This window comes from Musca domestica, unplaced genomic scaffold, assembly GCF_030504385.1.
Source record: "Musca domestica strain aabys unplaced genomic scaffold, Musca_domestica.polishedcontigs.V.1.1 12, whole genome shotgun sequence".
NCBI lineage: Eukaryota > Metazoa > Arthropoda > Insecta > Diptera > Muscidae > Musca > Musca domestica.
In genome coordinates, this window is record NW_026712155.1 from 12,922,647 (window position 1) to 13,066,825 (window position 144,179).

Genomic DNA, 144,179 nt, shown 5'->3' on the forward strand with positions numbered 1-144,179 from the left:
AAAAATATTAAATTCGTCCTATTTCCACAACAAATGCTCTATCATTTGTCCTTCATCCTTTTGTGGGGATAACAGCCAACCGAAAAAATGCTTAAATCTGGCAGTTTTTCTGTGGATAATTTTATTCCGCCAGTCTGAGACCTGTATTATTGAACTCCCGATGAATATACAAGAAGGTTAAATAAGAGCTTTTCTATGAATAACCCTATTCCACCCATCTGAGGATCGCTTTCTCACAAAAAAAAAAACGTTATTTCACGTTGGGCGCCATTCCGAAAAATGTTTATATTTACCTTTCAATGAATTTTATTTTCAAAGAAAATGCATTTTATTCAACCTTTTTTAAAACAAGTGTTCTATCCTATCTCCATCATCCTTTTGTGAGGATATCGGCCAACCAAAAAAAAATGCTTAAATCTGGCAGTGAAAGAATCAAAAAACCTTAACAAGGCAAAACTCAAAACAAAAAATTGTTTGTTTAATTTCTGTGTAAATTTGTATGGATGTATGGGTGTTTATTTGTGTGTCCTTAAAGTCAATTAGTTAATTTCTCTGGTTGTCAGCTTTTGTTTGTATGTATCAAAAACAATCTTTTTACATAGAAGAGTATTATAGTAGTAGTTGTTGTTGTCGTTACATGTCTGTATGTAATATGTATAACCTATTTATTTATAGCATTTGTTGTTTTTTATTCATGTCCTAGATTTGTTGTTTTTGGTTTATTTATAGGTTAGAATTTTTTTCGGTTTGAGTTTTTTTTCCTGATTCTATATTTAAGTGTTTTGTTTAAACAGTTTTATTGTTAAGCCATATAAAAAAGGGGGGTATACGAATTGTACAATAAAAAAAACATAAAAACATAACATTTACGAGATTTTTTTATTTTTGTTTATATGAGTATGTGTGTGTGGTCTTTGTAGACATTTTTTTTGAGGGTTGAGTTTTTTCCATTTTCCTTTTTTTGTTTTTTTTTTTTCTTAAAAATAGTTATTTTTTTAATTATAGGTAGAGCTAGAGTAATATTTCTTCGTTTCTTCTTCATCTTCTTTGCAGATATCCTTTTGTTTATTTCGTCCTTATTTTTGCTTGATTTTAAATCGCTTTTTTTCTCTCATATGAGCTAAGATTGATTTCATTGGTTATTAGTAGATGTGTGAGTGTGTGAGAGTGTAGGTGAATGTGTATTTGCTGGCATGGAGAGAGAAAGAGAGAGTTTACCCCTTCCTCTCCCACACCAACCTTGTTTTTAGTTAGTAATACTAGAGTCACAATTTAGTTGTTGTTGTTTTTTTTTTTTTTTTTTTTTTTTGTAGTATAAAAAATTAGGGCTTTACGCGAGGAATATTTAAATGTCATCGTTTTGTGGTGTGGCAGGAGTGAACTCACCTTATATCCGATTCGCTAAGGAATTTTTTCGATTGTAGGCTGCCGAGATTTTTGGTTTGGATGCTACAGCAGTAACAGGAAAATGATGCCAAATTGCAATTGTCCATCGAGACCAAACTACAACAGCCACAACAACAACAATTGCAATAACAACAATAACCATAACTGCAGGAGAAGCCTCCATTACACAATCCACAAAAATTGGGCAGCAAACTTGTGCACTGCTCAGCTACTCTTCCTTTTCCACCACCTCCTTTTTCCCGCTCTCCTCCTCCTCTATGACCCGAAGAAGTAACTGTGGGCCTGACATTCTTAAATAAATTACTTGTTTTATTGAGACTAGATTTAAATGTAGTTGTTGTAGGTGTTGTTGTTGGTATAACAGAATTCTCTCGCAACTGCATGCAATAACAGCAACATGTCTCCGCTCCACCTCCTCTCGTCTCCACTCCCAGAGCATCCATATTTTGCCATATCTGCTGTTGTTTCTGTCTTTCTTGCCTCTCCTCCGGCCGCTGTGTGGCCAGCCTCCGGCGGCCATAGGCCAATGTCAGCAGCACCACACCTAATAGCCGTTTTAGATTTTCTATCACATGATCACAGCAGAGCCGGCACCAGTGCCGATAGCTGCCGGCGGTAGCCTTGTGTAGTGCCTGACAAACGCTAAGGTACACCAATACATGGACAGGTACACTAAGATATAATGATATCGAGACATTAGACGATGAGCTTGTACCGCGCGCTGCATTGCTGCTGGGAACTCCCCTGGAAACAGAATGAGAAACACCTGTTTAATTGACATCTTTAATGCTGTTCTCGGACACAGGTATTGATGGTGAAATAAATTTGATAAAATAAATGAAAATTAAATAACGATTTTTATGGAAAATATTGAAAAATAAATTGGTTATATTTTAATTTTTTTTCTAGAAAAAATATTTAAAAAAAATCCTGATGGCCCCTGAAAAATATTTTTTTTAAATGCTGATATTCCTTGGAAAACATTCTTTAAAAAATCCACGCTTATGTGGCAGATAGTCCTTGGAAAATATTTAAAAAAATATCCTGACAGTCCTTGGAAAATATTCTTTAAAAAATCCACGCTTATGATCTTGATAGTCCTTGGAAAATATTAAAAAAAAAATCCTGACAGTCCTTGGAAAATATTCTTTAAAAAATCCACGCTTATGATCTTGATAGTCCTTGGAAAATATTAAAAAAAAAATCCTGACAGTCCTTGGAAAACATTCTTTAAAAAATCCACGCTTATGTGGCAGATAGTCCTTGGAAAATATTTAAAAAAAGATCCTGACAGTCCTTGGAAAATATTCTTTAAAAAATCCACGCTTATGGTCTTGATAGTCCTTGGAAAATATTTAAAAAAATCCTGACAGTCCTTGGAAACTATTCTTTAAAAAATCCACGCTTATGGTCTTGATAGTCCTTGGAAAATATTTTTTAAAAAAAATCCTGACAGTCCTTGGAAACTATCCTTTAAAAAATCCACGCTTATGGTCTTGATAGTCCTTGGAAAATATTTTTAAAAAAAATCCTGACAGTCCTTGGAAAATATTCTTTACAAAATCCACGCTTATAGTCTTGATAGTCCTTGGAAAATATTTTTTAAAAAAAATCCTGACAGTCCTTGGAAAAAATTCTTTAAAAAATCCACGATTATGGTCTTGATAGTCCTTGGAAAATATTTAAAGAAAAATTTTGATAGTCCTTGGAAAAAATTCTTTAAAAAATCCACGCTTATGGTCTTGATAGTCCTTGGAAAATATTCAAAGAAAAATTTTGATAGTCCTTGGAAAAAATTCTTTAAAAAATCCACGCTTATGGTCTTGATAGTCCTTGGAAAATATTTAAAGAAAAATTTTGATAGTCCTTGGAAAAAATTCTTTAAAAAATCCACGCTTATGGTCTTGATAGTCCTTGGAAAATATTTAAAGAAAAATTTTGATAGTCCTTGGAAAAAATTCTTTAAAAAATCCACGCCTATGGTCTTGATAGTCCTTGGAAAAAATTCTTTAAAAAATCCACGCCTATGGTCTTGATAGTCCTTGGAAAAAATTCTTTAAAAAATCCACGCCTATGGTCTTGATAGTCCTTGGAAAAAATTCTTTAAAAAATCCACGCCTATGGTCTTGATAGTCCTTGGAAAAAATTCTTTAAAAAATCCACGCCTATGGTCTTGATAGTCCTTGGAAAAAATTCTTTAAAAAATCCACGCCTATGGTCTTGATAGTCCTTGGAAAAAATTCTTTAAAAAATCCACGCCTATGGTCTTGATAGTCCTTGGAAAAAATTCTTTAAAAAATCCACGCCTATGGTCTTGATAGTCCTTGGAAAAATTCTTTAAAAAATCCACGCCTATGGTCTTGATAGTCCTTGGAAAAAATTCTTTAAAAAATCCACGCCTATGGTCTTGATAGTCCTTGGAAAAAATTCTTTAAAAAATCCACGCCTATGGTCTTGATAGTCCTTGGAAAAAATTCTTTAAAAAATCCACGCCTATGGTCTTGATAGTCCTTGGAAAAAATTCTTTAAAAAATCCACGCCTATGGTCTTGATAGTCCTTGGAAAAAATTCTTTAAAAAATCCACGCCTATGGTCTTGATAGTCTTTGGAAAAAATTCTTTAAAAAATCCACGCCTATGGTCTTGATAGTCCTTGGAAAAAATTCTTTAAAAATCCACGCCTATGGTCTTGATAGTCCTTGGAAAAAATTCTTTAAAAAATCCACGCCTATGGTCTTGATAGTCCTTGGAAAAAAATTCTTTAAAAAATCCACGCCTATGGTCTTGATAGTCCTTGGAAAAAATTCTTTAAAAAATCCACGCCTATGGTCTTGATAGTCCTTGGAAAAAATTCTTTAAAAAATCCACGCCTATGGTCTTGATAGTCCTTGGAAAAAATTCTTTAAAAAATCCACGCCTATGGTCTTGATAGTCCTTGGAAAAAATTCTTTAAAAATCCACGCCTATGGTCTTGATAGTCCTTGGAAAATATTTAAAGAAAAATTTTGATAGTCCTTGGAAAAAATTCTTTAAAAATCCACGCCTATGGTCTTGATAGTCCTTGGAAAATATTTAAAGAAAAATTTTGATAGTCCTTGGAAAAAATTCTTTAAAAAATCCACGCTTATGGTCTTGATAGTCCTTGGAAAATATTTAAAGAAAAATTTTGATAGTCCTTGGAAAAAATTCTTTAAAAAATCCACGCCTATGGTCTTGATAGTCCTTGGAAAATATTTAAAGAAAAATTTTGATAGTCCTTGGAAAAAATTCTTTAAAAAATCCACGCTTATGGTCTTGATAGTCCTTGGAAAATATTTAAAGAAAATTTTGATAGTCCTTGGAAAAAATTCTTTAAAAAATCCACGCCTATGGTCTTGATAGTCCTTGGAAAAAAATTCTTTAAAAAATCCACGCCTATGGTCTTGATAGTCCTTGGAAAAAATTCTTTAAAAAATCCACGCCTATGGTCTTGATAGTCCTTGGAAAAAATTCTTAAAAAAATCCACGCCTATGGCCTTGATAGTCTTTGGAAAAAATTCTTTAAAAAATCCACGCCTATGGTCTTGATAGTCCTTGGAAAAAATTCTTTAAAAAATCCACGCCTATGGTCTTGATAGTCCTTGGAAAAAATTCTTTAAAAAATCCACGCCTATGGTCTTGATAGTCCTTGGAAAAAATTCTTTAAAAAATCCACGCCTATGGTCTTGATAGTCCTTGGAAAAAATTCTTTAAAAAATCCACGCCTATGGTCTTGATAGTCCTTGGAAAAAATTCTTTAAAAAATCCACGCCTATGGTCTTGATAGTCCTTGGAAAAAATTCTTTAAAAATCCACGCCTATGGTCTTGATAGTCCTTGGAAAAAATTCTTTAAAAAATCCACGCCTATGGTCTTGATAGTCCTTGGAAAAAATTCTTTAAAAAATCCACGCCTATGGTCTTGATAGTCCTTGGAAAAAATTCTTTAAAAAATCCACGCCTATGGTCTTGATAGTCCTTGGAAAAAATTCTTTAAAAAATCCACGCCTATGGTCTTGATAGTCCTTGGAAAAAATTCTTTAAAAAATCCACGCCTATGGTCTTGATAGTCCTTGGAAAAAATTCTTTAAAAAATCCACGCCTATGGTCTTGATAGTCCTTGGAAAAAATTCTTTAAAAATCCACGCCTATGGTCTTGATAGTCCTTGGAAAAAATTCTTTAAAAAATCCACGCCTATGGTCTTGATAGTCCTTGGAAAAAATTCTTTAAAAAATCCACGCCTATGGTCTTGATAGTCCTTGGAAAAAATTCTTTAAAAAATCCACGCCTATGGTCTTGATAGTCCTTGGAAAAAATTCTTTAAAAAATCCACGCCTATGGTCTTGATAGTCCTTGGAAAAAATTCTTTAAAAAATCCACGCCTATGGTCTTGATAGTCCTTGGAAAAAATTCTTTAAAAAATCCACGCCTATGGTCTTGATAGTCCTTGGAAAAAATTCTTTAAAAAATCCACGCCTATGGTCTTGATAGTCCTTGGAAAAAATTCTTTAAAAAATCCACGCCTATGGTCTTGATAGTCCTTGGAAAAAATTCTTTAAAAATCCACGCCTATGGTCTTGATAGTCCTTGGAAAAAATTCTTTAAAAAATCCACGCCTATGGTCTTGATAGTCCTTGGAAAAAATTCTTTAAAAATCCACGCCTATGGTCTTGATAGTCCTTGGAAAAAATTCTTTAAAAAATCCACGCCTATGGTCTTGATAGTCCTTGGAAAAAATTCTTTAAAAAATCCACGCCTATGGTCTTGATAGTCCTTGGAAAAAATTCTTTAAAAAATCCACGCCTATGGTCTTGATAGTCCTTGGAAAAAATTCTTTAAAAAATCCACGCCTATGGTCTTGATAGTCCTTTGAAAAAATTCTTTAAAAAATCCACGCCTATGGTCTTGATAGTCCTTGGAAAAAATTCTTTAAAAAATCCACGCCTATGGTCTTGATAGTCCTTGGAAAAAATTCTTTAAAAAATCCACGCCTATGGTCTTGATAGTCCTTGGAAAAAATTCTTTAAAAAATCCACGCCTATGGTCTTGATAGTCCTTGGAAAAAATTCTTTAAAAAATCCACGCCTATGGTCTTGATAGTCCTTGGAAAAAATTCTTTAAAAAATCCACGCCTATGGTCTTGATAGTCCTTGGAAAAAAATCTTTAAAAATCCACGCCTATGGTCTTGATAGTCCTTGGAAAAAATTCTTTAAAAAATCCACGCTTATGGTCTTGATAGTCCTTGGAAAAAATTCTTAAAAAAATCCACGCCTATGGTCTTGATAGTCCTTGGAAAAAATTCTTTAAAAAATCCACGCCTATGGTCTTGATAGTCCTTGGAAAAAATTCTTTAAAAAATCCACGCCTATGGTCTTGATAGTCCTTGGAAAAAATTCTTTAAAAAATCCACGCCTATGGTCTTGATAGTCCTTGGAAAAAAATCTTTAAAAAATCCACGCCTATGGTCTTGATAGTCCTTGGAAAAAATTCTTTAAAAAATCCACGCCTATGGTCTTGATAGTCCTTGGAAAAAATTCTTTAAAAAATCCACGCCTATGGTCTTGATAGTCCTTGGAAAAAAATCTTTAAAAAATCCACGCCTATGGTCTTGATAGTCCTTGGAAAAAATTCTTTAAAAAATCCACGCCTATGGTCTTGATAGTCCTTGGAAAAAATTCTTTAAAAAATCCACGCCTATGGTCTTGATAGTCCTTGGAAAAAAATCTTTAAAAAATCCACGCCTATGGTCTTGATAGTCCTTGGAAAAAATTCTTTAAAAAATCCACGCCTATGGTCTTGATAGTCCTTGGAAAAAATTCTTTAAAAAATCCACGCCTATGGTCTTGATAGTCCTCGGAAAAAATTCTTTAAAAAATCCACGCTTATGGTCTTGATAGTCCTTGGAAAAAATTCTTTAAAAAATCCACGCCTATGGTCTTGATAGTCCTTGGAAAAAATTCTTTAAAAAATCCACGCCTATGGTCTTGATAGTCCTTGGAAAAAATTCTTTAAAAAATCCACGCCTATGGTCTTGATAGTCCTTGGAAAAAATTCTTTAAAAAATCCACGCCTATGGTCTTGATAGTCCTTGGAAAAAATTCTTTAAAAAATCCACGCCTATGGTCTTGATAGTCCTTGGAAAAAATTCTTTAAAAAATCCACGCCTATGGTCTTGATAGTCCTTGGAAAAAATTCTTTAAAAAATCCACGCCTATGGTCTTGATAGTCCTTGGAAAAAATTCTTTAAAAAATCCACGCCTATGGTCTTGATAGTCCTTGGAAAAAATTCTTTAAAAAATCCACGCCTATGGTCTTGATAGTCCTTGGAAAAAATTCTTTAAAAAATCCACGCCTATGGTCTTGATAGTCCTTGGAAAAAATTTTTTAAAAAATCCACGCCTATGGTCTTGATAGTCCTTGGAAAAAATTCTTTAAAAAATCCACGCCTATGGTCTTGATAGTCCTTGGAAAAAATTCTTTAAAAAATCCACGCCTATGGTCTTGATAGTCCTTGGAAAAAATCCTTTAAAAAATCCACGCCTATGGTCTTGATAGTCCTTGGAAAAAATTCTTTAAAAAATCCACGCCTATGGTCTTGATAGTCCTTGGAAAAAATTCTTTAAAAAATCCACGCCTATGGTCTTGATAGTCCTTGGAAAAAATTCTTTAAAAAATCCACGCCTATGGTCTTGATAGTCCTTGGAAAAAATTCTTTAAAAAATCCACGCCTATGGTCTTGATAGTCCTTGGAAAAAATTCTTTAAAAAATCCACGCCTATGGTCTTGAAGGTCCTTGAAAAATATTCTTTAAAAAATCCACGCCTATGGTCTTGATAGTCCTTGGAAAAAATTTTTTAAAAAATCCACGCCTATGGTCTTGATAGTCCTTGGAAAAAATTCTTTAAAAAATCCACGCCTATGGTCTTGATAGTCCTTGGAAAAAATTCTTTAAAAAATCCACGCCTATGGTCTTGATAGTCCTTGGAAAAAATCCTTTAAAAAATCCACGCCTATGGTCTTGATAGTCCTTGGAAAAAATTCTTTAAAAAATCCACGCCTATGGTCTTGATAGTCCTTGGAAAAAATTCTTTAAAAAATCCACGCCTATGGTCTTGATAGTCCTTGGAAAAAATTCTTTAAAAAAATCCACGCCTATGGTCTTGATAGTCCTTGGAAAATATTTAAAGAAAAATTTTGATAGTCCTTGGAAAAAATTCTTTAAAAAATCCACGCCTATGGTCTTGATAGTCCTTGGAAAAAATTCTTTAAAAAATCCACGCCTATGGTCTTGAAGGTCCTTGAAAAATATTCTTTAAAAAATCCACGCTTATGTGGCTTATGTGGATAGTCCTTGAAAAATATTCTTTAAAAAATCCACGCTTATGTTGCTGATAGTCCTTGAAAAATATTCTTTAAAAAATCCACGCTTATGTTGCTGATAGTCCTTGAAAAATATTCTTTAAAAAATCCACGCTTATGTGGCTGATAGTCCTTGAAAAATATTCTTTAAAAAATCCACGCTTATGTTGCTGATAGTCCTTGAAAAATATTCTTTAAAAAATCCACGCTTATGTGGCTGATAGTCCTTGAAAAATATTCTTTAAAAAATCCACGCTTATGTGGCTGATAGTCCTTGAAAAATATTCTTTAAAAAATCCACGCTTATGTGGTCTGATAGCCCTTGAAAAATATTCTTTAAAAAATCCACGGTTATGGTCCTAGAGGTCCTTTAAAAATATTCTCTAAAAAATCCACGCTTATGGTCCTAGAGGTCCTTGAAAAATATTTTTTAAAAAATCCACGCTTATGTGGCTGATAGTCCTTGAAAAATATTCTTTAAAAAATCCACGCTTATGTGGTCTGATAGCCCTTGAAAAATATTCTTTAAAAAATCCACGGTTATGGTCCTAGAGGTCCTTTAAAAATATTCTCTAAAAAATCCACGCTTATGGTCCTAGAGGTCCTTGAAAAATATTTTTTAAAAAATCCACGCTTATGGTCCTAGAGGTCCTTGGAAAATATTTTTTAAAAAATTCACGCTTATGGTCCTCGAGGTCCTTTAAAAATATTCTTTAAAAAACCCACGCTTATGGTCCTAGAGGTCCTTGAAAAAAATTCTCTAAAAAATCCACGCTTATGCTCCTAGAGGTCCTTAAAAAATACTCTTTTCGAAAATCCTCGCTTATGTTTATGAAGGTCATTGAAAAATATTGTTTAAAAAATCCTCGCTTATGTTTATGAAGGTCCTTGAAAAATATTGTTTAAAAAATCCACGCTTATGTTTATGAAAGTCCTTGAAAAATATTGTTTAAAAAATCCACGCTTATGGTCGTAGAGGTCCTTGAAAAATATTTTTTAAAAAAATCCACCGATTGAAGGTCCTTTAAAAATATGGCTCTGCTTATCCCCTTGTAACCCACCACCTACCATATGCGTTTCCATAAGCTTTTTGGATATTAACCTCTTCTCGATCGATTTCTCTCCACCCCTCCTCCCCCTCCTCCTTTCTTCATCCTCCCCAGAAAAAAACATTTATGACAGGCCATAACCATTTTGGCCACAACGTACCTGACATTATTTACTTAATTTTTAAGCATTGCCGTTTTTGTTTTATGACATTCGGTCATGACAAAGGCGACATTAAGGGGGTGGGAGGTTCACAGGCAAATTATTGTTATTATTATCGCCTACGACACCCTCTCCACTCTGTCCAGGCACCAGGCAATAATTCGCAATAATCTGCAACTAATAGGATTATAGCTGATGGTTCAGCTCCGGACTCCCATAAAAGATTTGTTGTGCCTGGATTTATGACCCACACCACCGCAGACGAAATAAAAGCCAAACGAAAAAGAACCGCATCATAACCCCAATTGAGACTCCACATTGGAGAATGCCAAGAATGAAAATAAGTCGCCATGAAAATAAAGTTCATGAACCCCCAATCACCGCCCAAGAAGAACAACAACACCCATCACCAACAAAAAAGGATTTGAATACCCAACCGAAGAATGAAGAGAATTCAAATGTAATCCTCAAATAATTATGGTATTTGAAGTAATAGCAGCAGCAGCAGTAGCTGAGCATTATTTTCCGGTTTCCGATTCCAATCCCTGCCAAATAGCCAGAGATGTTTGACGAAGTCATCCATGGCGTCTGCGGTTGGACGTTTTTGATGGCTAAATAATCTGCTTGCCGTCGATGCCGTTGTTGCTGTTCGTTTTATTGTCACAGTTAAGGATTTGATTGCATTAGCGAAATTACTAACATTACGGCTAAGACCACAAAATAGACGAAAGGGAATTATTTCGGAGGAGGGGGAGTGATAAAAAAGGGGGAAAAGGGGGAGAATATGAGACAGTGATGTGAGAGGTCCTTAGGAGGGAAATTTATGCCATTTTCTGGACAAGTTCTTATTTTAATAACCCCAATTTGGAATAGTCTGAGGCCCTTGGCCGAATATAAATCAGGTCGTTTTGTACCCTAGACCCGAACTTCGCACAGTGATTCGAAACGAGATTTTACAGACAAAAATTTCATAATTTTGAAAGGCTAAGGATGAGTTCATTTTCCCCGGTGAAATAGTTGAAGTTAAAATCTTGAATTTGGCAAGGCCATCACTGATTATGTAAAGGGGTAGAATAAGGCGGAATTTTTGGAAATTCGTACGAAAAGTACTCAAAACTTACAAAATGCTGCAGCATTTGGAAATGTCGAAAATGACTCTATGCTAAAGAGGTGAGAATTTTCGAACATTTTGGTTCGTCAAGGGTACAAAACGTACTAAAATGTACAAAATTGCTCCACATTCCCACTGAGCCATCAAATAAAGATTTAGAATTAGTGAGACAGTTTTCCCCTGTGAAGAGCTAAATTTAAAATCCTGAATTTGGCAAGGGCATCACTGATGCTGTAAAAGGGTAAGAAAAGGCGGGATTTTTCGAAAATTCATACGAAAAGTACTCAAAACGTACAAAATGCTGCAGCATAATTTATTTGGTGCTCATGAAGGGGGTTGAATTTGGAAATGTCGCATGAAAATGACTCTTTGTCACAGAGGTGGGAATTTTCGGAAATTCGATCTTCCAGGGTACGGAAGGTACTAAAAAAAGAAAATCGTACCAAATATTTTATTGAGCCATCAATTACAGACTTAGCATAAATATCACTTTTAGTTAAAAATAGGAATGATTTTTTGTGGATTTTCTAAAAGGTACGAAAAGTACTAAAATGTACCGAATGGTACAGCATTTAGACTCGGCAATAAGCATGAGGTGAAATTTTTGAAATGCGGCTAAGGATCACTAATTCTATACGGGGTTGGGATAGAGAGATATTTTTGGAGCCATGAACATCAACAGTACGAAAAGTACCAAAAAGTACGAAATTGTACAAAACTGTAATTCAGCAACCAATGAAGATGAACATTTGACATGATCGTTATTCCTGGTTAAAATGGACAGATTTTTTGGAAATTTTTATTTAAAAGGTACGAAAAGTACTAAAACGTACACTATGGTACAAAATTGTAATTAAGCGATTCTAGGATGTTATAATGTTCAAATTTCACAAAACAGTCACCCTTGGTTTAAATTATAAAATTTAGGGCATTTTCGTACCAAACGGAACAGCATATTTATTTCGCGATCAGGAAGAGGTAAATCTTAGAAAATTTGCACCAATGCCACTCTATGTTTCAGAGGTGGGAATTTTTCGCAAAATTCCAACACCAAGTGTACGAAAAGTACTAAAATGTACAAAATTCTTTTGATTTGATTTTTTTGAGCCATTGATTAAAGATTTAAAATGAATATCACTCCTAGTTAAAATAAGAATGATATTTTGTGGATTTTTCTAAAAGGTACGAAAAGTGCTAAAATGTACCAAATGGTACTGCATTTAAACTTGGAAAACAGGATGAGCTGGATGATTTTGAAATGTGGCATAATTGTCACTACTTCCATACGGATTTGAGATAGATATTTTGGGAGCCTTGAATATAAAATGTACGGAAAGTACTAAAACGTACGAAATTGTACAACTCTGTTATTAGGAATTCGATGAAGATGAGGATTTGGCATGAGTGCTACTCCTGGTTAAAAAAGGCGAATTTTTTGGAAATTTTTATTTAAAAAGTACGAAAAGTACTAAAAAGTACAACCTGGTACAAAATTGTTATTAAGCGACATTATGGCACTACAACTTTAAAATTTCACAAAAATGTCACCCTTGGTTTCAATTATAAAATTTAGGGCATTTCCGGAACTTCGTACTTCAAGGGTAGAGGGGTACAAAATCGTACCAAACGATAGATACATCATATTTATTACGCGATCAGAAAGAGGTAAGTCTTAGAAAAGGCCACTCCATGTTGCAGAGGTGGTAATTTTTCGGAAATTCCAATACCAAGTGTACGAAAAGTACTAAAATGTACGAAATTCTTTACTTGTTTTTTTTTTTTTTTTTTTGACCCATTGATTAAAGATTTAAAATGAGTTTCACTTCTAGTTAAATAAAAATGATTTTTTTTGTAGATTTTCTTAAAGGGTACGAAAAGTACGAAAATGTACCAAATGGTACAGCATTTAAACTCGGCAATCAGGATCAGCTGGATTATTTTGAAATGCGGCATAAGGGTCACTATTTCTATACGGATTTGAGATAGGGGGACATTTTCGGAGCCCTGAGCATAAAATGTACGAAAAGTACTTAAGCGTACAGAATTGTACAAAACTGTTATTAGGCGTTCTAAGAAGATATGGCATGATTGTTGACTTGACTTGATTGACTTCGGGTTAAAATAAGAAGGATTTTTGGAGATTTTTATTTAAAAGGTACGAAAAGTACTAAAAAGTACAGCATAGTACAAAATTGTAATTAAGCGATATTATGATGTTATAATTTTTGAAATTTCACAAAAGAATCACCCTTGGTTAAAATTATAAAATTTAGGCCATTTTCGGAACTGCGTACTTCCAGGGTAGAAATGATACAAAATCGTACCAAACGGTGCAGCATATTTATTTCGCGATCAGTAAGAGGTCAAGCTTAGAAAATTTGCACGAAGACCACTCTATGTTGCTGAGGTGGGAATTTTTCGGTAATTCAACACGAAAAGTACTAAAATGTACGATTTTTTTGGCCATTGATTAAAGATTTAAAATGACTTTTAGTGGAAAAGCAACTTTGCATTTTAAAAATAAAAATGAGGTGATTTTTTTAACTTCATACTTCCAAGGTACGACATGTACTAAACAGTACAATATTGTTGTCGAGCGATCGATTAGATATGGAAAACTGATATTTGACTATTAAAAGTGGTGAAAGTAAGGAGGGGACTCTATGGATTTTCAGATAAAAATAAAGTGCATTTTTTAAAAAATCTGTACTCTAAAGGTACGAAAAGTACTAAAAGGTACACAATTGTATACGATAAATAAAAGAGCTGCAATCTTGAAATTTAGCATGGAAATCCTATTTTTATAGGAGACTAAATTGAAACCGGATTTTTGGAAGTTTCAGCTTCAAGGGTACAAAAAGTACTTAAGAGTACAAAATAGTCCAACCTCATTATTTGTCTGTTCTGAAGTATAATTTTATTTTTTATGGACCGCTCTTTGTGTAGAGGATGAAATTTTTCGATTTTTTTAAACATTTACTTTACAAGTACAAAAAAGTACTAATGGGTACTAATCGGTATAAAATTGTACTACATTGTAAGAGGAGCAATCGAGAAGACCCAAGACTTTTAGATTTGATGTAAAAGTCAGTCTTCGTTCACAAGGCTAAGATAATTCTGAATTTTTGAATATTCATACTCCAAGTGCACGAGACGTACTAAATAGTACAACATAGTCGCTAAGCAATTGAGTAGAACTGGAACTATGAAAAATTTCATGGGACCTTTTCCTATGGAGAGGAAAATAAAACCCGTGCTTTTGACACTTCGTAACTACAAGGTACAAAAAGGTACAGAAAAGTCCGAAATTATAATAGGACGACTTATAGGAACAAGAACTTTGCATAGAAGAGGGTGGACAACTCCAGCAATATTTTCGTACTTCTGGGAGAAGATCATCCAGAGGTTTTATAGTTGCAGGATATCCTTTTAAGGTTTTCTGGACCTAGAAGAACTTTAACCAGTCATCTATGGACAAAAGTTTTTCTTAAGACCACCTAGAGATGCTCTTCTAGAGACACCTAGAGTAGAAATGAAATGCAGAAGACCTTTAGACAACAGACATCGTCTGAAACAAGGAGGTTTACTAGAGGCAGAAGACACTTCAGGGGATTTCTAGAGCCGGAAGACCTTCTAAATGTCAGAGCCAGAAAACCATCCAGACATCTTCGTAAGGCAGAAGACTCTTCAGAAGCTAGAACCTACAGAAATCATCTACGAAAAATTTCATGGGGGACCTTTCCTATGGAGAGGAGAATAAAATCCGTGTTTTTAGAACTTCGTAACTACAAGGTACAAATAGGTCCAGAAAAGTCCGAAATTTTAATTGGACGATTTATAGGAACAAGAACTTTGTATAGAAGAGGGGGACGGGGGGCAACTACAGCAATATTTTCGTAACTTCGTACTTCGAGGACCCAATACTTTGTTTTTGCTTTAAAGGCTAAAAAAATTCTGTGTTTTTTGTTACTCCTAAGGGTACGAAAAGTACTAAATAGTACAATATTGTCCCTAAGCGATTGGGAACAACTAGAACTTTAGCAATTTTTATTGGTGGAGCTTTTCGTGCGTAGAGGAGATTAAAATCCGTGCTTTTGGAACGTCGTAACTACAAGGTAGAAAAAGGTACAAAATAGTCTAAAATTTTAATTGGACGATTTATGGGTACAAGAATTTGCATAGAAGTGGTGGACACAGTTTAACCCATATTTTCGTAACTTCTTCGTACTTTGGGGATAGGAAAAGTACTATAATTTAAAAATGGTACAATATTGATATCAATGAACCACAGTCTAAAATAAGAACTGTAGAATCCTTCATGGAGACCCTATTGTGGTCCTTTCGGTCCTCGAATCCTCCAATAAAATGTTGGTCTATTTTGTACCCTCTGGTACCCTTTAGTTACAAATTTCTAAAAATACGAGGTTTATTCTCCTCTATACGAAGAGAAATTATTGGCCCAATTGCACCCCCCCCCCCCCCACTTCTATTCCAAGTTATTGTCCCTATAAATCGTTCAATAAAATGTTGGACTATTTTGTACCCTCTGGTACCCTTCAGTTACAAATTTCTAAAAATACGAGGTTTATTCTCCTCTACATACGAAGAGAAAATATTGGCCCAATTGACCCCCCCCACTTCTATGCAAGGTTATTATCCCTATAAATCCTCCAATTAAATGTAGAACTATTCTGTACCTTCTGGTACCTTTTAGTTACAAATTTCTAATAATACGGAATAATAACACCCATTAATATGTTTTTTTAGTCACATCAAAATGCAGATTATTCTAATATGTCATTTTTATTTTCCCCCCTCGACCCAAATTTTTACTTCACAATATCTGCACATATGTAGCCTCCTTCATCCTCTGAGACCACTGTAAAAATCCTGAAAATGAAAAGAAACCGCATATTGAGTTAGTCATTTCATACTTACCATTGAGCACGTGAACGGTGACACTTTTCGGTTTAGCATTCGATGGATTGCATTGATAGTGCCCGGAATCCGATGGCCGGGCTGATTTGATCAACAGAAAGGATGTCGTTGTGTCGCCTTTAATGGTAACAACCGAAACACCACCGCGCGGCGAATCATAGTTGATAATCTGGAAAATGCAGGAAAAAAAGAAAAAAATTGGGAAAAACGGAAAATCCCAAAAAAAATAAAGATGAAAAGATGAAAAGAAAGAAAAACAACAGCGGGTTAAACAACGGAATCAGAATGGCAAACAACAAAAAAGAGAAAGAGAAAAACGAACGACAACAGCAATATTGTCATTGTCGTAAGCCAAAGTCAAAACCATAATGCACACACACACAGAGAGGACACTCACACTCACACACAGACACATACACATACACACCCACACTCTCACATAATGCTGACAAACAACAACTGAATTCATCATAATCGAATACGCTAAAGAAAAGAGGGAAAACTATTTTTTTTACTTTTTTCAGCGATTTACAATGGCAAAGGATATACCCGGAACAAAATACAATTTCTCCGAAATCCACAGGATATTGATGGTACAAAATATTTGGTCCACGATTGTTGCTGTTCTCTTTTTTTCGTTGTGGTGAAGGATAATAAAAAATATTGTTCTTTCTTGTGTTTAATAACAATGCTGGCTTTTAAGCGTGTAAATAAAAGATTTAACCGAGAAGTGGGGGGAGGGGAAACAGAAAAAGGACAACAACAAAATATTGCGGGAAATCAATTTTTTAATTTTTCGCTTTAAAAAAGAAAATATGGACTTTTTATAGATTTGTATAGAAGGAAATATTTGGAAGTCTTTCATAGAGAATGAAATACTTCCAACTAGCTTTATTAGGCAAAAGACCCTACCTAACGATCTCCTGTAAGCAGAATATCCAAAAAAGACTTCCTTAAGTATCAGAACTTTTGAAAGTACTTCCTAAGATAGAAGGGCTCTTAAATGGCTTTCATAGTTTTCAGAGCTTTCATAGTCAGAGGCGCATTTAATAGTACCCTATGGACAAAAGAGCTTTCAAGTTTTCCATAGGCCAAAATACCTTTTAAATGACTTCTAGAAATGGAGAGTCAGAACTTCTCATGTTCTTCTATAGACAAAAGACCATTTCCAAGTCTTCAACAAAATGAAGACTTTCTCAAGGTCTTCTGCAAAAAGAACAAGTTAAAAAGCAGTAAGTTCGGCCTGGCCAAACTTTGAATACCCACCACCATTTGGAACGAATTTGAAAATTTTCAAAAAATAAAATCCTTAAAAAATTCTGTTAAAATTTTAAAAATGCCGAATATAGCCGTCATATTGGGGTCTATACGACGTGGACCTACAAAGGCATTGTTTGTCATAAGCCATTACCATATTCAAATTCGAAACTTGAAATAAATGGCTAATATGGTAGCTAAAATAACATCAAAATATCGTATATAGGGAGGTACCGTTATATCGGAGCTGTGCGAATACCTGGACCAGCATAGACAATTTTCTGTCACAGGCTGTAGCATCCATTACGAACTTCAAATACGACATCTCAAACAATTTCGGTGGGTTTTGTACCTAAACTCGTCAAAATACCGAATATAGGGAGGTACCTTTATATGGGGGCTATACGAAAACCTGGACATGCATAGACAATTTTTCGTCACAGACTGTAGTTCCCATGACGAACTTTAAATATCAAATTTGAAACAATTCTGGTGAATAATGTCGCTAAAATCATGAAAATACCGAATTTTGGGAGGTACCGTTATATGGTCGCTATACGAAGAAGTGGACCTGCACAGACAAGTTTTTGTCATAGGCTGTAGTTTTCATTACGAATTCTAAATACGTAATTTGAAACAATTCCGTTAAATAATGACGCTAAAATCATCAAAATACCGAATTTTGGGAGGTACCGTTGTATGGGGGCTATACGAAGACCTGTACCTGCATAAACAATTTTCTGTCACAGACTGTAGTTTCCATTACGAATCTCAAATACCAAATTTGAAACAATTCCGATGAAAAATGTCGCTAAAATCATCAAAATACCGAATATCGGGAGGTACCGTTATATGGGGGCTATACGTGGACCTGCACAGATAATTTTCTGTCATAGGCTGTAGTATCCATTCCGAACTTCAAATACCAAAGTTGAAACATTTCCGGTGAATAATGTCGCTAAAATCATCAAAATACCGAATATCGGCGCTATAAGAAAACGAGGACTTACATGGAGTATTTACGAACTTAACCTGCCTACTGGAAAAATAAACATGTGTGCAAAATGTTTGCCTTCTATCTCAATTCTTTCGAAAGATAGCGTGATTACAACAGACAAACGGACAGACAGACAGACATGGCTAAATCAACTTAGAATTTTACGCTGATCAAGAATATACATACTTTGTTGGGTCTGACATGAGTATTTCGAGGAGTTACAAACGAAATGACAAAGTCAATAGACCCTCCATAGTATGGTGGAAGGTATAAAAACTGCAAGACTTAATTTTTAGAGTTCTGCCGGAGACAGAAGATCCTCCTCTAGAGGTTTTCTAGGCACAGAAGTCTCTTATGAGGTATTCTAGAGCCAGAAGATTTTTAATAGAATTTCTAGAAACAAAAGACAATTCACAGCTTCCAAAGTCTATTCAGAGGTCTTAAAAAAACCACAAGACTATCTAGAGTAGAATACTTCTGGGAGAAGACCATCCAGAGGCTTTATAGTTGCAGGATATCGTTTTAAGGTTTTCTGAACTTAGAAGAACTTCAAACAGTTTTCTATGGGCAAAATTTTACTTAAGACCATCTAGAGATGCTCTTGTAGAGACACCTACGGTAGAGGGTCATCCCTCATCATCTTCTAGTTGCGAAATTTCATTTTGAGGTCTTCAGGTTTTTTAAAATGCAGAAAACCCTCAAACATCAGACATCGTCTGAAACAAGGAGGTTTACTAGAGGCTGAATACACTTCAGGGGGTTTCTAGAGCCGGAAATGTCAGAGCCAGAAAACCATCCAGACATCTTCGCTGTTGTCAAAGTCCTTCTAAAGACCTTCTAGAGCCAAAAGACCTTCTTAATTTCAGAGCCAGAAAACCATCCAGAGGTCTTTGAAAGGCGGAAGACTCTTCAAAGGCAAAAGATATTCAGGACCTTCTAAATATCAGAGCCAGAAAACCATCCAGAGGTCTTCGTAAGCCAGAAGACTCTTCAGAGACTAGAACCTTCAGAAATCATCTGAAAAAAGAAGGTTTTATAGGGAAAGAGGACCCTTTTATGTATTTTCTATAACCTTTGAACTTTTATAGGTCTGCTGTGGACAAAAGTTTTGCTAAAGAGCTTTTAAATTTCAGAGCCAGAATACCATCCAAAGGTCAACGAAAGGCAGAAGACTCTTCAGAGACTACAACCTTCAGAAATAATCAGGGGATTTCTCTAGCTATTAGACCTTTTAGAGGTCAGCTGTGGGCAAAGTCCTTCTATAGACCTTATATAGCCAAAAGACCTTCTAAATGTCAGAGCCAGAAAACCATCCGCGTCTTGGAAAGATGGAATATTCTTCAGAACCAGAAGAAGTTCAGACATCATCTTAAACCAGGTTTTATAGAGGCAGAAGGCATTTCAGGGGATTCTATAGCCAGTAGACCTTTAAGTGGGCAGAAGTTTTTCTAAATGTCTTTTAGAGTCAGAAGAACTTCGAGAAGTCTTCTACAACCATAAGACCTTTCAGAGGTCTTCCTAAGCTGGAATGGTCTTCTAGTTCAGGTTTTTTAGGAACAGAAGACTTTCAGTGGTCTTTTAAAAACAGAAGAAGAGAGTTTTTATAAAGGCAGACAAGCTTCGAAAGGGACAAGGAGACCTTTCAGAGGTCTAATTAAGACGAAAGACCTTCATAAGGTGTTCTAATCCTAAAGACCTTCCGAAGACATTATGAAAGTAAAATACCTTCAGACGGTCTTCTGGGGACAGGAGGCTGTCAGAAGTCTTATTAAATTAACAGGACATATAGATGTCCTTTAGAAACAGAAAACTTCCATAGGTCTTCTAAAAAACGTAAAGCCCGGAGGTTTATAATGGCTGAAAAACAATTTTCTAGGGACAGGAGACCTTCCAAAGGTCTAATTAAGACAGAAGACCCTCATAACGACTTCTGAAAACAAAAGACCTTCCGGAGACATTATAAAGGCAAAAGATCTTCGGACGGTCTTCTGGGGACAGAAGGCTGTCAAAAGTCTTATTAAATCGGAAGATCAAATAAATATCCTTTAGAAACAGAATTTTCAAAGACCTTCTAAAAACGGAAGAAATAGTGTATTATATAGGCTGGCAAGCTTCGAAAGAGACATGACACCTTCCAGAGATCTAACCAAGACAGAAGACCCTCATAAGGTCTTTTAAAACCTAAAGACCTTTCGGAGACATAATGAAGCCAAACGACCTTTGGACGGTCTTCTAGGGAAAGGAGGCTTTCAAAAGTCTTATTAAATTAACAGGACATAGAGATGTCCTTTAGAAACAGAAAACTTTCAGAGGTATTCTAAAAAACGGAAAGCCCGGAGTTTTATTAAAGCTGAACAACTTCGGCCAGTCTTCTAGGGACAGGAGACCTTCCAAAAGTCTAATTAAGACAGAAGACTCTCATAACGACTTCTGAAACCTAAAGACGGTATTCTAGGGACAGGACACTTTCCAAAAGTCTAATTAAGACAGAACACCTTCATAAGGTCTTCTTACGACCTTCGGACCATCTTCTAAGACTTTCAGAAGTCTTATTGTGGCAGAAGACCTTCACAAGGTCTTCTAAAACCTCAAAAGCCCTTCGGACGGTCTTCTAGAGACAGGAAACTTCAGAAGTCTTTTTAATAAAAGACTATTAGAATGAGAAGGCCTTCGAGGATTCTTCTAGAACCAGAATAATTTTCAGAGGTCGTTTAGGGTCATATGACTTTCTGGAGGTATTCGAAATAGAAAATACCTTTCCAAAAACTTGTATACACAGAAGATACAGTAGAGTTCTTCTGGAGAAGATTTTGAGGAAAAACGGGTTTTCCTTAGAGTTTCCTTAATTTTATTAGCAAAAAGGACATCGATAGGAAATTATTTAAAAAATTTATTATACATCCTCTTCCTCCTTTCCTCCACAAAAAGACATTTTGAAGGCTTCTTTATTAAATAAAAGGACATGCAATAACACAATAATTTTATCCTTTATCTCACGCTTCAAAGACTTCAACAAAAAAATCTCAGAATGTCACGTCAAAAGGAGGAAAGTCATTAAATAAAATTAAATTGATGAGAAAAATTTTCTCAAAACTATTACAATACAACACTAAAAAGATTGTTGTTTTTGTTGTTGTTGTTGTTGTTATTGCTATTATTATCACCATTATGGCTATCTTTAGACCAAAACAAAAATATTCCTAGAATTCATGGCAAAGCCTTCCCACTCAAACACACTCTCAAAGCCAACAGACTTTGTAATCCTTCCACTTGTTTATTTTGCTCTCATTCGGTGTCGCACTCCAACCCCAATCCTTCAAAAACAAAACACGAAGCCATTGAAATTCAAAAAAAAAAAATCTTTGAGAGAGAGAGGCAGAGTGAGAGCAAAAAATTAAAAATAGCAAGAAAAACTTGTTTCAAGGATTTACAGGCAGGCAACGATAAAAAAGGATTAGTTTGGGCTTTTATGTGAAATAGCCCATCCACAAAAAATACAAAACAAAAAAACAAAAACATGGACAACAGCACTCAGACATAGGCATATCGATGCAGACACAGGCGGTCAGTTTTTTTTTTTTTTTTTTGCACAACTATGTGCATAAAGGATATGTACCCAAAAAATGGCAACAAATAATTCCAAACAAAAAAAGGATACAAAAAATCAGTGCACATACAGTGATTTTTAGTGGGGTGGAATGCCAAGAAAAATTTGGGATAAGATAATGGGGTCTCCAAAGGGAAGAAAGTCGGGAAGAAATTTTAATAAAAAAATTACAAACAAGTAAAAAAGCTGTAAGTTCGGCCGGGCCGAACTTTGAATACCCTCCACCATTTGGAACGAATTTGGCAATTCTCAAAAACAATAAAATCCGTTAAAATCTTAGAAATACCGAATGTAGCCGTTATATTAGGATCAATACGACGACATGGACCTGCATAGGTAATTTTTTTCATAAGCCATTGCAATATTCAAATGCGAAACTTAGAAGAAAAAAATCGGTGAATAATATAACTACAGTCATCAAACAACCGATTATCGGGAGGTACCGTTATATGGGGCCTATACAAAGACGTGGACCTGCATAGACAATTTTCTGCCTTAGGCTGTAGTATTCATTTCGAACTTCAAATGCCAAATGTGAAACAATTCCGGTGAATAATGTCGCTAAAATCATAAAAATACCGAATATCGGGAGGTACCGTTATATGGGGCCTATACGAAGACGTGGACCAGCATAGACAATTTTCTGCCTTAGGCTGTAGTATCAATTTCGAACTTCAAATGCCAAATTTAAAACAATTCCGACGAATAATGTCGCTAAAATCATCAAAATACCGAATATCGGTAGGTACCTTTATATGGGGGTCATACGAAGACGTGGACCTGCATAGACAATTTTCTGTCTTAGGCTGTAGTATCCATTACGAACTTCAAATAGCAAATTCGAAACAATTGCGGTAAATAATGTCGCTAAAATAATCAAAAATACCGAATATCGGGAGGTACCTTTATATGGGGGCTATACGAAGACCTGGACCTGCATAAACAATTTTCTGTCGATTACGAACTTCAAATAGCAAATTCGAAATAATTCCGGGAATAATGTCGCTAAAATCATCAAAATACCCAATATTGGGAGGTACCTTTATATGGGGGCCATACGAAAACGTGGACCTGAACAGACAGTTTTCTGTCTTACTCTGTAGTATCCATTACGAAATTCAAATAGCAAATTTGAAACAATTCCGGTGAATAAAGTCGCTAAAATCATTAAAATACCGAATATCGGGAGGTAACCTTATATGGGGGCTATACGAAGACGTGGACCTGCATAGACAATTTTCTGCCTTAGGCTGTAGTATTCTTTTCGAACTTCAAATGCCAAATTTGAAACAATTCCGACGAATAATGTCGCTAAAATCATCAAAATACCGAATATCGGGAGGTACCGTTATATGGGGGCCATATGAAAACGTGGACCTGCACATACAGTTTTCTGTCTTAGGCTGTAGTATCCATTACGAACTTCAAATAGCAAATTCGAAACCATTCCGGTGAATAATGTCGCTAAAATTATCAAATAACCGAATATCGGGAGGTACCTTTATATGGGGGCTATACGAAGACGTGGACCTGCACAGACAATTTTCTGTCATAGGCTGTAGTATCCATTACGAACTTCAAATAGCAAATCCGAAACGATTCCGGTGAATAATGTAGCTACAGTCATCAAAATACCGAATATCGGGAGGTACCTTTATATGGGGACCATACGAAGACGTGGATCTGCATAGACAATTTTCTGCTTTAGACTGTAGTATTCATTTCGGATTTCAAATGCCAAATTTGAGACAATTCCGGTGAATAATGTCGCTAAAATAATCAAAAATACCGAATATCGGGAGGTACCTTTATATGGGGGCTATATGAAAAGATGGACCTGCACAGACAATTTACTGCCTTAGGCTGTAGTATTCATTTCGAACTTCAAATGCCAAATTTGAAACTATTCCGGTGAATAATCTCGGTAAAATCATCAAAATACCGAATATCGGAAGGTAACCTTGTATGGGGCTATACGAAGACGTGGACCTGCATAGACAATTTTTTGCCTTAGGCTGTAGTCTTCATTGCGAACTTCAAATACCAAAATTTCACACAACTCCGGTGAATAATGTCGCTAAAATCATCAAAATACCGAATATCGGGAGGTGCCGTTATATGGGAGCTATACGAAGACGTGGACCTTCCAGAGGTCTAACTAAGAAAAAAGTCCTTCATAAGGTCTTATAAAACTTGAATACCTTGCGGAAATATTATGAAGGCAAAATACCTTCGGACGGTCTTCTAGGGACAGGAGGCTGTCAGAAGACCATATATATGTCCTTTAGAAACAGAAAACTTTCAAAGGTCTCCTAAAAACGGAAATGTCTTCTAAAGAAAAGAAGACCAGAGGTTTTATATGAGATGACAAGCGTGGGAAGTTCTTCTAAGGAGTGGAAAAATTCGAGGAGTCTAATTAAGACAGGACACCTTTATAAGGTCTTCTAAAACCTGAAGACCTTCCGGAGATATTATGAATGCAAAAGGCCTTCAGACGGTATTCTAGGGACAGGAGGCTGTCAGAAGACCATATATATGTCCTTTAGAAACAGAATATCGAATGTCAGGAGGTACGGTGTTATATGGGGGCTATACGAAGACGTGGACCTACATGACCCATTTTCAATACCAAAAGTCCTGCAGACATAATACACATTTGAGTAAAATTTTATCAACCTACTTCATTTCGTTCGGAAGCTAGTGTGATTTCCACAGACGGACAGACGGGCGGTAATGGCTAAATCGACTTAGAATTTTACGCTGATCAAGAATATATATAATTTGTGGGGTCTGACATAAGTATTTCGAGGAGTTACAAACGGAATGACAAAATTAATATACCCTCCATAGTATGGTGGAGGGTATAAAAATATATGATATGGGAAATATTTATAAATTTGCTAAAATAGGTACATTGGTGAGATTTCTTTAACCGGAGTTGACTGAAGAATATTTAAGCAGATTTTTCCTCTATACCTTTTCAACACCACAAAAGGATAAATAAATAGTCCTGGTTTAGTTTTCATATATTTCAGATATTAGAAACCATTTTTTATTTTCCATATTTTCAATCTCCTTACCCTTGCATTCCACCCTAATATACACACCAGCTTGCATACATCCAAAAAAAGTTCACTCAAAGACACACACACACATACCAACCAACCCATTCACAAGCTCACCCACCCCACCCATCCTGCCATCCACTCCCTCTCACAAAGCACTCAATACCATTTAAAATATTGCCAAGGCATTTTGTACGGCCCGGCAAGCCATTGAAACTTACCGCATTATTGTGATTCCAAAAAATGTAGGCAGGCGGCTCTGGAGAATTAAGTATAACGCAGGTTAAATTTATAGTTGACCCACTTTCTATATATAGATCAGGGGCACCTATAATTTCTGTTGAGGGTTCTGCAAATAGAAAATGTGGAGAAGAAAAAATAAATGATAACGTTAGGCAAATTCAAATGAGTTTAAGAGAAATTAAAATTTAGTTGAATGAAGCAGAAATATGCAGTGTTGGGCGTATGAGTGTTGTCGTTACTTATACGACATGGGTTAATAGAAAAATATTTCCTGAAAATTTAAGATTCAAAGACCGATTTTAACAGTTTAAAAAATATATATTTATGACGACATGGTGTTTTGAAAATATTTTTCTTAGAAAATAAAGGATTCTTATTATCTTAGAAACAAATCTCACAAAAATTCGTATATTTTAATAGTTCGTGAATAATATCATTCAAAAGCTTCTCAAGAACTCGAAAAATAATATTATTAATAGTCAGTGCTTTTAAAATCACGACCTTGACAGAAGGCCTTCTAATGACAGAAAATCTTCTTCTGAAGGCAAAATGATATCGAAGCAGAAATTTGTTGAAAGCAGAATATCCTTTAGAGTTATTCTAGGGACAGAAGATCTTCAAGAGGTGTTTAACAGCCAGACCACAATCCAGATGTCTTAATGCCTGCTGGTTTTCTAAAGTCTATAGACTAAGACCTTCACAGATGGTATTCTAGCAGCAAAAGCTGATTGCCTCTCTTAGCTCTTTAAGCTAATAGTTCTTTGGAAATAATCCTTGGAAAAAATATTGACACAGACAAAAATCTGTGGCGGAAATTATAGTTCTGATGACTCTCACAAAAATCTTTCCAAAATCGCGGCATTAATGATTATTGAAAAAAAATCCAGAACGCAGGACTCTAAAGTCGTCCTTAAAAAAGATCCTTGAAAAATCGTCAATGTAATGGCTCGTGGAAAATCATTACAGAAAACAGAATCCGAAAAAAGAACCTACTTAAATAACCTATGGCTAAAATGGATCTATAGAAGAATGTTTACAGAAATCCTTGACAAACACGTTTGATGGTCCTTGAGAAGATTATACGGAGAATTCAGCTCCAATTGTTGGTGAAAAATATTTAAGAAACTACAGTCCAATTATTCCAGAAAACAAAAATCACGGCTCCATTAATGCAAAAAAAAATTAAAAAAGAAAATAATGGTGGTAGATTAGCCACCATCATTAAAAAAATAGGCAGAATTTAGCTCTAATTGTCCTTGAAACTACAGTCCTATTATTCCAGGAAACAAAAAGACATGGCTCTATTTATTTTGGAAAAAGTAAAAGAAGTAAAATAGAATATAGTCGGTTTTGCCGGAAGATATATACTCCCTGCATTGAGTTATGATTATTCAAACTATTGAGGGGTTGTGTGTTCCGAAGCAGTTTGACAATATTGATACTTCCGATATTTTATTTGAGATAAGATTTCTGGTTAAGAGAAATATTTAGATATGGCAAGTTGTAAAGAATCGCTAACTTGTTTCGCAAGTTATGGCAGATAAAAGTATTAAAAATTGTGACCCGTTGTGGGTGAGGTACCAGAAGCGGTCGGCAGATGCGTGTCATCTTCGCAATAGATCTTGTATTAGCAAAAATTTTTGTGTGTGGGAAATTTGACGAGATGGATGGATTAAGATGCTTATATAGGTTTCTTTCAGCGTTTTATTTTTTCAAAAAATCTTAAACCCAATGTGGGGGAGGTTCCAGAAGAAGTGGTCCGATCTTGTGTTGATGGGAATATTGAAATGGATCAAGTCTAAATGGATTCGAACGTTATTTCCGCGTTTTATGAGCTTCATGGATACTCAAAACTTTGACCCTCTGTAGGGTACCAGAAGGAATGAACCGATATATTCCATATTCACATCACACCTTGGGATAATAAAAAATATTGTGATGTGTGCAACTTGAAGAGAACCAGATGCTTATTTCGGTTTTTATGATCGTTTTGGTTATTCAAAAAGGTTGACCCTTTGTGGGCTAGGTACCAGAAGGAATGATCCGATCTCTACCATATTTATTACAAATTTCTTTTTGATGGAAATACTGAGATGGGCAAAGTTTGAATGAAATCGGATGTTAATTTCGAATTTTATGAGCTTCATAAATATTCAAAATGTTGACCCTTTGTGGGGGAGGTACCGAAAGGAGTGGGTCGATATATTCCATATTCACACCAGACCTAGGGTTAATAAAAATACTGTGATGTGTGTAATTAAAAGACAATCAGACACTTATATCACATTTTATAAGGGTTATCATTTTCCAAATTTTGACCGTTTGTGGGGGAGATACTTGATGGAGTGAACCGATATTGACCTAGCTCTGATTCAAATATTAGGATATGCAAAGGTGGAGCAAAATCGAATTATCCTCTCTCTTTCTGTACAGTAAATTATTTGCTTTGAAAATGCTGGCATTTTGTGTGGGAGGTATCAGAAGGAGTTTACCGATATTGCCCACCTCCAAACTCGATCTAAGTTTGACAATAATATTACGATGAACTAAGTTTGGACCAAATCAGTACTCCCTTAGAGATTTATCGTGAGCACCAGCCAGTCAGACAGACGGACGGACATCGGTAGATCGACTCCAAATGTTCTGAAACGGATTTAGTCCAAGGAGACCCAGGGTCGAAAAGCGTTATTTCGATGAGACACGTTTAGGCCGTATCAAATGATATATAACCTCCCTCTCTAGTCACATGGCTGAGGGTAAAAAAATAGCCAATGATTTAAAAGTCCTTGGCCTTGACAGAATACCTTCTAAAGGTAAAGATCTTCTTCTGGAATCAAAAAGATTACAAGAGCCAGTAACCTTAAGATCTTCCAGAGTTATTAAAGAGCCAGGCGAATATCTAGGTATCATAGAGCCTGAAGATCTTCTAGGAGGATTTTCGTGAATTTTTTTTTAAGAATTGTTTTCAAAGATAATAGTGGATTTTTTGAAGAGTAATTTTGCAGGGATAACGTTGGGTTTTTTCAAGGATAGTCGTGGATTAAAAAAAATAAGAATAATTGTCGAATTTTTTGAAGATTTTTTTTTAGGATAATCGTAGATTTTTTAAAGATCTTTCTAAGGATAATTCTTTTCCAATGATAATCGAGGATTTTTTAAAGAATGTTTTTTCAAGGATAATCGTGGATTTGTTAAAGATTTTTTCAAAGATAATTGTGGATTATTTAATTATTTGTTTTTCAAGGATAAACGTAGATTTGTTAAAGAAATTTTGTCAAGTATAAATTTGGATTTAAAAAAATTAAGGATAATCGTGGAATTTTACGTAGAATTTTTTTAGTGACTTTTTTAAGCATAACCGTGGATTTTTTAATGTTTTTTAAGGATACTCGTGATTTTTTTAAGGATAATCGGGGATTTTTTTAAAGAATTTTTCTTTTCACGGATTATCGTAGATTTTTTTATGATTTTGTTATTCAAGGATAATCGTGAAGTTTTTAACGAATATTTTTCGTGGATTATTTAAATAATATCTTTCAAGGATAATCGTGGATTTTTAAACAGTGTTTTTTAAGTATAATCGTGGATTTTTTAAAGATTTTTTTTTCAAGGATAATCATGGATTTTTTAAAGATTTTTTTTTCAATTATAATCATGGATTTTTTAAAGAATATTTTGCAAGGATAATCGAGGATTTTTTAAAGAATTTTTTTTTAAGATATTCTTGGATTTTTTTTAAAGATTTTTTTTAATAATCTTGGAATTTTTTAGATTTTCTTTCAAGGATAATCGTTAATTTTTTTAAGTTTGTTTTAAGGATAAGGTTTTTAAGGTTTTAAGGTTTTTAAGGTTTTTTTTTCAAGGATAATCGTGGATTTTTTAAAGAATTTTTTCAAGGATATATTTTTTTTCAAGGATAATGGTGGATTTTTTAAAGAATATCTGTTAGGGATAATCGTGCAGTTATTTAAGTTTTTTTTTCAAGGATAATAGTGGATTTTTTAAAGAATATTTGTCGAGGATAGTCGTGAATTTTTTAATTGATTTTTATTTCAAGGATAATCGTCGATTTTTTAAAGAATATTTTTCAAGGATAATCGTGGATTCTTTTAAAGAATTGTTTTCAAGGATAATCGTAGATTTTTAAAGAATTTTTTTCAAGGATAATCGTGGATTTTTTTAAAGAATTTTTTCAAGGATAATCGTGGATTTTTTTAAAGAATTTTTTTCAAGGATAATCGTGGATTTTTTTAAAGAATTTTTTTCTAGGATAATCGTGGATTCTTTTGAAGAATTGTTTTCAAGGATAATCGTGAACTTTTTAAAGAATATTTTTCAAGAATAATCGTGGATTTTTTAAAGATTTTTTTTTTTTTTTTCAAGGATAATCGGGGATTTTTTAAAGAATTTTTTTTCAAGGATAATCTGGGATTTTTTAAAGATTTTGCTTTTCAAGGATAATCGTGGATTTTTTAAAGAATATTTCTCAAGAATAATCGTGGATTTTTTAAAGAATATTTTTCAGGCATAAAGAATTTTTTTTAAAGATAATCGTGTTTTTTTGAGAAATTTTCCAAGGTTAATCGTAGATTTTTAAAAGAGTATTTTCAAGGATAACGTGGATTTTTTAAAATATTTTTTTAAGGATAATCGTGGATTTTTTAAGAATAATCATGTATTTTTCAAGAAATATTTTTTTCTAGAATAATCGTGGATTTTTTTAAGGATAATCGTAAATGTTTAAGGATTTATTTTTTCAAAGATAATCGTGAGTTTTTTTTAGATAATATTGGATAATATTGGAATTTTCTAAAAAAAATTAAAGATAACCGATTGAATTTTTGTTTTTTTTTTTTTTTTTCAAGGATAATCGTAGATTTTTTAAAGGGTAGTCGTGGATTTTTGTAACGAATTTTTTTCAAGAACAATAAGCGTGGATTTTTAAAGAGTAGTTTTCAAGGATAACATTGGATTGTTTAAAGATTCTTTTTTCAAGGGTTATAGTTCTTGGGTTCTATCAAAGATCTTTGCGGTTAGAGCCGTTTTCTTAAAGCGTTTCCCTCAAGGAACATTGCAGCTAAGGGAAATACTTTTTTCTTAACAGTAACAATTTTAGCTCTGCTAGTAATCGAGAAAAATATTTATTCTTATTTTGTAAATCTTTGTCTTATTTTTTTCATATTCTCTGAATTTCTCCAGCCCCTATAGCGTATACGTTGTGACAACACTCATACGCACTAATGTACACCTAAGTTAATTTATTTATTGGTTAATATAATATATCTTCCACATATTTAAATTTGATTTCAATACGATAAAATTAATTTACCCCTGGCTAACCTCTTGCAATTAAAACTACTTCGTGCTGACCTTCCTTGAAAACATTTTAAGATTCATGCAAGGTCAGCTTGTGATCTCCGATGTAATTCAATTAAATCATTTCAATTACATTAAAACCAATAAATATTTTATTATAATTGTCCTGCTGATACAGGCTATAAACTTAAATTGCCAGAATTACATAGAAAAATTGCATGCATACATGTCCAGGGACAATAAATTTACGTATGTGGGAGTTTTTGGAATTCAAGCACACATAGCTATGTGTTTGGGTAAATAAATGTCGCAACATACTCAAATTACGTATTGTCCTCCACTCTCTTTCTTTTTGTTCATATTCTATAAATTACATTCGTTATTGAATTTTTTTGGTCTGTTTTTATTGCAGCAAATTTGTATGCTCATCGTCCTTTGCATTGGAGGCTGGATCCATTAATGATAGGACCTGCTGGAATTTTTGCCACTTCAAGTCAATTTTGACTATCAAACAAAAAAGGGACTGGCTAACTTGGCCATAATCATGCTCATCTCAATTTGCACATAACAAAAGCAATAAGAAGGCATAGAAGAAGCATCCGAAGGACAATAATAATGATAATAATTTATTTGTCTGGTCCTTAAGATTTATGCCATTGGAATCCTTATTCAAATAAATTCACTCAATTATCATTGCCGGATAATGATATCTGTCTCTATGTGAGTGTGTGTTTGCTCTCTTAAATTATCCTGCCAAACAAATTGAATCCATTATTGCTTTACGTTGGACACAGAGAAATATTTTATGGCAATTACTAGCCTCATCATCATCATCATCATCATCCAAATGCCAAACGCATTAATTTATTTATTTGTTCCAATAATTAATAAGTTTGTCATAAGGATTAATTGAAATGTGTGTCCATCCTTGTTGATCCTTTTCATCCTTCGCCCATACTTACCAACCACATTCAAATGGATGTAGTGACTCATGTGCGGCGTTGTCGAGACCTGACACTCGTAAATGCCCGAGTCACGATGCTGCGGATATTTGATTTGTAAAATCCAGTCTTCTGTCTGCGGCTGATGTATGGCACGAAATCTTTGATCTGAGGTGTACGTGTACCGGCCGACGGTGAGCAAATGTATGTCGCGATGTCGCACCCAGGACACTTGCAGGAGCATCTGAAATGGAGGAGGAATAATAGGGAGTTAATTAACGATTTAACAGAGATTATAGTATATTTAAGAGTTAATTAAATGAAGCTCAGAGCCAATCTGACTTTTATCGCCTTAATTCTACTTTATTAACAAAAGTCAAGAAAAAATACATTTATTTAAATTCAAAGGCAGAAAAAAATATTCATTTCATTTTCATTATTGGGAAATTGACCATTTTCAGTTATTATAACGCCAATTGGGCGTATACGTTATCTGAACAATCATACGCACCCTATCACAAGTATACGGCCATAAAACACGATTTCAGCGTTCATAGACCTTGTCAAATATTCCGTGAAAAAAATCCACGCAAATAATACATTTGATAGTCCTTGAAAAATATATCATAATTTTTTCAATCATTTATATATAATCAAAAATATATCATCATTTTTTTAAGGACTATCAGACCTTGGACCAGACCAAAGACTGTCAGCAATTTTTCAATTTCTTTTCACCAAAAATAATTACTGGAAATCCTCGAAAAATCGTTTAATAGTCCTTAAATATATTCTTTAAAAGTCCACAAAAAAATCTTCTGATAATCCTTGAAAACGTGCAAATTTTCAAAACTCACGATTTCTTTGCTTTAAAGGTCCTTAAGAATAATTTTTTGAAATTAGATACTTAAGAAAATATTCTTCGAAGAAATCACACTTAAAGTTCTTAAGAAAATTAAAAAAAAAATACTCCAATTAATCCTCAAAAATCCTTGCAAAATTTTATTTCAAAAATCAACTGAAAATCTTCAGATAATACCTCAAAAGCATCCATTAAAAAAAAAAACAAGTTTATGGCTTAGCAAGTCCTTGAAAAATTTGCGATTAGAGTTAAGATAGTCCTTGAAAAATTCCCAACAAAAACCTTGAAAATCCTTTAGTGCATTTCTTTAAAAAAAATCCATGATTAAGGATCTTTAAGTTTCTAACAAGAATTTCTTAAAAAAAAATTCCAATTAGTTTCCTTGCAAAAATGTTCTCTAAATAATCCATAACTAGGTCTTTAGGATTATGGTTCTTAAAAAACTGATATTCCTTGAGGATTATCAGAGGCAAAATTGTACAATTTTTTAAAGAAGATTACTTAAGTGCTGTTAGATTTTCTGATAAACTTACAACTACACTTATGATAGATGTTGGCTCCGATAGTCCTTAGGAAATGATATTTGAAAATCCACAGCTATGGCCCTAAAAATTATTCAGTACAAAATACAAGAATTTCGATTAGGGTCCTTAAGAAATATTCCCTAAAAGTTCACAATTAGGATCCTTAAAAATCCAAGCCTTACGATCAGAATCCTTAAAAAATATTACTTAAAAAAAAACTCACGTATATGGATCTGAAGGTCCTTGAAACATATTTTGTGAAAAATCCACTTAACATCCTTCGATAGTCCATGAAACCCATATTTTTAAAACGCCACAGCCCTTAAAAAAATATTCCCGAACAATTCGACTATTATGGTTCAGGATGTCGTTGAAAACAAATCTGTAAAACTTCTCGAATTGAGATTATCCTTGAATAATATTCTTTTGAAAAATCCTTGGAAAGTATTCAAAAGAAAAATCGTTGAAAAATATTGATCGAAATAATCATCTTCAAAATCCTTTGGAAAAATTCCCGACTTAGACTTCGATAATCCAAACCAAATATTCTTTGAAAAAAATCAATGTAGGCATTTGTACTTGAAGAATATGGTAACGACACAAGTTCCCTCCAGTTACTGGTGTTGGCTCTAGGATAACAGAAATTACGAATAAAAATAATTTTAAAATTTGATGCCATTTTTTTTCCAATTTTTTTAATATTTTTTAAAAATAATTGGTGTAAATATTTTTTCATCCCAGGGATAGTTCGTCAAAAATAAATAAAAAAAATAAAATCATAATGAAGATGGTTTTAGAAAATTAAAAACAAATTACGTTGGTCAAAACCCCTAAAAAAGTTTTTTTTATTTAGAATTTAAATTTAATTTTTAAAAATATCGTGGATATTTTTCACAATAACTTCTGATCTGATACCGAGAATTTTCAAAAAAAAGTTTCTTGAGGCCGTTCTGACTTAAGAAATTTGATTTCCTAATAAAAATAGTGACTTAAGAATGTCAAGGATATCGTGACCAAATATGGCAGTCTTTTTAATGAATAAGTTTCCAGGACCTTTTAACCGAAAAGCGTGGCTTTCTCAAAATAACATTTTACGGACATCCTTACTAAAAATTTTGAATTTTGAAATAAAACGTTTTTAAAGACTTTCTAATTAGAAATCTTCAATTTAAAAATAGTGACTTAAGAATGTCAAGGATATCGTGACCAAATATAGCGGTTTTTTTAATAAATAAGTTTCCAGGAAAAGCGTCGCTTTCTCAAAATAACATTTTACGGACATCCTTAATAAAAATCTTGAATTTTGAAAAAAAAAAAAACTTTTTTAAAGACTTTCTAACTAGAAATCTTCAATTTTTAAAGGACTTTCAAAAGGACCTTCTTTTTAAATAACCTTCTATCCAAAAATCTTTGATTTTTAAAGAAGCTTTTTTAACGACTTTCTAACCAGAAATCGTGGATTTGTGAAGGAACTATTTGAATTACCCTCAAGGACCTTCTATTAAGAAATCTTCGATTTTTCAAATATCATTTTCAAGAACCTTCTAACAAGACATCGTGGAATTTTTTTAAGGGCCTACTTACAAGTAATATTTATTTTTATTATTTTTATTTTCTAACCAGATATCACGGCTTTTAGTGCAATATTTTCAAAGATCTTCCAAGCAGAATTAGTGGATTTTTGAACGAACTTTTTAATGGAGCTCCTGACAAGAAAGCATGATTTCTGAGCAGAATTTTTAAATGGACTGTTTTACGTACCTTCATACCGGAAATCGTGATTTTTTTTTTCAAGGATCTTCTTTTGAGAAATCGTGATTTTTTTCCAAGGATCTTCTTTCGAGGAATTTTAGAATTTTAATGGATTTTTTCAAACACCTTCTTACCAAAAATGTTAGATATTTGTAAAGAACCTCCTATTCAGAAATCTTGAATTTTTAAAATAGACTTTTTTAAATTTCTTACCAGAAATCTTTTTTTTTTTTTTTTTTTTTTTTGAATTAAAAATCTTGGATTTTTTAAAGCACCTCCCAACCAAAAATCAAGGACTTTTAATGGGACATGAAACAAAATACTGTGCAATTAAAAAATATATATTTTAAAGGAATTCCTGACGAGTTCAATGACAGCTTTCCTTGGATATCCAAACCACCTATGGTGTATTAAAAAAAATAAATTTCCAGGGTGCATTTTCAACCAAAAATCTTGGATTTTTTTTAATATTTTTTTTAGGACTGAACAAAACAGTGGATTTTTAAACAATGTTTTCAAGGACCTCTTGATCAATTAAAGATTTTTTCAACAACGTTTAAAAATAGAAAGCTTAAAAAACTTTCTCTCAAGGACTACCTGCGAACAATTTTGGATTGTGGAGACAATTCATGTCGGTAATGATTCCTAAAAAATTATTTTTAAAAACTAATCTCATGTCCGTCTGTCTGTCTGTCTGTGTGTCTGTCTGTCTGTCCGTCTGTCTGTCTGTTGTAATCACGCTATCTTTCGAACAAATTGAGATAGAAGGCTAAAATTCTGCACACATGTATATTTTGCCAGTAGGCAGGTTAAGTTCGTAAATGGGTCATGTAGGTCCAAGTTTTCATATAGCCCCCATATAACGGTACCTCTCGATATTCGGTATTTTGATGATTTTAGCGACATTATTCACCGGAATTGTTTCAAATTTGGCATTTGAAGTTCGTAATGGATACTACAGCCTAAGACAGAAAATTATCTGTGCAGGTCCACGTCTTCGTATAGCCCCCATATAATGGTACCCCCCGATATTCGGTATTTTGATGATTTCAGCGACATTATTTAACGGAACCGTTCCAAATTTGGTATTTGAAGTTCGTAATAGATACTGCAGCAGAAAACAGAAAATGAGCCATGTAGGTCCACGTCTTCGTATAGCCCCCATATAGCGTACCCCCCGATATTCGGTATTTTGATGATTTTAGCGACATTATTTAACGGAACCGTTCCAAATTTGGTATTTGAAGTTCGTAATAGATACTGCAGCAGAAAACAGAAAATGGGCCATGCAGGTCCACGTCTTCGTATAGCCCCCATATACCGTACCCCCCGATATTCGGTATTTTGATGATTTTAGCTACATTATAAACAAATGTTTCTTCAAGTTTCGCATTTAAATGTTGTAATAACTTATGACAAAAGTTGCCTATGCAGGTATACGTCGTCGTATAGACATTCGGTATTTTTAAGATTTTAACTGAATTTTTAAAGGATTTTTTTTATTTTATTTATTTATTTTATTTTTTTGGAAATTGCCAAATTTATACCAAATGGTGGAGGGTATTAAAAGTTCGGCCCGCCCGAACTTACAGCTTTTTTACTTGTTAATCCTCAAAACATCTTAGATCGTCCCGGCCTTCTGTGGTCCTGATTTTTTCGTACTAAGCACCAGAGTGAACTACGCCATTGGATATCAAATCTAAAATAACTATTTCAAATTTAATGAAATTCTAAGAAATATTGATTTAATATTTGCTTTCCCTTCTCTTACCTTCACTCAAATGAAATTCCAAATTTTAAGAATTTCCAACAAATTTTCCCTTTTCTATTCTCTTTTCCCTAACTTTACAAATACATGACCTAAAGGCATATTTGACAAAAAAAACTCAAAGAAAACCCTATTACAAAAAACACAAAAAATGTCTATTTTCAAATTTTAATAGCCGTTGGCATTAAATTTCAAAACTGGACAATATCACAACAACAACAAAAAAAATACAACAATACAAATACATGGCCTTTGGCACACACTTACATTTCTACAAAGTCTTTGTTTAACTTTTCCTGGAGATTAGTTTCGAATGTCGTAATGAAGAAAAAAATAGAAACTTTTTCAAAGATATTGATTGAGACAAATAAATGACTCGATTTTGAATGGGAGAGGATGGAAAACAAATTATATTTTTAGGGCACAAATTGAATTTAAAATTTTCCATTAAAAATTTAAATTAATTATTGTAGTTATTTAAGTTTTGTTGGATTACAGTGGAAGGTAAAGCTCTAGAAACGATATTTATATGGAGACATGGCTACGAATCTAATAACTCTGAAAATTTTCCCATTTTCAAAATCACGAAAAGAGACCCGATTTTTTTTATACCTTCAGCCATACGGCTAGAGAGGGTATACATATATACATTTTGAATATCCATGAGGCTCATAATACGCGAAATTAAAATCCGATTCAATTCAGACCTGGTACATCTCAATATTTCATCAACACAAGACCAGTTATAGAGATGGTAGAGACCGGACCACTTCTTCTGGTAACTCACCCACAAAGAGTCAAAGTCTTGTATAATCAAAACGTTTATAAAATCCGAAATTAGCATACGATTCTCTTTATATTTTACACATCTCATTATTTATACTTGCACAATATCTGCTGTGAAGATGGCATATTTCGGTCCATACTCTCTGGTACCTCTCTCATAAAGGGTCCAAATTTTGAATATCCATGAAACTCATAAAACGCCAAATTAACAACCGATTCCAATCAGAGTTGCCACATCTCAATGTTCCCATCAAAACACAATATCTGTTATAAGATGGTAGATATCGGACCACAACTTCTGGTACCTACCCCACATGTCAGTCCGTCCGTCTGCCAGTGCATACTTGAGAAAAAACTGCAGGTCGCATTTATTATCCGATTGAGATGAAATATTGCAAACATAATTGTTTAGCCCAAGGTAATCGAATCAGTTTTAGGTACAGCTCTAATATATCTTCAACTGATTTCGGGTTAATTGTGCTCCAAATGGCCAATATCAGTCCAAATTAACAGAATTTTGGCACATCCGACCGAATTTAGTCTAGAAGCTAGGACATCACATTTGTTGAAAATCGGTTCAGATATAGCTATATCTCCCATATGCAGGGTGAGATGGGAAAACTACAACCAACATCAGACTGCTGTCATTTCTAAGCCACTCGTCCGACAGCTGTTAAAATTATTCCAGTGACAGCTCGTTATATTGTTTATAAGCGTACAAAAGCATTTCGGTGAGAATTTTCGTGGAAAAAAAGTTATTCCTGATGGAATTCAAGCGTTATAGTGTGATTTCTTTATATTTGGCTGGAAAACCACAAGTGACTACCGTAAGGGCACTCCAGCATTTAAATTTGAATAAATCTTTTGTGTCTCGTACCATCGCTCGTTGATACTGATACTGGTAGCGTAGCACGACGTCAGGGTGAAGGTCAAGTGGACGGAAGAAAACAGCAACATCAGGAGAAATGGTTCGAAAAGTATAGAGGCGACTTGATCGAAACCCGTGTCGCAGTGACCGAAAAATGGCTAGTGAGCTGAACATATCGCAATATTCCAATCGGCAAATAAATGAGCTCGGGGTAAAGCCGTTGAAATTATTTATAAAATGTACAAGAACTTACACCGCAACAGAAAGAAAATAGACTCAAAAGAGCTAAAGAGTTGTTTCGCTTGGCCAAAAGTGGTGAACTGCCGAATTTGGTTTTCTCCGTCTCCGATGAGAAAACATTCGTTGCCCAGCAGTTTGTAAACAAACAAAATGATCGTGTTTAATTGCCAAAGAGGTCTAAAGAGAGCTGAAAATGTGCACCTTCGGTTGGCCACCAGAACTCAAGCGCCGGCCATGGTGATGGTGTGGACAGCCATAACAGCCGCTCTCTACTCGTATTAATGTCGCTCTCTGCTCGTATTAATCGACCGTGCCGAATATTATCGCGAAAATATTCTGGAGGATGTATTAAAGCCAACATTTTGGCCGCAGACCTTGGACATTCCAACAGGACTCAGCACCGTGGCACTCAGCACGTACCACCCAAGAATGGTTACAAAATGAGGTTCCTCACTTCATTTCCAGCGCACAGTGGCCAAAAAAATCTCCGGATACCTATCTGTTGGACTATTGTGTCTGGAGTATTTTGGGAAGTAAGGTTGGCACTAAAAAATACCAAAGGGTCGACCACCTCAAGCAAGCGCTTCGCCGGGAATGGTCCAAAATAACGCCGAGGAACATTCGGGCACCTTGTGACGGTGGATATAGCTCCCGTATATATCTTCAACCGATTAATTTAAGTCCATAAGATCTGAATTTTGGCACATCCGATCGAATCCTGTCTAGAAGCAAGTATATCAAATTTGGAGAACATATGTTTAGATATAGCTATAATTCCCATATATATGTTTCCGATTTCCGTTTCCGATTTGGGTTTTAAGTCCCTCACATTCGTAATATGCATTCGACAACAATGATATTTGGTGGCAAATATCTTATGGAGCTCGGAAATACCTTTGCCAAATTTTATCGAGATTGGCTAAGATTTCGATGTAGCTCCCATATATATATATATATATATTCTTAATCCGATTTCAGGTTTATTGTGAAAATAATGGCTAATATCAGCCGCAATTGAGAGAATTTCGGGACGTACATTTCCATTTTGCGGAACTCAGCTCCGATATAATTTTTTTTAATATAATCCTTCTCAAAGTGAGATCATGCACACTATAGCAATGCTAGCTGGTATAAAAAAAATAAAATGTCTCCCTTATATTTAGGGAAAGTCGATTCAGAATTGGATAAGTCTCCCATGTATTATTTCGCTCTGAAACGAAATTATAGCTGCTCTAAAGCCAAATGTTGATGGGTGATATGATCTACTTCCAATAAATATTTTTGTTACGGGAGCTCTACTAAATATCCATAATGGTGTAGGGTCCCGACCCCGCCCGACTTTTGACTTTTCCTTATTGGTTTTAACTGTATTTGATGAAGTGTGAAAATGGAGTACTTCCGTCTACTAAATTTTCCAAAAATTTCTAAAATTTATCACATATCTCATATAAAGTGAAGGAGATATTCGATATAGTCCAAACCTGACCGGTTTGGCTATATTTACATCATATTTATTTAGGTCTGATACAAAATGTACAATATTGGGCCATTCCTTCGGAACCTATGCCATATAGGGTCAACAATTTCAATATTCATAACACAAGTCAAAATATATCAAAATAATCAAACATTGGCTGAGGTTATGCATCTGTCGGCAAAGCTGACTTCGCGACATTATTAAACGAAATGTTTCAAATTTCGTATCAGAAGTTGGTAATGGATACTACAGCCTATGACAGAAAATTGTCTGTACAGGTCCACGTCTTCGTATAGCCCCCATATAACGGTATTTGTTTTTAGCGACAGTATTCACGTCAAATAGTTCGTAATAGATACTAAAGCCTATGACAGAAAATTGTCTGTGCAGGTCCACGTATTGGTGTAGCCTCCATATAATAGTACATCACTATATTCGGTATTTTGATGATTTTAGCTTCATTATTCACCGATTTTTTTTGAAAATTGCCAAATTCGTTCCAAATGGTGGAGGGTATTCAAAGTTTGGCCTGGCCGAACTTACAGCTGTTTAACTTGTTAACATGTAATTCTAATTTTTTTATTAATTTTTTTTTTAATTAATTTATTTATTATTATTAAAAAATGTATTTTTTCTTTGAGGTCTATTTTAATTGCCTTCCCCCCTAATCTAATACTTATTTTCCTAGCTTCTCAAGTTTCCAATATTTCGGCAATTTCCAAGAATTGTCTAAAAATAACATTTGAAACATACTTTCTTAATTTCTTAAGAATTTTCCCCCAGCCCAAAAGTAAAGGCAAAATTTTAAAAACTCTTGCCAACTTCCAACCCAAATTCGTAAAATCCGTCTGATTACATACCGTCATGTTGTAACATGTTTCGTTTTGTTTCATTTTTGGCATAGTAATGCCAATTAAAATTTTACGATATTCACACGTGTCGGTGTGGTAGACGCTGCGCTCCACACACACATACACACAATAACGGTGATCTGATCCACCAGCGCGGAGTGTCATACATCATCAGCCGAAAACACCAAAACACGGCGGCGACACCAACACCAAACACCGCTTGTGACACAGTTGTTGGTAATGTTCGAATAATAGGCTAATGTAAGCGAGGAGCGTAGCAGAGTGTATTTGGCACGCGTATTTCAAAATTTGCAGATGTATCGGTGTATGTGTGTGTGTGTGTCTATGTTCTGTGCGAGTTTTTTTGGTGATGCGGAATACAAAGACATTTGTCATGTTTTACAAGAGGCACAGGTGTTGTAGTCATTCAAATGAATTCATTTGAATATTTGGTGTCGGATTGTGTTTTTTAGCTGAGTGAAACAGGGTACAGTGGGCCATCGAAATTGGTATTTGGGAATGCATTTATATAGAGATGGGATCGAGGTAAATTCCTCATGTTATAGAGGGCATGATATTACTTCGAGAAGGGTTATGTTAAAAAAATATATATATCGGAGCCGAGTTCCGCAAATAGGGAAACGTACGTCCCGTTTCCGTTTGGGCTGACATTAGCCAAATCGGATTTATCATATGAAGGTTGAGATAAAAAAATGGAACAAAGTCAAACGCCATAATTTTAATTTTTTTTAAGAAAAGTTTTTGAATGAAAGCAAAACAGGTCGGAAATAGCATCAAACTTTAGAAAACGTTCGATTTTTTCGAATTGGTCACCTTTGGCACGAATTATGGCATTCAAACGACCAATGAAACCACACGCTGTCCGAATGTTGCTCTGCGTTATTTTGGCCCATTTCCGGGCCAATCGATACTTTGGTATTTTTCAGTGCCAACCTTGCTATCCAAAATATTCCAGACACAATAGTCCAACGGATTGGTATCCGGAGATTTTGGTGGCCATTGTGCGCTGGAAATGAAGCGAGGAACCTCATTTTGTAACCATTCTGGTCCGAGACTCAGCTATTCTTGGCTGAGTCCTGTTGGAATGTCCAAGGTCTGCGGCCAAAATGTTTGCGTGCCCACAGCTTTAATACACCATCCAGAATATTTTCGCGATAATACTCGGCATTTATTCTGATGCATCGGGCGATTAATATGAGCGGGGAGCGAACATCGGCTGTTATGGCGGCCCACACCATTACCATGGCAGGCGCTTGAGTTCTGTTGGCGCCATTCTTGTAACCATTCTTGGGTGGCGCGTGCTGAGTGCAACCGTGCTGAGTCCTGTTGAAATGTCCAAGGTCTGCGGCCAAAATGTTTGCGTGCCCAAAGCTTTAATACACCCTCCAGAACATTTTCGCAATAATATTCGGCATTTATTCTGATGCCATGGTCGATTAATACGAACGGAGGGCGACCATCGGCTGTTATGGCGACCCACACCATCACCATGGCTGGTGCTTGACTTCTGGTGGCCAACCGAAGGTTCACACATTCAGCTGACCTCTTTGGCAAGTAAACACGATCCTTTTGTTTGTTTACAAACTGCTGGACAATGAATGTTTTCTCATCGGAGACGGAGAGAACCAAATTCGGCAGTTCACCACTCTCTGCCAAGCGAAGCAACTCTTTAGCTCTTTTGAGTCTATTTTCTTTCTTCTCTGTTGCGGTGTAAGTTCTTGCACTTTTTGGAATTTTTATGGCCTTACCCCCAGCTAATTTTTCAATATTTGCCGAATGGAATACTGCGATAAATCCAGCTGACGAGACCTTTTTCGGCCACTGCAACGCAGGTTTTGATCAACTCGCTTCTTTACTTTTCGAACCATTTCTGCTGATGTTGCTGTTTTCTTCCGCTAACTTTCTCGAAGTCGGGCCACGCTACCAGTATCACGGTCCAGTAACGAGCGGTGGTACGAGTTACAAAAGATTTATTCACATTTAAATGCTGGAGTTCTCTAACGATAGCCACTTGTGGTTTTTCAGCCAAATATAAAGAAATCACACTATCACGCTCCATCACGAATAACTTTTTTTCTGGAAAATTCTCACCAAAATGCTTTCGTACGCTTGTAAACAATATAATGAGCTATCACTGGAATAATTTTAACAGCTGTCGGACGAGTGACTTAGAAATGACAGCAGTCTGAATTTGGTTGCAGTTTTTTCATCTCACCCAGCAGGTAGAGTTGTGTCAACGTGGGTCATAGGTCAGTACACCAGTTCCAAAACGTATGAGTGATTTCATAAATGTTTCATAACACTCATACGCAGGGTTTGCATACAAACGACAGAAGTCCATGAAACTAAATAAGGAACTAGCTCTTTGGCCGATCTATAGTCATAGATATATTCCATACGTCATTGTCAATAAACATTATTAAAATCATATTAGCGGATTCCTCCAGTTTTATTGGTTAACATATTTCTTTTATATTTTTGTATCCTTTTGCCCTCTGTAATTCCAGCTTTGGGGCGTGTTGCCTGTCACCAGTAATCCGTGTTATTTGCAACAAATAACTACAAATTTTAAATTTTGTCATAGCTGGCATTTGACGTTGTATTAAACTATCACCTACACTCTCACTCACACACACACATACACACACACAAATTATCACGAACATATACCAGATCAGGAATAACATGAAATTTTAAAGTGCCATCTTTTAAAATAAGTTCGACACACTCCATCGATTACCTCCTCCACAAACGGTCAAAATTTGGAAAAATTATAACCCTTATAAAATGTGATGTAAGAATCCGGTTCTCTTTAAGTTACACACAGCAGAATATTTTTATTAGCCCAAGGTTTGGTGTGAAGATGGGATATATTGGTCTACTCCTTCTGGCACCTCCCCCATAAAGGCTGAAAATTTTAAATATCCATGATGCTCATAATAAGCGAAAATAACATCCGATTTTATTCAAGACTTAGTATATCTCAATATTTCCATCAACACAAGATTTGAAATAAAGATAGTAGACATCGGGCCATCCCTTCTGGTATCTAACCCACAAGGGGTCAACGTTTTGAATAGCCAAAACGATCACAAAATCCGATATAAGAATCGGGTTCTCTTCAAATTACACACAGCAGAATATATTTATTAGCCCAAGGTCTGGTGTGAAAATGGGATATATCAGTCCACTCCTTTTTCTGGTACCTCCCCCACAAAGGGTCAAAATTTTGAGTATCCATGAAGCTCATAAAACCCGAAAAAACGTCAGATTCCATTCAGACTTGGTACATCTCAATATTTCCATCAGCACGAGATCTCTTATAGGATGGTAGAAATCGCAACATTTCTTCTGGTACATCCCTCACATATAGTTTAATATTTTAAAAAACAAAACGCCCAAAGAAAGCGAAATAAGCATCCAAATCCATCTTCTCTAATTTACCACAGTTGTGAAAATCATATAAATCTACCAACCCCTTCTGGTACCACAACCACAAAGGGTCACAATTTCCAATACTTATATCTATCATAACTTGCGAAACAAGTCGTTTCTCTTAACCAGAAATCTGATATCAATATGTAACTTATCGGAATTTACGATTTCGCATAAAATTAGATATTGGATAAGGAAACACTACGCTCCGCTATATCTGTTACCTCACGCATATTTCCACATTTTCCGAAAAATTTCTCATATCTCATATAAAGTATAGGAAGTTAACGATATAGCCCAAATCTGGCACGTTGTAATATTTTTATCAGTCTTAGGTCAGATACGAATTGGTCAATATTGACCAACTGCTTCGGAACCTCCCCCATAAAGGGTCAAAAGTTTGAATAATCATAACTCAAGGCTGGGGGTATACAAATCTGTCAGTAGGACCGACTCATACCATTTTAACTTGTTTTTAGGACATTTTAGTACTTTTCGTATCCCTTTAGTAAGAACTTCCAAAAAGCAAGCCTTATTCTTCAAACCAAAACTGACCCTTGGTAAAAATTTCAAGATTCTAATTTCAGCCGTTTCGTCTGGGCGTTGATTCTCCGTCAGTCAGTTACTTCACTAATCTTTTGTAAATATTTCTAATTATACCCTCCACCTTGGAAAGGAACTTTGTCATTCCATTTGTAATATCCCTAAATATTCGTCGTAAGCCCCATAATGTATATATATTCATAATCAGCATAAAATTCTAAATCGATTTAACGATGTCCGTCTGTCTGTCTGTCCGTCCGTCTGTCTGTTGAAATCACGATACAGCCAACATTATTTGATGTAGAGTGTCAAAATTTAGCAGAACAATTTGTGTTTTGTATCTAGGATGGGTAGGATTGAAAATGAAATATATCGATCCACGTTTTGGTATAGTCCCCATATTACGGTACCTCCCGATATTCGGTATTTTTATGATTTTTGCCACATTTTTATCACGAATTTGTCTGAAAAGTGGTATTAGTAGGCCATAATGGCTCCTAGCTCGTGTGGCAAAACATTGTATGTATAGGTCCACGATTTTGTATAGCCCCCATATACCGATACCTTCCGATATTCGGTATTTTGATTATTTTTGCCACATTTTTATCACGAATTTGTCTGAAAAGTGGTATCTGTAGGTCATAATAGGTCCTAGTTCGTGTGGCGAAACATTGTATGTATGGGTCCTCGCATTGGTATAGCCCCCATACAAGGGTACCTCCCGATATTCGGCATTTTGATTATATTTTTCCCATATTTCTTCGCGGATTTGTCTAAAAATTGGTATTTTTAGGTCATAATGGGATCCAGCTCCGGTGGCGAAACATTGTATTTATAGGTCCAAATTTTGATATAACTCCCATATTACGATACCCCCACTATTCGGTATTTTTATGATTTTTGCCGCATTTTTTCACTGATTTGTCTGAAAATTAGTATTTTTAGGTCATAATGGGTTCCAACTCCGGTGGCGAAACATTGTATGTATAGGTCCACGATTTGGTATAGCCCCCATACAAGGGTACCTCCCGATATTCGGTATTTTGATTATATTTTTCCCATATTTCTTCGCGGATTTGTCTGAAAATTGGTATTTGTGGGTCCTAATGGATTCTAGCTCCTTTGGCGAAACATTGTATGTATAGATCCACGATTTGGTATAGCCCCCATATAACGATACCTCCCGATATTCGGTATTTTGACGTCACATTTCTTCGCGGATTTGTCTAAAAATTGGTATTCGTACGTCATAACGGGTTCTAATGTTTCCTTTACCCAAAGGTGGAGGGTATTAAAAGTTCGGCCCGGCCGAACTTAATGTTTTTTTACTAGTCGGAACTATTTCAGATTTTTTTTGTTTCAAAATTATTTTCAAAAGAAGTTTTTAAAATGTCACGCAGACCAGACTCAAAGAATTTGTTGTTGCCGAAGAAAGCCAAAAAAACTCAAAACAAAACATCCAACAAAACTGTCAAAAGAAATATTTGCAAATTTTTTGTTTTGCTCTGAAGAGCCATTGGCCCCTTTTGTTGTAGTAGTTGCTATTGTAAGCATTTGTTACGCCATTGTATGTATAAACAATGTGCATAATGTTCCGATAAATGAGTGTGTATGTATGTGTGTGGGTGTGTGTGTGTTATGACAAAACACATATTGGCATATTGAATATACATGGAATGTACGTGTGGGTAGAGGATGTCTCCCTGCGTTCGGGTGAAAGGGTGCTTCAGATGATGTTTATACGATTGGATATATATGCGAACGGCTGTTGTCGCTTTTCCTCTCCATCAAACCCATCACTCAGTCTCTATTATTGTCGTTGTTGAGTTAAAGTTTTTAGCTTGTTCCGTTCATGCCTGTGTGGGTGGGTGTGTGTGCCTAACGCTGTATTCGTTACTTGTTTTTCATAGCTTCACTGCTTTGACAGCAGCTGCAGATGTGGTTTTGCTAATTCTTGGGGTTTTTTCCCCTGCTACTCTGCATGGGTTGCGAGAAAGGAAAAATAAGAATAATTATCACCTGTCAATGAAGACATTCTAAAAGTAAGGGTGAGTGAGAAGGGAGAAGGGGGGAGGGTTTTTTTTGTTTTGTTTTTTCACCGGCACACGTGTATTTTTGTATGGGCGAATGATTTATGGACAGGTATTGTTTGTTTCAAAATCGTACCACCACACATAACTGTCGTTTGTCTAGTTTTTTCGACGACTATGACGACTACTAATAAACAGCTTAACAGGCATAATCAAAGAAGTAGCGACAACCCCCCCCCCCCCCCCCCCCCCCCCCCTCCTCGGCACATATATAGGGCAATTCATATAGACATAGCCACCACTCCCCACCCCTACAACATCAAAATGATGAATTGAAGGTATGAACTGACACATATTTGTTTTGCAAAATCGCATAACAGCTATCGATAATTTTGAGATTGGAAAAACAGTGAGGGCTGGCTAGGGTGGAGGGGAGTTACATTTCGCTCTTTCGTAATTGAGGAGATGGAAATACCTTAGAATCCTTAAAAAATCGTAAAAACCAATGCTTCAAAAAAATAAAAAATATATCGGCGTTTTCAAAGTTAAACATCACATAGTAACTTAAATAGAGCCAACAAGTTCCTCCTCTTCCACAATTTTGGAATTTTCAGCTTAAGATTCCCCGGAATTCGTGAATTTTTGGTATGTAGCGTCCTTGGCAGCATTACAAACAAAAATATGAAGAATATTTTTTGGTGGAAATTTTTAACCCTCAAGCGAGTCAATAAAGGTGTCTTTATGGTCCTTTTTGAAAAAAAAATGGTTAAAAATTTCCTTTAAAAAGGATCGTAGCAGGTTAAAATATTCTACAAAATTAGTTGTCATAAAAATCTACGATAGATCCCAGAAAATATCAAAAGCCTAAATCTAATCTAACCACCTGAAATGCATATTCAGGATAAGATGAATAAACTGCAGCCAACTTCAGACTGCTGTCATTTCTAGGCCACTGGTCCGACAGCTGTTAAAATTATTCCAGTGACAGCTCATTATATTGTTTACAAGCGTGCAAAAACAATTTGGTGAGAATTTTCCAGAAAAAAAGTTATTCGTGATGGAATTCAAGCGTGATCGTATGTTTTCTTTATATTCGGCTGGAAAACCACAAGTGGCTATCGTTAGAGCACTCCAGAATTTAAATGTTAAAAAAATTTTTGTGTCTCGTACTATCGCTCATTGCCGTGATACTGTTAGCGTAGCCCGACGTCAAGGATGTGGACGGAAGAAAACAGCAACATCAGCAGAAATGATTCGAAAAGTAAAAAAACGACTTTATTGAAACCCACGTTGCAGTGGCCGAAAAATGGCTTGGCTCGTGAGCTGAACATATCGCAATATTCCATTCGGAAAATATTGAAAAATGAGCTCGGGGTAAAGCCATTGCATTTTCAAAAAGTGCAAGAACTTACACCGCATCAAAAAGAAAATAGACTCAAAAGAGCTAAAAAGATGCTTCGCTTGGCCGAAAGTGGTGAACTGCCGAATTTGGTTTTCTCCGTCTTCGATGAGAAAACATTCATTGTCCTGCAGTTTGTAAAAAAACCAAATGATCATGTTTACTTGCCAAAGAGGTCAGCTGAAAAAGTGCACGTTCGGTTGACCACCAGAACTCCAACGCCGGCCATAGTGGAATGGTGTGGGCCGCCATATTTATTATATTTATTATTAATCGACCGTGGCATCAGAATAAATGCCGAATATTATCGCGAAATTATCTGCATTATCTGCACGCAGACAATTTGGCCGCAGACCTTGGACATTCCAACAGGACACAGTAGCATCACACTCAGCACGCGCCATCCAAGAATGGTTTCAAAATGAAGTTCCTCGCTTCATTTCCAGCGCACAAAGTCCACCAAAATCTCCGGAATGGCCAATCCGTTGGACTATTGTGTCTGGAGTATTTTGGAAAGCATGGTTGGCACTAAAAGATACCAAAGTGTCGTTCACCTCAAGCAAGCGCTTCGCCGGCAATGGGCCAAAATACCACGGAGCAACATTCGGGTAGCGTCTGACGGTTTCATTGGCCGTTTGAAGGCCATAATTCTTGTGAAAGGTGACCAATTCGAAAAAATCTAAATCCATTCTAAAATTTGATGCTATTTCCGACATTTTTCGCTTTCATTCAATAAAATTTAAAAAAAATTAATAAAAAGTATGGCGTTTGACTTTGCTGCAGTTTTTTTATCTCACCCTGTAATTTTATACGACCAAAACATGCCTCATCCAAATAACCCTAGACCTAGACCCTAGGTCTTTGTGAACCAAATTCCGTTTCAGGATATTTGGAGTAGTTCTAGCGATGTCCGTTCGTCCGTCCGTTTGTCTGGTTGGTGCGCATGAGAACTCTTGAAGGGAGTATCCGATTTGATTCAAACTTGGTACATCGTAATATTATTTTTGATCAAATTTTGATCGAGTTCGAAGATGGGCGATATTTTTTCACTTTGTGTTTTGATTCTCAAAAAAATTTTTCAAAAATAGGTTCTGAAAAATTATTTTCAAAATATCCACATTTGTGTTAGGTTCTGGAAAATAATTTGTAAAAAATTCACTTTAGTTGTAGTCCTTGGAATATAATTTTTAAATAAAACATCGGATAGTCCACGAATGTTTGAAAAAACGTTTTGAAAAAAAACTTAGCGTTTGTGATTATCTTCGAAGGTCCTTAGAAAATACTTTTTTTTTAAAAAATCCATGTAGTCATTAAATAATATTTATTTTTTTAAAATCTAGGTATTCCTTAAAAAATATTATTTAAAAAAAAAAATATGCCGTTCTTAATATTTTTTTACTTTTTTTAAAAATAATTTTTAAGGACCACGTGGATTTCTTTAAATATTTTTTAAGGATTAAGTGGATAAAAAAACACTTAACACTGGAAAATGATTTTTAAAAAAATCACTTTAGTTGTAGTCCTTGGAATAAAATTTTTAAAAAACATCGAATTTTAGGGATTGTCCATGAATGTTTTGAAAAAATGTTTTGAAAAAAAGCTCAAGGTTTGTGATTGTCTTCAAAAGTCCTTAAAAAATACCTTTTTTAAAAAATCCATGGAGTCCTTAAATAATATATTTTTTTTTTAAATCTAGGTAGTCCTTAATAAATATTATTTAAAAAAAAAATAGGCCGTTCTTAATTTTTTTTTACTTTTTTTAAAAATAATTTTTAGGGACCACGTGGATTTTTTTAAATATTTTTTAAGGATTAAGTGGATAAAAAAACACTTAATCCTTAAAAAATATTTAAAAAAATCCACGTGGTCCTTAAAAATTATTTTTAAAAAAAGTAAAAAAAAAATATTAAGTTCGACCGGGCCGAACTTTTAACACCCTCCACCTTAGGGTAAAGGAAACATTAGAAGAAATGTGGCAAAAACCATCAAATGCCGAATATCGGGAGGTACCGTTATATGGGAGCTATACCAAAACGTGGACCTACACATGCAATGTTTCGCCAAAGGAGCTAGAACCCATTATGACCTACAACTACCAATTTGTAGACATATCCGTGAAAAAATGTGGCAAAAATCATCAAAATACCGAATATACCTCCCAATATTATATAGGGACCATACCAAAACGTGGACCTATACATACAATGTTTCGCCACGCGAACTAGGACCCATTATAACCCACAAATTCCAATTTTTAGACAAATCAGTGAAAAAATTCGGCAAAAATAATCAAAATACCGAATATCGGAAGGTACCGTTATATGGGGCCTATACCAAAACGTGGACCCATACATGTAATGTTTCGCCACCGGAGCTGGAACCCATTATGACCTACAAATACCAATTTTTAGGCAAATCAGTGAAAAAATGTTGGAAAAACCTTAAAAATACCGAATATTGGGAGGTACTATTATATGGGGACTATACCAGAACGTGGACCGATATATCTCATTTTCAATACCAACCATCCTAGACACAATACAAATTACTCTGCTAAATTTTGCCGCTCTACGTCAAATAATGTGGGCTGTATCGTGATTTCAACAGACAGGCGGACAGACAGACAGACGGACATCGTTAAATCGACTTAGAATCCTATGCTGATTATGATTGTATTTAATGATGTTATAAACGGAATGACAAAGTTAATATACCCTCCTTTCCAAGGTGGAGGGTATAAAAATCCACTTGGGTTTTGAGAATGCCTCCTTTACTGTGGAGGTCCTTCTGTTAGCAGAAAACCCACAGTAGACCATGTTGGTATTGAAATCGTTTAGCCTTTCATTTCAAACCTTTTAAATCAATTATCCATTTTCTATTCAATTTGCTTTAAAAGCCCCCTCCCAAAAAAATTTGTACCCTCATGTAATATTTAAAATGTCCCCCTTCCTCCTCCTCCTCCGCCGTTGAAATTAGGTCATTATATTGAGGAATGTTTGGTATGTGACCATCTCGGTAAATACCTGTCCTGACAACAACAACATGAACGCCCATTAAATCTGTGTCTTCTTGTGGCCATTCCCACTGGGGCTATTAATCTAGACGGAATGTCTACCTTTGTCCATGTGAGTGTGTGTCGGTGTTTGTATTGAAGTGTGCGGCTGACACGTGTGAATGTTGTGACCGTCAATTTAACTACCAGCTGTTATTGGTGTTGCTTGCTGGCTCGCTTTGGATTTGCTGAAATTCCCATATGATTGCTGTAATTAATGTAACCACATTAAAAATGTCCTTGTCGTCCAAATCTAGACCAATCCCTCAGCTCCTTGTGGCGTAAAAGTGCCTACAAATGTGGTTACTTAACAAACTTAAATGTCCGCCTAAGTGATTAATTAGTCCGACAAATCCACAACTGGAAATTCACAAACAAACAAACACAAAGGAAGGAGCAGAAGCAGGTGGCCGGGAGGGGGGAGAGGGAGAAGGCCTTTTGAGAGGGGGTCAAAACGTTTTGCTTACATGTTCAAAGTTCAAACATGTTTTTGTGGCGGGAGGGTGATTTTTCTTCGTTTTTCGTCAATTGATATGTGGGTGCGATAGGAGGTGGGGAAGCGGAGGTTTGTTTACCTATTTGATGTGCTGCCGTTCCGGTGTGTGTTTCCCGTATTTTTTTTTCCCTCTCTCTCTCGACCATGTCTAGATAACCTGGCAATGTTTGTCGAGTGTGAAATACCACTTGCTGTGCCCTGTGCTCAGGTAGCATTTTCCGGTGTCATATGCTGAGAATTTCCTTCGTTACAGTTATTACTATTATTATTGTTGTTGCTGTTGTTGTTATTTTCCTTTGTGTCTTTCATTTCGCCAACATCGTGTGTGGCATACGAAATGTCGGATTTCTATTTTTATATGAATATCTAAACATTTCCACGATATTGTTATATAATAATTTGTGTGTGGAGGAGGAGGGGGAGGAGGAGAAAAATGAAGAAAATGCTTGGTAATAATAGGATCTGAAGGTTATTTGAGGTAGCGATTTCCCACAAGTTGACATGGAAAAACACTTATGGGAGTATCAGTAAATAGATATTTTCTAAGGAAAGAGGAAAGGATGAGGATGAGAAATGTTAGAAGGCCTGCCCAAGTAATATGTCTATTAAAGGAGACCAAGGTGGCGTATACGTTGTAACAACAATTATACGCCCCCAAACGAACATTTCATATTGTGATAATAAAATGCAATGTAGAAGATATCTATTTTAATATTTTTATTTTCCTCCAGTTTCTTAGCGTAAATCGCTCTATAATTATCGCGTATTATGCCAATACAATTGCTTTTATCGACATTAAGAAGACATTCAAAGACTTGCACATCAAAGCAAGAAATCTTCAATTTTTTTTTTTTTTTTTTTTTTTTTGTAAAGAGGAAATTGCAGAATGTAGACCGACGTCACTAAGTGGAGGTAATTTTTCATGTTTGAAAGAATTATTTGCTTCTTTCTTTTTTCTTTTTCCGCTAAAAAGAAGCAGAAGATAACAAGGGATGTTTTTTTTTTTTGCACAAAGAAATCGTTTATTTGACGGCATTTAATTTGAGAGCTATTTTTCCACATCCTTTGCTTTGAGCAATGCAATTTTTAAGTGAAAAAGGAAAACAAATCCATAACAGAATTTCAATTTTGCAGATTCGCGGGAAAATTAGGATTTTGTAACAATTGCATTTCGAGGCTATTAGTAACGCAATTAAAATTCTGAATCATTTTTCAAGGTATATCCCAAATGGATTTTTTAAAAAATATGCTTGAAAAACCAACACTAACATGGATTTTTTATACCCTCAGCCATATGGCCAGAGAGGGTACATATTTTATTTGATACGGCCAAAATGTGTTTCATAAAAATAACTGTTTTAGACCCTAGGTCTCCTTGGATCAAATCTGTTTCATGACATTTGGAGTCGATCTAGCGATGTCTGTCCGTCTGTCTGTCTGCTGGGTGCGCACGATAACTCTCGAAGGGAGTACCGAATTTGATCTATATTTGGTACATCGTAATATTATTTTATCAAATTTAGATCGAGTTCAGAGATGAGGATTATCTGTTTACACCTTCCGCTATCACCACCAAAAAATGTCAACATTTTCAAATAAAAGAATTTACTGTTCAGAAATAGAAAGGATAATCCGATTTTGGTCCAACTTAACCAATCCGAAAATCTGCATTAATGCTAGGTTAGGTGAGATAATGGACAATATCGGTCCACTCAATCGAGTACATCCCCCACAAAAGGTCAAAATTTTGAATAATTGCAACTCTTAAAAAATGTGATGTAAGAGTCCGATTGTCTTCAAATTTCACACACCACAATATTTTTATTAACCCAAGGCCTGGTGCGAAGATGGAAAATATCAGTCCACTCTTTATGGTTCCTCTGCCACAAAGGGTCAATATTTTGAATATTTATGAAGCTAATAAAACTTGGCTTACTCAATACCTTCATCAACACAAGATCTGTTATATAGATGGTAGAGATCAGACTACTCCTTGGTACCTCCCCCACGAAGGGTTTTAGTTTTGAACAACAAAAACAATCATAAAATCCGAAATAAGCATCCGTTTCTCTTCATCACAATTTTTTTATAATCCAAGGTCTGTTGTGACGATGAAGGTGCGATAATGAACAATATCGTTTCACTCCTTCTTGTACCTCCCCCACAAAGGGTCAATATTTTGAATATTCATTAAGCTCATAAAACGGGTAATTAAAATCCGATTCCAATCAGACTTGTTACATCTCAATATTTCCAAAAACACAATATCAATTATAAATATGGTAGATATCAGACCCCTTTTTCTGGTACCTCCCTCACAAAAAAGGGCTAAAGCAGGATCCGTTGTGAAGATGATACATATCTGCCTAACCCCTTCTGTTACCTAACCCACAAAGGTTTACAATTTTGAATATTTTTATCTTATTTATTTAAGATGGCGAGATCCCTTTCTCATGGAGAATAAGTGCCTCGTATACTAACAGAGGACAAAAAACTCTGACTCTCTTTAGAAAAAGTTCTCCTCAAAGAAAAGCTCCCTCTACCTCTTCCAACATAGGTTAGATAGCATTATTCTCATAGAGTGAAGAACGTCTTTTTCTTAGAAATAATAAAGATACATTCTTTCAAAAAAGAACACCTTCAATTCGAAAGAAGAAAGAAACCTTCAGCTCTGACCGAAAAAGAACGCCAGGTTCTCATAGAATAAAAGAGTGCTTTATTATCTAGAATTCTAATTTTTTTAGGAAAAAAAAAATAACTTTTAGAAAGAAGATGGTGTTTTTCTCAGAGAGTAGAAAACACTTTCCTTAAAGAGAGGAGAACATACCTTTTTCTAAGAGAGAAAAATACATTTTCTTTCCAACGAAGAGGAGAGAGAAAATAAATCTTTTTGGAAGAGCCAGTTTTTCTCAGAGAAAAGTAGAATAACATCTTTTTAAAGCAAAGAAAAACAACAATTTTTTTTCTTATCGAGAAAAAGAACCCCGTCCTCCCCGAGGGAAGAAAAATCAACACTGTCTACCCTCTTCAACATATTCCTTAAGGCAGGTCTTTCATATGTCTAAGATGATACATGTATAAGAAATCTTCTTCAAAAAAGACATATGAATATACTACAAAAATTTGGAAGACCTTCTAAAAGCTTCTGTAGAAGACTTACATACTTGAAAGACTTTAACACACAGGTCATAGCCACGGTCTTATTAGCTTATGCAGGACACAAAATGCTTCTAAGGAAGTCTACAGGATTTTATTCTACCTCTAATATTATGTCTCTAATCACAGGGGGTCTTTGGAAGATCTGAGCAAGACCCGAGGAAGTTCATTATCTAGGCACATTTTAGGCCTCATTTTAAGGGCCACATCTACAAAAGACCAGGCAATGTCTGCTGAAAAGCCATAGAAAGAAGAAAACATCATGTGAAGCTATTTTTCGATATAACACTTGTGGGCATTTTTAGTATAAAAGAACTTTTATTTTTAGAAGACCTATCGAGGGCTTGCCATATGTGTTCTGCCTTCAATCTTATAGGCATAGGAATTCCAAAAAATGGTCTCAATTTTTAAGAAGAGATTTTGAAGTTCTTTCGTCCTTAGAACACCTGTGACATTGTTTCTACAGAATAACTTTGTAAGGCTCTTTGGATGTAGATGTCTGGTAGGAGGAAATCCTGTTGAAATTCGTTAAACTGAATTATGCACCTTCTGTAATTTATCAGGAGAATCATAAATTAAATTCTTATTCGTTCTTATGAAAATAGAATGATAAAGAAGCCTTGTGGACGATCTTAAATCCATTGGCAGCTATGAGAATCTTTTTTTATCAATAGGAATGTTACTTAAGGGGTTCGTTCTCATAAAAGGCTTGCGTAGAAATTCGACTGCGTATAGAAGACACATAGGCCTAAATATTAAAGAAATATAGACGCCTCAGAGACATTCTAAGAAGGATGTTCACATAAAGAAACCAGGAAGGAAAGTCTTCAAGTCGGGCGGGGCCGACTTTGTGATACCCTACACCACTTTGCTAATTTAGTAGAGCTCCACATAACAATTAAAAGTTTTTATGGGAGAATCCAATCATACACGCCATGATTATAATTTAAAGTTCAAAGGACTAAACTTTTTTAAATTCGGAAAATTGGATAAAGATATATGTGGGAGTTATATTCAAATCTGAACCGATCTCGATAAAATTTGGCAAAGATATTTCTGAGCTGTATTTGATATATTTCCCTGAATATCGTTGTTACGGAGTGCATATTACGGCTGTGGGTAGCAAATATATAACAAATCGGATGAACAATATATATGGGAGCTATAGCTATATCTGAACCGATCTTCACCAAATTTGACATACTAACTTCTAGACTCAATTCGGTCGTAAGTGCCAATTTCCATCCCAATTGGTCAAATATTAGACGTTTGGTGCACAATCAAAAGCTAAATCGGACGAAGTTATATATGGGAGCTATATCCAAATCTGTCCCGATCTTGATCAAATTTAGCAAAGTTATTTCTGAGCCTTATTTGATAAATTTCCCCAAATATTGTTGTTACAGAGTGCATATTACGGCTGCGGAGGACAAAAATAACAAATCGGATAAACAATATATATGGAAGCTATAGCTATATCTGAACCGATTTCGTTGAAATTTGGCATACTTATTTTCAGGCCTAATTTGGTTGTATGTGCAAAATTCCATACTATTCGGGCCGATATTACACGTTTGGTGCACAATAAAAGGCAAATCGGACGAAGATATATATGGGAGCTATATGTAAATTTTTACCGATTATCTCCAATTTCAATAGGGTTCGTCCTTGGGCCAAACAAATGATCTGTGCAAAATTTCAGCTGGATCGGGCAATAAATGCGAACTGTACTTTGTTTACAAAAATACATAGACAGACGGGCGGATGGACATGCATAAGTCAACTCAGAATGTGATTCTATGCAGATCATCAAAAGGTACCATGGGCCTACCTCGTTTCCTTTTGCCTGTTACAAACAAATGCACAAACACATAATACTCTGACCACTTTGTGGTGTAGGGTATAAAAATGGGTCTAATTCCAGAAATTAATTTGAAGGACACATGGCGTATAAGTATTGTCAATATGTATACGCTCCCTATTACAGATATTAAAGAATAAGCAATGATTTTTGAGTGAATTATACCCTCCAAAGCCAATTTTTTCCGAAATTTTTATAAGTCTATTTCCGAATACCTCATATCAAACTTACAGAACCCCCAACAAAGCCCTTAGCCACAACATATCCTTATCACCTTAACAAAAAAATAAACTTCGTCAACTTACCGAAGTAAGGTGACACCTGGCGTATAAGTGTTGTCAATACGTATACGCTCCCCATTACAGATATTAAAGAATTAGCAATGATTTTTTGAGTGAATTATACCCTCCAAAGCAAATTTTTCTCGTCAATATTTTATTAGTCCATTTCGGAATACCTTATAACAAATGCAGAACCCCCCAACAAAGTCTTTAGCCACAACATATCCTTATCACCTTAACATAAAAAATAAACTTCGTCAACTTACCGTCTTATTGCCCAAATTCTTGACACGACAATTGAGATAGGCCGTTTTGCCCAGCAAGGCGGTGACATTCTTCGATGCGGCCTTATCGAAATACGGACCATTTTGCACCATTTCGGGCTGTTCGATGGCATTGCGATTAATCGCCGCCGATGAATGTGATGACTGGGTTTTGTAGGCCGTGGTGGAGATACTGCTGCTGCCACCGCTACTCTGTGTGTGGTTGGCTATGCTGGTCTGGGTTGTGCTGGTGGTGCTGGTTGTGGCATAACCGCCACTGCCAGACACCCAGCCGTGACCCGACGATGACGCTGACGACGACGATGATGTTGTGCTGTGAAACGTTTTCAGCGTATTCGCCGGGGTGCCACTGCCGCCACTGTTCGCATTGGAATTTCCGTTGCTAATATTATTGGTATTACCATGGCCGGGAGTATTTCCGCCAGCAATACCTCCTCCATTGAAACCTCCATTACCGTTACTGCTGCCGCTGCCACTACTACCACTGCTGATTTCATTTAAAATCGCATTCGCATTGTTGTTGATAGTGTTGGGATCCTTGGGCTTAAACGACTCCCTTTGAGCGGCCAAAGCTGTGTGTGAGAGAGAGAAAAGAAAAGATACAAAAAGAGAAAACCGTTAAACAATTTATTTCACAAAGAGAGAAAGAAACAGAAACGGAAGGGGAAGGGGAAGGGGAAGGGGAACTCTAAAGGAATAAAAAACCCCCCCGAACATAAAAAAACTGTCAAACGACAAAAACTCCGCTTTGACAACAACAAACCAACACACACACAAACAAAAACAAAAGCTTTGTTGCCAAACAATGGCAAATGCAAATTCCTTTAGGCCATCCCTGTCATGGTTCAATGTTATTTACATTTATTTATTCATGTCATTGTTTTTATTTTTTTTGGTGTTGTTGTTGTTGTTGCTGCTGCTGGTATTGTATGTTACTTTTTATTGTTATTGACAATATTGTTTTTGTCATCGTTGTCGTTGTTGTTGTTGCCTCTGTTGTTGCCGTTAACATTGTTTGGCCCTCACTCATGTACCAATTTTACTGACACTTATTCGCAATATCCTCTTTAACAGGATACAATAAATAAGGCCTATGAATGATTTCCCCAAAGGCACATATGTTTGTGTGAGAGTGTGAATAAGTGGCACACAAACGCATGGTAAATATATATGTGTTTGTGACCAAATTTTCAAAAGAAAAAACTTTTTGTGAATTAATTTGTAAAAGGTACCACGGTGGGTATACTTGATGCCACAACGTATACGCCTTAAAGTAGGTCAGAAATTATGGATGAATTCTAAAACGAAAATATATGACTACATTGGATCCGTGGAAGATCTATGAATTTTTGGAGGAACAGAAATTATATTTAGAACAAGTAAGCAAAAGCTATAGTCGTCCGGGGCCGACCATGTGATACCCTACAACACTACAATATATTAGAAGCCCCTATGTTCCAATCCATTTTGTAAGATTTCGCTTTTGAAATTATGTCACTACCCTTAGCAGTTTGCTCAGGGACATTTGTCCAATGTTTACGCTGTTAGTTGCGATGGTCCGTTTTAAAGTTAAATAATATTCAATGGTCATCCAAAATGATAGACTTCTTCCCTGCCCTTAACTCTTCTCATGTAAAATTCCGCTATTATTTGTGTGATCAGAAAATCTTTCTGCGATCATCTCCAAATGCCGGAGGCCCCTCTGTATCTCCAAATTTAGACTCATCTATTTTATTTGCTGTCTACGAAATTTTGGCTATATTTGTCAACGAAATCAGCATAAACAAGTAAAAAAGCTGTAAGTTCGGCCAGGCCGAACCTTGAATACCCTCCAGCATTTGGTAAAAATTTGGCAATTTTCCAAAAAAAAAATAAAATCCGTTAAAAATTATATTAAAATCTTAAAAATACCGAATGTAGCCGTATATTTGGGTCTATGGACCTGCATAGGCAACTTTTATCACAAGCTATTACAATATTCAAATGCGAAAATTGAAAAAAAAACTGTTTATAATGTCGCTAAAATCATTAAAATACCGATTATCGGAAGGTACCGTTATATGGGGGTTATACGAAGACGTGGACCTGCACAGACAATTTTCTGTCATAGGCTGTGGTATTCATTACGAACTTAAAATGCAAAATTTGAAAAAGTTCCTGTAAATAATGACGCTAAAATAATCAAAATTCCGAATATTGGGAGGTACCTTTATATGGGGGCTATACGAAGACGTGGACCACCATGGCCCATTTTATGTCTTAAGACGTAGTATCTACTACGAACTTCAAATGCGAAATTTGAAGCAATTCCGGTAAATAATGTCGCTAAAATCATCAAAATACCGAATATAGGCAGGTACCATTATATGGAGGCTATACGAAGACGTGGACTTGCACAAACAATTTTCTGTCTTAGGCTGTAGTATTCATTACTAACTTCAAATACCAAACTTGAAATAATTCCGGTGATGAATGACGCTAAAATCATCAAAATACCGAATATCGGGGAGGTACTGATATATGGGGCCTAAACGAAGACCTGGACCTACATGGCCCATTTCCTGTCTGAGGCTGTGGTATCCATTACGAACTTCAAATACCAATTTTGAAACAATTCAGGTAAATAATGTCTCTAAAATCGTCAAAATACCGAATATCGGGAGGTACCGTTATATGGGGGCCGTACGAAGACGTGGACTTGCACAAACAATTTTCTGTCTTAGGCTGTAGTATTCATTACGAACTTCAAATACCAAATTTGAAATAGTTCCGGTAAATAATGTCGCTAAAATCATCAAAATACCGAATATCGGGAGGTACCGTTATATGGAGGCTATACGAAGACGTGGACCTACATCGTCCATTTTCTGTCACAGACTCTAGTTCCCATTACGAACTTCAAATACCAAATTTGAAACAATTCCGATGAATATTTTCGCAAAAATCATCAAAATACCCAATATCAGGAGGTACCGTTATATGAGGGCTATACGAAGACGTTGGCCTACATGGCCCATTTCCTGTCTGAGGCTGTAGTATCCATTACGAACTTGAAATACCAATTTTGAAACAATTCAGGTAAATAATGTGGCTAAAATCATCAAAATACCAAATATCGGAGGGTACAGTTATGTGGGGCCTAAACGAAGACCTGGACCTGGATAGACAATTTCCTGTCATAGGCTGTGATATCCACTACGAACTTCAAATGCGAAATTTAAAACAATTCCGGTGAATAATGACGCTAAAATCATCAAAATACCGAATATCGGGAGGTACCGTTAAACAATTCCGCTGAATTATGTCGCTAAAATCATCAAAATACCGAATATCCTCCATAGAATGGTGGAGGGTGTAAAAATATATATATTTTTTTTTTTTAATAAAGATGTTTACCAGGTGATAAGGCAGGGTAGGTATTTCACATCTCCTCCAAAAAAAGATCCTCATCAGTTCCCTGTTCAAGAGAATTTTTCCATAAAAACTCATTGGGAAGTAAAAGCTCTGGTTAAGGCGTCGCAGGCTGAATACATGCCTCCAAAAAACTCTCAGTTACTGACCTAGATATACCATTGGTATTTTACTGAAAATCTACGATATAAGGCCTAAATATACTCTTAGAAAGTTTCTAGAGCCTTTGACAAGCTCAGGTATTGTGAATTTCCTCCATATACTTTGAAGCATATATCCAGGAACAAATGGGGATATTATTTTGGGATACTTTGAGTTCTTCGCCTTAGTCCATAATTGGGAATTTTTAAAAAATATTTTGACTTCGACAATTCAAGAAATTAAAAAAAACTATTTGGCTCTGGATATAGACCCTGGATATTGGCCCTAGCATGTTTTTCTCAATTTTAACGAATTTCTGGGTAAAGGACTCAATATGATCCTTCAGAATCCTCGACTGCAGACTTAGAATAAATCTTCAATACTGTGCACCAAATTTTCGGATTAAAACCTAGATAGAGGCCTACGAATTTTCTATGGAAATCCACAGTAATGGGCCTAAAAAGAGACCCAAAAATAATCCTTAAATATTTACAATAATGGATTTCAAATTAGAATTGTTTTGTTCGAAATTTTAAAGCAAAAAAAACTTCAAATATTCACGAATTTGGGTCTAGAAGTAAGTCTCCAAAAATAATGCTAGATAAATAGGACTAGATAATTACACGTCAAGAAAGACCCTTCAAAAGGACATCGAAAATAACAATTATAACCCTAACGTGTAAAAAAGCAGTATGTTCGGCCAGGTCGAATATTAAATTCCCTCCACTATTTGGAAGAAATTATGAAATTTTCAAAAAAAAAAAGGAAAAAATTTTAGGTACTGTGGGGGTACACGAAGACGTGGACCTTTATAGCTCATTGTAATACTAAAAGTCCTGCTGACCAAACACACATATGAGTAAAATTTTATCAACCTTCTTCGTTTCGTTCGAAGGCTAGATTTCCACAGACGGACATACAAACAGGCAGGCGGGCGGACATTGCAAAATCGACATAGAGTTTTATGCTGATCAGGAATACATATACTTTGAAGGCTCCTAAATGTATATTTCGAGGTGTTACTAACGGAAAGACAAACTTAATATACCCTCCATACTATGGTTAGAGGCATGATCAAAGACTTCGAGAAACTTAAAAAATTCAAGTTAATAGTAGCAAAGGTCTTTGGTGAGGAATTGTTTAAAATCCATGTTTGTACTTACGAAGGACTATGAAAAAAAATCTTAAAAATTAACGATTGTAGCTCTAAAGGTCTTATATGAAAACCTATAATATCCATTTTTAAAGCTCTCGAAGTCGTTTACAGAAAATCGTAAATATTTTTGTCGTTAAAACCCGTAGACTTTTAAGATTTGTTTTTATCAAGGACCCTCTGAGTTCTAAACAATAATTTTTAGAATTTTTGTCAAAGGCCTTCAGAGCTCTATATATGGATTATATGAAACTCTTAGGGAAATTAACGTTTCACAGGATAAAACTTTTGTTCCCTCTTAGAAACTCCACAAAATGTGTTCTTAAATTCCCAAAACAAAAAATCTTAATTTCAATTCGCCACAACTTAAAGTAATCACTGCCTACAGCAAACACATGGAATCCTGGGGGCGTATGGTTTTCCCTTCATCTGAAACCGAAAACTAAATTAAATACCAATCATACGCCCCCTGGTCAAACGGAGACGCTTCCAAATGATTGATTAGCTAGGAATTCTCAATTTCATTTCCTGTAGTCTGGCTAAAGGCCTATTTTTTCTTGCCAGGGTAATGCGTAAAGAGAAGAAGAAAACGTCGTACCAGCATGGCGAAGAAAAATAAAAAACAGACACAAATAACAAATGAAAAGATTTACAACATGACAAATGGCAGGCTGGCAGGTAGTAACGCAGCAAACATCAATCCCGTCCACTCAGGCTTAAATGGGGCAAATGTGTCTGTTTGGATTTAATTTCGTTCTCTTTTCTTTCGTTTATTTTTTCGCATTTGATGTCATATTAAATTCTCTTGTCTAAATCACAAAATTCTTGCCGTCACTTGTGCTGGCGGCAAGAGGGGTCATTGTGAGTTTGGGGTGAAACAAGAAACGGAAACGGCCAACAGTCGCCATGACATTTAACAGGACGTTGCCCGGCTGCTGAAGTGTTACACTTTTTTATTTTTCAGATATTCTTGGATTACAGTTGATTTGGTTATTGGAATGTAATGCCATCAAATGCAATTCAATTTAGGAAAATTTAAGATTTTCAATTTAACAAAATTGGAATTGGAAAATATTTGATATGACCGATAGGATTTGAGGTCGAAGGAAAACCTACATTTTTAGGTCTGAGAGTCGATGGAATAGTCAGTTGGTTCTTGTATACCCTCAGCCAATGTTCGTTTATTTCAATATATTTTGACTTGAGTTGTGATTATTCCAACCGTTGACCCTTCATGGTGTGGGCCCAGGGGAGTGTTCTAATATTCACACCAGGTCTCTGATAGAGAGAAATATTAAGACATGACTTGTTTCGCAAATTCTAAGAGATATGGGAAAACTGTAACATTTGTGAGGGAGGTACCAGAAAAGGTGGACGAATATCTTCACAGCTGATATTGTGTTGGAAGATAAATTGGGACATTTGAAGAAAATCTGATTCTTATTTCGCATTCTGTGAGCGTTTTGGTTTTTCTAAATATTTACTCTATGTGGGGGAAGTATTTAACGGAGCGGGCCAATATTGTCTATTTTCCTACCTTACCTAGCACTAATACAACTAATACAACATCAGCACCATCGCACTCAGCCAACCAAGAATGGTTAAAAAATAAGGTTCCTCGCTTCATTTCCAGCGCACAATGGCCATCAAAATCTCCGGATACCAACCCGTTGGACTATTGTGTCTGGAGTATTTTGGAAAGCAGGGTTGGCACTAAAAAATACCAAAGTGTACATCATCTCAAACAAGCGCTTCACCGGGAATGAGCCAAAATACCGCAGAGCAACATTCGGGCAGCGTGCGATGGTTTCATTGACCGTTTGAAGGCCATAATTCGTACCGACATTTTTTTGCTTTCATTCAATAAAATTTAAAAAAAATGTAAAAATTATGGCGTTTGAATTTGTTGCAGTTTTTTTATCTCACCCTGTATATCCTCTGTAGCCATATGACTGGGAGTAAAAAATGATTTTCTAAGGATCTTATGAAAGACATTCCTAAAAACATCCTAGTTTGTTAATTTAAGGGTATTGGGGAAAATGTCATTAAAAATCACGTCCGCAGCTCTGAGTAAAATTCTTTGAAAATCACGTCCGGAGCTCTGAGAAAAATTCTTTGAAAATCAATGTCTGAAGTTCTAAGAAAAAAATCTTTAAAAATCCACGCCTCGATGTCTGAACTCAAAGATAAATTCTTTAAAAATCCACGTCTAGAGCTCTGAGAAAAATTCTTGGAAAATCCATGTCTGGATCTCTGAGAACAATTCTTGGAAAATCTACGTTTGGAGCTATAAGAAAAATTCTTGGAAATTTACGTTTTTAGAGGAGGTATTTAATGGAGTGGATCAATATTGTCCATTTTCCCACCTTACCTAGCACTGATACAATTATTTAGATTTGCACAGTTTAAACAAAATTGGATTGGAGTGGACCGATTTAAGAGTCTTGGGGAAAATTTCTTTAACAAATTAGGTCTGGAGCTCTAAGAAAAATTCTTTGAAAATCCACGTCTGGAGCTCTGAGAAAAATTCTTTGAAAATCCACGTCTGGAGCTCTGAGAAAAATTCTTAGAAAATTCACGATTGGAGCTCTGAGAAAAATTCCTTAAAAATCCACGTCTGCATTCTGAGAAAAATTCTTTAAAAATTTATGTCTGTAGCTCTGAAAAAAATTCTAAAGCTCTGAAAAAATTCTTTTCAAATCCGCATCTAACGCTACGAAGAAAGTACTTTAAAAATCCACGTCTGAAACTCGGACGAAAATTCTTTAAAAATCCACGTCTGAAACTCTGAAGAAAATTCTTTAAAAATCGACGTCTGAATCTCTGAAGAAAATTTTTAAAAAAAACACCTCTGAAACTCTGAAAAAAAAAATTTAAAAATCCACGTCTGAATCTCTGGAGAAAATTTTTTAAAAATCCATGACTGAAACTCTGAAGAAAATTCTTTAAAAATCCATGACTGAAACTCTGAAGGAAAATTCTTTAAAAATCCATGACTGAAACTCTGAAGAAAATGCTTTAAAAATCCACGTCTGAAACTCTGGAGACGATTCTTTAAAAATCCACGTCTGAAACTCTGAAGAAAATTCTTTAAAAATCCACATCTGAAGCTCTATGAAAAGGTCTTTGAAAATCCGCTTCCGGAGCTCTGAGAACATTTTCTTTAAAAATCCACGTCTAGAGCTCTGAGAAAAATTCTTCAAAAATCCACATCTGAAGCTCTGTGAAAGAGTCTTTGAAAATGCTCGCCTGGAGCTCTTAGAAAATTTTCTTAAAAAATCCACGTCTAGAGCTCTGAGAAAAATTATTTAAAAATTCGTTTGGAACTTAAAGGATCCTTAGGGAAAATTCTTTAAAATTCCACTTTGGAACTCAAAGGATTCTTAAGAAAAATTATTAAAAAAAAATCCACGTTTGTTGCTCTAAAAGTCTTTGGGGAACATTATTTAAAAATCCACTTTTGGAACTCAAAGGATTCTTAGAAAAAATTATTCAAAAATCCACGTTTGTTGCTCTAAAAGACGCAGAAAATTTTTTTTAAAAAAATCCACGTTTGTTGCTCTAAAGGACTTTGGGAAAACTCTTTAAAAACCCACTTTTGGTGGTCTAAAAGACTTTGGAAAAAATCTTTAAAAATCCACGTTTGGAACTCAAATGATCCTTAGAAAAAAATTATTGAAAATCCCGCGTTTGGTGCTCTAAAGGACTTTGAAAAAATGTCTTTAAAAAATTCACGTTTGATGTTCCAAAGGATTTGGGGAACAATTCTTTAAAAAATCCACGTTTGTTGCTCTGCAGGACTTTAAGAAAATTTTTAAATTTTTTTAATTTTTTTGGTGCCCTAAAGGACTTTGGAAAAAATTATTATGATGTTCCAAAGGATTTGGGGAACAATTCTTTAAAAAATCTACGTTTGTTGCTCTGCAGGACTTTAAGAAAATTTTTAAATTTTTTTAATTTTTTTGGTGCCCTAAAGGACTTTGGAAAAAATTATTAAAAAAATCTAAAAAAAATCCTTAGGAAAAATTATTTAAAAATCCACGTTTGAAACTCAAAGGATCCTTAGGAAAATTCTTTTAAAAAATCCACGTTTGTTGCTCTACAGGACTTTAGGAAAAAATTATTTCAAAATTCTCGTTTGTTGCTATAAACTACTTTGGGAAAATGTCTGTAAAAAATCCATATTTGGTGCTCCAAGGGACTTTGGAAAAATTCTTTTAAAAAATTTAAATAATATAAAAATTTAAATAATTAAATAATTTAAAAATTTAAATAATATAATAAAATTTGGACTATAGCCTCAACAAAATTCTACAAAATCTGAATTTATGGCTCTGAGAAACACCTCAACAAAATTCTAAAAATCTGAATTTATGGCTCTGAGAAACACACTAAAAAATTCGATTTTCTTATAAAGAAAAATTCCTAAGAAAATTCATTTAAAGCTTTGAGGGTCTCTGTTGAAAATTTCGTAAATAATCCATGGAAAAAGTATATAAAAAATCCACGGGTGTGGTTTTTGAATAAAATTCTTAAAAAAGTTTTGTACTACGTACCATCTTATAGAAAAATATAAATAAAAAGGTATACATTACGTCCTTAGAGTCTTTTGCAAAAAAAAAAAGAAATAAAATAAATAAAATTTAAGTTTTTATTTTAAATTCAGGTTTATTGTTCTGCTGTCTTTGTAGAGGATTTTTTTAATGTATATATATATTTTGTTCTTAAAAAAAAACTCACATTCACACGCTTTGCTAGTTTGTACAAAAAAGGACACTCAGGCGTATGATTATTGTCATAACGTATACGCTCCTTACGATCCGAAATCAATGAAACCCTAAAATGAAATTATCTACCCCCAATTCATAAATTTATTAGATGACTTTTTCCAAGCAAAAATTAATTAAAGAATCGAACCTTTTTTTGCTATGATCCTACTCTTTCCCAAAACTTCCACAATTCCTATATCCAAGAAAACAAAATTAGTTATCGGCCTAAGTGATACATCAGCAATCTTGCAATAAAATACATGTGACATATTCATATTCAGGCAAATATATTATTTCCCACTCTCTCTCTCTCACCCTTCTCTTCCCCCTCTCTCACACACTTTGGTGAACGAACATAAATATTTCATATTTCGGAAATCAGAAACCATCTTCAATTACGCAACGTTTGCAACTTTATTACCAAAATGCCAGATGGCTGACTGGCTGGCCGAGCGGCCCAAGAAAAATCCTATAACAATAAATTGCCTTTGGCGATGATAAATAATAGAGAGAAATTACAGAAACAAGAAAAATATATATCAAGTTCACAATTTTCAGATAACATCGACATTTGGGGAGAGACACACAGAGAGAGGGAGAGATAGAGAGAAAAACAGGAACATTGGTCTTAAAAAGGAGTATTTTGTCGTGTTTCTCACGTTTATCATTGGTTTTTGTTTTTTTTTTTTTTTTTTGTTTTATTTTGTCGAGGCTACACCACAACCGAATTTTTTTGTAGGAAATGGAAACATTTTTTCATTTGTCCCATATCCCAGAAATTCGTGTGGACCACGTATGGGGAGGTCCCCAGACCAACGTTTTTTTTTTGTTTTGTGAGAAGTGTTCTTGTTTCGGTGTTGCCAAAGATGACAAAACAATAAATTTCACGGCATTTCTTTGAATTCGAGGGCGGGAAAGGAAAGGCTGGAGAAAAACGTAACCGAAAAACAAATTACAAGAAGGCATCGAGATAATACAACAAATATTCCAAGAGAAAAACTACACAAACAATTGGCCAAGCACCGCCGTGCAAAAAAGGATGCAGACACGCCAAGGATGACTTTTGTTGTGACAACGGAGGATGTTTTTGTTGTATTTATTTCGGAGACACACACTCACACACACACAGAAATGTCCCCTCTTCATGTGAAAATAAAAACAAACACAGATGACAAAAAAATCGGAACGAAATTTATGGATGCCTGAATAAACATGGAACACAAGAAAAAAATGAAATATTGATGAAAAAGAAAGGGCCATGCTATTTTGTTGTTGTTTTTGTATTTCAGGAAAAAAAAAATTCGAAATAAAACAGACGAAAATTCCTGGCAAATAAAGTGGCAAAGAAATTTTTATCATTATGGGATATATGTGTGAGGGAGAAGGGATGGTGGTTCGCAAACTTGTATTATAAATGGCCGTCGTTGGTAGCCAAGGATCAGCAACGCAAAAAAATCAAACACTTTTTGCAACAACCCCTCTTGACTGCCTCGAGGACCCAAAAATTAGATCCTCTTAGGTATACAACTTTATTTTGAATTTTTTTTTTTTTACAACGACCCTGAAATCTCTTAATTTTCTCCCAGAGGCTTAGGACCTACAAATGTGGATTTTTTTAAAAAAAAATTTCCCTACATAGATCCTCAAAGCCATAGATGTGGATTACTACGCTTTTGTTATATAGACCCGTAAAGCAAAAAAAAAACATATTTTTTACAAAATTTCTCAAAAAAATCCTCGAAGAACCTCTACAAAGTACCTGAGTGCTGTAAACGTGGCCATTTAAAATATTGATTGTACAAGGACGCTTAGAGCTATTAGCGTGGATTTTTTCCTCAAAATTTCTGCAAATATTCTCAGAGCTGCAAAACCTGAAGTTCCCCCCACCTCCCTTTTTCCACTGAACTTCTTTCCCTGCAAAACCTAATCTATTTTCCACGTTTTTTCTTTTCCCCCAATATTGTAAATCTGGATTACTAGACATTAGAAAAAGTTCCTCGAAAAACCTCAGAACTAGAAGCGAGAATTTTTTTATAAAAAATATTTTCAAACGTCCTAAATGCCATAAACCTGGACTTTTTTAAGATTTTTTTTACAAAGACTTTAAGAGTTATTAACGAGGTTTTTTTCTCAAATTTTCTACAAAGATTCTCAGTGCTGCAAAACCTAGAGTTTCTTACCCCCTTTCCCTGAACTCTTTCCCTGCAAAACAAAAAAGCAATAGATGTGGATTTCTAAACTCTTGTTATAAAGGCACGCAAAGCAAAAAAAATGTTTTTTTTTTACCAAATCCTAAAACTATTTAAAAAAAGTTCCTCGAAGAACCCTGGAAGCCAGGATTTATTTATAAAAAAAATTCGTCTGTCCTGAACGCTGTAAGCTTGGCCATTTTTAAGACTTATTCTACAAGGAGCCCCAGAGCATTAGACGTGGATTTTTACCCAAATTTTCTGCAAAGATTCTCAGAGCTGCTCAATTCTCTTTCCTTGAGCGTTTGATTTTTCAAAATTTTGAACCCTATGTGGGGAAGGTACCAGAAGAAATGGTCCGATCTTTACCATATTTCTAGCAGATCTTGTGTTGATGGGAATTTTGAAATGTAGCTAGTCTTCGCGTTTTATGAGTTTCATGAAGATTTAAAATTTTGACCCTTTGTCGTACCAGTGGGAATAGACCGATATATCCCATATTCACAGCAGATCTCTTTTTAGTTGAAATATAGAGATGTGTGAAATATAAAGAAACCCAGATGCTTATTTCGAATTTTATGATGGTTTTTGTTATTCAAAACGTTGACCCTTTGTGGGGGAGGTACAAGAAGGAATGATCCGATCTCTACCATCTTTATAACAGATCTTGTGTTGATGGAAATATTGAGATGTACCAAGTCTGAATGGAATCGGATGTTAATTTCGCGTTTTATGAGCTTCATGGGTATTCAAAATTTTGATCCTTTATGAGGAAGGTATCAGAAGGAATGATCCGCTATCTACCATATTTATAACAGATCTTGTGCTGATGGAAATATTGAAATGTACCAAGTCTGAATCGGATGTTAACTTCGCGTTTTATAAGCTTCATGGGTAATCAAAATTTTGACCCTTTGTGGGGGAGGTATCAGAAGGAGTGGACCGATATATTCCGTCTTCACACCAGACCTTGGGTTAATAAAAATATTGTGATTTGTGTAATTTGAAGATAATCGGATTCTTACATCACATTTTATAAGAGTTTTTAAAGAATATTTTTTCATGGTCCTCCGAGGATACAAACGTGGATTTTTTAAAGAATGTTTTGTTTCAAAGACCAAGAGAAACCTGGATTTTTAAAGAATATTTTATCAAGGACCTCCAAGGATACAAACGTGGATTTTTAAAGAATATTTTTTCAAGGACCTCCTAGGATACAAACGTGGATTTTTAAAGAATATTTTTTTCAAAGACCTCCTAGGGTATAAAAGTGGATTTTTAAAGAATATTTTTTCAAAGATCTCCTAGGGTATAAAAGTGGATTTTTAAAAAATATTTTTTCAAAGACCTCCTAGGGTATAAAAGAATATAAAAAAAATAGGGTATAAGAAGAATATTTTCTGAAGGACCTCCCAGGATACAAACGTGGATTTTTAAAGAATATTTTTTCAAGGACTCCCAAGGATACAAACGTGGATTTTTAAAGAATATTTTTTCAAGGACTCCCAAGGATAAAAACGTGGATTTTTAAAGAATATTTTTTCAAGGACCTCCAAGGATACAAACGTGGATTTTTAAAGAATATTTTTTCAAGGACCTCCAAGGATACAAACGTGTATTTTTTGGGAATATTTTTTTAAGGACCTCCAAGGATACAAACGTGGATTTTTAAAGAATATTTTTTCAAGAACCTCCTGACATATAAACATGGATTTTAAAGAATTGGTTTTCAAGGACTCCCAAGGATACAAACGTGTATTTTTTGGGAATATTTTTTCAATGACCTCCAAGGATACAAACGTGGATTTTTAAAGAATATTTTTTCAAGAACCTCCTGACATATAAACATGGATTTTAAAGAATTGGTTTTCAAGGACTCCCAAGGATACAAACGTGGATTTTTAAAGAATATGTTTTAAGGACCTCCTAGGATATAAACGTGGATTCTTAAAGAATATCTTCTGAAGGACCCCCTATAGGATATACACGTGGATTTTTAGAGAATACTTCTGAAAGGACATCCTAGGATACAAACGTGAATTTTTAAAGAATATTTTTTCAAGGACCTCCGAGGATACAAACGTGGATTTTTAAAGATTATTTTTTCAAGGACCTCCAAGGATATAAATGTGGTTTTTTTAAAGAATATTTTCTGAAGGACCTCTAAAAATATAAAGAATATTTATAAATATTCTTTATATTTTTAGAGGTCCTACGAGGTCCTTGAATAAATATTTAAAGAATATTTATTCAAGGACCTCCTAGGATATAAACGTGAATTTTTAAAGAATATTTTTCAAGGGTATAAACGTGGAATTTTAAAGATATTTTTTAAGGACATAAACGTTGATTTTTAAAGATTTTTTTTTTCAGGGAAATAAACATGAATTATAAAAGAAAATTCTCAAAGGACATACGAAATGCTTCAAAGGATCAAAATGTGCAAAATTTCCAACGGATCCTCATCATTAATAACACGAACTTTGTATAAATATTACCACGACTTTAACCTGATTTCAGTTCACCATGACGTATACTTTGTGCCAATAATCATACGCACCGGTGTCCTGTGTAGAAAAAATCTCTTTAAATAATTTGTTTAAAGAAACTTCGCTGGGCAATGTCAATGTAAGACAATATTTAAATATTTCCATCACTCCCATTGGATTTTTCTCTCCCACTCCCCCACCTTGACATTTCCATTTGAAATCCAAGTCATCGCTAACTGACTAACCAGGCAAACATCATTTTCATCCGTTCCGTTTTGCTTTCCTCTGAGCTTAGAAAAGTAAAATTGCTATGCTTCCTTGCTTTTACCGGTAACCGTAAACGACTTTTAAATGTGAGTTTGTCAGAATAGTTGCGAATGTGTGTGTGTGTGTGTGTGTGAAATCCTTTGGCCCAAACGAAAAAAAGAAGAAGAAGGAGAAGCAGCAGAAATAGAAGAAACATAAGTGCAGTTTTCTTAAGCCATTTCTAGGCGTTTGCTTTCTTTCATCTGAGACTTGTTGTCATTTTGGCCTTCACTACTTCTCCCGCTCCTCCTTCTCTACTTGTCAAAGTCGCTTTGAAGCCGATTGGAAAAAAATGTAAACGGACACCATGCTTGACAGATAAGATTACTCTCTTTTTCTCTCTGCCTGCCTGCCTTTGGCTGTCCTACGGCCTCGGGGCCATGTCATGGCCTTTTTCTCTTCTCTTCCTCTTTTTCGTTTGCCATTTTGTAGGCTTTTTGGTTTCATGGCTTTGAAGTTAATTTAAATTGACACCAGCCAGGGAATTCCGGGAAATATGTGGGGCGTGTGACTGATTGAATGAAGCTACGTCGTCGTGGTCTTTGAAATGCAAATACCGGTGGAAGGACGAAAAACATACAAGGCCATGGTGGAGGCCACATATAAATATGAGGGTAGGGAAAGGGGGAGGAAAAGGGGGTAAACAAGTGGAAAAAGTTCCCCTGACTTGCTGGCTTACCTGAATTCCCCGTTAGCACAATTGATATAACAAACAGCATTGTCATCATAATACACGTCCAGTGGTCATGACTTAAGTGCTGTTGCTGCTGCTGCGGCTGTGGATGATGTGGTTGCTGTCCTCTGTGGTGATATTTCTGGTAATGTCCTTGGTTTTGCTGCAGGTGATGTTGATATAGGCCGTTTTTCTTGCAACTCTGGCTATAGAGTTCCTCTGCCGCTGCCGTGGCATATAACCCCTGGACCGTCCTCTCTTTTGTCCTACAATTCTTCCGTATCCGTTTATCCGTTCTTAGCGGTGACTCGACGGGAGTTTGTGGTTTTATATGAAATGCTTCCATAATATTTTCCAAAAATGGGGACAAAGTCGGTGGCCACCAAAGTTTTTGTTTGGTTTCCCGGTTTGCTGATGTTGCTAATTTGCTCTCTCTCACTCACTCTCTCCAGGACTCTCTGGGAGCTGTATGGTGATTTGTATCTGGGGCGGCGGGATGTTGTGTCCTCAATGGCAATTTATTTGTTTAGGGAGGCGTTGATTGGTGGGCAACTCAAGGGGAGACTTTGTGTCACACAAAGACAAGGCTGCTGCTGGTTGTGACAAATGGCATACATGTTTGATGCTGTATGAGAGGGGGCGGAAGGATAAATAGGCAGCCGATATGAATATTTTCTACTCCTGGACTGTTGTAGCTTTCCTCTTTGTTTTCTCCTTTTCCCTTATATTGATTTGTTGTTTGTATTGATTTTCATTTGATTACTTTTCAGCCAACCATTGCTTCCATGTTTTGTTCTTCCTGATTGTCCTAGAAGAGGAGAGGAGAGAAAAGAAAAGAAAAGAGAAAACGAAAACATTGTTAGCAACACAAATTTACATCGAAGATGAATTTCAAATTAGCTGGTCATTTTTTATGTAAATTTCCATCATTACAGCCCAAGTGACCCTATCAGCCTCAAACTTCCCACTCATCAGATTCCAATGAAAACATTTTTCCTCGATTTCAAATTTTATGTAAATTTTCCTTTTTTTTCATGGGTCCAGTTCGATACAAAGGATATTTTTCATTTTAGAATTTGTAAATAGATTTTTGTTTTTGGCTCTCCCTCTCCCGTGGCAGTCATTACAAGAGGTTGTTATTATTGTAATTTCGTTGAACCTTGACATGATATTCAATTTGGATACTTGAAATTGACCCCAAAGGGAAATACATAACAACAATGGCAACGGAATACTGATGTCGAACATTTTCATTATAATGTAGTTTTCTCAATTTCTCAGAAATACCTGAAGGATGGAAAATTAGCAGCAGAATTAAAAAAAGGCTTAAAGGCTAGGGCCATATCCAGCACTGCTAAAGTGGATTTTTTAAAAAAAAATTCCAAGGCTCTACGAAAGGACTTTATGGTTTTCAATGAAGAAGACCTTCAGGGCTTCTACGAGAAGACCTTCAGGACTTCTATGAGAAGACCTTCATAGAAGGGCTTCTATGAGAAAAACTTCTGGGGTTCTATGAGAAGACTTTCAAGACTTCTATAAAAAGAGCTTCTCGTAGTCTATTAGAAGCCCTTCAGTGCTTCTATGAGAAAATCTTCTCTTTTATAAGATGACCTTCAGGGTTTTTTCTACGAGAAGACCATCAGGGCATCTCCTATAAGAAGACCTTCAGGACTTCTTCTATGAGAAGACCTTCATGGCTTTTTCTATGAGAAGACCTCCAGGGCTTCTTCTATGAGAAGACCTTCAGGGCTTCTTCTATAAGAAGACCATCAGGGCTTCTTCAATAAAAAGACCTTCAGGGCTTCTTTTATGAGAAGAACTTCAGGGCTTATATGAGAATACCTTAATGGCTTCTACAAGAAAACCTACAGGGCTTCTATGAGAAGAAGCACGCTCCACCAAAGAATGGTTACAAAATAAGGTTCCTCGCTTCATTTCCAGCGCACAATGGCCATCAAAATCTCCGGATACCAATCCATTGGACTATTGTGTCTGGAGTATTTTGGAAAGCAAGGTTGGTAGTAAAAAATACGAAAGTGCCGATCACCACAAGCAAGCGCTTCGCCGGGAATGGACCAAACTTCGGCAGAGCAACATTCGGGCAGCCTTGTGACGGTTTCATTGTCCGTTTGAAGGCCATAATTCGTGTCAAAGGTGACCAATTCGAACAAATCTAAACTTATTCTAAAATTTGATGCTACTTCCGACATTTTTTGCTTTGATTCATTAAAATTTTAAAAAATGTCAAGTATTTGTTGCATTTTTTTTATCTCACCCTATATAAGAAGACCTTCAGGGCTTCTTCTATAAAAAGACCTTAAGCTCTTCTATACGAAGACCTTCACTTCTTCTTCTATAAGAAAACCTTCAGGGTTTCTTCAATGAGAAGACCTTTAGGGCTTCTAAAAGAAAACCTTCAGGGCTTCTTCTATGAAAAGACCTTCAGGGCTTCTTCTATAAGAAGACCTTCAGGGCGTCTTCTATAAGAAGACCTTCAGGGCGTCTTCTATAAGAAGACCTTCAGGGCTTCTTCTATAAGATGACCTCAAGGCTTCTTCCATATAAAGACCTTCAGGGCTTCTTTTATAAGAAGACCTTCAGGGCTTCTTCTATGAGAAGACCTTCAGGACTTTTTCTATACGAAGACCTTCAGGGCTTCTTCTATAAGAAGACCTTAAGGGCTTCTTCTATAAGAAGACCTTCAGGGCTTCTTCTATGAGAAGACCTTCAGGGCTTCTTCTATGAGAAGACCTTCAGGGCTTCTTCTATGAGAAGACCTTCAGGGCTTATTCTATGAGAAGTCCTTCAGGGCTTCTTCTATGAGAACACTTTCAGGGCTTCTTCTATGAGAAGACTTTCAGGGCTTCTTCTATGAGAAGACCTTCAGCTCTTCTATAAGGAGAAGACCTTCTGCTCTTCTATGAGGAGAAGACCTCCAGCTCTTCAATGAGGAGAAGACCTCCAGCTCTTCTATGAGGAGAAGACCTTCAGCTCTTTAATGAGAAGATGACCTTTAAGCACTTCTATGAGAATTCCTTTAAGCACTTCTATGAGAAGACCTTAAGCTCTTCTATGAGACGACCTTCAGCTCTTCTATGGAGACGACCTTCAGCTTTTCTATGGAGAAGACCTTCAGCTTTTCTATGGAGAAGACCTTCAGCTCTCCTATGGAGAAGACCTTCAGCTCTTCTATGGAGAAGACCTTCAGCTCTTCTATGCGAAGAAGACCTTCAGCTCTTCTATGCGAAGAAGACCTTCAGCTCTTCTATGCGAAGAAGACCTTCAGCTCTTCTATGCGAAGAAGACCTTCAGCTCTTCTATGCGAAGAAGACCTTCAGCTCTTCTATGCGAAGAAGACCTTCAGCTCTTCTATGCGAAGAAGACCTTCAGCTCTTCTATGCGAAGAAGACCTTCAGCTCTTCTATGCGAAGAAGACCTTCAGCTCTTCTATGCGAAGAAGACCTTCAGCTCTTCTATGCGAAGAAGACCTTTAAGCACTTCTATGAGAAGACCTTCAGCTCTTCTATGAGAAGACCTTCAGCTCTTCTATGAGAAGACCTTCAGGGCGAAGAAGACCTACAGCTCTTCTATGCGAAGAAGACCTACAGCTCTTCTATGCGAAGAAGACCTACAGCTCTTCTATGCGAAGAAGACCTACAGCTCTTCTATGCGAAGAAGACCTACAGCTCTTCTATGCGAAGAAGACCTACAGCTCTTCTATGAGAAGAAGACCTTCAGCTCTTCTATGAGAATAACTTCAGGGCTTCTATGGGAAAACCTACAAAGCTTCTATGAGAAGGCGTTCAGCTTTTCTATGAGAAGTCCTTTCGGGCTTCTATAAGAGAAGACCATCTACTTCCCCATGAGAGAAGACCTTCTGCTCTCCAATAAGAGAAAACATTCTGCTTTCTATTAGATATGACTTTCTGGTCTTCTATGGAGAAGCCCTTCGGGTCTTCTACAGAAAAGACTTCTGGTCTTCTATGGAGAAGATCTTCAGGGTTTTTATGGAGAAGACTTCTGGTCTTCTAGGAAAAGGCCTTCAGGGCTTCTCTGAAAGAAGACCATTAGGGCTTATTTAAAAGGACTTTCAGGGATTTTATGAAAATATTTTTAGGGCTTTTATGAGAAGACATTCAAGGCTTCTATGAGAAATCCTTCCGATCTTCTAAGAAGAAAATCTTTTGGTCTTTTTGAAAGACCTTCAGGGCTCTTCTCTGAGAAGACCTTAAGCTCTTCTATAAGAATACCTTCCCCTCTTCTGTAATATTATCTTCCTTATTCCTATTATTAGACCGGGAAATTCTCTAGAAGAAGATATTAAAAAGACCAACAGGCCTTCCATACCAAGACCTTTTGTTCCCTTACGAGAGAAGACCTTCTGCTCTGCTATGAGAGAAGACCTTCTGATTTTCTATAAGAGAAGGCCTTCTTCTGTAGGACAACCTTCTTTCTCTTACATAAGAAGACTCTCTAGTCTTCTATGAGAATCCTACAGGTATTTAATGAGAGGTCGATTCTCTTCTTCTCCCATGAAGAACCGATTTGTATGTTTTTTTTCGAATTTCGTTTGATCATCTGTTAGTATGCCAACTGGGCTTCACTATAGAAAGTCTATGAAAATATTCGATAGGAGAAATCTCTCCCCCCTAATGATTACCTCTTCCATCAATTTCAATAAAATGTTTAGTTATTTGGAAAAAATATCGGAACTCAGTAAACAAAAGAATTGGAACACAAAATTAACAAAAAGCTACACACATACCCTCTCACAATATCCCATATCGATGCTGAGGATGATGAGATTTTTTTTCAAAACAAACCCCACTCCCCTGAGTTTTTCCTCCGAACCCATCCACCACAACATTGTCTCTTAACCAAGGACATGATGGCATAGAACCAAATTCTCAACATGGCATGACGAAAAAACGGAAGACTGGGAAAAATCCTATTGGGAAGAGTAGCTATTATATGTGGAAGTCTTAGCAAAAGCAGCAGCTGGGAAGCGAGCAGATAGGGGCATCGTATCGTCACATTCTGTGTGGAACAATTAATGATAATTGAACACACAAAAATGGCCTAATTCCATTGTTTGCCATCGCGTAACCAAACAAAATCAAAGCATAAAAGGAGCAACAAATAAAAACCGAATGGAAAGGAAGAATGAAAGGAAGGCCACAGAGAAAAGGCTTAGGCAAGGTTGTTGCTTGTGACGATGTGGGGAGAGAGGAGCAGAGCACATCCTGTGAAACTATGCGGTGTGTTGGGGAAATTTGTTAATGTTGCCACAAAAGATAATTATTTAAGTATGCCTTCGGTTTCACTTGGGCAACTTTGACAATAGATTTTCATAGACATCCTCTGTCCCTGCACTCCCCTCCCCCTTCAATGCTTGCCTTCCCTATTCTTGGTAAAGGCTCTCCTTTTCCCACTAAAAAATATTAAAGTATTTCTTGCCTGGCAAGCGGCCCACAATGGAAAGTTCCAAGTTAATTTACTCCTTCATCAGCTACCTCTTCTCCTCTCTTCCGCCCCTCTCCGTGGACTACAAATGTTACACAATTGTGGGCCACCTAGACCACAAGCACATTCATACACATACATCCCCACACAATATGGCAAGCAACAAGCTGCAAAGGAATGTTGCAGGAGTCACAAAAAGGGACCCGATTCGTTAACAAATGTCTGGAATTTCGTTGAGAGTTCTTTTTTTGGGAAAAGTAAAAAACAAACTCTATGAAGGCCAAATAAAAAACGACGAAGACATAACTTAACCATTTTGTACGCATGACCGACCGACCGACCGAACCCCGCTGATGCTGATGTTCTCCTTGTCGTCTTCTCCCCTCCGCCTCGTGGGGATTTTTCGGCTGTCATTGAAATGCCATTTCTTTTCATTTTCGAAACTACTTTCACCAACAGTTCTTCTTTGAGAAGTTACTATTTTATTTCATTGTATCCGGTTGAATGCTTTCGTTTTTATTTCGAACAAATTCCGGGGAATTTTTACTTCTTTTAAAATGTGAGTTTTAATATTTACGATTTTCCTCCACGGGGAGATTGAGCAGAAAATTAAAATACCCAAAAGTTCATTTAAGTCGTTGCATAAATTTCAGAGAATATTTCGATATTAAATTGAAAATTATAGAAGAATTTTAGGTCAAGAGAGAATAATGGGTTTCGAACAGATTGGAAAGACTTCTGAAACAATATCCCTGAGATCTCCAGTAAGAAAACCATAGGGTCTTCGCACATAAGAATACAAAATCTTCCCATGGAAGGCCACAAGATTTTGTCATGGAAAGCCTTTAAGCTCAGCTTGTATGCGACCGAAAGGTCTACTCCAGCTATGAGCATGCTCGAGCGAAAAAGTATAAACAAAGCACACGTATTCTCACTCAAATTTCATTTACCATTGATTTGACAGGTCAAGAGAGTCTCTCACTACCAATGCATATACTGTGAGCAAGGCTGGTCTACTCACAGGTAACCCGTTTGCTTTCCCTCATGGAGAAGCAGAAGGTTTACTCTCATAAAAAAACGTAGTCTCAGAAGAACAAAAATGACTAGAAATGCATGCCACAGAGAAGCTAAAACTCTTCCCACTGTAGCAAAAGGACTTCTCCTCCCCATAGAACAACTGAAGTCATCCCCATAGAACAGTGGAAGGTTTTCACATAGAAGAACAGAAGGTTTCTCCATAGAAGACCCAAAAATATTCTAATGAGAGATCGGAAGGTCTTCTCTCATTGAAAAGCAAAAAGTCTTCTATCGTATAAAAGAGCGAAAGACATTCTCTTATAGAAGAACATAAAGTCTTCTCAGAGAATAAAAGCAAACATATTCAACAGAAGGTTTCTCCATAGAAGACCCAAAAATATTCTAATGAGAGATCGGAAGGTCTTCTCTCATTGAAAAGCAAAAAGTCTTCTCTCGTATAAAAGAGCGAAAGGCCGTCTCTTATAGAAGAACAGAAAGTCTTCTCAGAGAATACCAGCAAACATATTCTTATGAGAGCGGGAGATCTTAAGAGAGCAGTGCAGCAACTACACTCATAGGAGAGCAGAAGGGTTTCTCATAGAAGAGCTAAAGGTTTGGTCAAAGAGGAGCTTAAAGTCTTTTCTTAAAAAGAACTTAAGGTCTCCTCGCAGAAGAGCTGAAGACCTTCACAAAGATGACGAGAAAGTCTCCTCATGAAAACCAGAAGAACTTTTTAATGTGGGGCCAGACGACTTGCTTTCATAAAAGACCAGATGGCCGTCCCTCACAAATGACGAAAAGGTCTTCTCTCATTGAATATCAGAAGATGTTCTTTAATAGAATATCAAAAATTCTTCCCAGAGAAGACGAAGAGGGCATTTTTCAAAAACACATGGTCTTCTAACAAAGCAGAAAACCGTGCTCAACAGGCACAAAAGAGCTTCTCAAAAATTATCTGAAAGTTTTCTCATAGAAGCGTTTCTCTTGAAAAAGTGTGAGGTGTTTTTATAGAAGTCCAGAAGGTGTTCTCATAGAAGCCCAAAAGTCTTGTCCAAAAAGGCAAGAAGGCCAGAAGATATTTTCCTAAAATAATGAAAAGTCATCCCAGAGAAGGCCCAAAAGTCTTCTAAGAGAAAACTTGAGGCTCTTCTCCTACAAGAGCAACAGGCCTTCTCAGATGAGAATATCTTGCCGTAGAAGATGATGGTATCCACATAGGAGATCATGAGTTTTTAAAAGAAGAGAAGAATATCTGCCCATAGAAGACGAGAAGTTCTTTTTATAGAAGACTCTCAGAAAACCTCCAAGGAGTTTCTTTATTTTCTTTATTCCTCTGATCAAAATCGTTGTGCGGGTCTTATAGATTTAGACATCCTCTGTTCCAAGTTTTCGTTCTTGCCTTCTTCCGCAAGATTTCCCATTTAGATACCATTTTGGCTAACCAACCAACCATTCACTAATAAACCTCTTATCTCTCCGGCCAACAACAACAACAAAGCACGGGTAATAGAAGTCAGCCACCAAATGATTTTTATTTCGTGGTTCCCTTGCATTGTGTGGCCATCAAGTGGCGGTAACGGCGTCATAATTACATGCCACTGGACACATGATAAAGATAATCAAGTCGATGGTATGCAGCAGGAACTGGAATTGCCTCCCACCCCCCAAAAAAAAAAAAAACGATACCCCTGCTAAGGACAATGACAACGACAAACATCCAGCCAACGAAGGGTAAAGGAAACGGATAACAATAAGAAACGGAGGAGACGACAACAATGGCCAGAAACAAAGGCAATGGGAAACGGCCAATGGACGGTGGATAAAGGACACATTTGTTAACGGGAGCAGCAACTTCAGCATTAACGACATGTCGTCGAAATGTGGCTCTCGCTCCGCTATGCTAGGTGGAAGTCGTTGTCGTTGTTGTTGATGTTGTTGCTGATAGCAAGAATATTGCCGTTTTTATTATTGTTGCTGCTGTTTGGACTTGATGGCAATGGTTGTTGAGTTGCGGAGAGAGGAGGAGTGGTGGAGAGCGGGAGAGGATTTCCATTTTTCCTTGGCGTCAGCAAACTCCACACAGCCAAGAGTGGTTTCTGCCAACGTTGATTACATGGAACCAGGCCAGCGAGGCAGCCAGTCAACCAGCAATGTATTCACATTTCTAGCTGGCCATTCATTCAGTCAGTCAGTCAGTCAGTCATTCACTCAGTCAGTCAGCCAACCAGCAAACCCAACCGAGCTACCATCCAGCCAGCCATCCTGTCGGGCGAAATGAATGCATTGAATGGAACAAAACCCCCGGCCAACAGTGGCCGACTGAATGGAAATGTCGTGTTTTATCAACATTTTTTCGGAATCCGTTCTCGGAGCCCCCATATCATTATCATCCTCCATATCTGTCGGCTCTCCACTGCGAACAATGGCCGAGCATGGATTCAACCTTGACGTCATTATGAGGGTAGTAATAATTATTATCGGGATTTGCGATGCGGTGGTTATGTCGCTCGCAATGGAAATTGCAGGGCCTCATCTCATCTCATCGATGCTGTTGATGATGGAACGGCTGCCGATGAGATGCTTCTAAGTTGGCAAAGTAATGTGGACATCACGACAACTATTACAAAAACAAAAGACTTGAACAAACAATACAATACAACAACAGCAACAACAACAAATAAAAGAATAAACAACAAAAATTGAAACAATGTGCGAAGTAGACAAAAAGAGAAAGTGAATGAGAATGAGAATGGATCTAAAGTGTCAGTAGTTGTTGTCGTTATTATCCATGACTAAAACAAAAGGGAATGGAAAGAAAAAGAGGAAAACAATAAGACAGAGGACAACAGCAACAACAAAACAAGTTATGAAAACACTTCTAAGAAAACAATTAAGACGAGATTGTTTTCTCATCGAGTGAATTGCAAAAGCCATTGACAACTCTCCAATCAGACATGACACCAGGCAGACCATAAGGGGATGGGGGATGGGTATGGGGAGACAGGACATTGTATGGAACAAATCATTTGTAGACAAGACAAGAAAAATTGAAGGATTTTCTTAAATGGAAATTATTCTGGAACTAAGAATTGTGTGCCTTCCCTGAGAAGACCTTCTAGCCGTCTCTGAGAATACCTTTTGGCATTCTCTGAGAAAATCTTGTGGCATTCTCTGAGATGATCTTCTGACTTTCTCTGAGAAGACCTTCTGGCCTTCTCTGAGCAGACCTTGTGGCCTTCTCTGGGAAGATCTTCTGGCCTCCTCTTAAAATACCATGTGGCTTTCTCAGAAGACCTTCTAGCCGTCTCTAAGAAGAACTTCTACCTTCTCTGGGAACACCTTTTCATTTTCTCTGAGAAAATCTTGTGGCCTTCTCTGAGATGATCTTCTGGCTTTCTCTTGGAAGACCTTCTGGCATTCTCTGAACAGACCTTGTGGCCTTCTCTGAGCAGACCTTCTGGCATTCTCTGAACAGACCTTGTGGCCTTCTTTAAGCAGACCTTGTGGCTTTCTCTGGGAAGATCTTCTGGCCTCCTCTTAAAATACCATGTGGCTTTCTCAGAAGACCTTCTGGCCTTATCTAAGAAGAACTTCTACCTTCTCTGGGAACACCTTTTCATTTTCTCTGAGTAAATATTGTGGCCTTCTCTGAGATGATCTTCTGTCCTCTAGGAATACCTTCTGACCTTCTCTGAACAGACCTTGTGGCCTTCTCTGAGAAAATCTTGTGGCATTCTCTGAGATGATCTTCTGGCTTTCTCTGGGAAGACCTTCTGGCATTCTCTGAACAGACCTTGTGGCCTTCTTTGAGCAGACCTTGTGGCTTTCTCTGGGAAGATCTTCTTGCCTCCTCTTAAAATACCATGTGGCTTTCTCATAAGACCTTCTGGCCTTATCTAAGAAGAACTTCTACCTTCTCTGGGAACACCTTTTCATTTTCTCTGAGTAAATCTTGTGGCATTCTCTGAGATGATCTTCTGACTTTCTCTGGGAAGACCTTCTGACATTCTCTGAACAGACCTTGTGGCCTTATTTGAGCAGATCTTGAGGCTTTCTTTGAGCAGACATTGTGGCCTTCTCTGAGCAGACCTTGTGGTTTGCTCTGAGATGATCTTGTTGCCTGCACTGAGATAATCTTCTGTCCTTCTCTGAAAAGATTATCAGGCCTTCTCTGGAAAGACCTTTGGCCTTCTCCGGAAAGACCTTCTGGCCTTCTCTGATAAGACCTTCTGCCCTTCTGCGGAAAGACCTTCTTGTCTTCTTCGAAGGGATCTTCTGGCCTTTTCTAATGTTCTGGCCTTTTCTCTGCTAAGACTTTCGGCTCTTCTATATGAGAGATGATATTCTGCCATTCTGTGAGGGAAGACCTTTAGATATTCTTCTCTGGAAAGACCTTTGGCCTTCTCCGGAAAGACCTTCTGCCCTTCTCCGGAAAGACCTTCTGGTCTTCTGGTCTTCGAAGGGATCTTCTGGCCTTTTCTAACGTTCTGGTCTTTTCTCTGCTAAGACTTTCGGCTCTTCTATATGAGAGATAATATTCTGCTATTCTATGAAGGAAGACCTTTAGATATTCTTCTCTGGAAAGACCTTTGGCCTTCTCCGGAAAGACCTTCTGGCCTTCTCTGATAAGACCTTCTGCCCTTCTGCGGAAAGACCTTCTTGTCTTCTTCGAAGGGATCTTCTGGCCTTTTCTAATGTTCTGGCCTTTTCTCTGCTAAGACTTTCGGCTCTTCTATATGAGAGATGATATTCTGCCATTCTGTGAGGGAAGACCTTTAGATATTCTTCTCTGGAAAGACCTTTGGCCTTCTCCGGAAAGACCTTCTGCCCTTCTCCGGAAAGACCTTCTGGTCTTCTGGTCTTCGAAGGGATCTTCAGGCCTTTTCTAACGTTCTGGTCTTTTCTCTGCTAAGACTTTCGGCTCTTCTATATGAGAGATAATATTCTGCTATTCTATGAAGGAAGACCTTTAGATATTCTTCTCTGGAAAGACCTTTGGCCTTCTCCGGAAAGACCTTCTGGCCTTCTCTGAGAAGACCTTCTGCCCTTCTCCGGAAAGACCTTCTGGTCTTCTTCCAAAGGATCTTCTGGCCTTTTCTAATGTTGTGGTCTTTTCTCTGCTAAGACTTTCGGCTCTTCTACATGAGAGATGATATTCTGCTATTCTATGAGGGAAGACCTTTAGATGTTCCTCTCCGGAAAGACCTTTGGCCTTCTCCCGAAAGACCTTCTGCCCTTCTCCGGAAAGACCTTCTGGTCTTCTTCGAAAGGATCTTCTGGCCTTTTCTAACGTTCTGGTCTTTTCTCTGCTAAGACTTTCGGCTCTTCTACATGAGAGATGATATTCTGCTATTCTATGAGGGAAGACCTTTAGATATTCTTCTCTGAGAAGACCTTCTAACATTCTCCGGAAAGACCCTCTGGCCTTCTCTGAGAAGACCCTCCTCCCCTCACCGGAAAGACCTTCTGGTCTTCTTCGAAGGGATCTTCTGGTCTTATCTAATGTTCTGGTATTTTCTCTATTAAGACTTTCGGTTCTTCTATATGAGAGATGATATTCTGCTATTCTATGAGGGAAGACCTTTAGATATTCTACTCTGGAAAGACCTTTGGCCTTCTCCGGAAAGACCTTCTGGCCTTCTCTGAGAAGACCTTCTGCCCTTCTCCGGAAAGACCTTCTGGTCTTCTTCGAAAGGATCTTCTGGCCTTTTCTAATGTTGTGGTCTTTTCTCTGCTAAGACTTTCGGCTCTTCTATATGAGAGATGATATTCTGCTATTCTATGAGGGAAGACCTTTAGATGTTCCTCTCTGGAAAGACCTTTGGCCTTCTCCCGAAAGACCTTCTGCCCTTCTCCGGAAAGACCTTCTGATCTTCTTCGAAAGGATCTTCTGGCCTTTTCTAACGTTCTGGTCTTTTCTCTGCTAAGACTTTCGGCTCTTCTATATGAGAGATGATATTCTGCCATTCTGTGAGGGAAGACCTTTAGATATTCTTCTCTGGAAAGACCTTTGGCCTTCTCCGGAAAGACCTTCTGCCCTTCTCCGGAAAGACCTTCTGGTCTTCTGGTCTTCTTCGAAAGGATCTTCTGGCCTTTTCTAATGTTGTGGTCTTTTCTCTGCTAAGACTTTCGGCTCTTCTATATGAGAGATGATATTCTGCTATTCTATGAGGGAAGACCTTTAGATGTTCCTCTCTGGAAAGACCTTTGGCCTTCTCCCGAAAGACCTTCTGCCCTTCTCCGGAAAGACCTTCTGGTCTTCTTCGAAAGGATCTTCTGGCCTTTTCTAACGTTCTGGTCTTTTCTCTGCTAAGACTTTCGGCTCTTCTACATGAGAGATGATATTCTGCTATTCTATGAGGGAAGACCTTTAGATATTCTTCTCTGAGAAGACCTTCTAACATTCTCCGGAAAGACCCTCTGGCCTTCTCTGAGAAGACCCTCCTCCCCTCACCGGAAAGACCTTCTGGTCTTCTTCGAAGGGATCTTCTGGTCTTATCTAATGTTCTGGTATTTTCTCTATTAAGACTTTCGGTTCTTCTATATGAGAGATGATATTCTGCTATTCTATGAGGGAAGACCTTTAGATATTCTATGAGAGATAAGACCTATTGCTCTCTTATGAGAAGAGCTTCTGACCTTCACTCAAAAGACCTTCCGTCCTTCTATCGGAAAACCTTCTTCTATTGTCTTTTGTCTTTCTCTGCGAAGGCTTTGAGCTCTTCTATGAGAAAATCTGCTGATCTTCACTGCGGGGATCTTCTGGTTAATCTTCTGTGAGAAGACATTCTGGCCTTCTCTGAGAAAACCTTCATATCTTCTATTAAAAGAGCTTCTTGACTTCTTTGGCAAGAATTTCTGTTCTTCTATGGGGAAACCCTTCTGATATTATATGAGAGAAGACCTTTTGGTCTTTTATGAGAGACGGTCATCTGTTCTTCTATGAGAGAAGATCTTTTGGTCCTCCATGAGACCAGACTGTTTTGTATGGGGGAGCTTTCTCGTCATCTATGTGAATGATCTTCTGCGAGAAGACCTTAATCTCTTTTACGAGAATCACTTCTGTGAGCACAGCTTTGTGAGAAGAGCTTTAGCTTCTCTTTTAGAAGACCTTCAGCTCTTCTGTGAGGGAAGACCCCCAACTCTTCTATGAGTGAAGACCTCCAGGTCTTCTTTGAGTGAAATCCTCCAGCTCTTCTATGAGAAGAGACTTCCAGCTCTTCTACGAGAGAAAACCTCCAGCGTATTTTCTGTGACGACCTCCCACAGAGGAGCTGAGAGAAAACATTCTGCTTTTCTGTGAGAGTAGTTCTTCTGTTTTTCTCTTAGTGAACACCTTTTGTTCTTCTATGAGAGAAGACCTTCTGTTCCTCTCTGATAAGAGAGTTTCTGTTCTTCCCAGATATATTAAAAGAAAAACATCTAAAATTATGTAAAAAACCTTTAATCCTTCACGACAATAAATTATAGGAGAAGACCCATTCTCTGAAAAAATTAAACAGATTTTCTCTTATTAGGAGAGCTATCTTGAAAGGCTGTATATAAATATAAATAATCTAATTAAATGTTCATATAAAAAATATGTTTCATTACACAAGTTCATTATCCAACCTAAATGACATCTACTGTATCCCCCCCCCCTCCCAACTATTCACCTACTTTAGAATTATAATTATAAAATGTGTTTACCTGCCAACATTTCATTCTAATTTTAATTACACACTTCACCTGTTTTATATTGCCATCCTTGGAGAGAGAGAGATCCTTTGTCGTCTCAATTTTACCCCAGCGTGTAATTTCGTAATAAATTTCGTCGGAAACATATAAATGACATTTATAAATAAATGGGAGATTTAATTTAAATATATTTATGGGGAGCTGAAGAAAATCTTAAAAAACACATAAAAATCTCACAGGAGAATTAGAGAGCTGCCATAAAAAAGTACAAAATTAGACCAGGAAGAACAATTTTGCTGTCATAATCGCATAATTGCTTATTAATGCACAAAATTCATTTAAAAATGACAGGGCAAAAACTCCGAAATGAATGCTTACGTCAATTATAAAAATTCATCATTCAAATTGTCATTTGGTGGGGATTTGCAGAGACCTCCTTGTCCCTCTCTCTCTTCAAATTGTCATTTGGTGGGGATTTGCAGGGAACTCAATGCCTCCGACTCTCCCTCTCTCTCTCTCCCAAAAAAATATATGTGTCACCATTTGCAATAATTAATCTTAATCATTCGCTAAGGATTGCCATTAAATGGTCATTTCTATGAGGAGGAGTTTTATTTGCTATGGCTTATGTTTACCTTGGGAAACTTGCAGCCCCGCCCCCCTCTCCATCTCTTAACTTTATGAATTTTTAAAATAATAATTTCCAATGATAATCCATTTCCATGGAGTTGGCCGCAACTAATGGGCCACTGCAATGCCATAAAAATTTTGAGAGAGAGAGAGAAGGAGAGAGGCAGGGAGAGAGGGGCTCCAACTCCAAACCATCAACCAGGGAACAATTTGCAATAAATTCCAAAGTGGAGTGGAGTGCAGAGTATGTGTCCAGAACCACTTTTAGCCAAAGCAAATACAACATTTTAGTTAATTATTTTTTTAAGAGTTGTCGTTTCCATATTTTTTTCGCTTTTGTGCAAAGTGCCATAATTTATACTTCGAACATGTCGCACTGGCCAGTCAACTGCAATTTGGTGTCCTTTTTTTTTGTCCGTCCAAAGTGACATGACAACCACTCGTATTTTAATAGCAGGACACATGGCCGAGGGAGAGAGAGAAAAAAGAGCGTACACATTGAACTAATATAGGACATCGCCATGGTTCCCCCATTCCACCGTACTCAAGGGTGTAATTTGATTTTATATATTTTCGTTTTTTTTTTTTTTTTTTTTGTATTGCAGTTTGAAAGGACATATCCGTACAAAGGGAAGAGGGCGAGCGGAAGAGAGGGCAAAATAAGCAACATGTATTGAATGGACATTGTGTGTATGATTGCAGCTGTTTAAATTTAATTAATTTCCATTTTCAATAGCCTCAATTGGAGGGGGTGTAGGGAAGGCAAATAATAGCTAATACCCCATAAAAGCTTCCAAACCATAGGATGATTGAGACAAAACGCACATTTTCGGAAAAGTAGTCCTTAAAAATATTCTTTAAAAGGATAGCAATTTTTGACATTTCTTTAATTAAAAAAAATGTTGTTAAGAGGTCTTTAATTTTTTTTCTTAAAAACAAAAAAAAATCCAAGATTTTTGGTCAGATGGTCATTTAAATAAAAAAAAATAAATTGTTACAAAAATCAGGTGGTGCTGGCCGAAGGCGTTTCAAAATATACCTATAAAATATTTTTTCTGCCAGGATGTCCTTCAAAAATAGGAGATCTCTTAGAATGTAATAAATATAAGATTTTTGGTCAAAATGTGCTTCAAAATATTTTTTTTTTTTTCAAAAAAATCGAAAATTTTTCATATATCCTAAAAAAATGTTAAAATGTTTTTTTTTTTTCAAAAGACTTTCCTAAAAATTAACCTTTACCGATATGAAGGCTCTTCAATTTTTATACCCTCCACCATAGTATGGAGGGTATATTAAGTTTGTCATTCCGTTTGTAACACCTCGAAATATACATTTTAGACCACACAAAGTATATATATTCTTGATCAGCATAAAATTCTATGTCGATTTATCAATGTCCGTCCGTCTGTCCGTCTATCCGTCTGTCCGTCTGTGGAAATCACTCTAGCTTCCGAACGAAATGAAGTAGGTTGATAAAATTTTACTCAAATGTGTACTATGTCTGCAGGACTTTTGGTATTGGAAATGGGCCGTATAGATCCACGTCTTCGGATAGCCCCCATATAACTGTACCTCCCGATATTCGGTATTTTGATGATTTTAGCGACATTATTTACCGGAATTGCTTCAATTTTGATATTTGAAGCTCATAATGGATACTACATCCTAAGACAGAAAATAAGCCATGTAGGTCTACGTCTTCGTATAGCCCCCATATAACGGTACCCCCCGATTTTCGGTATTGTTTCAAATTTCGCATTTGAAGTTCGTAATGAATACTACAGCCTATGACAGAAAATTGTCTGTGCAGGTCCACGTCTTCGTATAGCCCCCATATAACGGTACACCCCGATATTCGGTATTTTGATGATTTTAGCGACATTATTTATCGGAATTGTTTCAAATTTCGCATTTGAAGTTCGTGAAGTTCGATATAACAGCCTATGACAAAAAATTTTCTGTGTAGATCCACGTTTTATAACCACCATGGTGCCTCCCTATATTCGGTATTTTGACGATTTTAGATACATTATAAACAGATTTTTTTCAAGTTTCGCATTTGATTATTGTGATATATGTTGCCTTGTGACAAAAGTTGCCTATGCAGGTCCACGTCGCCATATAGACTCTAATATACGGCAACATGATTTTAACAGAATTTTAAAATCCCTTTATTTATTTATTTATTTATTTATTTATTTATTTACTTATTTATTTATTTTTTTTTTTTTTGAAAATTGTTAAATTCGTGGTGGAGAGTAAATTCGCAAAGGGTGGAGGTTATTCAAAGTTCGGCCTGGCCGAACTTACAGCTTTTTTACTTGTTTTCTTTAAAAAATCAATGAATTTTGTTTTGAAATTTCTCAAAAATCCATTTTTTTTTTCAAAAAAATCGTAAAAACTCCTCAAAATAAACTAAAGCACAATTTTATGTTAAAAATATGCGATTTTCTGCTAAAAGGTCCTTTAAAATTTTCTTTAAAATCCACGATCCTTGAAATATTCAGGAGGCCCTTCATTTTTTATGTTTTAAATCCACAATTTTTGAAACGGATTTCCTTTAAAATACCGCATTTTTTTTTTGTTAGGAAGTCGTAAATATTCAAATAAATTCACAATTTACTTGAAAATCCAAAATTTCCAAATGTTTTTAGTAAATAAGTCCTTTACAGAAACTGTCTTAAAATTTTTGGGATAAATCAACGTTTTTATTAAAACTCTTTTAGAATCCTAAGATTCTTGGTCAGGAGGTCCTTTAAAATATTCTAAAAAAAAAACTCATTTATTAGTCGAATGGTCCATCAAAAATGCTTACACAATTTATGATTAAGAGATCATTTCAATATATTATTGACAACAAACTTTGTTAAAAATTCTCCACTTTTGGTTAGGAAATTTTTTAAACATTTCCCTAAAAAATCCAAGAAATTTTCTCAGGTTATTTAAAAAAAAAAAAAAAAATTAAAAATGGGGCATTTTAAAATATTCTTAAAAAAATCCAGGAGTTTTGTTCAGTAGGCCCATCAAAAAATCGTGTAAAAAATAAACGATTTTTGTCCAAGTGGTCCATTAAAAATTTTTTGAAAAATCCATATATTTTAGTCACGGGGATCTTGAAAAAATTTAATCTTCAAGTTTTTACCAAAAGGTCCGATAAATAATTTTTTGTTTTTTAATTACCGATTGTAGGAATTTCTTGGAAATCCACGATTTTTTGAAATAAATAAAAATGTTTGGTTCGGAAGCTCATCAAAAAATCCACTATTTTTACTCAATATGATCGTGAGATAAAGTGGTCCTTCAAATATATTTTTTGAATTAACAAATTTTGCTTAGTTTAAAAATTCAAAAATTGTTCAGGATTGTCCTTTTAAACATGCTTAAAGAAATTCAGACAATTGGTCAGAAAATACTTCAACATTTTCTTAAAAAAAAACAAACTTTTTCAGTCAGGATATCCTTATAAAAACCTAAAATCGTACTATTTTTCATCAAGAGGTCCTTTAAAATAGTCCTTTTAGAATCCGTTTTTTTTTTTTCTGGTCAATAGGCCTTTTTCAAATCGTTCTTTAAAAAAATACAACTTTTTGGTCAGGGGATCCTTTCTTTTAAAAGCTAGTGTTTTTAATCAAAAGGTCCTTTTTTAAGAATCCACAATTTTTGGTTTCTAGTTTCCTTTAAAATAGCAGATCCTTTAAAACATTTCTAAATAAAAACGAAATTTTTTGCTGAGACATTTTTATGTTTTAAAACATTCCTAAGAATCCACGGTATTTGGTCAGATGGTATTTCTCAAAAAAACAGCCGACGATTTTTGGTCAGAAGGTCCTTTAAAAAATGCTGTAATAAAACACACTATGTTCTCCATTTTTTTTTTTAAGATTCCACAAATTCTTCTTTAAAAATATTCTTTTAAAAGGCAATGTTTTAAAAAGATCTGTAATTTTAAGTCAATGAATTTAAATATGGAGGTCCTCAAAACATTCTTATTATGACGCAAATTAAATTTTTTTAAAAATGAAAAAAAAAAATATCTACAGATGATCCTTTTATGATTTTTGCCTTTGAAAATTCTCAAAAAAACAAAGTTTTTCTTAACTCCACAATTAAAAATATTCTTAAAATCTGCGTTTTAAAACAGCCCTAAAAATTATATTGGTCAGATGATCCTTCTTAAAAAAGTCGAAGATTTTTGGTCAGAAGGTCCTTAAAAAAATTTTGTTTGTATTTTTGATCAGTAGGTCCTTCAAAGAAAATTCTCAAAAAGTAACGATTTTTTGGAAAAAAAAATTCCTCAAAAATCAATTATTTCCGACCCTTTAAAATATATTTCAAGGGATCTCGTGAAATACTCTTAAAAAATCCTCTACCGTTGACCAGCTAGATCTTCATTTTTTTGGAAGACGGAAACAAACAAAGATTATGTCTATGACATCCTCTTAATGTTTTATAAAATTTCATTTTTTAGGTCATCCAAACTGTCATAATTTTCCTAAATAGACTTCAAATATTCTTATAAAACCCGAGATTCTTAATAAGCCGAATATCTAAAAAAGCAATTCAAACTACCTCAAAAATTAATGGTTTTTGGTCAAAAGTTCCTCTAAAAAAATCTTACAAAATCTACTATTTCTGTTTACTAAAATGACCTTAAAAATTCACTGAATTTGGTCAAGAATTTTTTGAATAAATGGTGGTGAAATTCCGAATTTGGTTTTCTCCGTCTCCGATGAGAAAACATAGGTTGTCCAGCAACAAAATTATCGTGTTTACCTGTCAAAGAGGTCAGCTGAAAAGGTGCACCTGAAAATGTGCACCAAGTGCCGGCCACGATGCACAGCATCACCAGACCGCCATAACAGCCGATGATCGCTCTCCGCTGGTATAAATCGACCGTGGCATCAGAATAAATGCCTAATATTAACGCAAAAATATTCTGGAGGGTGTATTAAAGCCTTGGGCACGCAAACCACCCAAGATTGGTTAGAAAATGAGATTCCTCGCTTCATTTCCAGCGCACCATTGTGTGCCACCAAAATCTCTGGATACCAATCCGTTGGACTATTGTGTCTGGAGTATTTTGGAAAGCAAGGTGGGGCACTAAAAAATACCAAAGTATCGATCATCTCAAGCAAGCGCTTCGCCGGGAATGGGCCAAAATACTGCAGAGCAACATTCGGGCAGCATGTGACGGTTTCGTTGGCCGTTTGAAGGTCATAATTCGTACCAAAGGTGACCAATTCGAACAAATCTAAACTTATTCGAAAATGTAATGCTATTTCCGACATTTTTTGCTTTCATTCAATGAAATTTAAAAAAAAATATAAAAATTATGGCTGTTGACTTTGTTGCAGTTTTTTTATCTCACCCTGTATATATTCAACCGATTTTGGGTTAATTGTGCACCAATTGGCCAATATCAGTTCAAATGACCTGAATTTTGGCACATCTGACCGAATTCAGTCTAGAAGCAAGTAAATAATAAAGAAAATCGGTTCAGGTATAGTTATACCTTCCATATATATTTCGTCCGATTTGGTGTTTAAGTCAATCAAATTCGTAATATCCGTTCGACAACAATGATATTTGGTACCAGGTATCTTATAGAGCTCGGAAATATCTTTGCCACATTTTATCGAGATAGGCTAAGATTTAAATATAGCTCCTAAATACCCTTAATCCGAGTTCAGGTGTATTGTGCAAATAATGGCTAATATCAACCTAAATGGAGTAAATTTCGGGACGTACATTTCCATTTGGTGGAATTCGGCTCCAATACATATATTTTTTAATAAAATCCTTCTCGAAGTGATATCATGCACTCTATAACTCTGAAACCAAACTATAACTACTCTAAAGCCAAATTTTGATTGGTGGTATAATCTATTTCAAATATATTCTTCCGTTACGGTAGCTCTACTAAATGTGCATAATGGTGTAGGGTATCGACTCCGCCCGACTTTCGACTTTTCCTTACTGGTTAATCTCCTGTCTATTATTTGTTCTATCTTCAATTTATGAAAAATATCCCATCGATGTTTACACATATTTTTTATTTTTTTAATACAAGGCCTTATGTATAAAACTACAATAAATACGATGCGAACCTACAATCTAATTTATATACGGAAAATCCCACATGGGCCTATTTATTAATTTTTCCGTCTATAGGAAAATTCCTTTCCCATTTCGAACAGAAGAACTCTTCCTTGCAAACTATTGAGAAACCTCTGGATTAAGCACATCGGTGCGTATAATTTATGCCCCGCCACTCATACGCTCCATGGGCTTCAATATTTAATTTTCGCAACGCACCAGGTGGTGGTGGTACTTTAGTTAAGCTAGAGTTCTTCTTCTATTTGAATTAATAATTCATCATCCATTTCAGTTTTGTTTTGTGAGTGCAGAGCAAATATTTCTTTTCCATTTAAATTTAATAAACTCTCCACGTACACACACACACACCGACACACACACACACTAACTCTACACTAGAATACATTATCACAACTATGTGTATGGATCTGCACTTTGTATATTTGTTTTTATAATTACATTAGAATAATAACAATACGCTATGCAAACATACACAAAATACATGGATACAAATGTATAATTAAATCGATATTGGCAAAAACAATTTGCATAAATACACACGCACACACGCATACACGCAAAAACATAATGTTGTTTACTCGTGCGGGTGTTGGTGTTGTTGTCGTTGCTGTTCTCATTTGTAAATATGTGTGTGTATAACTAAATGTATTCGCCAGTGCTTAGCTAAACACTAATCTGTTTTTCAACAACAACAACAACATCAGGAAAATTATCCATGAATTTGAAAATATTTAAAAATTTTGTCAAATTTATTGAGAAATTCAACTGGATTTTTTTGTTGCTGTCGTCGTTGTTTTTGTTGCTGTTGCTGGACAAATTAATTTCAATATTTGCGGATTCTCGTTTTTTTTTTCGTTTGGTTAACAAAATAAATTTGTTTGGTATTTTATTTTTGTGGTAGTTCGGAAAAACCGCAGAGAACATGCCAGTCATCAATTAAGAATATTGGAAATTTTTGTTGGGGAATGACATATCACAGGGATGGAGAGGGTAATAGGGTGAGGACGAGGAAAAAAGACGGGAGAATAAATTAAGCACTTAATTGATGTCTTAATTAATTTAATAGAAAATGCGGTCGACCAGGTTAGGGATTATTTTTTGTTGCATAGAAACAAGGACCTTCAAGGCCATAAACGAGGATTTTTTAAAGAATTTCTTACGAGGACCTTCAAGGCAGCAAGCGTGGAGTTTTTAAATAATTTTTGCAAGGACCATCAGAACCATAAGCGTGGATTTTTAAATAATTTTTTACAAGGATCATCAGAACCATAAGCGTGGATTTTTAAATAGTTTTTTACAAGGATCATCAGAACCATAAGCGTGGAGTTTTTAAATAATTTTTTACAAGGACCATCAGAACCATAAGCGTGGATTTTTAAATAATTTTTTACAAGGATCATCAGAACCATAAGCGTGGATTTCAAAATAATTTTTTACAAGGATCATCAGAACCATAAGCGTGGATTTCAAAATAATTTTTTACAAGGATCATCAGAACCATAAGCGTGGATTTCAAAATAATTTTTTACAAGGATCATCAGAACCATAAGCGTGGATTTCAAAATAATTTTTACAAGGATCATCAGAACCATAAGCGTGGATTTAAAAAAAAATCTTATAAGGACAATCAGTGTCATAAAGGTGAATTTTTTAATAATTTTCAACACGGACCTTCAGAGCAAAAATCGTAGATTTGTTTTTAATTTTTCTACAAAGACCTTCAAGACAACAAACTCAGATTTTTTAAAGAATTTTTAACAAAGGTCTTCAGAGCAAAAAGTTCATGTTCTTTAAAGTTTTTTTTTTTACAAGGACCTTTAAGGCAATAAACGTTAATTTTTTTCGGAAGGATCTTCAAGGAAATAAGTTTGGAAAATATTTACAAGGATCTTCAATGCCACAGGCGTGGGGCCTAAAGTTCTTTCGGGACCCTTGTCGTGTTTTTTTTTAAATAATACGTAGAAAGGAAAACGTGGTTTTTAAGGAATTATTACGAGGACCCACAACACACAATTTTTTACAAGGACCATTCAGGTAATAGGCATAGATACTTTAATTTTTTTTGCAAGGACTATCAGGTCAATATGCGTTCATTTTTAAAATATTTTTTACAAGGATCTTGAAGGCAAAGAGCGTAGATTTTTGAATGATTTTTATAAGGACCTTTAAGGCTATAAATGTTAATTTTTTACAAGGTCCTCGAAAGTAATAAATGTGGATTTTAAGGGATTTTTGCAAGGACCTTCAGAACCATCACCTCGGATTTTTTATAGAATATTTTTCAAGGACTATAAGGGACATAAGCGTGAATTTTTAAAGAATTTTTTACAAGGATCATCCAGGCCTTAAACCTAGATTTTTTAAAGAACATTTTCAAGGTTCATCCAGGTCTTAAGCGTGGCTTTTTTCAAGAATATATTTCAAAGACCTTCAGCACTATCAGAATTTTTTGCAAGGATCATTCAGGTCTTAAGAGTGGATTTTTTCAAGGACCTTCAGCAGCATCAGATTTTTTACAAGGATAATCCAGATTGTAATTGTGAATTTTTCCAGGAATATTTTTTAAGGACCTTCAGCAACATCAGTATGGATTTTTTTAAAGAATATTTTTCAAGGACCTTCCATGCCATCCAAGCGCGGATTTTTAAAGAATATTTTTCAAGAACCTTCAAGACCATTAGCGTGGAATTTGTAAAGAACATTTTTCAGGGGCCTTCAAGACCATTAGCGTGGATTTTTAAAGAACATTTTCAAGGGCCTTCAGATCCAGCAGCGTGAATTTTTTAAAAAATACTTTTCAAGGACCTTTAAAAACATCAGCGGGTTATTATCTAAAGAATATAATAGTGGATTTTTTAAATAATATTTTTAAGGACCTGCAGAAGCATCAGGGTTAAATTGTTAAAGAATATTTTTCAGGGACGTGCAGAACCACTGGCGTAGCTTTTTAAAGAATATTTTTCAAGGTCCTTGAGAACCATCAATGTGGGTTTTTTAAAGAATACTTTTCACGGAGCTGTAGAAGCATAGGCGTGGATTTTTAAAGAATAATTTTGCAGGACCTACACAGACATCAGCGTGGATTTTTTTAAAGAATATTCTTTAGGGACCTACAGCGTGGATTTCCTAAATAATAATTTTCCAGGGCATCAGCATGGATTTTTTAAAGAATATTTTTCAGGGACCTACATCGTGGATTTCCTAAAGAATATTTTTCAGGGACCTACAGCGTGGATTTCCTAAAGAATAATTTTCCAGGGCATCAGCGTGGATTTTTTAAAGAATATTTTTCAGGGACCTACAGCGTGGATTTCCTAAAGAATATTTTTCAGGGACCTACAGCGTGGATTTCCTAAAGAATAATTTTCAGGGGCCTACACAGGCATCAGCGTGGATTTTTTAAAGAATAACTTTTCAGGACCTGCACGGGCATCAGCATGCACTTTTTAAAGAATATTTTTCAGGGACCTACAACGTAGATTTCTAAAAGAATATTTTTCAAGAACCTTCATCGTGAATTTCTAAAAGAATATTTTTCAAGAACCTGCAGCGTGGATTTCTAAAATAATATTTTTCAAGAACCTTCATCGTGAATTTCTAAAAGAATATTTTTCAAGGACCTTCATCCAGGATATTTTAAATAATATTTTTCAATGACTTTAAAGGTCAATAAACGTGGATTTGTAAATAATATTTTTTCAAGGACCCTCCAAGCCATCAAACGTGGATTTTTAAAGAAAATTTTTTAATGGACCGTCAGACCAGTAAACGTGGATTTTTTAAGGACAGTCAGGCCAATAAACGTGGATTTTAAAAGGATATTTTTTCAAGGGCCGTCAGACCATTAAACGTGGATTTTTGAAGGACAGTCAGGCCAATGAACGTGGATTTTAAAAGGATATCTTTTGCAAGGACCGCCGGGCCAATAAACTTGAATTTTTCAAGGATTTTTTTTTCAAGGACCATCAAGCCAATAAACAAGCCAATTTGACAATTTTTAGCTGTATCCTTTATATAATACCAAATGATTCCATTTTAGAAGTTAATTAGCATTTCAGAACTTTTCGTAAGCATAAAGTTGAAGTTTCGAAAAAGCCCTTTGGCACATCTATCCTGCACTCCATCAGTGACTCTCATTCAAAATTTCAGAATTCTAGCCTATTCCGTTTGCCAAATACAAAGTGTTTAATTTTAGTACATTTTAGTACTTTTCATACAATTTTAGAACGAATTTCCAGAAATCCATCCATCATTCCAAATTTTAGAATTCTAGTTATTTCACTTTTTATTTCTACTTTTTATATACATATAGATTATTTAAAGGGCTATAAAGGCAAAAAACTTTGATTTTTTTTTTTTTTTTTTTTTTTTTTTTTTGAAGAATATATTTTAAGGACCAAAAGAGGATTTTATTCTCGGATTTTGAAATAATGCTTTTGAAAGTCTAACATGACTGGAAAAGTGTATTTTTCGGGAATATTTTTTCCAAAAGTTTTTTTTTTTTTTCGAGGATCTGCAAGTCTTTAATCTTCCCTTCCCTTCCTTCCTTTGTTTTTTTTTTTTTTCTTAAATCCCTTTTTATCGCCTTTTCAAATGAATTTTCCATGAATTTTCACATAAACCCAGCCAAATATTTATGTTAAAAAACATCCATCCATCCATTATCCCTTTTATTAAGAAATAATTTTCTAGGATTTTTTTGTTTAAAACGCACAATTTTGTAGCATGTTTATTTTTGTTATTTTATTTCATTAATAAGAACATATTTTGCTGTTGTTATTATTGCCGTGTGTACATTTCGATTTTGTGACATTTTATTGCAGTCACATTTTTGCTCCACCGAGAGAGAGACAAACACACACACAAAAGACCATTTTGGCCTCTGCTTTCTGGCCTTGTAAATATTAATAATAAGCAACAGAGGGAGAGAGAGAGGAGAGACACCCAAAAATCCTTATGGGGAGTTGCCATTAAAACATGTGACAAATAGTCGTTGTTTTTCAACGGAGGGAAGGTCTAAAGGACAAAACATGTTTTAATTATCTATCCAATTCCAGTTATAACAGCAACAATACCAACAACAACAACAACCGTAGCACAATAACAGCAAACAAAATTGTGTCATAATTAATGATCTGTTCTCTCTCTTTCTCTGTCTCTCTCTCTCCCGTTTCGCCGTTAAATGTTGAACAACCTTATTAAAACCCATATTATTATCATTAAAATGTTAAAATTTTTACAATCTGCTCGTTGTTGTTGCCGCTGTCTTTATGAAAACAAATAACAACAATATAAACATTATGCGTGAACATGTTTATTAGGTCCTTGTAAAAGCAGATATTTATGAATTTAAGTGATTTTTATGAGCTGCCCATTGACTTTTATATACTGCGATTTCACTTAATAACGCTTATGAATCATTTAAGCAGCTATTTGTTGTTGCTCGTATCGAGGATTGGGCATTTTGTTATTAACCAGAATAACGGTTACTTAATCAACGATTAATTGATGCATATTATCGGCATGTTTACGGGAGATTATTTATCAATTTATGGGTAGTTATTTGTTGGTTGATAATAAACGATTGGCTAATGAGATTTTTGTTTGGCAATTGATCATTTTGGGATAATGTGAGTTATTGGTTATGGCTTTCAGCTGGTGTGGTGTTATACAAAAATACAGGATTTTCAGAAATTCATACTAAAATGACAATAAATTCCAAAAATTGTGATTGAGAAAAAAGTTTTCGGAAATAAAAATTGTTTAAATTTTTTAAAAACCTATAAGCGCGGATTTTTTTAGGATTTTTTATAGACCTTCACCATTAGACTGGAACATTTAAAGAATTTTTTGAAGAACTTTTAGAAGAACTTCTTTAAGAATTTTTCTATAGATCTTCACCATCAAAGGGGATTTTTAAAGAATTTTTAAAGGACTTTCAGGACCATCAGCGTGTTTTTGAAGAACTTTTCCATAGACCATCATCAGTTTTTTTTTTTAAATACTTTCAGAACCATCAGCGTATTTTTTTTTTAAGAATTTTTACCAGGGCCTGGGCTTTATAAGAAAATGGTTATAAATATTAAATTTTAGGATTGAAAAAATAATTTGGAATTCAACATTTTTCGAAATATGTTCGGACGGATGTTGCACAGAAATGGAATTGTAGGTTAGAACTTTTTGGGTAATACTCAAGTTAAAATTATGTACGAACTCGAACTTTTTATACCCTTCGTATTTGAACTTAAATGGAGTATTCTAACCAGGATGATGAATATCCATCAAAACTTTAAAGTATTTTTAATTTTTTTTCCATTCCGTTCGAATTTCTATCCCTGGAGATTCCGAATTACAGCAAATTAAATTTTAAAATTCTACAAACAAGTGGCACAATTAAAAACAATTTAACGTCCTGGTTATCTTTTTAAAAATAGCATTGACTAATCGGAAATGTAATTTTTTTTTCCAATATTGTGGAAAATGTCGTTAGGCTTGAATATAATTAAATTAAAAGAAGTAAATATGACTTTTTGTGTCCTCCACCATGAAGGAATTGGGCCTTCACCTATGCTAACAGTTGTGAAACAGATGAAAAATATGGTTAGGACTTCCAATTGCTCGATTACCGTTGCGTTTGGACCGCATCAAATAATTTTTAGATCAATTTATTACCACTTCTGCGACCGGAATCTTAAAACATCTTAAATCAGCCGTTATCACTATTTGAGCACATACCACTAAAATTCGGAAATAAGGTGGAAAATGGCACTTATATGGGGGTTATAGCAAAATCTGGTGATTCTGTTGTATATTGAGGCACTAACCTTCAATAAATAAATAAATAAATAATCTTAGTCTTGTGGCGGAAACCTTCAGCATATCTAAATTCAGAAGTTATAAGTCCTATAGCAGATCTTGACAATAAGAATCCGTAAAATCTAATAAGAGCAGATGCAGTAGAAAGGACCTAAGAAACTGGAAATGCCTAATATCCAATTCTGAATTGATTTTCACTAAATTTGCCGGACATATTTTAATCTTTCATACCAAATAAAATTGCTATAAAGTGCATGATAAATGCAAAGTTACGTTCGAATCGCCAAAATTTAGGAATTCTCAAAAATGAACATCAAATTGAAATTTGAAATTTCTATAGAGGAATTTTTACTTTTTCATTTTTATACCCTCCACCATAGTATGGAAGGCATATTAGCTTTGTCATTCCGTTTGTAACACCTTGAAATATATATTCTAGACCTCACAAAGTATATATATTCTGGATAAACATACAATTCTATGTCGATTTAGCGATGTCCGTCCGTCTGTTGAAATCACTCTAGCTTCCGAACGAATGAGGTAGGTTAATAAAATTTTACTCAAATGTATATTATGTCTGCAGGACTTTTGGTATTAAAAATGGGCCATTTAAGTCCACGTTTTGGTATAGCCCCCATATAATCGTACCTCAATATTTTAGTATTTCGGAAATGTTTCAAATTTGGAATTTGAAGTTCGTTTTGACAGAAAACTGTCTATGCAGGTCCAGGTCTTCGTATAGCCCCGATATAACTGTACCTCCCTAAATTCTGTATTTTTAAGATTTTAGCAATATTATTCACCAGTCTGTTGACTTCTTTGATGTGGCTGAAATTTCCTGTTTTTAAATCTTGGTGTATTGAAAACGTCTTGGGATTTTTTTTTTAGATTTTCCCATTTCGTCATGCTCCTCAAATGTTTATGGCTTTAGATCCTATTCACATTTTCCAACTAAATGGGCTATAATTTAGCATTTCGAGTTCGCAAATTATAGAAAACTATTTGCCAAAAATACTGCGTATTTTTAGTGAATCTGGCATAATGATTTGATATTGCATTTTCGAACATAGCTTAAAAAAATCGGAAAAAATTAGAAAATGTTCACATTTTGCGGGGGTTATTTATGTTTAAAATTCTGACCTTTGAAACAAACTATTGGAAACAATTGCCTATCATCACCATGGACCGAATTTGGATTTAATCGGCAATCGATTTGTTTTATACGTTATACATATATAATCTAAGTTTGATAAAAATATTACGATGTACAAAATTTGAATACTACCTTCGAGAGTTATCGAGCAAACAGACAGAGTCCAAACATCCTCAAACGGATTTCGTCCTAAGGTCTATAACCACTACTTCTATGATGCATATTTTGGCCATAACAAATGATATAAACCATACGTAGCCATGTGGCTGAGGGTATGCAAATGTGGAACTACAATATAAAGTTTCAAAATTAAAAATAAAAAAACCAGTAAAGAAAGGACCAAAGTCGGACGGACCATAACAAATAACGTTTTTATGTCGAATTTATGGTCGTTTTTGAATATGTATTATTGTTTTAAAGAAGATATAATTTAAAGCCGAAAGGATTTAATATATGGAAGTATATCCTCCTTTTAATCGATTTCCCCTAAATTTGACGAAGTGAGCCGATATTCATTAAAGTCAACCTCATTTGAGCTGATATTGCACTTTTTAAACGTGAAATCGTAAGAAGATATATGTGGGAGCTATATCCAAATCTGAACCGATCTCCATAAAATTTTAGCGGAGATATTTGATATGATGTATCTGATAGCTGGGACCAAATTTCGTTATTATGGAGAGGGTTATACGGGTGGGAGGGATTAAAAAATAAAATCTGATGAAACATATATTTGGGACCGATTTTCAATAAATTTGATACACTTTCGTTCAGGCCAAATTCGTTCCTATGGGCCAAAATTCATTAAATTTGGACCTAAATTTACTATTTGTTCCGCAATAAACTTGAAATTCAGTTAATATGTATATGGGAGCTTTACCCAAATGTGAAGCGATCTCGATTAAATTTGATAATGGTGTTTCTGAGCTATACTATATTTTCCCGAATATCGTTGTTACGGAATGCATATTCCGGCTGAGGAGGACAAAAAAGCTATCGGATGACCAAATATATTTGAAAGCTATCGGTGCATATCAGCCGATTTCCACCAAATTTGATTCACTTATTTCTATGCTCAAATTGATCGTATGATCCAAATTTCACGATGTTTGAACAATTATTACACATTTGGTGCGCAATAAAAGGAAATTCGGACGATTTTGACCGATTTTCTCCAATTTCACATGTCCAGCAACAATCAAAACGGCTGAGGTTGCACTGCAACGTTTCAGAATTGAAATTCGGAAAATTGTACCATATTTTTAAAATTTACTCCTCGATTTTATTACGGGATCCTTTAATTCTATTTCCACAATTCCTGATAAACACATAAATACTTCTTGCTTGGCTGCCTATAATTGTTAATTTTCTGTTCCGAAAATGCCCTTTCCTTTGTTATTTTCCCTTACAACTCAATTACCGATTACCTTCCCAATTAGTGGCTATATCCCTTTTTTCTCCACCTATTAATATATATTTTCCTAATTACAAAATCCCCTTACCCCGTCACAATATTAATTTATGCATCCCAATAATTTTGTGAGTCCACCATACGAAAAGGAGCATAAAAACCGGGTTACATGCATAATCATGTCATAGATTTAATAAGGGAGGTTATTTTACCTTGTATTGTTATTTTTATTGTTGTTATTATGGTTGGTATTAGATGCTTAAAATGTTACTGTTGGCATTGTCCTCATGATAATAATGTGTGGTTGTATAGTATCCTCGAAAAAAAAAATATCTCAGCAGCCAGTCAGGCGCTCAGCTCAGGTTGGTAACAATGGAGCCTGTCTTTCGTTATGAGGTGTTTTTTTTTATTTTTCTCGCTTCGTTGTAATCCTTGAATGGAGAATATTTTATTTATATATATGTGTGTGTGTATATTTACATGTGCGGAACACACGCACTTATTTATGGCGGTCGGGCAGGTTTGCACGTAGCCAACATGAATACGAAATGATGACACGGAGAGGTGGAAAAATTCTGCCAGTCTGGGAGACTGGTGAGAACCTGCGAAGAGTGTCGTCCACACGTGTGCGTTTGTTTTCTTCATAAAACCCGCGATTTATTGATTATCGATTTCAGGTGGTACCATTTCACCCACATATACCGGAGGTGTTAGTCTTGTTGTTGTTATTTTTCACGTGATTTGTTGTTATTGTAGACGAGGGGGTATTTAACTCGTTTTTTACGTTTTCCGATTTTTTTTTCTATTAGAAATTTATGCCATTGGCGTTGGCGTCACGTCTTACGGTTTAAACTCTTTAGAGTGTTTTATTGGGAACGTTTGAGTTTTCTTTTTTCATTTTTTTTTATTTTGTTGTTGTTGTCATTGTGCGGAAAATTTTCTTTACAACACGCTTCAGTAAATCACAATGATTTCGTTGGGGTTTCTTCTTTTTTTTTTTGGCCCGAGAACTGCCAACTAAATGGCAACTATGTTGGTGTTGTTGTTATTTTTTTTTTGTATTTCAGATTTAAGCCCCGACTAGCCATTTGAACTCATTTCATTTCATAGGGTTTCACTTGTTCGCGGTACACTGCACTTTGACTGGCCTGGGGTTTGGTTTGAATATTTTTTTCTGGTTATTCTCCCCCCCCTTTTCGATTTTCCTCTGAGGTTTTTCGTTTTTTTTTTCTCGGTTTTCTTTTAACAACAATTTTTCTGTTCACATTTGCATGTTACCTTGATACGGTTTTTGCATCTTAATTTTTTTTATTTTTTATTTCAAATTTTTCATTACTCCTCTTCTCAGGGGGCAGACCTCATTCGCAGGGGCCGGAGGAAAAAATCAACAAAAAAAAGCCCACACTCACACACTGTGATGATGTGGGAGGCTGGGGGTTTGGTGCATTTTTTCTTCTCGTTGTTGTTGTTATTTATTATTCATGAAATTTATTTAAATTCCAAAAACAAAAACGAAACCGAAACACTCACACATTCACCTGGTGGCCGCTAAAGCGAGGAATTGAAGAGCTCTCACTCTCTTGAAATATCCCTTGATAATGATGAGTGTGTGTGCGTGAGCTCAGATGACAGGCAGTGTATTTTTCAATAAAAAAAGGATTTGAGGCCGCTTTAATATTTCTCTGTTTTCTATTTTTATTCCGAATTTGTTAGGTTTCTGAATGCCACGTTTTGCAAGTTATTGCCATGCATTTGGTTTAACACGATTTTGTGACACTCTTTTATTTCATTTTCGCATAACACTCATTCCGGTTTTTTTTTTCGGCAGCCTAAGAGTATGCTTTAGTTTTCATAATATTCAAAGCTGCCTGAAAGTATGCCTTATTTGTTGTTAACACAAATTTCTCCGAACTGCCTCAAAGTATGCTTTATATTTTGTAACTATTTCGGTTTAATAACAATTATTTCCTTTTGAGCAGCCTCAAAGTATGCTTTATTTTTTCTCGCAACTCACAGATTTCCACTTTCATTCTTTCGTTAATTTTTCTTTTTCATTTTCTGGCTTCATAACCCATTTAAATTCCTTTACAAAACATTGTTGTTGTTGCCATTTTTCTCTTGTGCTTTTTTTTCCTTCTTTTTCTTCTTCTTCTTCGTCAACGTCGTTTTCACTTGCCAGAGCCTGTGCCTTTGCCTTTGCCTTTGCTTATCAATAATTAATTTTTCTTTTTTTTTACATTTCTTGCTTTGGCAAATGGCTTACACACGGACACACCGCGCACACAATGTGGACAAAAAAAAAGACACCAATAATAATCCCGAAATCCGTTCACTCGCCACACGTCTTCACTTTGCAATTGAACTAGAAACACTGCCAGAAGGGATGAAAATATTGTACGGCGGAGTTTCATCTACGAAATTGGAAAAGTGTGTGTGTGTGTGTGTGTGTTTTTCTCGTATTTTGTGTTCTTGTTGTATGGCAAAATAATGAGTGAGTACCTTGACAGAGCAGGCAGGCAGGCATTCAGGCAACCACGCAAACGAGTTCAACGTGTATTCATGGCATACTCTACGCTCACGAAAGCTTATCGCCACGGCGTTTTGAACGTTTGGCATTAACCAAAAAATTCACAAAGTGACCCCGGAAAGGAGGCTTAGGAAAGGAAACATAATGTATTACACACAGAGAGTATAACAATGTGTGTGAGAGAGAGAGAAAGTGGGAGAGCAAAAGCTCTCTTTCTCATGGTGACATTTTGAAGGCAAAATTGGGTAAAACAGGTTGTTGTTATAATTCAAACAAGACTTTTTAATGCTCTCACTCTCTCTCTCTCTCTCTTTTCCGTTATGGCCAGGGTTTTTGGGGAGATAAACATGGAGAGAGAGAACAAGAGCTTTATTTCAATGGGAAGTTCTCTCGTTATCTTTTCATACCTTATTTATCATTGGAATAACAGATAATTGTATTTATCTAGGGAAATTTTTATTCCAAACCTGAAGAAAAATAAGGCAAAGAAGAGTACCAGCAGAAGCTTTAATTTACTCTTTGAGGAGTGAACCAAAATTACTTGTCTCTTAAAACTTTAGGGACTAAAAATAAACGAATACGTTTCGTATCAAGAATTTGATACTTCAATTCCCGACCAAAATTTTTCGGATTTGCATTTCGATCAAAAATGAATAGGACGCAACGAAGATCACAAAAACATACATACAGGGTGAGATGAAATGAAACTACAACCAACTTTAGACTGCTGTCATTTCTAAGCCACTCGTGCGACAGCTGCTAAAATTATTATACAATACAGCTCATTATATTATTTACAAGCGTACCAAAAGCATTTTGGTGAGAATTTTTCAGAAAAAAAGTTATTCGTGATAGAATTCAAGCGTGATAGTATATTTTATTATATTTGGCTGGAAAACCAAAAGTGGCTATCGTTAGAGCACTTCAGCATTTAAATGTGAATTAATCTTTTGTGTCACGTAACATTGCTCGTTACCCTAATACTGGTAGTGTAGCCCAACGTCAAGGAAGTGGACGGAAAAAAAACAGTAAAAAACGACTTGATGGAAACCCGCATCGCAGTGCCCGAAAAATGACTCGTGAGCCGAACATATCGCAATATTCCGTTCGGCAAATATTAAAAACTGAGCTTGGGGTAAAGTCATTGAAATTCCAAAAAGTGCAAGAACTTACACCGCAACAGAAAGAAAATAGACTCAAAAGAGCTAAAGAGTTGCTTCGCTTGGGCGAAAGTGGTGACTTGCCGAATTTGGCCGATTTGCCGATGGAAAAACATTCCTTGTCCAGCAGTTTGTAAACAAACAAAATGATCGTGTTTACTTGCCAAAGAGGTCACCTGAAAATGTGCACCTTCGGTTGGCCACCAGAACCTAAGCGCCGGCCAAGGTGATGGTGTGGGCCATCATAACAGCCGATGGTTCCTCTCCGCTCGTATTAATCGACCGTGGCATCAGAATAAATACCGAATATTATCGCGAAAATATTCTGGAGGATGTATTATGGGCTTGGGCACGCAAACATTTTGGCCGCAGACCTTGGACATTGCAACAGGACTCAGCACCATCACACTCAGCACGCGCCACCCAAGAATGGTTACAAAATGAGGTTCCACGTTTCATTTCCAGCGCAAAATGGCCACCAAAATCTCCGGATACCAAAACGTTGGACTTTTGTGTCGGAAGTATTTTGGAAAGCAAGGTTGGCACTAAATAATATCAAAGTGTCGATCACCTCAAGCAAGCTCTTCGCCGGGAATGGGCCAAAAACCGCAGAACAACATTTGGGAAGCGTGTGACGGTTTCATTGGCCGTTTGAAGGCCATAAGTCGCGCCAAAGCTGACCAATTCGAATAAATCTTAACTTATTCTAAAATTTGATGCTATTTCCGACATTTTTTGCTTTCATTCAAGAAATTAAAAAAAAATAAAAATTGTGGCGTTTGAATTTGTTGCAACTTTTTTATCTAACCCCGCTAATTTGAGGGGTATTTATTGGATCCTGCCGATTCCATGTTAAACCCATAATATACATTCAAGAAAGGTACATAGTTGAAATAATCTACTTCACATAAATTCCCAACACAAACATTATTTTCGACGGATAGCTCTGATTAATATACAGTGGTGTAGGATATCATATAGTCAGGCCCGTCGGATTTTTTACTGGTTTAGTCGTAAGTCTGTCTATGAAAAACAAAAATTCCAACTTCTAGCATATTCCAATCGCTCAATATTAACCATAATTATTATCGTTTTATACTTCTTGTGCCCTTATATGTCTTATTTCGAAGAAAATCTATCCTTATCTCACAAATCTACTCTAAGATCGACTCTAACGCAAAATTTTAAGATTTCAGGTTCAACCGCTTCTTCTGGGCGTAGATGAATCAGACGATCAGTCAATAAATCAATCAATCAGTCAAGGCGGAAGGACTCTGAATTTGATTGAACCCTGCCCATTTCAGTTCCTATATTTGTATTTTATTCTCTCAGTTTTAAAGATTTTTTTAAGAAGATTACAACAATTCATTAAGTTACTCGTGGAGATATTTTTGAAATATAAATTGGCTACCCTGTTCTCCTTTAAATTATTTGTTAACTTAACAAGTGTTCTATATCCAAGAAAATGTTCAAAGAGAGACTAAGAGCAACAATGATGTAAAACTGCAACTCTTTCAGATAATTTTCTCTTTGTTTCCATTCATTGGAATAATAGATAAGTTGCTTAAACATTTCCTGTTCTCTTCAACGGAACAAGAGCTTTTGCGATAGCAAAACTTCTCACTCTCTGTATCCAATCCACAACACATATTAAGAGTTATCTTTTAGATGATTAACAATTTCTTTAGAGAAGAAAAAAGAGCACAGTATATGAATGAAAAAATAAAAAGAGAAACGCATATGATGTCAAACAAAATAATAATTGTGAAAGGTAAGTGTTCTCTTAAGAAACTTGAAATTAATCATAATGTGCTTAAGAAAGGTCGGCAATATGAAAACATATTACTAATAAGTGGTTTCTGTATATAAAAGCTATCACGGACCTCATGATATCTAAGAATCCTCATGACCTCATGATATCTCCAACTTTTTTATATTGGAATTATTGCTAAATAGAATTGTTCTATACAAATTTTTATACCCATATTCACCACGTGAGAAGGAGGCTAAAACTTGGCTTGGGCACAAAAGTTTGTAATAAATCAAAAAAAAAAATGTCGTAGAACACCCTACCTTTACCAAAATTATTGTTTTGGAAGCTAAATCGACCTCTTTGTTTTTATTTCAAAATAGCATTAACATAATACAGAAAGACAGAAATATTTTAAAACATTATCATTTGTGGTTATTCCCCCAGAAGCTCTTTCAACCAATCCCCTATAAAAAAACCTATTATGTGAATTAATTCAAAAATTCATTTTTAAACCTTACAACTGCTTGTAAACATGCAAATGCGTTTACAAATTACATTTGGGCGCCATTTTTTTAAATTTTTAAAGACCAATAATTAACATATTGCGTATGTTTACAATTGCACTCACCTTCAGCAATATTGAGACTGTTTATGCATCTTAATAACCAAAAGTTTCACATCTCCATTAGGAGAAAAAACCGAATTGTAAAAAAATCAACTCTCATCCCAATTTTGGCAAATTTTGCTTTCTTCTTCTGCTTTTTATTTCCTCGTGGCCCCACACATTTTCCATTTTATTTCAAGTTTTCCTTTTAGTTTTCTATTTTTGGCTTGACTTTTTAGCAATTCAAATAAAAATTCCGTTTTAATTGAAATTATTTCGTTTCCAGTTTGACAGCTTTATCATTTGATATTGTGATTTTCAAACTATATATACTAACTAGTACAGTTTGAAAGTTGTTATTAACAGTGTTGTATTTATAGCAGAAATATACATGCTTTGATGTTGCCATATTTACATAAGCTCTCCACAGTACGTTGGAATTTTAATAGCGGAGATAAAAACAATAAAAATTTTTAGAAAAAATATTCAGGATGCCGTAAATGAAAACATAAGTTATAACAGTCATTAAATATAATTGTTTAAGCCAAATAGTTCTTTTAATAAAAAAAAAAAACTCCTACGCTCATGGAAGGCGAGAAGAATTTTTTTTGGAAAAGCCTCTTTAAAAAATCGGGTAAAGATATATATGGGAGCTACATCCAAGGTACATACATACCAAAAGGTGTTTCTGAGAAGTATTTTATATATTTCCCCGAATATCGTTGTTGCGGAGTGCATATTACTGCTATGGAGAACAAATATAATAAAACGGATGAACAATATATTTGGGAGCTATAGCTGCATCTGAACAGATTTCGATTTGACATACTTGTTTCTAGGCTCAAATTGGTCCATTTAGGCTTATATTGCTCGTTTGTTTACATGTTTTGTATAGAAGGCCAGTAGAACTTGCCATAAAAACTTATGCGTCTTCTTATAGAAACCCAAATGTCCTCTCATAGAAGTTCAGTAGGTCTTCTCATAGAAACCGGTAGGTATTGTCAAAAAAAAGTCCAAAGTTAGTCATATGATTAAAGGTCTCTTGGCCTTCTCATTGAAAGTCATTAGACCACATCGTAGAAAGAAGTTATTCTCACAGAAGACCACAAGACCTTAGCATAGTATCCCTATAGATCTTTTGATTTAAGTTCAGTAGATTTTCCTATAAAACCCCGGTTGATTTTCTCACAAAGACTTGGTGATCATCATAAATGAGGTCAGATGATTTTCTTAAAGAATTTATGTTTAATATCACATTAAAGACCAAATTATCTTCATAAAGAAGGTCCGAAGGTATAGCTTATAGAAAGTTCATCCTATTTATTATAGAAAGTTCATCCTATTTATAGAAATCCAAAAAAATTTTCTTACATACGATAGAAAAGGTCTAAAATGTTTTGAAAGAAGAAAAAAACCAAATATGACAAGTAATTATTTAACATAGTCCAAAAATCTCGTAGGATAGAAAGCGAGTGTGCCCCTATGTATATAAATATGTATATAAATATGTTTTCTATATACAGGGAAGTCTTTCTTAGAAAGGCCCAACAAATGCTATTCAAAAAGACCATAGAAGACCTAATATAATACTAACAGGGTTCTTAAATAAGACCACAAAGGCCTAGTTATAGAAAATCAAGACCCTCTTTTAATGAAGATCTCCCGGCATTCCTATAAGAGATAAATAATGTTTTAGAAGTTGTATGGGATCTTCCATGAATTTGATTATAGCAGTCGAAAGTAATTTCCTACGGATAACTATATGCATGGTAGAATTAAGAAGGTAAAGTCATGCAATCATATTTTTTCATTTTTTTTTTTCACAATAATTTATTTGACATCTCATTGTCAATCTCATCATATTTTCAAATCCATTGTTTACACACAAATCAGAGATGGGAACCTATTTTCTATGAAGTAAAATTTGGCAAGGTAAGTTACAGAAAATGCAGAGACGAGTATACTTATATAAACCTTCTTAATTTTACCATGACTTTATATTTAATAAAAAAAACCAATACGTTTTTTTCTTTTAGACACAGAAGCCCAAATGGAGGTCGTATTAAATATTTTAAAAAATGTGTCCACGTCGACCCAAAGGACTTCTATTGAAGGTCTTCTATATAAAGGCCTGTCTATAGGAAACCAAAAATGTTTAATAAAGAACATGGATTCTTCAACAATCCAAAATACCTTTTTACCGTACAGGAGTCTAAAGAGGTCTCAAGGAACAAAATAAAAATAAAAATATATAAAAAATATTAATTAATGTTATCCTTAAAATCACTCTCCCATTGAAATAAAACATTAATATTTTTTTTATATTTTTTCTGTTTTCAATATATTGTATATTTTTTTAATCATATTACTTATTTAATAGTTTATTGCCTTAGAAAAACTATATCGTTTGTTGAAACTATATGATTCTTATCTTTTAGATATCTTAACGAAGGGTAATTAGTGAGATATAGCTATTATAGTATAGAGAGAGATATATATTTGTTTATGGGGGGAGGGGGTGAGAAAAAGCCTGCTCTCCTCCAAATTGGTTCAGTGTTTTTTTGGAGGAGCCAAATTCGACTTTTTGTTGCTGTTTGATTGCTATCATATTTTTGTTGTTTGTTACACAAATACTTCTTATACACAGACTAAAACATTACTACATAAGATATATAAATTAATACATTTATTGTAGTTTACGTTTTTGTTTTTTCTTTACTTTACTTTATTTCGTTTCTATGCGGTTTGTGGTTGTTCTGTTTGTTCTTGTTTTGTTATTTTGAATTGTAGAGAGGAGGAAGATGGGGGGGGGAGGAGAAAAAAAGAATTATAAAGAATACAGGTGTTTTTTTAGGGGGGGGGGGGGGGGGGGGAGAAGGTGAATCACGAAGTACTCGGTATTCTATCCACCGTCTTGTTTTTGTTTTTCTTGTATTCTTGGGATTTTTACAAACAGAGTATGGTTTTTGAAGGAACATTTAAGTTTAACATAAAAATTAGAATAGAAAATGAAATTAAAAATTAATGGGAGGAGAATTGAATTGTTTTTTTTTTTCTCTAAGAGATAATGAGTGAACAAACACTAACTAACTTACAAGCTATTGAAACACAAAGCGTTTGCTAAAAATTAACTATGAATTAAATATGTTTCGCATTATTTTTGACGTTAATACGTTTGTTTTCTATGTTTTCTTTTCTTGCATTTGTTTTTTGAATATGAAACTAGGTAGGTATGTATAGACAGAGCGAGAGATAGAAATAAGAATAAAGCCTATGATAAAACAGTTCAAAGAAATATCTACAGTTAAATACGATTATTTGTTTTCATATTTTTTTCATGTTTGGATATAAATTAACGCGTTACAGGACAATTTCGAGTTTTAATGGTTTGCAAAATTTGATTGTTTCTTCTTCTTTTATTTACATTTTCTGATAATATCTCTTGCTTTCTCAATCTCTAGTAGGTCATTATTCATTCATAATTCCAGTCTTCCCAAAATCCTTGAAAAATGTCAGGAGTTCCGGAAGACTTGTTAGGCTGAAAAATCAGTACCAGAGATAGGAGAGGGCAAGGGAGACCTTTTCAAAATGAGACTTTATTTTTTGCAAACATTCATTGTTCATTGTTAGTTTTTACGATTATTCGTTGATTGTAACTTCGTGATTCTCTAATAATTATGATTGTTAAACGAATTGTTTAAGATCGTTACTCTACATAGTATTCAGTTATGGGTTTCTGAATAGGGGTTGGCGACTTGATACTTGTGTGAGTCCTACAGAGCTTCGTTTTTTGTTTCTAGATTACTAAGAGAAGACAACAATAGTCCATGTTCTGTTCTGTTCTGTTTCATTCTATGATATAATCTTAACACTTAATGCATATCGATGAACTTGTGCAACGTTTCAGGCACCGCTCCCGCCTCATAGCTGATATTGTGTTTTCGTATTGTTTTCGCCGCCAAGCACGCCAATGTCGTATACTTGAGGGTGTTGACGGTTTCGTGAATTTTCTTCGGTTTGATGAGAGACTCGAATGTTTCGCCAGCCTTATTTCGAGCGTCCTGTAAAGGGGGAGAAATAGAAATGTATTAGAATAGGATGGAATTTTTTTCATAAAAAAAAAAAAACAAAACTGAATAAAACTACAGGGTGAGATGAAATGAAATTGCAACCAACTTCAGGCTGCTGTCATTTCTAAACCACTCGTCCGACAGCTAATAAAATTATTCCAGTGATAGCTCATTATATTCTTTATAAGCGTACAAAAGCATTTTGGTGAGAATGTTCCAGAAAAAAAGTTATTCTTTTTTTTTTTCTCAAAAAAAAAAATTCCCTGAAGATGACTGTCAAAGACCGTCGAAATATCGGAAAATAAAAATCAAAATTATAAAAACAAAACGCTGATGTTTTCAATTGACCTTAAGCCAAACCTTAAGTTATTAGGGGTTATTCGTGATGGAATTCAAGCAGGATAGTGTGATTTCTTTATATTTGGCTGGAAAAGTGGCTATCGTTAGAGCACTCCAGCATTTAAATGTTGTTGTAAATGTGAATAAATCTTTTGTGACTCGTACCATCGCTCGTTAACGTGATACTGGTAGCGTAGCCCGAAGTCATGGAAGTGGACGGAAGAAAAACGGCAACATCAGCAGAAATGATTCGAAAAGCAAAAAAAAACGATTCGATCAAAAACCGCGTCGCAGTGGCGGAAAAATGGCTCGTGAGCTGAACATATCGTAATATTCCATTCGGCAAATATTGGAAAATGAGCTCGGGGTAAAGCCATTGAAATTCCAAAAGGTGCAATAACTTACGCCGCAACAGAAAAAAATGAGACTCAAAAGAGCTAAGGCGTAGCTTCGCTTTGACGAAAGTGGTGAACTGTCGAATTTGTTTTTCTCCGATGAGAAAACATTCGTTGTCCAGCAGTTTGTAAACAAACAAAATGATCGTGTTTACTTGCCAAAGAGGTCAGCTGAAAATGTGCACCTTCGGCCTTCTGGCCAACAAAACTCAAGCACCGGCCATGGTGATGGTGTGGACCACCATAACAGCCGCACTCCACTCGTATTAAGCGACCGTGGCATCAGAATAAATGTCGAATATTGTCGCGAAAATATTCTGGAGGGTGTATTAAAGCGTTCGGCACGCAAATATTTTGGCCGCAGACCTTGGACATTCCAACAGGGCTCAGGTTACAAATTGAAGTTCCTCCCTTTATTTCCAGCGCACAATGTCCACCTAAATCTCCGGATAGCAATCCGTTGGACTATTGTGTCTGGAGAATTTTTGAAAGCAAGGTGGGGCACTAAAAAATACCAAGGTGGCGATCACCTCAAACAAGCACTTCGCCGGGAATGTGCCAAAATACCACAGAGCAACATTCTGGCAGCTTGTGACGGTTTCAATGGCCGTTTGAAGGCCATAAATCGTGCCAAACGTGACCAATTCGAGCAAATCTTAACTTATTCTAAAATTCGATGCTATTTCCGACATTTTTTGGTTTCATTCAATAAAATTTAAAACGTAAAAATTATGGCGTTAGACTTTGTTGCAGTTTTTTCATCTCACCCTGTATTTTTAATTTCTTATATAAAAATATCGCTTGAGATATTTTCTATGAAAAATATCTCTTGAGATATTTTCTATGAAAAAAATCTCTTGAGATATTTTCTATGAAAAATATCTCTTGAGATATTTTCTATGAAAAATATCTCTTGAGATAATTTCTATAGAAAAATATCTCATGAGATATTTTCTCTTGATAGATCTCTTGAGACATCTTCAAACAAAAATATCTCTTACGATATTTTTTTAAAAAATATCTCTTGAGATATTTTTGATAAAAAATGAGAAATAATTTCCCCTCCCTCTCTCTTTCTCTCTTTGCTACCCAATACTCACTATATGCGCTCCATTATCCAACAGGATCTTAGCTATATGCGGCCACTTGGGATATACCATGGCGGCCAGATGCAGCGGCGTATTACCAGCATCATCCGTTGCATTGGGATCAGCACCGACTTCCAATAAAGCTTTAGCCAAATACGGCGAGGGGAATTGACAAGCAGGATAACGACCCACCAGAGTACCTTCACGATAGCAGGCATAGTGTAAAGCTGTACGACCAGATCTCACCGCCACATTGAGACGATTCAATTTGTAGAGGGCCTTCAGAATGTCTTTTCGCATGTTGGGACAACACGCCTCGTCGTCTATTAGCCAGGCCAAAAGGCAGCCAATGTGTAAAGCACTAACCAAGGCTCGACTCAGGGCATTGGGATCATTGTTACAGTCGTGCAGAGATGCCACAGCGGCGGCGGCGGCATTGGCGGACTGCTGCTGTTGTTGTTCTTCGCCACTCGCTGTGCTGGTGGCTGTTGTGCCGATTTTCTGTTGCTGTTCCATTGACCAACTTTGTCCTGCAAGTGAGGAGGAGGAGACGGTAGCAGCGGATTGCAGCATTTGCTTTTGATAATGGGACAAACCTCGCTCAACCTCAACCACAGCTTTGCAGAAGATCATTAGCATATCACAGGCCTCAATGGACGGCACGACACGGCCGCGTGGCAGCAGACGGCCCGCTTCCATCATCATAAAACTGAAGAGTTCGGCAAACGAGAGCAGAGAAGACTGGGTCATGGGGCTGAGAGGTGGTAGGATTTTTTGTTGCATGGTTAGAGCATATGTCCAAAGGTCAATGCACCGATCGAAACGACCTGCGTCGGCATAATGAGCACCTCTGTGAGGGGAAAAAGAAAACACAAATTAATAATCTTCTCATGATCTTCTCGTTAAAATCCGCGACACTTACCTAAATCTAATATAATAACTAGTATCGGGATGTGTGGGACCCAATATCCTTTGCCTTATCACTAATGCTTGCATACGCATCTCGTCCGGATCTAAGACTAATTCTTCCAACTCCTCGATGGTGGTGACTTCCGACACATATTCATAGGCCGCTATGGGTTCCTGGATCTTTTTGGGTATTTTCGGCTCCAGATTGCGCTCCTCCATGGCTCGCCGCCACAGCGACAGAGCACTGACCATATCACGTTTCTTATCTACATAGGTGGCGCCCAACAGCTCCAGGGCATCGATACGACTCTCACGTGTAACACAGGGCAAGGTAATCAAATGTTCAACAATGGGCACGTGACCCGTTACACTGGCTGCCAGCAGCGGTGTCATACCATAATAGTCCACCTCCATTGTGGCGCCATGTTTCAACAGCAACTGCAGAATTTCCAGCGAACCCGATTCGGCGCAGTCATGCAGCGCTGTATTGCCCTTGACACTGCAACGATTCACATTGGCATTGAGCGACAACAAATACTGGGCAATCTTGAAGTGACCCTTGTAGCAGGCAATCATCAGACACGTGTGACCATGGCGATTTGCCACCTCGAAATCGGCACCATGTTGTATCAGATATTTGACAATTTCGAAATGGCCATCGAAGCAGGCCGCTCGCAGCGGTGTGGAGTTTGTTCGCGTTGTACTGTTGACGTTGGCGCCATGTCTCACCAATAGTTTAACAATGCCCAGATGTCCGGCAGCTGAGGCACACCATAGGGGTGGGGCGTCTTCAATCGGTTCACCATCGAAACTAACCGAGCCAACTTGTTCGACATCGGCCTGACACCAGGTCAATAAATATTCTACAATTTCACTGTGTCCATTGCGGCAGGATATGACCAAGGGTGTGGCTCCATTAACTTTCGATGATATTAGCATGGAAATCTCTGAAGCTGATCTGCCATTGAGAACACTCTGAAAATGGAGTAAAAAAGGGAGAACAGAAAATTAATAAAACTAATAAAAAAGATAATGCAATAGAGTTACCTATGGCGACCTTAAATGGCGCCCAACGTATGGCAATAATTATATTTAAAAAATAAAATAAAAAATAAATCTTTCCATTAATGTTACTCCTATTCAACCCCAATACAATGTAATAGAAAGAAAAAAATATAAAATTGCAAGGAGAAAAAAAAACATTTTTATTGAATCTTCAAAGTGGCGCCCAACGTGTTATCAATTGTAAAAATGAACCTTAATTTAGAGAAGAATTCTTCGGTCTATATTTAGTCAGGGAATGCTTCCAAAACATTAAAAATTCCTTCGAATTTCCTTTCGGCACATAACTTTGCCACGTTGGGCGCCATTTATCCAAACATATCATCTGATGTACCAGAAATCTCTCAGTTTTATAAATTTATGTATTTTTTTCCAAAACTTCTATACGAATATCTGACAGAAGAATTTAACCAACACAACTACTTATTTGAAGATGTCTCTAAAAGTGATAAATTGCCACATTGGGCGCCAATTTAAGTTTGAAAATTATTTGTCTCTAACGAGAAATATCAAATTCAAATAGAAACTGCATCATTATGCCAAAGTAGTAGGACAAGTGTCGGCAGTATATATGCGACACAAATTCTTTTTTAATGTCATGGAAACACGTTGGGCGCCAATTTTAAATTGCAATTTTAAACGGCTTGGTGCCAATTCTATGTAGATTGGAAAAATATATTAATCCCCAAAAAACAAGAGAAAAATTAAAGGAAAAATTTTACAGATCGTTTTTTAAGAGCAAGTCTCTAAACTTGTTGGGCGCCACTTTTTGGGAAATTTAAAAATGCTTTTTCTTTAACCTGTCGGGATGCAAGTAGACTCGGGAGAATGGTAGCAGAAAATATTCAGAGTTCCAGAATCTGTTCAGCATTTTGCTTTTTGTCTTGCAAAAGATACAGTAAACGTTTACCCGTTGGGCGCCAATTGTTGTTAAATTTCAAAATAGTCCTTTTCTTTTTTTGAAAAATCAAGGAGAGACTCGGAAACACCCTTGGTGTAAACATCCATAATTCCAAAGACTTCTAGCCATTGGATCATTCATTTCATACAAAATAAGCAGCAGATGGACACTTTAAACGTTGGGCGCCACTTTTTAAGAAAGTTTAAAATCCTCTTTCTTCTTCTTTTCGAAATTATGCCAATGACTCAAGTATTTTGGAATTACAGAAGGCATAATCCATAATTATATTAGAAGTCTTCAATAACTCTAAAATGATTGAGTCATTGGCATAATTTCGTGCAAAAGTTAAAGCAACCGTTTACCCGTTGGGCGCCACTTCTTGTCAAATTTCAAAAAAATCCTAATTTTTTCATGTTGGAATTCAAGGAGATTCGGAAGGAAACGCCCTTGGAGTAAACATCCATAATTCTAAAACTTCTAGCCATTAGCTTCATTTATTTCATGCAAAAGAAGCAGTAGATGTACAATATAAACGCTGGGCGCCACTTTTCAAATCCTCTTTCTTCTCCTCATCGAAATTATGCCAATGACTCAAATATTTTGAAATTATAGAAGGCGTAATCTATAATTATATTAAAAGCCTTCAATTACTTCAAAATGATTGGATCATTGGCATAATTTCGTGCAAAAGTTAAAGCAACCGTTTACCCGTTGGGCGCCACTTTTTGGTAAATTTCAAAATCCTTTTAGTTCATGTGAGAATCCAAGAAGAGACTCGGAAACGCCCTTGGAGTAAACATCCGTAATTCCAAAGACTTCTAGTCATTGGCTTCATTTTATGCAAATAGGCAGTAGATGCACACTTTACGTTGGGCGCCATGTTTCAAATTCTCTTTCTTTTCTTCTCGAAATTATGCCAATGACTCAAATATTTTGGAATTATAGAAGGCGTAATCTATAATTATATTAGAGCCTTCAATAACTCCAAAATTATTGAGTCATTGGCATAATTTCGTGCAAAATTTAAAGCAACCGTTTACCCGCTGGGCGCCACTTTTTGGTAAATTTCCAAAAATCCTTATTTTTTCTTGTTGGAAATCAAGGAAAGACCCGAAAACGCCCTTGGAGTAAACATCCATCATTCCATACCATGTCTAATCATTGGCTTTATTTCAAACAGTATATGGTGAAAATTTAACTGTTGGGCGCCAGGGCGAAAATTTGCATTTCTTTCTATGTTGAAAATCCAAAAAAGATTGAGACGTTTCGTGAAATAAACATACAATAAAATCCCCATTTGTATCATCCCAAAATTTTCCAGCGCCCATGGCAACACTGTTTTGTTCCGGTGACGATAACAGATACACTTTAAATTTAGAACCGTTTTTTATTTTTTAATTTTTCGCCTTAAAGAATGACACCTCTTTTGCATTAATTTTCAATGGCGATTAATTTATAGGAATTGACTTAATTTCTATTCGAAAAAAAAACAAATTCCAAGCAGAATTCTGAGTCACGTTTCGGTAACTTTTCGCTCATGTTGGTTTCTTTGTATTCGTAGGACGGCGGAAAGTCTTGAATTATACGGATGTGTGATAAAAACAGAATATATATGACGACACTTAAGTGCTATCAGTAGTAAGCCTTTTCTAATGAAACGGATCTTCAGATAAAAGAAACGTATTATCTTATCATGTTGAGGAAGAGGATGAAGGATGAAGCAAATATGACATAAGACCGGATGTTTTCTGTCAATCATCTAGAATAGGGTTTGAAAAGTTTCTTTATAAATAAAATAGTCTCTAACAGTTTTCTACAGAGAGAGAGAGAGAGGGAGAGAGTGGAATTTGAAGGGGTGATATCTTGTGGAGAACTTTTATATACAGGGTGAGATGAAAAAAACTGCAAAATTTTTACATTTTTTTCAAATTTTATTGAATAAAAGTAAAAAGTTCCGAAAATAGCATCAAATTTTAGAATATGTTTAGATTTGTTCGAACTGGTCAATGAAACCGTCACACTCTGCCCGAATGTTGCTCTGCGGTATTTTGGCCCATTCCCGGCGAAGCACTTGCTTGAGGTGATCGACACTTTGGTATTTTTTAGTGCCAACCTTGCTTTCCAAAATTCTCCAGACAGAATAGTCCAACGGATTGGTATCCAGAGATTTTGGAGGTCATTGTGCGCTGGAAATTAAGCGAGGATCGTCATTTTGTAACCATTCCTGGGGGGAGGGTGCGCGTGCTGAGTGCGATGGTGCTGAGTCCTGTTGGTATGTCCAAGGTCTGCGGCCAAAATGTTAGCGTGCCCAAGGCTTTAATACACCCTCCAGAATATTTTCGCGATAATATTCGGCATTTATTCTGATGTTATGGCGGCCCACATCACACCATCACCATGGACGGCGCTTGAGTTCTCATGACCTGACGGCCGAAGGTGCACATTTTCAGCGGAGCTCTTTGGCAAATAAACACGATTTGTTTACAAACTGCTGGACAACAAATGTTTTCTCATCGCAGAACACCAAATTCGGCAGTTCACCACTTTAGGCCAAACGAAGCAACTCTTTAGATCTTTTGAGTCTATTTTCTTTCTGTTGCGGTGTAAGTTCTTGCACCTTTTGGAATTTCAATGGCTTTACCCCGAGCTCATTTTTCAATTGCCAATCAATTTGCCGAATGGAATATTACGATATGTTCAGCTCACGAGCCATTTTTCAGCCACTGCTACGCGGGTTTCGATCAAGTCGCTTCTTTACTTTTCGAACCATTTCTGCTGATGTTGCTGTTTTCTTCTGTCCACTTCCACTCCACTTGACGTCGGGCTACGCTACCAGTATCACGGTAACGAGCGATGCTACGAGTCATAAAAGATTTATTCACATTTAAATGCTGGAGTGCTCTACGATAGCCACTTGTGGTTCTCCAGCCAAATATAAAGACAACACACTATCACGCTTGAATTCCATCACGAATAACTTTTTTTCTGGAAAATTCTCACCAAAATGCTTTTGTACGCTTGTAATCAATATAATGAGCTGCCACTGGAATAATTTTTACACCTATCCGACGAGTGGCTTAGAAATGACAGCAGTCGAAAGTTGTTTGCAGTTTTTTCTTCTCACCCTGTAGACAAGTTAGCCCCTATAAGTGTTCTACAGAGAAAGAAAGAAGAGAGAGAAAAGAGAGAGAGAGAGAGAGAGCGGAATTTGAAAAGGTGAAATTTAGTGGAGGCCTTTTATATATGATAGGCCTTATAGAGGTCAATCGTCCAGAGCCTGGGTGGAAAAGGCTTTCTGTAGGGAATCTAGTCGCTATACATCTTCTACAGAGAGGGAGGAATTTGAGAAGGTAAGACCTTGGTCCTTTTATATTTGATTGACCGTTTAAAAGTCTCTGAAAAATATAAGATCTATTAAATGTCTTCTCTAAGTGGGGTACCCATTTGAAGTATTTCGGTTTTTTTTTTTTTTTGTCTATAATGCCTCTCAGATGTCTTCTATAAATGAAAGACTTTTTAGAGGTCTTCGAAAGATAAAAGCCCATCTGGGCGTCTTTTACAAATGCATTGCCATCTTGAGGTCTATTTTTTGGATAGAACCGCTTTTAGAGGTCTTTTATACATAAAAGACCTTTCAAGGTCCTTGTGACCCAATGATAAGGAGAACCATTAAAATATGTAGAGGTAGATTGTCCAGGGCATGGGTGGAAAATTTTCTGCGGGAAAACTAGTCCCTATAAAACTTGTACAGAGAGGGAGGAATTTGAGAAGGTAAGACCTTGGGAAGACCTTTTATACTTGATTGACCTTTGAGAAGTCTTCGAAAAATATAGGCTATATATGAATGGCTTCTCTAGGTTATAATACCTCTCAGATGTCTTCTATAAATAAAAGACTTTTCAGAGGTCTTTGAAAGATTAAAGATCATCAGGGAGTCTCCTACAAATGCATTGCCTTATTGCGGTCTCTCAGAAGCAATTGTTGACTATTACCGCTTTTAGAGGTCTTCTATACATATAAGACCTTCAGGAGGCCTTGTGAACCAATGAGGAGGAGAACCATTAAAAATATGTCAATTTTTTAAGAAAAAAATTGTTCATAAATCTATTTCTGAGTAATGGATATTCCCCAAACATGTTAATGAGTGCAATCTCACAGACTCACTCCTACGTCATTTCTGTTTTTTTTTTTTTTTTTTTTGAATTCCTGCCAAAAATATATGTTCTTTCAAAATGACAGAAAATTCTGAAAAAAACACTCGTGTCTTTGTTGTCATCATTAAATTTTATGTTAATAAAGCTGTTCAGTTCACACCAGGTACCTGCCGAAAAAATAGTCGTATATAGCTAGCTAGCTACACGGGGTAGGTATGAGAGGTAGATGAACTCTTCTAATTGAACCCTAAAATCATGATAACAACAGCAACATATTTTCTGAACCAAAACAAATGCCATAAAAAGCGTGACCAAACCTGAAAAAAACTACAACAATTTTAACGGAATTTATGATATATCATTTCATAGCATGGGTAAAGAAACAACGCAGTAGGAAAAAAGCTCTCAGCCACCAACAAAAAAAAAACAAGACAAAAATTTTGCAGGTGACAAAAATGCCAGAAAGAAAACGCTCAAGGTCACTGTTGTTACTGTGAGCAGAACCCAAAAAAAAACGAAAATATGTTTTTTCTTTTTTTTTTTTGCTTTGTTTGATGCTGCCAAATTAGTTGTTGTTGTCGGCTTTTTTGGGGCTGCCAACAGAACGGCCTGTTATGAGGTGGTGGGTGAGGGAATGATGAAATTGCCTATGGGAATTGCTGAGTTTCAGGATGGATTTTTGCAATTATTAGAAATAAAGCTAAATGGAAAGTTTTAATTTATAAACGATCCGCAGAACCTTTATTGGTCTTTGGAGAGTATTCTTTTAGCAATTATTGAACTTGGTCCCTGAAGAGAAATTCATAAAAAAAACCTTATTTTATTCTTTAAAAAAAAAAATAATATCCTTATTGGTCCTTGAATAGTATTCTTGCATAAATCTAAAATTTTATCCTTCATCCATATGAGAAGACCTTCTTCTGGTCTTCTTTGAGAATATCAAACCTTTTGGTGTTCTATGAGAAGACCAGACCTTCTAGTGTTCTATGAGAAGACCAGACCTTCTGGTGTTCTATGAGAAGACCTCCTTCAGGTCTTCTATGAGAAGACCTCCTTCAGGTCTTCAATGAGAAGACCTCCTTCTTCAGGTCTTCTATGAGAAGACCTCCTTCAGGTCTTCTATGAGAAGACCTCCTTCTTCAGGTCTTCTATGAGAAGACCTCCTTCTTCAGGTCTTCTATGAGAAGACCTCCTTCTTCAGGTCTTCTATGAGAAGACCTCCTTCTTCAGGTCTTCTATGAGAAGACCTCCTTCTTCAGCTCTTCTATGAGAAGGCCGTCTGATCTTCTATGAGAAGACCTTCTGGTCTTCTATGAGAAGATCATCTGGTCTTCTATGAGAAAACCTCCTTCAGGTCTTCTCTGAGAAGACCTTCTTCAAGTCTTCTATGAGAAGACCTTCTGGTCTTCTATGAAGAAGAACTTCTGCTCTTATATGAAGAAGACCTTCTGCTCTTCTATGAAGAAGACCTTCTGCTCTTCTATGAAGAAGACCTTCTGCTCTTCTATGAAGAAGACCTTCTGCTCTTCTATGAAGAAGACCTTCTGCTCTTCTATGAAGAAGACCTTCTGCTCTTCTATGAGAAGACCTTCTGGGTCTTCTATGAGAAGACCTCCTTCAGGTCTTCTATGAGAAGATCTCCTTCAGGTCTTCTATGAGAAGACCTCCTTCAGGTCTTCTATGAGAAGACCTCTTTCAGGTCTTCTGTGAGAAGACCTCTTTCAGGTCTTCTGTGAGAAGACCTCCTTCAGTTCTTCTATGAGAAGATCTTCTGGCCTTCTATGAGAAGACCTCCTTCAGGTCTTCTATGAGAAGATCTTCTGGCCTTCTATGAGAAGACCTCCTTCAGGTCTTCTATGAGAAGACTTTCTCATCTTCTATTAGAAAACTTTCTCGCCTTCAATGAGAAGACCTCCGGGTCTTCTATGAGAAGACCTTCTTGTCTTAATTGACAATACCTACTGGACTCCTTTCTCCACTTAATAATTTATTTATGAAAAAATCCTTATAAGGTACTGGTCTATAGCTGGAAATGTTGATATATTCATATCTCAATGTGAATAACCTTTTCTCATGAGGAAATATGTTAGTTATAAAATTATAAAATTAATTAAATTAAGTAAGACGGCAGTTATTATTGCACCCCAGATAATGAAAATACGATTACACATATAATTAGAACCTGTTTTAAAAATAAATAAATTACGCCGGGTTGTGCTTCATAAACAAAGTCATTAGGTGATTCAGAATTTTTTTTCTTTTTTTTTTTTTTTTTTGCAGTTAAATGTATATTTATTACATTCATTGTTTTGTGTTATCTGAAAACCAAATGTCAATCCAAAGCGGAGATTTTAAGGAATTTGTAGGAATTTTCTAAAAATATTCTCTATAAACAATAGAGGACGACGACAACAACGTTAAAATATTCCCCTCAACAACAAAAACAACTGTAAACAACATGTGATGGTGGTTGCGCGGTAAACCCAAAATAGCAGCAGCATAGAACTGCAAATTTAGCGAAAATGCTTCTTTAAAAAAAAAATTAATGACAAATCATTCAGACATGCCAAAGCAAGCGATAGAGGGGTGAACGTATCTTCCTCCCCGAATAGACATTTCAATGATTTCACTGAAATCAGAATGAAAAAAAAAATTTAAATCTAAAAAACATATGTAGGAAATTGTTCTAAAAAATGGCTTTCTCGTTGTGCATAGCAACAAAGAAACAACAACAGAATTTAGAAAAACAAACTCCATTCCGATTGCAGTTTGACAGATCTCAGCTATCGCTCTCTCCATGCCATGCATGCATATCGTATCAGGAAGTGTTTTCCATCAATACTTTCGTCGTCGGCGTGTTAATCATACGCAACAACAGGTAGCTCCGTTATGCAAGCGATCGTATGGGCCAGGCAGTCGCCAGGTGATCGGAAGGGGCCAAGAATTATTCAGAATCAGACAACATCCATCTATTTTAATTTGCATACATGATTTTTCAATTCTCGTTTCAATCTCGACTGATTTGAGATGTTAATGTTTCATGTTTGTGTTTTGTTTTTTTTGTTTTCTCATTTAATTCAATTTCTTTATGTTCTGGAAACCTTCACTTCTCGACAAGCGCCATAATTTACGGCTTTGTTTTTCTTCCACCTCATGTCAGGCAGTTCTAAGGGGAGGGTAGGGCAAAGAACGGCTTTTGATTGCAACTTCCATATTAAATGTTCTAAACAAAAAATACAGAATATGGTTTCAAATTTGGTTTTGAATAAATTTAAGCTACTAATACACCGTTTCCATAAGCAATATCTAATAGAATCACAAAAAAAAAAAAAAAGACATAAGCGTGGATTTTTTAACGAATGTTTTGGAAGTAACACCAAAGGTCATAAGCGTGGATTTTAAAATAATTTAGATTAGATTTTTACATAACTTTTTTTTCAGAGCCACAATAAATTTTTTTCAACATAACTTTTTGCTCCCCTACGAGAAGACCTGAGGCTTTTATAAGAAGTTCTTGAGACTTCTACAAGAAGTCCTTAAGACTACTACAAGAAGTCCTTGAGACTTCTACAAGTCCTTGAGACTTCTTTTAGTCTTCTACCTTTTGGTCTTCTATGAGAAGACCTTTCGGGACTCGAGAGAGAAGAAGACCTTCAGCTCTTCTATGAGAAGAAGACCTTCTGCTCTTCTGTGAAAAGAAGACCTTCTGCTCTTCTGTGAGAAGAAGACCTTCTGCTCTTCTGTGAGAAGAAGACCTTCTGCTCTTTTATGAGAAGAAGACCTTCTGCTCTTCTATGGGAAGAAGACCTTCTGCTCTTCTATGGGAAGAAGACCTTCTGCTCTTCTAAAAGAAAATCTTCTCGTCTTCTATGAAAAGACTTTCCCGCATATCATGAGAATACCAACCCGTCTTCTAATAGAAAACATTCTAGTCTTTCAAGAGAAGACTTTCTCGTCTTCTATGAGCAGACCTTCTCGTCTTCTTTGAGAAGACTTACTCGTCTCCTATGAGAAGACTATGCCGCCTATCTTATATAAGAAGACATTCTCGTCTTATTAGAAAAAAAACTTCTCGTCTTTTTTTGAGAAGAACTTTTCATCTGCCATGAGGAGGCCTTCCCGTCTTCTTTGGGAAGACCATCTCGTCATCCTTGAGAGGACCTTTTCGTCTACTCTGAGGAGACCTATTCGTCTCTTCGTTGTTGGTGGAGACCTCGGTTTTCTATAGAAAACTTGGTAGACTAAGATTTTTTACAGAAAATATGGTGGAGACCAAGATTTTCTATAGAAAACTTGGTGGAGACCAAGATTTTCTATAGAAAACTTGGTGGAGACCAAGATTTTCTATAGAAAACTTCGTGGGGACCTCGGTTTTCTACAGAAAACTTCGTGGGGACCTCGGTTTCTGTAGAAAACTTAGTGGAGAAAGATTTTCTATAGAAAACTCGGTGAAGACAAAAATTTTCAATAGGAAACAAAGTGGAGACAAAGTAAGTGGGGACAAATATTTTCTATGGAAAACTAAGTGGAGACCAAGATTTTCTATAGAAAACTTGGTGGAGACTAAGATTTTCTATAGAAAACTTGGTAGAGACTAAGATTTTCTATAGAAAACTTGGTGGAGACCACGGTTTTCTATAGAAAACTTGGTGGAGACCACGGTTTTCTATAGAAAACTTGGTGGAGACCACGGTTTTCTATAGAAAACTTGGTGGAGACCACGGTTTTCTATAGAAAACTTGGTGGAGACCACGGTTTTCTATAGAAAACTTGGTGGAGACCACGGTTTTCTATAGAAAACTTGGTGGAGACCACGGTTTTCTATAGAAAACTTGGTGGAGACCACGGTTTTCTATAGAAAACTTGGTGGAGACCACGGTTTTCTATAGAAAACTTGGTGGAGACCACGGTTTTCTATAGAAAACTTGGTGGAGACCACGGTTTTCTATAGACCACGGTTTTCTATAGAAAATTTGGTGGAGACCTCGGTTTTCTTTAGAAAACTTGGTGGAGACCACGGTTTTCTATAGAAAACTTGGTGGAGACCACGGTTTTCTATAGAAAACTTGGTGGAGACCACGGTTTTCTATAGAAAACTTGGTGGAGACCACGGTTTTCTATAGAAAACTTGGTGGAGACCACGGTTTTCTATAGAAAACTTGGTGGAGACCACGGTTTTCTATAGAAAACTTGGTGGAGACCACGGTTTTCTATAGAAAACTTGGTGGAGACCACGGTTTTCTATAGAAAACTTGGTGGAGACCACGGTTTTCTATAGAAAACTTGGTGGAGACCACGGTTTTCTATAGAAAACTTGGTGGAGACCACGGTTTTCTATAGAAAACTTGGTGGAGACCACGGTTTTCTATAGAAAACTTGGTGGAGACCACGGTTTTCTATAGAAAACTTGGTGGAGACCACGGTTTTCTATAGAAAACTTGGTGGAGACCACGGTTTTCTATAGAAAACTTGGTGGAGACCACGGTTTTCTATAGAAAACTTGGTGGAGACCACGGTTTTCTATAGAAAACTTGGTGGAGACCACGGTTTTCTATAGAAAACTTGGTGGAGACCACGGTTTTCTATAGAAAACTTGGTGGAGACCACGGTTTTCTATAGAAAACTTGGTGGAGACCTCGGTTTTCTTTAGAAAACTTGGTGGAGACCACGGTTTTCTATAGAAAACTTGGTGGAGACCACGGTTTTCTATAGAAAACTTGGTGGAGACCACGGTTTTCTATAGAAAACTTGGTGGAGACCACGGTTTTCTATAGAAAACTTGGTGTAGACCACGGTTTTCTATAGAAAACTTGGTGGAGACCACGTTTGGTGGAGACTAAGATTTTCTATAGAAAACTTGGTGGAGACTAAGATTTTCTATAGAAAACTTGGTGGAGACCAAGATTTTCTATAGAAAACTTGGTGGAGACCAAGATTTTCTATAGAAAACTTGGTGGAGACTAAGATGTTCTATAGAAAACTTGGTGGAGACTAAGATTTTCTATAGAAAACTTGGTGGAGACCACGGTTTTCTATAGAAAACTTGGTGGAGACCACGGTTTTCTATAGAAAACTTGGTGGAGACCTCGGTTTTCTATAGAAAACTTGGTGGAGACCACGGTTTTCTATAGAAAACTTGGTGGAGACCACGGTTTTCTATAGAAAACTTGGTGGAGACCACGGTTTTCTATAGAAAACTTGGTGGAGACCACGGTTTTCTATAGAAAACTTGGTGGAGACCACGGTTTTCTATAGAAAACTTGGTGGAGACCACGGTTTTCTATAGAAAACTTGGTGGAGACCACGGTTTTCTATAGAAAACTTGGTGGAGACCACGGTTTTCTATAGAAAACTTGGTGGAGACCACGGTTTTCTATAGAAAACTTGGTGGAGACCACGGTTTTCTATAGAAAACTTGGTGGAGACCACGGTTTTCTATAGAAAACTTGGTGGAGACCACGGTTTTCTATAGAAAACTTGGTGGAGACCACGGTTTTCTATAGAAAACTTGGTGGAGACCTCGGTTTTCTATAGAAAACTTGGTGTAGACCTCGGTTTTCTATAGAAAACTTGGTGGAGACCTCGGTTTTCTATAGAAAACTTGGTGGAGACCTCGGTTTTCTATAGAAAACTTGGTGGAGACCTCGGTTTTGTATATAAAAATTTATGGAGACGTCGGTTTTCTATAGAAAACTTGTTGGAGGCCTCGGTTTTGTATATAAAAATTTATGGAGACCTCGGTTTTCTATAGAAAACTTGGTGGAGGCCTCGGTGTTCTTAAGAAATCTTGGTGGAGAACTCGGTTTTCTAAAGAAAACTTGATGGAGGCCACTGTTTTCCATAGAGAATTTGATGGAGACCTCGGCTTTCTATAGAAAACTTGGTGGAGACTAAGATTTTCTATACAAAAGTTGGTAGAGATGACCTTCTGGACACCTTATAGGAAAAGACCTTCTGATCTTCTATGAGAAGATCTCCAACACCTCTTGTATCATTATAAGATCGTGAACAACTCTTCTACATATAATAAACCTTGGCCTGGCCTTCTGTAGAAAAGGTCGTCTTCTAGCAACAGAAACCTTCTAAAGTTCATCAACAGGTGATCGTCCCCCAAATCACGACCCAGTTTAATGTACAATAACACACACACAGCACCTATCATTGCATTCACATACCACTCGTTCTCTACATTGTTGTTGTCGTTGTTGCTGACGATTTCTTTCAATGCAATGGATGTGACGATGTAGCGCGCTGCGGTATACGAACACTCAAATATTTCATTCAACTCTTTCCCCTACATCATTGACATTGGACAAGTTCATTGCCAAGAGAATCGATTCAAAAAATCGCATAAAAATTAAAACTAAAACAAAACAAAAATGAAAACAAAAACAAAAACAGCAACGGCAAGTGAACGCGATGAAACACAAAACGCGCAAAAAAATCGAAACGAACCCAAAAGCCGCTACAACAACGTAACGTATGACAATAACAACATGAAATGCAAAATGCGTATCAGCAGCAACATAAAGCCGACAGACATGTGCTTGGCTGGTGGTGCTGGCACTGTCTAGCGGATGGATGGGTAGTGAGTGCCCTCTTCTACCGGTCTACTTCCCCAACTGCCGCAGAGAAGAAGAAGTGGAAGAAAAAAACAACGAAAAATCGAAAACAATACCAAAAGTGTTGGGCGCCATCCATCACCAGCCGTCGGATATACAAAGCGCACAATGTAAAGACAGTTTGTTGCTGTTGTTGTTGCTGATGTTCTTCATTGTCGTTGTACCTGCCACTAATTTTAGCCGCTTCATCATCATCGTCAGCTGTATTTCAAAATGCGGAAGCGCATGACAACAGAAATAGCGCGATGGTGTAATGAATTGGTGGTTTATTTTTCTATAGGTTTTTAGAGGGTTTTCTGTGTGTGTTTTTTTTTTAACAAGTCACATTTTCTCAAGACCCACCGACTGCAGAGCTATTTTTAGAACTAAATAAACAAATAAATGATATACTGGCTCAAATGGTTTGAGAACCTGTCAAATTCTGGTATTTTGATTAGCTTGTTAGATTGTCACAACAATGGAACGGTAAAAACCAGATTTGGAATTGTTATTGTCGTTTGACGGGTTTGCATCTTAACGCTGACATTTAAGCGGAGATGACAAACGATTGTGTTTCGTGACAAAAATTATTTAATTGTCGATTATGTTAAACTTGTTAGAATTGAAAGACACTCTACCACCTCTTCAACATGTGCAGAGTATCAATGGAGACCAAGATTTCTTTTAATAGAAGACAAGAAGAGCAGAATATATTTGTAAAGAAAAGCGGAAATTCTACGCATAGAAGAGCTGGTTATTTTTTCATAGAAGAGAAATCAAGATTCCTATAGAAAACTGTTTTCTATAGAAAACCGTGGTCTCCACCAAGTTTTCTATAGAAAACCGCGGTCTCCACCAAGTTTTCTATAGAAAACCGCGGTCTCCACCAAGTTTTCTATAGAAAACCGCGGTCTCCACCAAGTTTTCTATAGAAAACCGCGGTCTCCACCAAGTTTTCTATAGAAAACCGTGGTCTCCACCAAGTTTTCTATAGAAAACCGAGGCCACCACCAAGTTTTCTATAGAAAACCGAGGCCACCACCAAGTTTTCTATAGAAAACCGAGGCCACCACCAAGTTTTCTATAGAAAACCGAGGCCACCACCAAGTTTTCTATAGAAAACCGAGGCCACCACCAAGTTTTCTATAGAAAACCGAGGCCACCACCAAGTTTTCTATAGAAAACCGAGGCCACCACCAAGTTTTCTATAGAAAACCGAGGCCACCACCAAGTTTTCTATAGAAAACCGAGGCCACCACCAAGTTTTCTATAGAAAACCGAGGCCACCACCAAGTTTTCTATAGAAAACCGAGGCCACCACCAAGTTTTCTATAGAAAACCGAGGCCACCACCAAGTTTTCTATAGAAAACCGAGGCCACCACCAAGTTTTCTATAGAAAACCGTGGTCTCCACCAAGTTTTCTATAGAAAACCGTCGTCTTCACTAAGTTTTCTATAGAAAACCGAGGTCTCCACCAAGTTTTCTATAGAAAACCGTGGTCTTCACTAAGTTTTCTATAGAAAACCGAGGTCTCCACCAAGTTTTCTATAGAAATCCGTGGTCTCCACAAGATTTTCTTTGGAAAATTTTGGTCTCCGCCAGATTTTCATTGGAAAATCTTGGTCTCCACCAAGAAAATCTTGGTCTAGACAAAGAAAATCTTGGTCTCCACCAAGAAAATCTTGGTCTCCACCAAGAAATTCTTGGTCTCCACCAAGAAAATCTTGGTCTCCACCAGGTTTTCTGTAGAAAATCTTGATTTCCACCATGTTTTCTTTGGAAAATCTTGTTCCCCACCAAGTTTTGTTGGGCAACGAGAGTTTCCACCAAGTTTTTTGGTCTTCTATAAAAATATATTTTCTATAAGAACTGTCTGAAAGACCTGTTACAGATCCTCTGTTTTGTTTACTACGTTCATTGCTAATCGGTTGTTGCCTTCTTTGTATTTGGGGGGGTTGGTCGTGACCACGATGCTGATGTTGCTGCTGTTTTGTTGTCTGACTGTCAGTTCGTTGATTGATCAAACATTGATAACGGTCGGTCGCTGACATCAACAAAGCGCCTCTCGCGACTTTGTTGTTTGAACGAGCGCTCAGTCATAATCGAAAAAGGAATTGAAAAGCCGTTGTGAATACATATATATTTTTTTGAAATATTTAAATTAAAATTATTATTCCGGCTTTTGAACTGTTTATTTTTGTTGTTGTTTATTGTGAGTTGTTGTTGTTGCTGTACGATTAATTGCGCGCCCGTGGGAGTTCATGTGCTTTTGACAAACTTGATTTCGTAGCGTCGTTTCAATGCGAATTGAATTTCCATGTGGACTGCCTGCATACATAGGTCTGTATGTATGTACATATCTGTTCATTGCCATGTATATATTCCTTTGCTCACAAATTAAAATGCAAATTATATATAAGTATTGAATCGAACTTTTGTCTAATGTTGGCAAAATAATGAAATATTTATTAGACTTTATATTTTGTAATATTATTATTTTTTTATTTTTGTTTTGTGGAAACCCAATCACTTTCTTTATTTTACCTGTCACTTGTCAGCCAGAACCGCAGCGTATCGAAACCCGGGGTTTGCGAATTTGAATATTGATTAGCCAGGCACATGCGAATTTGAACTTTCCTACCTTCACACCTATGTGAACAAAACGTGATATTGGGAAATTAGCATAATTGTTTTTTTTTTTTTGTTTCGTAGCAGCAGAGCATATTTAGCTTAGGTCAGTGTGGAATGCCCAGCTCGAGTTCTTCCGCTTTAGCCATAGAAATTATTATGCATTTGAGGAAGTGCGTTTAAAAATATATAACGTGGGCCACTAAAAATCGTGTCTTTGTTGGAAAACTCAAGTCATTTCAGCCTGGGATTTTACACGTGCAAATGTCTACCGATGCCATACATATAAATATACATATACGAAATTAAGAATCTTTCCCATCTCAGAATCTTTTGTTCTTTGTTCTGCCCATCCTCCCATTCCATACGGAAGATATAATTTTATGTGTTTATAATTTTTATTTGCCTCTGACGCATTCTTATCTTCTGCCGTCTTTGTTGTTGTTGTTGTTGTGAACGATTTACATACAAAACGAAAGAAAATAAAAAATTAGCTTTGTCAGCTGTAAAGTTGCAGGAGATTTCATTGTGGAATACACAATAACTTTGTTACACACTAACCCATATATTTTATTTTTGTTTTTTTTTTTAATTTTTATATATATCCGAATTTACATCTGAATCTTACTGACCTTAAAAAGCGAAGAGGAATATTTTTTAATGTTTCAATAAAAATAAGTTTTTTTTATTTTGTGCGCGAACGCAAATGAATGAATAAAAAGGTTATTTTGGGAGATTCTTTTTGGTGTTCCTTTTAAGAACTGGAAAAAAAGAGCTAATACAACTGATGTTGCTATGGGTTATATTTAGAGGAGCTTGAGACCTTCTGATATTCTTTTAGAGGACCCGGTATCTCTTTTTACAGAAGAAAAGTAGGTGGACTACTCATAGAAGTTCTAAGGTTTTCTCAGAGAATATCAAAAGGTCTTCTCATGGAAAAGCAGAAGGCTTTCTCAGAGAAGATGAGAAGCCCATCTCAGAGAAGGTCTTCTCAAAAAAGAGCAAAAGGTCTTCGCAGAAAATTGCAAAAGGTCTTCTCAGAGACGAGCAGAAGGTCTTCTCTCATAGAAGGGCAGAAGGTCTTCTCTCATATGAGAGCAGGTCTTCTCAGAGAAGAGCAAAAGGACTTTTAAGACAGGAACTGAAGGTCCACTCATAGAAGAGCAAAAGTGAGGTCTTCTCAGAGAAGAGTAGAAGGTCATCTCAAAAAAGAGCAGAAGGTCTTTTTTCATAGGAGAGCCGGTCTTCTCTCATTGAAGAGCAGAAGGTATTCCTTCATAGAAGAACAGAGGATATTCTCATAGAAGAGCAAAAGGTCTTCTCTCATAGGAGAGCAAGTCTTCTCCCAAAGAAAAGCAGAAGGTCTTCTTTCATATGAGAGCAGGTCTTCTCAGAGAAGAGCAGAATGACTTTTAAGAGAGGAACAGAAGGTCTTCTCTTAAAAGAGCAGACGGTCTTATCATAGTCGACCAGAAGGACTTCTCATAGATGACGAGAAGGTCTTCTCATAGACGACTGGAAGGACTTCTCATAGATGACGAGAAGGTCTTCTCAAAGATGACCTGAAGGTTTTTTCATAGGCGTCACAAGATCTCCTCATAGACGACCAGAAGGTTTTCTCACAAGTGACTACGAGATCTCCTCGTAGACGACCAGAAGGTCTTGCTATTGAAGACCAGAAGGTCTTCTCAAAGACGGCCAGAAGGTCCTCTCATAGACGGCCAGAAGAGCTCTCATAGACGTCCAGAAGGTCCTCTCATAGGCGGCCAGAAGGTCCTCTCATAGACGACAAGAGCTGTAACAGGTCTTCTGTCCGTAGAAGAGCTGTTACAGGTCTTCTGGCCGTAGAAGAGCTGTTACAGGTCTTCTGGCCGTAGAAGAGCTGTTACAGGTATTCTGCCCGAGAAGAGCTGTAGCAGGTCATCTGGCCCTAGAAGAGCTGTTGCAGGTCATCTAGCCCCAGAAGAACTGTTGCAGGTCATCTAGCCCCAGAAGAGCTGTAACAGGTCTTCTGGCTCTAGAATAGCTGTAACACGTCTTCTGTCTCTAAAAGAGCTGTAACAGGTCTTCTGGTCGTAGAAGAGCTGTTACAGGTCTTCTGGCCGTAGAAGAGCTGTTAGATGTCTTCAGGCACCAGAAGAGCTACAACAGGTCTTCAGACCCTGTTACAGCTCTTCTGGCTGTTGAAGAGCTGTAATAGGTCTTCTGGCCGTCGATGAGCTGCAATACGTCTTTTGGCCCTAGAAGAGCTGTTACAGGCCTTTGGCCGTAGATGAGCTGTTAAAGGTCTTCTGGCCGCAGAAGAGCTGTTAGAGTTCTTCTGGCCCTAGAAGAGCTGTTATAGTTCTTCTGGCCCTAGAAGAGCTGTTAGATGTCTTCAGGCACCAGAAGAGCTACAACAGGTCTTCAGACCCTGTTACAGCTCTTCTGGCTGTTGAAAAGCTGTAATAGGTCTTCTGGCCGTCGATGAGCTGCAATACGTCTTTTGGCCCTAGAAGAGCTGCTACAGGCCTTTGGCCGTAGATGAGTTGTTACATGTCTTTTGGCCGTAGATGAGCTGTTAAAGGTCTTCTGGCCGCAGAAGAGCTGTGATAGGTCTCCTAGAAGAGCTTTAATATGGCTTTTGACCATAAAATAGCTATAACATTCATATAAGAACTGCAAAAGGTCTTCTGGCCCATAATATGGGGTATTCGAGCCCCAGACCTACAAAGACTCTCGTATGCATGAAAGATGTGTAATAGGTCTCTTTATCGAAAGAACATACACAGAGAGATTTCTATCCATTGTAGATACCTAGAACATATGCAAATATCGATTAGAAATAGCACCAACATTTACTTTCTTTTCAATGTCAGCGGTTGTTACCTTCCGGCTAAGTAAATTGCACAGTCAAAACGTATAATTTATTGCCGCGACCCCTCCGCCATTTACGTAAAAAGTAACTTGACTCATTTGCATTCTTTCGAGAAGTTGTTGGAAATCTCAAAAATAAAGTCTACTATGGTCGAGCGTATTTGTGTGTGTGTGCATGCGTTTTTTATTTATTTATTTTGTGCCGATAAAACAAAATTAAATTTGTCTTCTTTGTTTGCCAATTAGATTGTCTGTCGATGTCATTTACAAGGTAACGCACCACAATTTCGTGAAATTCAATTTCAATTTATCTCTCTCAGTCATTCCCAAACTACCCACCTGACTGACTGCTGGCTGGTGGCATGCCTGCCAGTCTGGGCGTTACTTCCGCCCCAATCTATTGCGGGATATCAATTAAGCGAAAATTAATGTCACTTTTTTTTGTTTGTGTGTGTGTTTGAAGATACTGAAGATACTTCATTGAGAGGCAGAGGGAGAGGGAGAGAGAGATGATGAATTTGGCAAATTTTTTCGTTGAATTTTTTAAAAACACATAAATAAACAAACAGACAAACAAGAATTTTGATTTGCTTCAATTGAATGATTTCTTGGAAAATAATTACGAATATGAGTGTGAATGTATGTTTTTGGGAATTTCTGTCGATGGTCATTGGCTGAGAATATACTCTTTTCTTATATTTGTATTAAGTTTTAATGGTTGACAATTTAAAAATTAATGCCTGATTGACGAGAAATCACTTATTTTTCGATCCAAGGAAGACCATGATAAAATTCTTATGCTTACTTGATTCCATACATTTCCTTTTTTCTGCCCCTGGTTGAAAGTTCCTTAGAAGGCCTTCAAAGGGGCAAAAAAATTAAAACAAGTCAATTCGGAGGACCAATAGGCCAGTATAATTACAACGACAACAAAGAAAAGAATTTAATCAAAGAACCAAAAAAACAAAGCTCGAAAGACAAATCAAAATACATAAAAATTTAAAACGAAGGTCCAAAAGTAAAAATGCATCTAAATTCGACCAGGCTGAACTATTAATAGCCTTCACCATTTGGAAGGAACTGGAGAAAGTTCAATGACCTTTATACGGTGGGCTATACGAAGACGTGAACTTGCTTAAGTAATTTTTTTGTCATAGGCTGAAGTACCCATTACAAACTTCGAATACGAAATTTGAAACAATTCGGTAAAATCATCAAAATACCGAATAAAGGGAGATACCGTTAAATGGGGGGCTATACGAAGACGTGGACCTGCATTAATACTTTTTTTGTCATAGCCTGTAGTAACCATTAAGATCTTCGAATACGAAATTGGAAACAATTGGGTGAATATGTTGCTAAAATCATCAAAATACCGAACATCGGGAGGTACAGCTATATGGGGGCTATACGAAGACGTGGACCTGCATTAATAATTTTTTTCATAGGCTGAAGAACCCATTACAAACTTCGAATGCGAAATTTGAAACAATTTGAAACAGTAAGGATAGATTAAAAGTCGGGCTGGCCGACTTATGATACCCTACACCACTATGCGTGTTTAGAAGAAGAAATGATCTGAACCCTACCATCTTTATAACCGGTCTTGTGTTAATGGAAATATTGAGATGTGCCAAATCTGAATGGAATCGGAGTTTAATTTCGCGTTTTATCGGCTTCATGAATATTCAAAATATTGACCCCTTAGTGGGGGAGTTACCAGAATAGTGGACCGATATATCTTATTTTCACACCAGTCCTTGGGTTAATAAAAATATTGTGATGTGTGTAATTTGAAGAGAACTGAATGCTTATTTCGGATTCTATAATCGTTTTGGTTATTCAAAACTTGGACCCTTTGTGGGGGAGGTACCAGATAGAATGTTCTGATCTCTACCATCGTTATAACAGATCTTGTGTTGATGGAAATATTGAGATTTACCAAGTCTGATTGACGGATGTTAATTTCGCGCTTTTTTGAGCTTCATTGATATTCAAAATGTTGACCCTTTGTAAAGGAGGTTGCAGAAGGAGCGGACCGATATATTTCATTTTCACAGCAGGTCTTGTGTTAGTAGAAATAATGGGAATGCTTGTTACGGATTTTATGATCGTTTTTGTCATTCTAAACTTTGATCCTTTGTGGTGAAGGTACCAGAAGAAATGGTCCGATCTCTACAATCTTTATAACCGATCTTGTGTTGATGGAAATATTGAAACGTGCCAAATTTGAATGGAATCGGTTGTTAATTTCGCGTCTTAGGAGCTTCGTGGATATTCAATATTTTGACCCTTTGTGGGGGAGGTATCAGAAGGAGTGGACTGATATATTACATCTTCACACCAGACCTTGGTTTAATAAAAATATTGTGATGTGTGTAATTTGAAAAGAACCGAATGCTTATTTCGGATATTGCTATCGTTTTGGTCATTCAAAACATTGACCCTTTGTGTTGGTGGTGCCAGAGGGAATGGTCCGATCTCTACCATCTTTATAACCGATCTTGTGTTGATGGAAATATTCAGATGTGCCAAATCTGAATGGAATCGAATGTTAATTTCGTATTTAAGGGCTTCATGGGTAATCAAAATTTTGACCCTTGTGGGGGAGGTACAAGAAGAAGTGGACCGATATATCCCATTTTCACAGCAGATCTGTCGTTAGAAGAAATAATGGGATGTGTGAAATACGAGGAGACTTGAATGCTTATTTCGGATTTTATAATTCAAAACTTTGACCCTTTGTGGGGGTGGTGCCAGAAGGAATGGTCCGATCCCTACCATCTTTATAACCGATCTTGTGTTGATGGAAATATTGACATGTGCCAAGTATGAAATAAATCGGATGTTAATTTCGCGTTTTTTTTTTTTGAGCTTCATTGATATTCAAACTGTTGACCCCTTTGTGAAGGAGGTTGCAGATGGAGCAGTCCGATATGTTCCATTTTCACTCCAGATCTTGTGTTAGTAGAAATAATGGGATGTGTGAAATTTGAAAAGAACCGGATTTTATGATCGTTTTGGTTATTCACAACTTTGACCATTTTAGGGGAGGTAGAACAAGGAATGGTCCGATCTCTACCATCTTTATAACCCATCTTGTGTTGATAAAAATATTGAGATGTACCAAGTCTGATTGAAATCGGAGAATTATTTCGCGTTTTATGAGCTTCATGGATATTCAAAATGTTGACACTTTGTGGGGGTGGTACCAGAAGGAGTGGACCGATAGATTAAATCTTCACGCCAAACCTTGTGTTAATTAAAATATTCTGATGTGTGTAATTTGAAAACAATCGTCTCTTCCATCACATTTTATAAGAGTTTTAATTATTCAAAATGTTGACCCTTTGAGTGGGTGAGGTACTTGATGGAGATGGACCGATTATATTAATTTTCGCATCTGACCTAGCACTGATGTAAATATTAGGATTTGCAAAGTTGGAGCAAAATCGGATTATTCTTTCTCTTTCTGTGCAGTAAATTATTTTCTTTGAAAATTTTGATATTTTGTGCGGGAGGTACCAGAAGGAGTGGACTGATATTGTCCATCTCCGAACTCGATCTAGGTTTGATAATAATATTACGATATACCAAGATACTCCCTTTGAGAGTTATAGTGCGCACCAGCCAGATTAACAGACAGACGGAGGGGCGGACATCGCTAGATCGACTCCAAATGTCCTGAAACGGATTTGGTCAAAAGAGACCTTGGGTCTAAAACCTTTATTTCTATGAGGCACGTCTAGTCATGTGGCTGAGGGTATAAAAATATGATATTTTGTCTTTGAAATACCCTCTCTTCAAATTTTCGAGTGGGTTTTTTGGTGCCTAAAAACATCGATTTCACATTCCTTGGCCTTTAATAAAAATCTTTGATAGGTTCTCAAAAAAATTCACGACTGTGCCATTCTAGTTCATAGAATAAACAGCTTGAGTCTGTATTTCTTGATCCGACATTTGCTGCTTTCTTGGTCTCTTTTTCTTTATAATGGACTACACTAGCCTTCTTGGTATTGCAAAAAATCCGGTATAATGACTGACTTCGACAATGAACAAATTTATGATTGATACTTCTTGGTCCACTTCAAATTATAGTTCGTTAGGTCTTTGAAATAATCCAGATTGCGACTCAGTTGGTTCTTGAAACAAAATTTCCTAAAAAATTCAAGATTTTAAATTCAATTGTGTTTAGAAAAAAAAAATAATTTAAGGACTATGGTTCCCAAAAAACTCACCAATTATAGCTTTCATATATCCGACAAAATTCCTTTGGATTTTTACTTCAATTTAAATAATTTGAATACTCCAATACGGCATTGAGTACACTTAATGGCCTTAGTGGCAATACGATTAAAGCGGTTGTAACCCAAAGACCATAGAACTTGTTTTGCTCGAAGGACACATCCTATTATTTTATTGTCATTTCCAAGGCCACTCAAGGTCGTCGTTATTATTATAAATTCCGCTCATTCTTTCCTGAATGATTAATAATTACAAATAATTAAATGTTTTTACGTTACCAACTACAACTCCACCAACTCTGTGTATTGATTACCGGTTTCCTAGAGTCATTACTCCCGAAATTCCTTTTCCCGTTCATTCACATTTAAATACTCCCCCTACCCTTTTTTTGTAGCACCCCACATCAAATATTAAACCAAATTTATATTATCCGTTCTACGTCACATATTTACACATATGACATGATTACCCAGCAGCGAACTGCCTAACCAGCTGACGGTCAATGGCCTAAACCTTCCATTTGGGAAAAGGCCTTTTTTACAAATGTCTAGGAACTTTCCACAACAGGTGATGACATATTTTTATTAATTGCTCACCTGCCTGCACCTCCTTTACCCCACCATTTGTTGACATTCAAATTGTTGGTGTTGGGAAATTTCCTCCAACGTAAGCTAATGGCCGGGCGAGCAGGATAATTAATAATGAGGTAGAAAATGGTAGGTGATTAAATTTTCCGGACATTATGGAAATTGTTTAGGTTAGTGAATCCTTGAGAGGTCTTATAAAGAGTTGTTTAGGAGAGAAAATCAATGGAATGATATACTCAAGATTGGCCATGGAAATTTTCCTGATCAAGAGATCATGCATTCTAAAGAAATATTTTTAAAAATAAAAATATTTCAAAGGTTGGGGCTAACCGGAATTTTTTATACCCTCAGCCATATGGCTAGAAATGGAATATATCATTTACTACTACCAAAACGTGCCTTATCGAAATAAGTGTTTTAGATCATAGGTCTCTTTGGACCAAATCCGTTTCAGGACATTTGGAATCGATCTAGCGATGTCCGCCCGTCTGTCTGTGTGTGCGTCTATTGTGCACGATAGCTCTCGAAGGGAGTATTCGATTTGGTACATCGAAATATTATTATCAAACTTAGATCGAATTCGAAGATGGGCAACATCGGTTCACTCCTTCTGATACCTCCCACACAAAAAGTCAACAGTTTCCAAAAAAATATTTTACAGCACAGAGAAAGAAAGGACAATCCGATTTTGTTCCAACTTTGCAAATCCTAATATTTGCATCAGTTTTAGGTCAGATGCGAAAATGGACAATATCGGTAGACTCCGTCAAGTACCTCCCCCACAATGGTTAAAAATTTCGAATAATTTCAACTCTCATAAAATGTGATGTAAGAGTCCGATTGCCTTCAAATTACACACAGCTGGTGTGAAGATGGAACATATCGGTCCACTCTACCTCCACAAATAGTCAAAATTTTGAATACCCATGGAGCTCATAAAACGCGAAATTATCATCCTATTCCATTTAAACTTGGCACATCTCAATATTTCTATCAACACACGATCTGTTATAAAGATGATAGAGATCGGACCATTCCATTTGGTACCTCCCCCACAAAGGGTCAAAGTTTTGAATTAACAAAACAATCATAAAATCCGAATAAGCATCCAGTTCTCTTCAAATTGCACACATCACAATATTTTTATTAACCCAAGGACTGGTGTGAAGATGGCATATATCGGTCCACTCCTTCTGGTACCTCCCCCTGGCAAAGGGCCAACATTTTGAATACCCATAAAGCTCATATAACGCGAAAATAACATCCGATTGCATTCAGACTTGGTATATCTTAATATTTCCACCAACACAAGATCTGTTATAAAGATGGGAGGGGGGATCAGACCATTTCTTCAGCTACCTCCCCCACATAGGTTTCAAGATTTCGAAAAACTAAACGCTCAATGAAAGCGCAATTAGCATCCAACTGTCTTCGAATTTCACACATACGAACATTTTTTCTAACTAAAGATCTGTTGTGAAAATATATATATCTGCCAAACCTTTCTGGTACCTCACCCACACAGGGTCACAATTCCCAATACTTGGTATTGTAAAAATATAGTCCATCTTGTTCGTTTCATCCACATATATTTCCAAAAATATCCCTTCCTTGTCGGCAATTTTTTTAGAAATATTTCAAAAGATGGGACTTCTCGGGGATTTTATGAAAATTTAAAAAAATTTAAAACTGGATGTGATTGTGTTTTTTTTTTTTTTTTTTTTGAATAATTACCAAAAATAGAAACAGATATTTCCCCATTTGGATTTTGAGACATCTTTCAATACCTCAAAAAATCACATTTGATTTGACTTTACTACCCCACACAATTTTTTATGGAATTTTATAATGTTTATGGATTCTTATCGACTTCCCGTCAAACGCATTTGCAAAAAAGAATTCACAAAGAATTCCCCCAAACAGCACAGGTGGCCTGGCCAAAATACCGCCTCAAAATAATCGTTATATTTAGAAATTAAAAAGACATAATATTTATGGGGGGACGTTTATTGAAAAGAATGATCGCTCAAACGAAAACAAATAAAATTGATTCATACGTGTTCTTTTGCGCGAAGAAAACAAAAATATTTCTTTTTTTATATTAAAAAAAAATTGCTAAATTGCTTAGAAAAAAAATTGAGAAAAAAGTGAACAGCAACCAAAACAATTAACAAACAACACATCGTGTCTTTTATTCCGTTTCACAAACACGATAAACATACATAGAAACAAATTAGATTTTCTATTTAGCGTGTGGAGGCGGCAGGGGAGGGTTGGTGTTGAGGAGAGAGGTAGGTGCGGGCAAAAGATAGTGTTGAAACCGAAAATATAATAAATAACAATAACAAACGTAGGTTGCGTTGTTGCTGTTGCTTGTTGTTGTTGTTTCGCAAGCATTTTTATAGGGGCTTCCCTAACATGACCAGAACGAAAAAACATTAAGAGCCGGTTTGTTGGCGATGTTGCTGGTGTTGTGGTTGTTCTCAAACCAATTGTTATAACAAACAACGACAAACAAGTAATCAAAGTAATGGAGATGGAATGAAAAACGGACAGAGTCGACCATGTAATACACTACCTACACCAGAGGTACTATCTTCACAGCAGAACTTGGGTTAATAAAAATATTGTGATGTGTGTAATTTGAACAGAACCGGATGTTTATTTCGGATTTTATGATCGTTTTGGTTATTCAAAACTTTGACCCTTTGTGGGGGAGGTACCAGAAGGAATGGTCTGATCCCTCACCTTTTTAAAACAGATCTTGTGTTGATGCAAATATTGAGATGTACGAAGTCTGAATGTATTCGGATGTTAATTTCTTATTTTATCAGCTTTATGGATATTCAAAATTTTGACCCTTTGTGGGGGAGGTACCAGAAGGAGTGAACCGATATATTCCATTTTCACATCAGACCTTTGGTTAAAAAAATATTGTAATGTGTGTAATTTGAAGAGAACCTGATGCTTATTTCGGATTTTATAAACGTTTTGGTTATTCAAAACTTTGACCCTTTGTGGGGGATGTACCAGAAGGAATGGTCTGACCTCTACCGTTTTTTTAAAAGGTCCTGTGTTGATAGAAATATTCAGATATGCCAAGCCTAAATGGAATCCGATGTTAATTTCGCGTTTTATGAGCTTCGTGGTTATTCAAAATTTTGACCCTTTGTGGGGGAGGTACCAGAAGGAGTGGACCGATATATTCCATCTTAACACCAGATTTTGGTTTTATAAAAATATCGGGATGTAGGAAATTTTAAGACAATCGGATTCTTACATCACATTTTATTAGAGTTATTATTATTCAAAATAATGACCCCTTTGTATGGGACGTACTAGATGGGGTGGACCGGCATTGTTAATTTTCGCACCTGATATGAATATTAGGATTTGCAAAGTTGCAGCAAAATTGGATTATCATTTCACTTTATGTGCAGAATATATATTTTTTTTTGAAAATTTGGACATTTTGTGGGGGAGGTACCAGAAGGAGTCGATAACCCTCGAAAAAAATTCTTTAAAAAAGTCCACATTCATAGCTCGATAACCCTTGAAAAAAATTCTTTAAAAAAATTCACGTTCATGGCTCGATAACCCTTAAAAAAATCTTTAAAAAAAATCCACGTTCATGGCTCGATAACCCTTAAAAAAATCTTTAAAAAATCCACGATCATGGCCCAATAACCCTTGAAAAAATTCTTTAAAAAAATCCACGTTCATGGCCTGATAACCCTTGAAAAAATTTCTTTAAAAAAATCAAGGTTCATGGCTCGATAACCCTTGAAAAATTTTTTTTTTTAAATCCACGTTCATGGCTCGATAACCCTTGAAATTTTTTTTTTTTAAAAAATCCACGTTCATGGCCTGATAACCCTTGAAAAAATTTCTTTAAAAAAATCAAGGTTCATGGCTCGATAACCCTTGAAAATTTTTTTTTTTTAAATCCACGTTCATGGCTCGATAACCCTTGAAAATTTTTTTTTTAAAAAAATCCACGTTCATGGCCTGATAACCCTTGAAAAAATTCTTTAAAAAAATCCACGTTCATGGCCTGATAGCCCTTGAAAAAATTCTTTAAAAAATCCACGTTCATGGCCTGATAACCATTGAAAAAATTTCTTTAAAAAAATCCACGTTCAAGGCTCGATAACCCTTGAAAAAAATTCTTTAAAAAAATCCACGTTCATGGCTCGATAACCCTTGAAAAAAATTCTTTAAAAAAATCCACGTTCATGGCTCGATAACCCTTGAAAAAAATTCTTTAAAAAAGAAATCCAATTTCATGGCTCGATAACCCTTGAAAAAAAAATCTTTAAAAAAATCCAAGTTCATGGCTCGATAACCCTTGAAAAAAATTCTTTAAAAAAAATACACGTTTATGGCTCGATAACGCTTGAAAAAAAATCTTTAAAAATCCGCGTTTAAGGCTCTGGTAGGCTCTGGTTGTCGCTGAAAAAAAATTCTTTAAAAAATCCACGTTAATGGCTCTGATGGTCAATGAAAAAAAAAATTCTTTAGAAAATCCACGTTTATGGCTATGATGGTCGATAAAAAAAAATTCTTTAAAAAATCCACATTTATGGCTCTGATGGTCGTTGACAAAAAAAATTCTTTAAAAAATTCACGTTTATGGCTCTGATGGTCGTTGAAAAAAAATCTTAAAAAAAATCCACGTTTATGGCTCTGATGGTCGTTGAAAAAATTCTTAAAAATCCACGGTAATGTCTC

The 144,179-nt window shown here is 36.0% G+C and overlaps 2 protein-coding genes across 4 annotated transcripts in view; both read right to left on the bottom strand.

Moving 5' to 3' along the window:
- Nucleotides 1–1,279: 1,279 nt before the first annotated feature.
- On the bottom strand, nucleotides 1,280–105,003 carry LOC101901069 (TPR-containing protein DDB_G0280363). 2 transcript variants are annotated; one of them, XM_059118235.1, is made up of 7 exons: nucleotides 102,781–105,003; nucleotides 72,291–73,092; nucleotides 57,136–57,725; nucleotides 31,489–31,711; nucleotides 25,189–25,316; nucleotides 16,042–16,210; nucleotides 1,280–2,173 (listed from the first exon to the last, which is right to left on the bottom strand). In XM_059118235.1, the coding sequence occupies exons 2-7, from the start codon at nucleotides 72,628–72,630 to the stop codon at nucleotides 1,383–1,385; spliced, it is 2,241 nt and encodes a 746-aa protein (XP_058974218.1). In that variant the 5' UTR covers nucleotides 72,631–73,092; nucleotides 102,781–105,003; the 3' UTR covers nucleotides 1,280–1,382. The 2 variants fall into 2 exon arrangements, with proteins under 2 accessions (XP_058974218.1, XP_058974220.1); XM_059118237.1 differs by having other exon boundaries at nucleotides 1,898–2,151; nucleotides 102,781–105,002.
- A 6,310-nt stretch (nucleotides 105,004–111,313) lies between these two features.
- LOC101896272 (protein fem-1 homolog CG6966) overlaps nucleotides 111,314–144,179 on the bottom strand; it is a 42,136-nt gene continuing 9,270 nt past the window's right edge. The window contains exons 2-5 of one of the 2 annotated variants that reach the window (XM_005178456.4): nucleotides 115,427–116,388; nucleotides 115,101–115,354; nucleotides 114,517–115,034; nucleotides 111,314–112,673 (exon numbers count right to left, since the gene is read on the bottom strand). In XM_005178456.4, coding sequence (XP_005178513.1) covers nucleotides 112,485–112,673; nucleotides 114,517–115,034; nucleotides 115,101–115,354; nucleotides 115,427–116,388 — 1,923 coding nt within the window. In that variant the 3' untranslated portion in view covers nucleotides 111,314–112,484. Of the gene's footprint in view, nucleotides 112,674–114,516; nucleotides 115,355–115,426; nucleotides 116,389–144,179 lie in introns of both variants that reach the window. The other variant, XM_059118238.1, reaches the window with a different exon arrangement.

What these genes read in the sequence shown, in the direction of transcription:
- LOC101901069 (XM_059118235.1), bottom strand. Translation starts at nt 72,630, where the DNA reads ATGGAAGCATTTCATATAAAACCACAAACTCCCGTCGAGTCACCGCTA. An exon ending in TGTGCTAACGGGGAATTCAG is followed by an intron (nt 57,726 to 72,290) that starts GTAAGCCAGCAA and finishes TCTCACACACAG; the next exon opens with CTTTGGCCGCTCAAAGGGAG. An exon ending in AGAATTTGGGCAATAAGACG is followed by an intron (nt 31,712 to 57,135) that starts GTAAGTTGACGA and finishes CCTCCATTTCAG; the next exon opens with ATGCTCCTGCAAGTGTCCTG.